The sequence below is a fragment of the Phyllobates terribilis genome, unplaced genomic scaffold (genome assembly GCF_046119375.1).
Source record: "Phyllobates terribilis strain yellow unplaced genomic scaffold, ASM4611937v1 Scaffold_28__1_contigs__length_16237799, whole genome shotgun sequence".
Lineage (NCBI taxonomy): Eukaryota > Metazoa > Chordata > Amphibia > Anura > Dendrobatidae > Phyllobates > Phyllobates terribilis.
Genome location: NW_027362788.1, coordinates 15348984 through 15493162, shown reverse-complemented (window position 1 = coordinate 15493162; position 144179 = coordinate 15348984).

Sequence of the window (144179 nt, the reverse complement as noted above, 5' to 3'; positions counted from 1 at the left end):
AGCATTTTTAAAAGTCAGCGGAATACCGAGAAAAATGGAAGAGTTGTGAAGCATTTTTAAACGTCAGTGGAATTCCGAGAACAATGGAAGAGTTCTGAAGCATTTTTAAATGTCAGCGGAATTCCGAGAACAATGGAAGAGTTCCGAAGCATTTTTAAATGTCAGCAGAATTCCAAGAACAATGGAAGAGTTCCAAAGCATTTTTAAATGTCAGCGGAATTCTGAAAACAATGGAAGAGTTCTGAAGCATTTTTAAACTTCAGCAGAATTCCGAGAAAAATGGAAGAGTTCCGAAGTATTTTTAAAAGTCAGCGGAATTCCGTGAACAATAGAAGAGTTGTGAAGCATTTTTAAGCGTCAGCGGAATTCCGAGAACAATGGAAGAGTTCTGAAGCATTTTTAAACTTCAAAACTTCAGCAGATTTCCGAGAACAATGGAAGAGTTCTGAAGCATTTTTAAACATCAGCGGAATTCCGAGAACAATGGAAGAGTTCTGAAGCATTTTTAAACGTCAGCGGAATTTTGAAAACAATGGAAGATTTCTGAAGCATTTTTAAACGTCAGCGGAATTCTGAGAACAATGGAAGAGTTGTGAAGCATTTTTAAAGGTCAGCGGAATTTGGAGAACAATCGAAGAGTTCCGAAGCATTTTTAAAAGTCAGCGGAATTCCGAGAACAATGGAAGAGTTGTGAAGCTTTTTTAAACGTCAGCGGAATTCCGAGAACAATGGAAGAGTTCCGAAGCATTTTTAAACTTCAGCGGAATTCCGAGAACAATGGAAGAGTTCTGAAGCATTTTTGAATGTCAGCGGAATTCCGAGAACAATGGAAGAGCTCCGAAGCATACTTAAACTTCAGCGGAATTCCGAGAACAATGGAACAGTCCTGAAGCATTTTTAAAAGTCAGCAGAATACCGAGAACAATGGAAGAGTTGTGAAGCATTTTTAAACATCAGCGGAATTCCAGAACAATCGAAGAGTTCCGAAGCATTTTTAAATGTCAGCGGAATTACGAGAACAATGGAAGAGTTCCGAAGCATTTTTATATGTCTGCAGAATTCTGAGAACAATGGAAGAGTTCCAAAGCATTTTTAAATGTCAGCGGAATTCTGAAAACAATGGAAGAGTTCCGAAGCATTTTTAAACTTCAGCAGAATTCCGAGAACAATGGAAGAGTTCCGAAGCATTTTTAAACATCAGCGGAATTCCGAGAACAATGGAAGAGTTCTGAAGCATTTTTAAACGTCAGCGGAATTTTGAAAACAATGGAAGATTTCTGAAGCATTTTTAAACGTCAGCGGAATTCTGAGAACAATGGAAGAGTTGTGAAGCATTTATAAAGGTCAGCGGAATTTGGTGAACAATCGAAGAGTTCCGAAGCATTTTTAAAAGTCAGCGGAATTCCGAGAACAATGGAAGAGTTCCGAAGCATTTTTAAACCTCAGCGGAATTCCGAGAACAATGGAAGAGTTCCGAAGCATTTTTAAACCTCAGCGGAATTCCGAGAACAATGGAAGAGTTCTGAAGCATTTTTGAATGTCAGCGGAATTCCGAGAACAATGGAAGAGCTCCGAAGCATACTTAAACTTCAGCGGAATTCCGAGAACAATGGAACAGTTCCGAAGCATTTTTAAATGTCAGCAGAATACCGAGAACAATGGAAGAGTTGTGAAGCATTTTTAAACATCAGCGGAATTCCGAGAACAATGGAAAAGTTCCGAAGCATTTTTATATGTCTGCAGAATTCTGAGAACAATGGAAGAGTTCCAAAGCATTTTTAAATGTCAGCGGAATTCTGAAAACAATGGAAGAGTTCCGAAGCATTTTTAAACTTCAGCAGAATTCCGAGAACAATGGAAGAGTTCCGAAGCATTCTTAAACTTCAGCGGAATTCCGAGAACAATGGATGAGTTCCGAAGCATTTTTTAAAGTCAGCGGAATTTCCGAGAACAATAGAAGAGTTGTGAAGCAATTTTAAGCGTCAGCGGAATTCCGAGATCAATGGAAGAGTTCCAAAGCATTTTTAAACTTCAGCAGAATTCCGAGAACAATGGAAGAGTTCCGAAGCATTCTTAAACTTCAGCGGAATTCCGAGAACAATGGATGAGTTCCGAAGCATTTTTTAAAGTCAGCGGAATTTCCGACAACAATAGAAGAGTTGTGAAGCAATTTTAAGCGTCAGCGGAATTCCGAGAACAATGGAAGAGTTCCGAAGCATTTTTCAACATCAGCGGAATTCCGAGAACAATGGAAGAGTTCTGAAGCATTTTTAAACGTCAGCGGAATTTTGAAAACAATGGAAGATTTCCGAAGCATTTTTAAACGTCAGCGGAATTTTGAAAACAATTGAAGATTTCCGAAGCATTTTTAAAAGTCAGCGGAATACCGAGAAAAATGGACGAGTTGTGAAGCATTTTTAAACGTCAGCGGAATTCCGAGAACAATGGAAGAGTTCCGAAGCATTTTTAAAAGTCAGCGGAATTCCGAGAACAATAGAATAGTTGTGAAGCATTTTTAAGCGTCAGCCGAATTCCGAGAACAATGGAAGAGTTCCAAAGCATTTTTAAACTTCAGCAGAATTCCGAGAACATTGGAAGAGTTCCGAAGCATTCTTAAACTTCAGCGGAATTCCGAGAACAATGGAAGAGTTCCGAAGCATTTTTTAAAGTCAGCAGAATTTCCGAGAACAATAGAAGAGTTGTGAAGCAATTTTAAGCGTCAGCGGAATTCCAAGAACAATGGAAGAGTTCCGAAGCATTTTTCAACATCAGCGGAATTCTGAGAACAATGGAAGAGTTCTGAAGCATTTTTAAACGTCAGCGGAATTTTGAAAACAATGGAAGATTTCCGAAGCATTTTTAAACGTCAGCGGAATTCTGAGAACAATGGAAGATTTCCGAAGCATTTTTAAACGTCAGCGGAATTCTGAGAGCAATGGAAGAGTTCCGAAGCATTTTTAATCTTCAGCATAATTCCGAGAACAATGGAAGAGTTCCGAAGAATATTTAAACTTCAGCGGAATTCCGAGAACAATGGAAGAGTTCCGAAGCATTTTTAAAAGTCAGCGGAATACCGAGAAAAATGGAAGAGTTGTGAAGCATTTTTAAACGTCAGTGGAATTCCGAGAACAATGGAAGAGTTCTGAAGCATTTTTAAATGTCAGCGGAATTCCGAGAACAATGGAAGAGTTCCGAAGCATTTTTAAATGTCAGCAGAATTCCAAGAACAATGGAAGAGTTCCAAAGCATTTCTAAATGTCAGCGGAATTCTGAAAACAATGGAAGAGTTCTGAAGCATTTTTAAACTTCAGCAGAATTCCGAGAAAAATGGAAGAGTTCCGAAGTATTTTTAAAAGTCAGCGGAATTCCGTGAACAATAGAAGAGTTGTGAAGCATTTTTAAGCGTCAGCGGAATTCCGAGAACAATGGAAGAGTTCTGAAGCATTTTTAAACTTCAAAACTTCAGCAGATTTCCGAGAACAATGGAAGAGTTCTGAAGCATTTTTAAACATCAGCGGAATTCCGAGAACAATGGAAGAGTTCTGAAGCATTTTTAAACGTCAGCGGAATTTTGAAAACAATGGAAGATTTCTGAAGCATTTTTAAACGTCAGCGGAATTCTGAGAACAATGGAAGAGTTGTGAAGCATTTTTAAAGGTCAGCGGAATTTGGAGAACAATCGAAGAGTTCCGAAGCATTTTTAAAAGTCAGCGGAATTCCGAGAACAATGGAAGAGTTGTGAAGCTTTTTTAAACGTCAGCGGAATTCCGAGAACAATGGAAGAGTTCCGAAGCATTTTTAAACTTCAGCGGAATTCCGAGAACAATGGAAGAGTTCTGAAGCATTTTTGAATGTCAGCGGAATTCCGAGAACAATGGAAGAGCTCCGAAGCATACTTAAACTTCAGCGGAATTCCGAGAACAATGGAACAGTCCTGAAGCATTTTTAAAAGTCAGCAGAATACCGAGAACAATGGAAGAGTTGTGAAGCATTTTTAAACATCAGCGGAATTCCAGAACAATCGAAGAGTTCCGAAGCATTTTTAAATGTCAGCGGAATTACGAGAACAATGGAAGAGTTCCGAAGCATTTTTATATGTCTGCAGAATTCTGAGAACAATGGAAGAGTTCCAAAGCATTTTTAAATGTCAGCGGAATTCTGAAAACAATGGAAGAGTTCCGAAGCATTTTTAAACTTCAGCAGAATTCCGAGAACAATGGAAGAGTTCCGAAGCATTTTTAAACATCAGCGGAATTCCGAGAACAATGGAAGAGTTCTGAAGCATTTTTAAACGTCAGCGGAATTTTGAAAACAATGGAAGATTTCTGAAGCATTTTTAAACGTCAGCGGAATTCTGAGAACAATGGAAGAGTTGTGAAGCATTTATAAAGGTCAGCGGAATTTGGTGAACAATCGAAGAGTTCCGAAGCATTTTTAAAAGTCAGCGGAATTCCGAGAACAATGGAAGAGTTCCGAAGCATTTTTAAACCTCAGCGGAATTCCGAGAACAATGGAAGAGTTCCGAAGCATTTTTAAACCTCAGCGGAATTCCGAGAACAATGGAAGAGTTCTGAAGCATTTTTGAATGTCAGCGGAATTCCGAGAACAATGGAAGAGCTCCGAAGCATACTTAAACTTCAGCGGAATTCCGAGAACAATGGAACAGTTCCGAAGCATTTTTAAATGTCAGCAGAATACCGAGAACAATGGAAGAGTTGTGAAGCATTTTTAAACATCAGCGGAATTCCGAGAACAATGGAAAAGTTCCGAAGCATTTTTATATGTCTGCAGAATTCTGAGAACAATGGAAGAGTTCCAAAGCATTTTTAAATGTCAGCGGAATTCTGAAAACAATGGAAGAGTTCCGAAGCATTTTTAAACTTCAGCAGAATTCCGAGAACAATGGAAGAGTTCCGAAGCATTCTTAAACTTCAGCGGAATTCCGAGAACAATGGATGAGTTCCGAAGCATTTTTTAAAGTCAGCGGAATTTCCGAGAACAATAGAAGAGTTGTGAAGCAATTTTAAGCGTCAGCGGAATTCCGAGATCAATGGAAGAGTTCCAAAGCATTTTTAAACTTCAGCAGAATTCCGAGAACAATGGAAGAGTTCCGAAGCATTCTTAAACTTCAGCGGAATTCCGAGAACAATGGATGAGTTCCGAAGCATTTTTTAAAGTCAGCGGAATTTCCGACAACAATAGAAGAGTTGTGAAGCAATTTTAAGCGTCAGCGGAATTCCGAGAACAATGGAAGAGTTCCGAAGCATTTTTCAACATCAGCGGAATTCCGAGAACAATGGAAGAGTTCTGAAGCATTTTTAAACGTCAGCGGAATTTTGAAAACAATGGAAGATTTCCGAAGCATTTTTAAACGTCAGCGGAATTTTGAAAACAATTGAAGATTTCCGAAGCATTTTTAAAAGTCAGCGGAATACCGAGAAAAATGGACGAGTTGTGAAGCATTTTTAAACGTCAGCGGAATTCCGAGAACAATGGAAGAGTTCCGAAGCATTTTTAAAAGTCAGCGGAATTCCGAGAACAATAGAATAGTTGTGAAGCATTTTTAAGCGTCAGCCGAATTCCGAGAACAATGGAAGAGTTCCAAAGCATTTTTAAACTTCAGCAGAATTCCGAGAACATTGGAAGAGTTCCGAAGCATTCTTAAACTTCAGCGGAATTCCGAGAACAATGGAAGAGTTCCGAAGCATTTTTTAAAGTCAGCAGAATTTCCGAGAACAATAGAAGAGTTGTGAAGCAATTTTAAGCGTCAGCGGAATTCCAAGAACAATGGAAGAGTTCCGAAGCATTTTTCAACATCAGCGGAATTCCGAGAACAATGGAAGAGTTCTGAAGCATTTTTAAATGTCAGCGGAATTCCGAGAACAATGGAAGAGTTCCAAAGCATATTTAAACTTCAGCGGAATACCGAGAACAATAGAAGAGTTGTGAAGCAATTTTAAGCGTCCGCAAAATTCCGAGAACAATGGAAGAGTTGTGAAGCATTTTTAAACGTCAGCGGAATTCCGAGAACAATGGAAGAGTTCTGAAGCATTTTTAAATGTCAGCGGAATTCCGAGAACAATGGAAGAGTTCCAAAGCATATTTAAACTTCAGCGGAATACCGAGAACAATAGAAGAGTTGTGTAGCATTTTTAAACGTCAGCGGAAATCCGAGAACAATGGAAGAGTTCCGAAGCATTTATAATCTTCAGCATAATTCCGAGAACAATGGAAGAGTTCCGAACCATTTTTAAAAGTCAGCGGAATTCCGAGAACAATGGAAGAGTTGTGAAGCATTTTTAAACGTCAGCGGAATTCTGAGAGCAATGGAAGAGTTCCGAAGCATTTTTAATCTTCAGCATAATTCCGAGAACAATGGAAGAGTTCCGAAGAATATTTAAACTTCAGCGGAATTCCGAGAACAATGGAAGAGTTCCGAAGCATTTTTAAAAGTCAGCGGAATACCGAGAAAAATGGAAGAGTTGTGAAGCATTTTTAAACGTCAGTGGAATTCCGAGAACAATGGAAGAGTTCCGAAGCATTTTTAAATGTCAGCGGAATTCCGAGAACAATGGAAGAGTTCCGAAGCATTTTTATATGTCTGCAGAATTCTGAGAAAAATGGAAGAGTTCCAAAGCATTTTTAAATGTCAGCGGAATTCTGAAAACAATGGAAGAGTTCCGAAGCATTTTTAAACTTCAGCAGAATTCCGAGAACAATGGAAGAGTTCCGAAGCATTCTTAAACTTCTGCGGAATTCCGAGAAAAATGGAAGAGTTCCGAAGCATTTTTAAAAGTCAGCGGAATTCCGAGAACAATAGAAGAGTTGTGAAGCATTTTTAAGCGTCAGCGGAATTCCGAGAACAATGGAAGAGTTCCGAAGAATATTTAAACTTCAGCGGAATTCCGAGAACAATGGAAGAGTTCCGAAGCATTTTTAAAAGTCAGCGGAATACCGAGAAAAATGGAAGAGTTGTGCAGCATTTTTAAACGTCAGTGGAATTCCGAGAACAATGGAAGAGTTCCGAAGCATTTTTAAACGTCAGCGGAATTCCGAGAACAATGGAAGAGTTCCGAAGCATTTTTAAATGTCAGCGGAATTCTGAAAACAATGGAAGAGTTCCGAAGCATTTTTAAACTTCAGCAGAATTCCGAGAAAAATGGAAGAGTTCCGAAGTATTTTTAAAAGTCAGCGGAATTCCGAGAACAATAGAAGAGTTGTGAAGCATTTTTAAGCGTCATCGGAATTCCGAGAACAATGGAAGAATTCCGAAGCATTTTTAAACTTCAAAACTTCAGCAGATTTCCGAGAACAATGGAAGAGTTCTGAAGCATTCTTAAACTTCAGCGGAATTCCGAGAACAATGGAAGAGTTCCGAAGCATTTTTAAAAGTCAGGGGAATTCCGGGAACAATAGAAGAGTTGTGAAGCAATTTTAAGCGTCAGCGGAATTCTGAGAACAATGTAAGAGTTCCGAAGCATTTTTAAACTTCACTGGAATTCCGAGAACAATGGAAGAGTTCCGAAGCATTTTTAAACATCAGCGGAATTCCGAGAACAATGGAAGAGTTCTGAAGCATTTTTAAACGTCAGCGGAATTTTGAAAACAATGGAAGATTTCTGAAGCATTTTTAAACGTCAGCGGAATTCTGAGAACAATGGAAGAGTTGTGAAGCATTTTTAAAGGTCAGCGGAATTTGGAGAACAATCGAAGAGTTCCGAAGCATTTTTAAAAGTCAGCGGAATTCCGAGAACAATGGAAGAGTTGTGAAGCATTTTTAAACGTCAGCGGAATTCCGAGAACAATGGAAGAGTTCCGAAGCATTTTTAAACCTCAGCGGAATTCCGAGAACAATGGAAGAGTTCTGAAGCATTTTTGAATGTCAGCGGAATTCCGAGAACAATGGAAGTGCTCCGAAGCATACTTAAACTTCAGCGGAATTCCGAGAACAATGGATGAGTTCCGAAGCATCTTTAAAAGTCAGCAGAATACCGAGAACAATGGAAGAGTTGTGAAGCATTTTTAAACATCAGCGGAATTCCGAGAACAATGGAAAAGTTCCGAAGCATTTTTATATGTCTGCAGAATTCTGAGAACAATGGAAGAGTTCCAAAGCATTTTTAAATGTCAGCGGAATTCTGAAAACAATGGAAGAGTTCCGAAGCATTTTTAAACTTCAGCAGAATTCCGAGAACAATGGAAGAGTTCCGAAGCATTCTTAAACTTCTGCGGAATTCCGAGAACAATGGAAGAGTTCCGAAGCATTTTTAAAAGTCAGCGGAATTCCGAGAACAATAGAAGAGTTGTGAAGCATTTTTAAGCGTCAGCGGAATTCCGAGAACAATGGAAGAGTTCCAAAGCATTTTTAAACTTCAGCAGAATTCCGAGAACAATGGAAGAGTTCCGAAGCATTCTTAAACTTCAGCGGAATTCTGAGAACAATGGAAGAGTTCCGAAGCATTTTTTAAAGTCAGCGGAATTTCCGAGAACAATAGAAGAGTTGTGAAGCAATTTTAAGCGTCAGCGGAATTCCGAGAACAATGGAAGAGTTCCGAAGCATTTTTCAACATCAGCGGAATTCTGAGAACAATGGAAGAGTTCTGAAGCATTTTTAAACGTCAGCGGAATTTTGAAAACAATGGAAGATTTCCGAAGAATTTTTAAACGTCAGCGGAATTTTGAAAACAATTGAAGATTTCCGAAGCATTTTTAAAAGTCAGCGGAATACCGAGAAAAATGGAAGAGTTGTGAAGCATTTTTAAACGTCAGCGGAATTCCGAGAACAATGGAAGAGTTCCGAAGCATTTTTAAAAGTCAGCGGAATTCCGAGAACAATAGAAGAGTTGTGAAGCATTTTTAAGCGTCAGCCGAATTCCGAGAACAATGGAAGAGTTCCAAAGCATTTTTAAACTTCAGCAGAATTCCGAGAACATTGGAAGAGTTCCGAAGCATTCTTAAACTTCAGCGGAATTCCGAGAACAATGGAAGAGTTCCGAAGCATTTTTTAAAGTCAGCGGAATTTCCGAGAACAATAGAAGAGTTGTGAAGCAATTTTAAGCGTCAGCGGAATTCCAAGAACAATGGAAGAGTTCCGAAGCATTTTTCAACATCAGCGGAATTCTGAGAACAATGGAAGAGTTCTGAAGCATTTTTAAACGTCAGCGGAATTTTGAAAACAATGGAAGATTTCCGAAGCATTTTTAAATGTCAGCGGAATTCTGAGAACAATGGAAGAGTTCCGAGGCATTTTTAAACTTCAGCGGAATTTTGAGAACAATGGAAGAGTTCCGAAGCATTTTTAAAAGTCCGCAAAATTCCGAGAACAATGGAAGAGTTGTGAAGCATTTTTAAACGTCAGCGGAATTCCGAGAACAATGGAAGAGTTCTGAAGCATTTTTAAATGTCAGCGGAATTCAGAGAACAATGGAAGAGTTCTGAAGCATTTTTAAATGTCAGCGGAATTCCGAGAACAATGGAAGAGTTCCGAAGCATATTTAAACTTCAGCGGAATACCGAGAACAATAGAAGAGTTGTGTAGCATTTTTAAACGTCAGCGGAAATCCGAGAACAATGGAAGAGTTCCGAAGCATTTTTAAACTTCACCCAAATTCCGAGAACAATGGAAGAGTTCCGATGCATTTTTAAACTTCAGCAGAATTCCTACAACAATGGAAGAGTTCCGAAGCATTTATAATCTTCAGCATAATTCCGAGAACAATGGAAGAGTTCCGAACCATTTTTAAAAGTCAGCGGAATTCCGAGAACAATGGAAGAGTTGTGAAGCATTTTTAAACGTCAGCGGAATTCTGAGAGCAATGGAAGAGTTCCGAAGCATTTTTAATCTTCAGCATAATTCCGAGAACAATGGAAGAGTTCCGAAGAATATTTAAACTTCAGCGGAATTCCGAGAACAATGGAAGAGTTCCGAAGCATTTTTAAAAGTCAGCGGAATACCGAGAAAAATGGAAGAGTTGTGAAGCATTTTTAAACGTCAGTGGAATTCCGAGAACAATGGAAGAGTTCTGAAGCATTTTTAAATGTCAGCGGAATTCCGAGAACAATGGAAGAGTTCCGAAGCATTTTTAAATGTCAGCAGAATTCCAAGAACAATGGAAGAGTTCCAAAGCATTTTTAAATGTCAGCGGAATTCTGAAAACAATGGAAGAGTTCTGAAGCATTTTTAAACTTCAGCAGAATTCCGAGAAAAATGGAAGAGTTCCGAAGTATTTTTAAAAGTCAGCGGAATTCCGTGAACAATAGAAGAGTTGTGAAGCATTTTTAAGCGTCAGCGGAATTCCGAGAACAATGGAAGAGTTCTGAAGCATTTTTAAACTTCAAAACTTCAGCAGATTTCCGAGAACAATGGAAGAGTTCTGAAGCATTTTTAAACATCAGCGGAATTCCGAGAACAATGGAAGAGTTCTGAAGCATTTTTAAACGTCAGCGGAATTTTGAAAACAATGGAAGATTTCTGAAGCATTTTTAAACGTCAGCGGAATTCTGAGAACAATGGAAGAGTTGTGAAGCATTTTTAAAGGTCAGCGGAATTTGGAGAACAATCGAAGAGTTCCGAAGCATTTTTAAAAGTCAGCGGAATTCCGAGAACAATGGAAGAGTTGTGAAGCTTTTTTAAACGTCAGCGGAATTCCGAGAACAATGGAAGAGTTCTGAAGCATTTTTAAACGTCAGCGGAATTTTGAAAACAATGGAAGATTTCTGAAGCATTTTTAAACGTCAGCGGAATTCTGAGAACAATGGAAGAGTTGTGAAGCATTTATAAAGGTCAGCGGAATTTGGTGAACAATCGAAGAGTTCCGAAGCATTTTTAAAAGTCAGCGGAATTCCGAGAACAATGGAAGAGTTCCGAAGCATTTTTAAACCTCAGCGGAATTCCGAGAACAATGGAAGAGTTCCGAAGCATTTTTAAACCTCAGCGGAATTCCGAGAACAATGGAAGAGTTCTGAAGCATTTTTGAATGTCAGCGGAATTCCGAGAACAATGGAAGAGCTCCGAAGCATACTTAAACTTCAGCGGAATTCCGAGAACAATGGAACAGTTCCGAAGCATTTTTAAATGTCAGCAGAATACCGAGAACAATGGAAGAGTTGTGAAGCATTTTTAAACATCAGCGAAATTCCGAGAACAATGGAAAAGTTCCGAAGCATTTTTATATGTCTGCAGAATTCTGAGAACAATGGAAGAGTTCCAAAGCATTTTTAAATGTCAGCGGAATTCTGAAAACAATGGAAGAGTTCCGAAGCATTTTTAAACTTCAGCAGAATTCCGAGAACAATGGAAGAGTTCCGAAGCATTCTTAAACTTCAGCGGAATTCCGAGAACAATGGATGAGTTCCGAAGCATTTTTTAAAGTCAGCGGAATTTCCGAGAACAATAGAAGAGTTGTGAAGCAATTTTAAGCGTCAGCGGAATTCCGAGATCAATGGAAGAGTTCCAAAGCATTTTTAAACTTCAGCAGAATTCCGAGAACAATGGAAGAGTTCCAAAGCATTCTTAAACTTCAGCGGAATTCCGAGAACAATGGATGAGTTCCGAAGCATTTTTTAAAGTCAGCGGAATTTCCGACAACAATAGAAGAGTTGTGAAGCAATTTTAAGCGTCAGCGGAATTCCGAGAACAATGGAAGAGTTCCGAAGCATTTTTCAACATCAGCGGAATTCCGAGAACAATGGAAGAGTTCTGAAGCATTTTTAAACGTCAGCGGAATTTTGAAAACAATGGAAGATTTCCGAAGCATTTTTAAACGTCAGCGGAATTTTGAAAACAATTGAAGATTTCCGAAGCATTTTTAAAAGTCAGCGGAATACCGAGAAAAATGGACGAGTTGTGAAGCATTTTTAAACGTCAGCGGAATTCCGAGAACAATGGAAGAGTTCCGAAGCATTTTTAAAAGTCAGCGGAATTCCGAGAACAATAGAATAGTTGTGAAGCATTTTTAAGCGTCAGCCGAATTCCGAGAACAATGGAAGAGTTCCAAAGCATTTTTAAACTTCAGCAGAATTCCGAGAACATTGGAAGAGTTCCGAAGCATTCTTAAACTTCAGCGGAATTCCGAGAACAATGGAAGAGTTCCGAAGCATTTTTTAAAGTCAGCAGAATTTCCGAGAACAATAGAAGAGTTGTGAAGCAATTTTAAGCGTCAGCGGAATTGCAAGAACAAAGGAAGAGTTCCGAAGCATTTTTCAACATCAGCGGAATTCTGAGAACAATGGAAGAGTTCTGAAGCATTTTTAAACGTCAGCGGAATTTTGAAAACAATGGAAGATTTCCGAAGCATTTTTAAACGTCAGCGGAATTCTGAGAACAATGGAAGAGTTCCGAGGCATTTTTAAACTTCAGCGGAATTTTGAGAACAATGGAAGAGTTCCGAAGCATTTTTAAAAGTCCGCAAAATTCCGAGAACAATGGAAGAGTTGTGAAGCATTTTTAAACGTCAGCGGAATTCCGAGAACAATGGAAGAGTTCTGAAGCATTTTTAAACGTCAGCGGAATTCAGAGAACAATGGAAGAGTTCTGAAGCATTTTTAAATGTCAGCGGAATTCCGAGAACAATGGAAGAGTTCCGAAGCATATTTAAACTTCAGCGGAATACCGAGAACAATAGAAGAGTTGTGTAGCATTTTTAAACGTCAGCGGAAATCCGAGAACAATGGAAGAGTTCCGAAGCATTTATAATCTTCAGCATAATTCTGAGAACAATGGAAGAGTTCCGAACCATTTTTAAAAGTCAGCGGAATTCCGAGAACAATGGAAGAGTTGTGAAGCATTTTTAAACGTCAGCGGAATTCTGAGAGCAATGGAAGAGTTCCGAAGCATTTTTAATCTTCAGCATAATTCCGAGAACAATGGAAGAGTTCCGAAGAATATTTAAACTTCAGCGGAATTCCGAGAACAATGGAAGAGTTCCGAAGCATTTTTAAAAGTCAGCGGAATACCGAGAAAAATGGAAGAGTTGTGAAGCATTTTTAAACGTCAGTGGAATTCCGAGAACAATGGAAGAGTTCCGAAGCATTTTTAAATGTCAGCGGAATTCCGAGAACAATGGAAGAGTTCCGAAGCATTTTTAAATGTCAGCAGAATTCCAAGAACAATGGAAGAGTTCCAAAGCATTTTTAAATGTCAGCGGAATTCTGAAAACAATGGAAGAGTTCCGAAGCATTTTTAAACTTCAGCAGAATTCCGAGAAAAATGGAAGAGTTCCGAAGTATTTTTAAAAATCAGCGGAATTCCGAGAACAATAGAAGAGTTGTGAAGCATTTTTAAGCGTCAGCGGAATTCCGAGAACAATGGAAGAGTTCCGAAGCATTTTTAAACTTCAAAACTTCAGCAGATTTCCGAGAACAATGGAAGAGTTCTGAAGCATTTTTAAACATCAGCGGAATTCCGAGAACAATGGAAGAGTTCTGAAGCATTTTTAAACGTCAGCGGAATTTTGAATACAATGGAAGATTTCTGAAGCATTTTTAAACGTCAGCGGAATTCTGAGAACAATGGAAGAGTTTTGAAGCATTTTTAAAGGTCAGCGGAATTTGGAGAACAATCGAAGAGTTCCGAAGCATTTTTAAAAGTCAGCGGAATTCCGAGAACAATGGAAGAGTTGTGAAGCTTTTTTAAACGTCAGCGGAATTCCGAGAACAATGGAAGAGTTCCGAAGCATTTTTAAACCTCAGCGGAATTCCGAGAACAAGGGAAGAGTTCTGAAGCATTTTTGAATGTCAGCGGAATTCCGAGAACAATGGAAGAGCTCCGAAGCATACTTAAACTAAAGCGGAATTCCGAGAACAATGGAACAGTTCCGAAGCATTTTTAAAAGTCAGCAGAATACCGAGAACAATGGAAGAGTTCTGAAGCATTTTTAAACTTCAGCAGAATTCCGAGAGCAATGGAAGAGTTCCGAAGCATTTTTAAATGTCAGCGGAATTACGAGAACAATGGAAGAGTTCCGAAGCATTTTTATATGTCTGCAGAATTCTGAGAACAATGGAAGAGTTCCGAAGCATTTTTAAACTTCAGCAGAATTCCGAGAACAATGGAAGAGTTCCGAAGCATTTTTAAACATCAGCGGAATTCCGAGAACAATGGAAGAGTTCTGAAGCATTTTTAAACGTCAGCGGAATTTTGAAAACAATGGAAGATTTCTGAAGCATTTTTAAACGTCAGCGGAATTCTGAGAACAATGGAAGAGTTGTAAAGCATTTATAAAGGTCAGCGGAATTTGGAGAACAATGGAAGAGTTCCGAAGCATTTTTAAAAGTCAGCGGAATTCCTAGAACAATGGAAGAGTTCCGAAGCATTTTTAAACCTCAGCGGAATTCCGAGAACAATGGAAGAGTTCCGAAGCATTTTTAAACCTCAGCGGAATTCCGAGAACAATGGAAGAGTTCTGAAGCATTTTTGAATGTCATCGGAATTCCGAGAACAATGGAAGAGCTCCGAAGCATACGTAAACTTCAGCGGAATTCCGAGAACAATGGAACAGTTCCGAAGCATTTTTAAAAGTCAGCAGAATACCGAGAACAATGGAAGAGTTGTGAAGCATTTTTAAACATCAGCGGAATTCCAGAACAATCGAAGAGTTCCGAAGCATTTTTAAATGTCAGCGGAATTCCGAGAACAATGGAAGAGTTCCGAAGCATTTTTATATGTCTGCAGAATTCTGAGAACAATGGAAGATTTCCAAAGCATTTTTAAACGTCAGCAGAATTCCGAGAACAATGGAAGAGTTCCGAAGCATTCTTAAACTTCTTCGGAATTCCGAGAACAATGGAAGAGTTCCGAAGCATTTTTCAACATCAGCGGAATTCCGAGAACAATGGAAGAGTTCTGAAGCATTTTTAAACGTCAGCGGAATTTTGAAAACAATGGAAGATTTCCGAAGCATTTTTAAACGTCAGCGGAATTTTGAAAACAATGGAAGATTTCCGAAGCATTTTTAAACGTCAGCGGAATTTTGAAAACAATGGAAGATTTCCAAAGCATTTTTAAAAGTCAGCGGAATACCGAGAAAAATGGAAGAGTTGTGAAGCATTTTTAAACGTCAGCGGAATTCCGAGAACAATGGAAGAGTTCCGAAGCATTTTTAAAAGTCAGCGGAATTCCGAGAACAATAGAAGAGTTGTGAAGCATTTTTAAGCGTCAGCCGAATTCCGAGAACAATGGAAGAGTTCCAAAGCATTTTTAAACTTCAGCAGAATTCCGAGAACATTGGAAGAGTTCCGAAGCATTCTTAAACTTCAGCGGAATTCCGAGAACAATGGAAGAGTTCCGAAGCATTTTTAAATGTCAGCGGAATTACGAAAACAATGGAAGAGTTCCGAAGCATTTTTAAATGTCAGCAGAATTCCAAGAACAATGGAAGAGTTCCAAAGCATTTTTAAATGTCAGCGGAATTCTGAAAACAATGGAAGAGTTCCGAAGCATTTTTAAACTTCAGCAGAATTCCGAGAAAAATGGAAGTGTTCCGAAGTATTTTTAAAAATCAGCGGAATTCCGAGAACAATAGAAGAGTTGTGAAGCATTTTTAAGCGTCAGCGGAATTCCGAGAACAATGGAAGAGTTCCGAAGCATTTTTAAACTTCAAAACTTCAGCAGATTTCCGAGAACAATGGAAGAGTTCTGAAGCATTTTTAAACATCAGCGGAATTCCGAGAACAATGGAAGAGTTCTGAAGCATTTTTAAACGTCAGCGGAATTTTGAAAAAAATGGAAGATTTCTGAAGCATTTTTAAACGTCAGCGGAATTCTGAGAACAATGGAAGAGTTTTGAAGCATTTTTAAAGGTCAGCGGAATTTGGAGAACAATCGAAGAGTTCCGAAGCATTTTTAAAAGTCAGCGGAATTCCGAGAACAATGGAAGAGTTGTGAAGCTTTTTTAAATGTCAGCGGAATTCCGAGAACAATGGAAGAGTTCCGAAGCATTTTTAAACCTCAGCGGAATTCCGAGAACAATGGAAGAGCTCTGAAGCATTTTTGAATGTCAGCGGAATTCCGAGAACAATGGAAGAGCTCCGAAGCATACTTAAACTTCAGCGGAATTCCGAGAACAATGGAACAGTTCCGAAGCATTTTTAAAAGTCAGCAGAATACCGAGAACAATGGAAGAGTTGTGAAGCATTTTTAAACATCAGCGGAATTCCAGAACAATCGAAGAGTTCCGAAGCATTTTTAAATGTCAGCGGAATTACGAGAACAATGGAAGAGTTCCGAAGCATTTTTATATGTCTGCAGAATTCTGAGAACAATGGAAGAGTTCCAAAGCATTTTTAAATGTCAGCGGAATTCTGAAAACAATGGAAGAGTTCCGAAGCATTTTTAAACTTCAGCAGAATTCCGAGAACAATGGAAGAGTTCCGAAGCATTTTTAAACATCAGCGGAATTCCGAGAACAATGGAAGAGTTCTGAAGCATTTTTAAACGTCAGCGGAATTTTGAAAACAATGGAAGATTTCTGAAGCATTTTTAAACGTCAGCGGAATTCTGAGAACAATGGAAGAGTTGTGAAGCATTTATAAAGGTCAGCGGAATTTGGAGAACAATCGAAGAGTTCCGAAGCATTTTTAAAAGTCAGCGGAATTCCGAGAACAATGGAAGAGTTCCGAAGCATTTTTAAACCTCAGCGGAATTCCGAGAACAATGGAAGAGTTCCGAAGCATTTTTAAACCTCAGCGGAATTCCGAGAACAATGGAAGAGCTCCGAAGCATACTTAAACTTCAGCGGAATTCCGAGAACAATGGAACAGTTCCGAAGCATTTTTAAAAGTCAGCAGAATACCGAGAACAATGGAAGAGTTGTGAAGCATTTTTAAACATCAGCGGAATTCCAGAACAATCGAAGAGTTCCGAAGCATTTTTAAATGTCAGCGGAATTCCGAGAACAATGGAAGAGTTCCGAAGCATTTTTATATGTCTGCAGAACTCTGAGAACAATGGAAGATTTCCAAAGCATTTTTAAATGTCAGCGGAATTCTGAAAACAATGGAAGAGTTCCGAAGCATTTTTAAACTTCAGCAGAATTCCGAGAACAATGGAAGAGTTCCGAAGCATTCTTAAACTTCTTCGGAATTCCGAGAACAATGGAAGAGTTCCGAAGCATTTTTCAACATCAGCGGAATTCCGAGAACAATGGAAGAGTTCTGAAGCATTTTTAAACGTCAGCGGAATTTTGAAAACAATGGAAGATTTCCGAAGCATTTTTAAACGTCAGCGGAATTTTGAAAACAATGGAAGATTTCCGATGCATTTTTAAACGTCAGCGGAATTTTGAAAACAATGGAAGATTTCCAAAGCATTTTTAAAAGTCAGCGGAATACCGAGAAAAATGCAAGAGTTGTGAAGCATTTTTAAACGTCAGCGGAATTCCGAGAACAATGGAAGAGTTCCGAAGCATTTTTAAAAGTCAGCGGAATTCCGAGAACAATAGAAGAGTTGTGAAGCATTTTTAAGCGTCAGCCGAATTCCGAGAACAATGGAAGAGTTCCAAAGCATTTTTAAACTTCAGCAGAATTCCGAGAACATTGGAAGAGTTCCGAAGCATTCTTAAACTTCAGCGGAATTCCGAGAACAATGGAAGAGTTCCGAAGCATTTTTTAAAGTCAGCGGAATTTCCGAGAACAATAGAAGAGTTGTGAAGCAATTTTAAGCGTCAGCGGAATTCCAAGAACAATGGAAGAGTTCCGAAGCATTTTTCAACATCAGCGGAATTCTGAGAACAATGGAAGAGTTCTGAAGCATTTTTAAACGACAGCGGAATTTTGAAAACAATGGAAGATTTCCGAAGCATTTTTAAACGTCAGCGGAATTCTGAGAACAATGGAAGAGTTCCGAGGCATTTTTAAACTTCAGCGGAATTTTGAGAACAATGGAAGAGTTCCGAAGCATTTTTAAAAGTCCGCAAAATTCCGAGAACAATGGAAGAGTTGTGAAGCATTTTTAAACGTCAGCGGAATTCCGAGAACAATGGAAGAGTTCCGAAGCATATGTAAACTTCAGCGGAATACCGAGAACAATAGAAGAGTTGTGAAGCATTTTTAAACGTCTGCGGAAATCCGAGAACAATGGAAGAGTTCCGAAGCATTTTTGAATGTCACCGGAATTCCGAGAACAATGGAAGAGCTCCGAAGCATACTTAAACTTCAGCGGAATTCCGAGAACAATGGAACAGTTCCGAAGCATTTTTAAAAGTCAGCAGAATACCGAGAACAATGGAAGAGTTGTGAAGCATTTTTAAACATCAGCGGAATTCCAGAACAATCGAAGAGTTCCGAAGCATTTTTAAATGTCAGCGGAATTACGAGAACAATGGAAGAGTTCCGAAGCATTTTTATATGTCTGCAGAATTCTGAGAACAATGGAAGAGTTCCAAAGCATTTTTAAATGTCAGCGGAATTCTGAAAACAATGGAAGAGTTCCGAAGCATTTTTAAACTTCAGCAGAATTCCGAGAACAATGGAAGAGTTCCGAAGCATTTTTAAACATCAGCGGAATTCCGAGAACAATGGAAGAGTTCTGAAGCATTTTTAAACGTCAGCGGAATTTTGAAAACAATGGAAGATTTCTGAAGCATTTTTAAACGTCAGTGGAATTCTGAGAACAATGGAAGAGTTGTGAAGCATTTATAAAGGTCAGCGGAATTTGGAGAACAATCGAAGAGTTCCGAAGCATTTTTAAAAGTCAGCGGAATTCCGAGAACAATGGAAGAGTTCCGAAGCATTTTTAAACCTCAGCGGAATTCCGAGAACAATGGAAGAGTTCCGAAGCATTTTTAAACCTCAGCGGAATTCCGAGAACAATGGAAGAGCTCCGAAGCATACTTAAACTTCAGCGGAATTCCGAGAACAATGGAACAGTTCCGAAGCATTTTTAAAAGTCAGCAGAATAACGAGAACAATGGAAGAGTTGTGAAGCATTTTTAAACATCAGCGGAATTCCAGAACAATCGAAGAGTTCCGAAGCATTTTTAAATGTCAGCGGAATTCCGAGAACAATGGAAGAGTTCCGAAGCATTTTTATATGTCTGCAGAATTCTGAGAACAATGGAAGATTTCCAAAGCATTTTTAAATGTCAGCGGAATTCTGAAAACAATGGAAGAGTTCCGAAGCATTTTTAAACTTCAGCAGAATTCCGAGAACAATGGAAGAGTTCCGAAGCATTCTTAAACTTCTTCGGAATTCCGAGAACAATGGAAGAGTTCCGAAGCATTTTTCAACATCAGCGGAATTCCGAGAACAATGGAAGAGTTCTGAAGCATTTTTAAACGTCAGCGGAATTTTGAAAACAATGGAAGATTTCCGAAGCATTTTTAAACGTCAGCGGAATTTTGAAAACAATGGAAGATTTCCGAAGCATTTTTAAACGTCAGCGGAATTTTGAAAACAATGGAAGATTTCCAAAGCATTTTTAAAAGTCAGCGGAATACCGAGAAAAATGGAAGAGTTGTGAAGCATTTTTAAACGTCAGCGGAATTCCGAGAACAATGGAAGAGTTCCGAAGCATTTTTAAAAGTCAGCGGAATTCCGAGAACAATAGAAGAGTTGTGAAGCATTTTTAAGCGTCAGCCGAATTCCGAGAACAATGGAAGAGTTCCAAAGCATTTTTAAACTTCAGCAGAATTCCGAGAACATTGGAAGAGTTCCGAAGCATTCTTAAACTTCAGCGGAATTCCGAGAACAATGGAAGAGTTCCGAAGCATTTTTAAATGTCAGCGGAATTACGAGAACAATGGAAGAGTTCCGAAGCATTTTTAAATGTCAGCAGAATTCCAAGAACAATGGAAGAGTTCCAAAGCATTTTTAAATGTCAGCGGAATTCTGAAAACAATGGAAGAGTTCCGAAGCATTTTTAAACTTCAGCAGAATTCCGAGAAAAATGGAAGAGTTCCGAAGTATTTTTAAAAATCAGCGGAATTCCGAGAACAATAGAAGAGTCGTGAAGCATTTTTAAGCGTCAGCGGAATTCCGAGAACAATGGAAGAGTTCCGAAGCATTTTTAAACTTCAAAACTTCAGCAGATTTCCGAGAACAATGGAAGAGTTCTGAAGCATTTTTAAACATCAGCGGAATTCCGAGAACAATGGAAGAGTTCTGAAGCATTTTTAAACGTCAGCGGAATTTTGAAAACAATGGAAGATTTCTGAAGCATTTTTAAACGTCAGCGGAATTCTGAGAACAATGGAAGAGTTTTGAAGCATTTTTAAAGGTCAGCGGAATTTGGAGAACAATCGAAGAGTTCCGAAGCATTTTTAAAAGTCAGCGGAATTCCGAGAACAATGGAAGAGTTGTGAAGCTTTTTTAAATGTCAGCGGAATTCCGAGAACAATGGAAGAGTTCCGAAGCATTTTTAAACCTCAGCGGAATTCCGAGAACAATGGAAGAGCTCTGAAGCATTTTTGAATGTCAGCGGAATTCCGAGAACAATGGAAGAGCTCCGAAGCATACTTAAACTTCAGCGGAATTCCGAGAACAATGGAACAGTTCCGAAGCATTTTTAAAAGTCAGCAGAATACCGAGAACAATGGAAGAGTTGTGAAGCATTTTTAAACATCAGCGGAATTCCAGAACAATCGAAGAGTTCCGAAGCATTTTTAAATGTCAGCGGAATTACGAGAACAATGGAAGAGTTCCGAAGCATTTTTATATGTCTGCAGAATTCTGAGAACAATGGAAGAGTTCCAAAGCATTTTTAAATGTCAGCGGAATTCTGAAAACAATGGAAGAGTTCCGAAGCATTTTTAAACTTCAGCAGAATTCCGAGAACAATGGAAGAGTTCCGAAGCATTTTTAAACATCAGCGGAATTCCGAGAACAATGGAAGAGTTCTGAAGCATTTTTAAACGTCAGCGGAATTTTGAAAACAATGGAAGATTTCTGAAGCATTTTTAAACGTCAGCGGAATTCTGAGAACAATGGAAGAGTTGTGAAGCATTTATAAAGGTCAGCGGAATTTGGAGAACAATCGAAGAGTTCCGAAGCATTTTTAAAAGTCAGCGGAATTCCGAGAACAATGGAAGAGTTCCGAAGCATTTTTAAACCTCAGCGGAATTCCGAGAACAATGGAAGAGTTCCGAAGCATTTTTAAACCTCAGCGGAATTCCGAGAACAATGGAAGAGCTCCGAAGCATACTTAAACTTCAGCGGAATTCCGAGAACAATGGAACAGTTCCGAAGCATTTTTAAAAGTCAGCAGAATACCGAGAACAATGGAAGAGTTGTGAAGCATTTTTAAACATCAGCGGAATTCCAGAACAATCGAAGAGTTCCGAAGCATTTTTAAATGTCAGCGGAATTCCGAGAACAATGGAAGAGTTCCGAAGCATTTTTATATGTCTGCAGAACTCTGAGAACAATGGAAGATTTCCAAAGCATTTTTAAATGTCAGCGGAATTCTGAAAACAATGGAAGAGTTCCGAAGCATTTTTAAACTTCAGCAGAATTCCGAGAACAATGGAAGAGTTCCGAAGCATTCTTAAACTTCTTCGGAATTCCGAGAACAATGGAAGAGTTCCGAAGCATTTTTCAACATCAGCGGAATTCCGAGAACAATGGAAGAGTTCTGAAGCATTTTTAAACGTCAGCGGAATTTTGAAAACAATGGAAGATTTCCGAAGCATTTTTAAACGTCAGCGGAATTTTGAAAACAATGGAAGATTTCCGATGCATTTTTAAACGTCAGCGGAATTTTGAAAACAATGGAAGATTTCCAAAGCATTTTTAAAAGTCAGCGGAATACCGAGAAAAATGCAAGAGTTGTGAAGCATTTTTAAACGTCAGCGGAATTCCGAGAACAATGGAAGAGTTCCGAAGCATTTTTAAAAGTCAGCGGAATTCCGAGAACAATAGAAGAGTTGTGAAGCATTTTTAAGCGTCAGCCGAATTCCGAGAACAATGGAAGAGTTCCAAAGCATTTTTAAACTTCAGCAGAATTCCGAGAACATTGGAAGAGTTCCGAAGCATTCTTAAACTTCAGCGGAATTCCGAGAACAATGGAAGAGTTCCGAAGCATTTTTTAAAGTCAGCGGAATTTCCGAGAACAATAGAAGAGTTGTGAAGCAATTTTAAGCGTCAGCGGAATTCCAAGAACAATGGAAGAGTTCCGAAGCATTTTTCAACATCAGCGGAATTCTGAGAACAATGGAAGAGTTCTGAAGCATTTTTAAACGACAGCGGAATTTTGAAAACAATGGAAGATTTCCGAAGCATTTTTAAACGTCAGCGGAATTCTGAGAACAATGGAAGAGTTCCGAGGCATTTTTAAACTTCAGCGGAATTTTGAGAACAATGGAAGAGTTCCGAAGCATTTTTAAAAGTCCGCAAAATTCCGAGAACAATGGAAGAGTTGTGAAGCATTTTTAAACGTCAGCGGAATTCCGAGAACAATGGAAGAGTTCCGAAGCATATGTAAACTTCAGCGGAATACCGAGAACAATAGAAGAGTTGTGAAGCATTTTTAAACGTCTGCGGAAATCCGAGAACAATGGAAGAGTTCCGAAGCATTTTTGAATGTCACCGGAATTCCGAGAACAATGGAAGAGCTCCGAGGCATACTTAAACTTCAGCGGAATTCCGAGAACAATGGAACAGTTCCGAAGCATTTTTAAAAGTCAGCAGAATACCGAGAACAATGGAAGAGTTGTGAAGCATTTTTAAACATCAGCGGAATTCCAGAACAATCGAAGAGTTCCGAAGCATTTTTAAATGTCAGCGGAATTACGAGAACAATGGAAGAGTTCCGAAGCATTTTTATATGTCTGCAGAATTCTGAGAACAATGGAAGAGTTCCAAAGCATTTTTAAATGTCAGCGGAATTCTGAAAACAATGGAAGAGTTCCGAAGCATTTTTAAACTTCAGCAGAATTCCGAGAACAATGGAAGAGTTCCGAAGCATTTTTAAACATCAGCGGAATTCCGAGAACAATGGAAGAGTTCTGAAGCATTTTTAAACGTCAGCGGAATTTTGAAAACAATGGAAGATTTCTGAAGCATTTTTAAACGTCAGTGGAATTCTGAGAACAATGGAAGAGTTGTGAAGCATTTATAAAGGTCAGCGGAATTTGGAGAACAATCGAAGAGTTCCGAAGCATTTTTAAAAGTCAGCGGAATTCCGAGAACAATGGAAGAGTTCCGAAGCATTTTTAAACCTCAGCGGAATTCCGAGAACAATGGAAGAGTTCCGAAGCATTTTTAAACCTCAGCGGAATTCCGAGAACAATGGAAGAGCTCCGAAGCATACTTAAACTTCAGCGGAATTCCGAGAACAATGGAACAGTTCCGAAGCATTTTTAAAAGTCAGCAGAATACCGAGAACAATGGAAGAGTTGTGAAGCATTTTTAAACATCAGCGGAATTCCAGAACAATCGAAGAGTTCCGAAGCATTTTTAAATGTCAGCGGAATTCCGAGAACAATGGAAGAGTTCCGAAGCATTTTTATATGTCTGCAGAATTCTGAGAACAATGGAAGATTTCCAAAGCATTTTTAAATGTCAGCGGAATTCTGAAAACAATGGAAGAGTTCCGAAGCATTTTTAAACTTCAGCAGAATTCCGAGAACAATGGAAGAGTTCCGAAGCATTCTTAAACTTCTTCGGAATTCCGAGAACAATGGAAGAGTTCCGAAGCATTTTTCAACATCAGCGGAATTCCGAGAACAATGGAAGAGTTCTGAAGCATTTTTAAACGTCAGCGGAATTTTGAAAACAATGGAAGATTTCCGAAGCATTTTTAAACGTCAGCGGAATTTTGAAAACAATGGAAGATTTCGGAAGCATTTTTAAACGTCAGCGGAATTTTGAAAACAATGGAAGATTTCCAAAGCATTTTTAAAAGTCAGCGGAATACCGAGAAAAATGGAAGAGTTGTGAAGCATTTTTAAACGTCAGCGGAATTCCGAGAACAATGGAAGAGTTCCGAAGCATTTTTAAAAGTCAGCGGAATTCCGAGAACAATAGAAGAGTTGTGAAGCATTTTTAAGCGTCAGCCGAATTCCGAGAACAATGGAAGAGTTCCAAAGCATTTTTAAACTTCAGCAGAATTCCGAGAACATTGGAAGAGTTCCGAAGCATTCTTAAACTTCAGCGGAATTCCGAGAACAATGAAAGAGTTCCGAAGCATTTTTTAAAGTCAGCGGAATTTCCGAGAACAATAGAAGAGTTGTGAAGCAATTTTAAGCGTCAGCGGAATTCCAAGAACAATGGAAGAGTTCCGAAGCATTTTTCAACATCAGCGGAATTCTGAGAACAATGGAAGAGTTCTGAAGCATTTTTAAACGACAGCGGAATTTTGAAAACAATGGAAGATTTCCGAAGCATTTTTAAACGTCAGCGGAATTCTGAGAACAATGGAAGAGTTCCGAGGCATTTTTAAACTTCAGCGGAATTTTGAGAACAATGGAAGAGTTCCGAAGCATTTTTAAAAGTCCGCAAAATTCCGAGAACAATGGAAGAGTTGTGAAGCATTTTTAAACGTCAGCGGAATTCCGAGAACAATGGAAGAGTTCCGAAGCATATGTAAACTTCAGCGGAATACCGAGAACAATAGAAGAGTTGTGAAGCATTTTTAAACGTCAGCGGAAATCCGAGAACAATGGAAGAGTTCCGAAGCATTTTTAAACTTCACCCAAATTCCGAGAACAATGGAAGAGTTCCGATGCATTTTTAAACTTCAGCAGAATTCCTACAACAATGGAAGAGTTTCGAAGCATTTATAATCTTCAGCATAATTCCGAGAACAATGGAAGAGTTCCGAACCATTTTTAAAGTCAGCGGAATTCCGAGAACAATGGAAGAGTTGTGAAGCATTTTTAAACGTCAGCGGAATTCTGAGAGCAATGGAAGAGTTCCGAAGCATTTTTAATCTTCAGCATAATTCCGAGAACCATTGAAGAGTTCCGAAGAATATTTAAACTTCAGCGGAATTCCGAGAACAATGGAAGAGTTCCGAAGCATTTTTAAAAGTCAGCGGAATACCGAGAAAAATGGAAGAGTTGTGAAGCATTTTTAAACGTCAGTGGAATTCCGAGAACAATGGAAGAGTTCCGAAGCATTTTTAAATGTCAGCGGAATTCCGAGAACAATGGAAGAGTTCCGAAGCATTTTTAAATGTCAGCAGAATTCCAAGAACAATGGAAGAGTTCCAAAGCATTTTTAAATGTCAGCGGAATTCTGAAAACAATGGAAGAGTTCCGAAGCATTTTTAAACTTCAGCAGAATTTCGAGAAAAATGGAAGAGTTCCGAAGTATTTTTAAAAGTCAGCGGAATTCCGAGAACAATAGAAGAGTTGTGAAGCATTTTTAAGCGTCAGCGGAATTCCGAGAACAATGGAAGAGTTCCGAAGCATTTTTAAACTTCAAAACTTCAGCAGATTTCCGAGAACAATGGAAGAGTTCTGAAGCATTTTTAAACATCAGCGGAATTCCGAGAACAATGGAAGAGTTCTGAAGCATTTTTAAACGTCAGCGGAATTTTGAAAACAATGGAAGATTTCTGAAGCATTTTTAAAAGTCAGGGGAAATCCGAGAACAATAGAAGAGTTGTGAAGCAATTTTAAGCGTCAGCGGAATTCTGAGAACAATGGAAGAGTTCCGAAGCATTCTTAAACTTCAGCGGAATTCCGAGAACAATGGAAGAGTTCCGAAGCATTTTTTAAAGTCAGCGGAATTTCCGAGAACAATAGAAGAGTTGTGAATCAATTTTAAGCGTCAGCGGAATTCCGAGAACAATGGAAGAGTTCCGAAGCATTTTTAAACTTCACCCGAATTCCGAGAACAATGGAAGAGTTCCGATGCATTTTTAAACCTCAGCGGAATTCCGAGAACAATGGAAGAGCTCTGAAGCATTTTTGAATGTCAGCGGAATTCCGAGAACAATGGAAGAGCTCCGAAGCATACTTAAACTTCAGCGGAATTCCGAGAACAATGGAACAGTTCCGAAGCATTTTTAAAAGTCAGCAGAATACCGAGAACAATGGAAGAGTTGTGAAGCATTTTTAAACATCAGCGGAATTCCAGAACAATCGAAGAGTTCCGAAGCATTTTTAAATGTCAGCGGAATTACGAGAACAATGGAAGAGTTCCGAAGCATTTTTATATGTCTGCAGAATTCTGAGAACAATGGAAGAGTTCCAAAGCATTTTTAAATGTCAGCGGAATTCTGAAAACAATGGAAGAGTTCCGAAGCATTTTTAAACTTCAGCAGAATTCCGAGAACAATGGAAGAGTTCCGAAGCATTTTTAAACATCAGCGGAATTCCGAGAACAATGGAAGAGTTCTGAAGCATTTTTAAACGTCAGCGGAATTTTGAAAACAATGGAAGATTTCTGAAGCATTTTTAAACGTCAGCGGAATTCTGAGAACAATGGAAGAGTTGTGAAGCATTTATAAAGGTCAGCGGAATTTGGAGAACAATCGAAGAGTTCCGAAGCATTTTTAAAAGTCAGCGGAATTCCGAGAACAATGGAAGAGTTCCGAAGCATTTTTAAACCTCAGCGGAATTCCGAGAACAATGGAAGAGTTCCGAAGCATTTTTAAACCTCAGCGGAATTCCGAGAACAATGGAAGAGCTCCGAAGCATACTTAAACTTCAGCGGAATTCCGAGAACAATGGAACAGTTCCGAAGCATTTTTAAAAGTCAGCAGAATACCGAGAACAATGGAAGAGTTGTGAAGCATTTTTAAACATCAGCGGAATTCCAGAACAATCGAAGAGTTCCGAAGCATTTTTAAATGTCAGCGGAATTCCGAGAACAATGGAAGAGTTCCGAAGCATTTTTATATGTCTGCAGAACTCTGAGAACAATGGAAGATTTCCAAAGCATTTTTAAATGTCAGCGGAATTCTGAAAACAATGGAAGAGTTCCGAAGCATTTTTAAACTTCAGCAGAATTCCGAGAACAATGGAAGAGTTCCGAACCATTTTTAAAGTCAGCGGAATTCCGAGAACAATGGAAGAGTTGTGAAGCATTTTTAAACGTCAGCGGAATTCTGAGAGCAATGGAAGAGTTCCGAAGCATTTTTAATCTTCAGCATAATTTCGAGAACCATTGAAGAGTTCCGAAGAATATTTAAACTTCAGCGGAATTCCGAGAACAATGGAAGAGTTCCGAAGCATTTTTAAAAGTCAGCGGAATACCGAGAAAAATGGAAGAGTTGTGAAGCATTTTTAAACGTCAGTGGAATTCCGAGAACAATGGAAGAGTTCCGAAGCATTTTTAAATGTCAGCGGAATTCCGAGAACAATGGAAGAGTTCCGAAGCATTTTTAAATGTCAGCAGAATTCCAAGAACAATGGAAGAGTTCCAAAGCATTTTTAAATGTCAGCGGAATTCTGAAAACAATGGAAGAGTTCCGAAGCATTTTTAAACTTCAGCAGAATTTCGAGAAAAATGGAAGAGTTCCGAAGTATTTTTAAAAGTCAGCGGAATTCCGAGAACAATAGAAGAGTTGTGAAGCATTTTTAAGCGTCAGCGGAATTCCGAGAACAATGGAAGAGTTCCGAAGCATTTTTAAACTTCAAAACTTCAGCAGATTTCCGAGAACAATGGAAGAGTTCTGAAGCATTTTTAAACATCAGCGGAATTCCGAGAACAATGGAAGAGTTCTGAAGCATTTTTAAACGTCAGCGGAATTTTGAAAACAATGGAAGATTTCTGAAGCATTTTTAAAAGTCAGGGGAAATCCGAGAACAATAGAAGAGTTGTGAAGCAATTTTAAGCGTCAGCGGAATTCTGAGAACAATGGAAGAGTTCCGAAGCATTCTTAAACTTCAGCGGAATTCCGAGAACAATGGAAGAGTTCCGAAGCATTTTTTAAAGTCAGCGGAATTTCCGAGAACAATAGAAGAGTTGTGAATCAATTTTAAGCGTCAGCGGAATTCCGAGAACAATGGAAGAGTTCCGAAGCATTTTTAAACTTCACCCGAATTCCGAGAACAATGGAAGAGTTCCGATGCATTTTTAAACCTCAGCGGAATTCCGAGAACAATGGAAGAGCTCTGAAGCATTTTTGAATGTCAGCGGAATTCCGAGAACAATGGAAGAGCTCCGAAGCATACTTAAACTTCAGCGGAATTCCGAGAACAATGGAACAGTTCCGAAGCATTTTTAAAAGTCAGCAGAATACCGAGAACAATGGAAGAGTTGTGAAGCATTTTTAAACATCAGCGGAATTCCAGAACAATCGAAGAGTTCCGAAGCATTTTTAAATGTCAGCGGAATTACGAGAACAATGGAAGAGTTCCGAAGCATTTTTATATGTCTGCAGAATTCTGAGAACAATGGAAGAGTTCCAAAGCATTTTTAAATGTCAGCGGAATTCTGAAAACAATGGAAGAGTTCCGAAGCATTTTTAAACTTCAGCAGAATTCCGAGAACAATGGAAGAGTTCCGAAGCATTTTTAAACATCAGCGGAATTCCGAGAACAATGGAAGAGTTCTGAAGCATTTTTAAACGTCAGCGGAATTTTGAAAACAATGGAAGATTTCTGAAGCATTTTTAAACGTCAGCGGAATTCTGAGAACAATGGAAGAGTTGTGAAGCATTTATAAAGGTCAGCGGAATTTGGAGAACAATCGAAGAGTTCCGAAGCATTTTTAAAAGTCAGCGGAATTCCGAGAACAATGGAAGAGTTCCGAAGCATTTTTAAACCTCAGCGGAATTCCGAGAACAATGGAAGAGTTCCGAAGCATTTTTAAACCTCAGCGGAATTCCGAGAACAATGGAAGAGCTCCGAAGCATACTTAAACTTCAGCGGAATTCCGAGAACAATGGAACAGTTCCGAAGCATTTTTAAAAGTCAGCAGAATACCGAGAACAATGGAAGAGTTGTGAAGCATTTTTAAACATCAGCGGAATTCCAGAACAATCGAAGAGTTCCGAAGCATTTTTAAATGTCAGCGGAATTCCGAGAACAATGGAAGAGTTCCGAAGCATTTTTATATGTCTGCAGAACTCTGAGAACAATGGAAGATTTCCAAAGCATTTTTAAATGTCAGCGGAATTCTGAAAACAATGGAAGAGTTCCGAAGCATTTTTAAACTTCAGCAGAATTCCGAGAACAATGGAAGAGTTCCGAACCATTTTTAAAGTCAGCGGAATTCCGAGAACAATGGAAGAGTTGTGAAGCATTTTTAAACGTCAGCGGAATTCTGAGAGCAATGGAAGAGTTCCGAAGCATTTTTAATCTTCAGCATAATTCCGAGAACCATTGAAGAGTTCCGAAGAATATTTAAACTTCAGCGGAATTCCGAGAACAATGGAAGAGTTCCGAAGCATTTTTAAAAGTCAGCGGAATACCGAGAAAAATGGAAGAGTTGTGAAGCATTTTTAAACGTCAGTGGAATTCCGAGAACAATGGAAGAGTTCCGAAGCATTTTTAAATGTCAGCGGAATTCCGAGAACAATGGAAGAGTTCCGAAGCATTTTTAAATGTCAGCAGAATTCCAAGAACAATGGAAGAGTTCCAAAGCATTTTTAAATGTCAGCGGAATTCTGAAAACAATGGAAGAGTTCCGAAGCATTTTTAAACTTCAGCAGAATTTCGAGAAAAATGGAAGAGTTCCGAAGTATTTTTAAAAGTCAGCGGAATTCCGAGAACAATAGAAGAGTTGTGAAGCATTTTTAAGCGTCAGCGGAATTCCGAGAACAATGGAAGAGTTCCGAAGCATTTTTAAACTTCAAAACTTCAGCAGATTTCTGAGAACAATGGAAGAGTTCTGAAGCATTTTTAAACATCAGCGGAATTCCGAGAACAATGGAAGAGTTCTGAAGCATTTTTAAACGTCAGCGGAATTTTGAAAACAATGGAAGATTTCTGAAGCATTTTTAAAAGTCAGGGGAAATCCGAGAACAATAGAAGAGTTGTGAAGCAATTTTAAGCGTCAGCGGAATTCTGAGAACAATGGAAGAGTTCCGAAGCATTCTTAAACTTCAGCGGAATTCCGAGAACAATGGAAGAGTTCCGAAGCATTTTTTAAAGTCAGCGGAATTTCCGAGAACAATAGAAGAGTTGTGAATCAATTTTAAGCGTCAGCGGAATTCCGAGAACAATGGAAGAGTTCCGAAGCATTTTTAAACTTCACCCGAATTCCGAGAACAATGGAAGAGTTCCGATGCATTTTTAAACCTCAGCGGAATTCCGAGAACAATGGAAGAGCTCTGAAGCATTTTTGAATGTCAGCGGAATTCCGAGAACAATGGAAGAGCTCCGAAGCATACTTAAACTTCAGCGGAATTCCGAGAACAATGGAACAGTTCCGAAGCATTTTTAAAAGTCAGCAGAATACCGAGAACAATGGAAGAGTTGTGAAGCATTTTTAAACATCAGCGGAATTCCAGAACAATCGAAGAGTTCCGAAGCATTTTTAAATGTCAGCGGAATTACGAGAACAATGGAAGAGTTCCGAAGCATTTTTATATGTCTGCAGAATTCTGAGAACAATGGAAGAGTTCCAAAGCATTTTTAAATGTCAGCGGAATTCTGAAAACAATGGAAGAGTTCCGAAGCATTTTTAAACTTCAGCAGAATTCCGAGAACAATGGAAGAGTTCCGAAGCATTTTTAAACATCAGCGGAATTCCGAGAACAATGGAAGAGTTCTGAAGCATTTTTAAACGTCAGCGGAATTTTGAAAACAATGGAAGATTTCTGAAGCATTTTTAAACGTCAGCGGAATTCTGAGAACAATGGAAGAGTTGTGAAGCATTTATAAAGGTCAGCGGAATTTGGAGAACAATCGAAGAGTTCCGAAGCATTTTTAAAAGTCAGCGGAATTCCGAGAACAATGGAAGAGTTCCGAAGCATTTTTAAACCTCAGCGGAATTCCGAGAACAATGGAAGAGTTCCGAAGCATTTTTAAACCTCAGCGGAATTCCGAGAACAATGGAAGAGCTCCGAAGCATACTTAAACTTCAGCGGAATTCCGAGAACAATGGAACAGTTCCGAAGCATTTTTAAAAGTCAGCAGAATACCGAGAACAATGGAAGAGTTGTGAAGCATTTTTAAACATCAGCGGAATTCCAGAACAATCGAAGAGTTCCGAAGCATTTTTAAATGTCAGCGGAATTCCGAGAACAATGGAAGAGTTCCGAAGCATTTTTATATGTCTGCAGAACTCTGAGAACAATGGAAGATTTCCAAAGCATTTTTAAATGTCAGCGGAATTCTGAAAACAATGGAAGAGTTCCGAAGCATTTTTAAACTTCAGCAGAATTCCGAGAACAATGGAAGAGTTCCGAAGCATTCTTAAACTTCTTCGGAATTCCGAGAACAATGGAAGAGTTCCGAAGCATTTTTCAACATCAGCGGAATTCCGAGAACAATGGAAGAGTTCTGAAGCATTTTTAAACGTCAGCGGAATTTTGAAAACAATGGAAGATTTCCGAAGCATTTTTAAACGTCAGCGGAATTTTGAAAACAATGGAAGATTTCCGATGCATTTTTAAACGTCAGCGGAATTTTGAAAACAATGGAAGATTTCCAAAGCATTTTTAAAAGTCAGCGGAATACCGAGAAAAATGCAAGAGTTGTGAAGCATTTTTAAACGTCAGCGGAATTCCGAGAACAATGGAAGAGTTCCGAAGCATTTTTAAAAGTCAGCGGAATTCCGAGAACAATAGAAGAGTTGTGAAGCATTTTTAAGCGTCAGCCGAATTCCGAGAACAATGGAAGAGTTCCAAAGCATTTTTAAACTTCAGCAGAATTCCGAGAACATTGGAAGAGTTCCGAAGCATTCTTAAACTTCAGCGGAATTCCGAGAACAATGGAAGAGTTCCGAAGCATTTTTTAAAGTCAGCGGAATTTCCGAGAACAATAGAAGAGTTGTGAAGCAATTTTAAGCGTCAGCGGAATTCCAAGAACAATGGAAGAGTTCCGAAGCATTTTTCAACATCAGCGGAATTCTGAGAACAATGGAAGAGTTCTGAAGCATTTTTAAACGACAGCGGAATTTTGAAAACAATGGAAGATTTCCGAAGCATTTTTAAACGTCAGCGGAATTCTGAGAACAATGGAAGAGTTCCGAGGCATTTTTAAACTTCAGCGGAATTTTGAGAACAATGGAAGAGTTCCGAAGCATTTTTAAAAGTCCGCAAAATTCCGAGAACAATGGAAGAGTTGTGAAGCATTTTTAAACGTCAGCGGAATTCCGAGAACAATGGAAGAGTTCCGAAGCATATGTAAACTTCAGCGGAATACCGAGAACAATAGAAGAGTTGTGAAGCATTTTTAAACGTCTGCGGAAATCCGAGAACAATGGAAGAGTTCCGAAGCATTTTTGAATGTCACCGGAATTCCGAGAACAATGGAAGAGCTCCGAAGCATACTTAAACTTCAGCGGAATTCCGAGAACAATGGAACAGTTCCGAAGCATTTTTAAAAGTCAGCAGAATACCGAGAACAATGGAAGAGTTGTGAAGCATTTTTAAACATCAGCGGAATTCCAGAACAATCGAAGAGTTCCGAAGCATTTTTAAATGTCAGCGGAATTACGAGAACAATGGAAGAGTTCCGAAGCATTTTTATATGTCTGCAGAATTCTGAGAACAATGGAAGAGTTCCAAAGCATTTTTAAATGTCAGCGGAATTCTGAAAACAATGGAAGAGTTCCGAAGCATTTTTAAACTTCAGCAGAATTCCGAGAACAATGGAAGAGTTCCGAAGCATTTTTAAACATCAGCGGAATTCCGAGAACAATGGAAGAGTTCTGAAGCATTTTTAAACGTCAGCGGAATTTTGAAAACAATGGAAGATTTCTGAAGCATTTTTAAACGTCAGTGGAATTCTGAGAACAATGGAAGAGTTGTGAAGCATTTATAAAGGTCAGCGGAATTTGGAGAACAATCGAAGAGTTCCGAAGCATTTTTAAAAGTCAGCGGAATTCCGAGAACAATGGAAGAGTTCCGAAGCATTTTTAAACCTCAGCGGAATTCCGAGAACAATGGAAGAGTTCCGAAGCATTTTTAAACCTCAGCGGAATTCCGAGAACAATGGAAGAGCTCCGAAGCATACTTAAACTTCAGCGGAATTCCGAGAACAATGGAACAGTTCCGAAGCATTTTTAAAAGTCAGCAGAATACCGAGAACAATGGAAGAGTTGTGAAGCATTTTTAAACATCAGCGGAATTCCAGAACAATCGAAGAGTTCCGAAGCATTTTTAAATGTCAGCGGAATTCCGAGAACAATGGAAGAGTTCCGAAGCATTTTTATATGTCTGCAGAATTCTGAGAACAATGGAAGATTTCCAAAGCATTTTTAAATGTCAGCGGAATTCTGAAAACAATGGAAGAGTTCCGAAGCATTTTTAAACTTCAGCAGAATTCCGAGAACAATGGAAGAGTTCCGAAGCATTCTTAAACTTCTTCGGAATTCCGAGAACAATGGAAGAGTTCCGAAGCATTTTTCAACATCAGCGGAATTCCGAGAACAATGGAAGAGTTCTGAAGCATTTTTAAACGTCAGCGGAATTTTGAAAACAATGGAAGATTTCCGAAGCATTTTTAAACGTCAGCGGAATTTTGAAAACAATGGAAGATTTCCGAAGCATTTTTAAACGTCAGCGGAATTTTGAAAACAATGGAAGATTTCCAAAGCATTTTTAAAAGTCAGCGGAATACCGAGAAAAATGGAAGAGTTGTGAAGCATTTTTAAACGTCAGCGGAATTCCGAGAACAATGGAAGAGTTCCGAAGCATTTTTAAAAGTCAGCGGAATTCCGAGAACAATAGAAGAGTTGTGAAGCATTTTTAAGCGTCAGCCGAATTCCGAGAACAATGGAAGAGTTCCAAAGCATTTTTAAACTTCAGCAGAATTCCGAGAACATTGGAAGAGTTCCGAAGCATTCTTAAACTTCAGCGGAATTCCGAGAACAATGAAAGAGTTCCGAAGCATTTTTTAAAGTCAGCGGAATTTCCGAGAACAATAGAAGAGTTGTGAAGCAATTTTAAGCGTCAGCGTAATTCCAAGAACAATGGAAGAGTTCCGAAGCATTTTTCAACATCAGCGGAATTCTGAGAACAATGGAAGAGTTCTGAAGCATTTTTAAACGACAGCGGAATTTTGAAAACAATGGAAGATTTCCGAAGCATTTTTAAACGTCAGCGGAATTCTGAGAACAATGGAAGAGTTCCGAGGCATTTTTAAACTTCAGCGGAATTTTGAGAACAATGGAAGAGTTCCGAAGCATTTTTAAAAGTCCGCAAAATTCCGAGAACAATGGAAGAGTTGTGAAGCATTTTTAAACGTCAGCGGAATTCCGAGAACAATGGAAGAGTTCCGAAGCATATGTAAACTTCAGCGGAATACCGAGAACAATAGAAGAGTTGTGAAGCATTTTTAAACGTCAGCGGAAATCCGAGAACAATGGAAGAGTTCCGAAGCATTTTTAAACTTCACCCAAATTCCGAGAACAATGGAAGAGTTCCGATGCATTTTTAAACTTCAGCAGAATTCCTACAACAATGGAAGAGTTTCGAAGCATTTATAATCTTCAGCATAATTCCGAGAACAATGGAAGAGTTCCGAACCATTTTTAAAGTCAGCGGAATTCCGAGAACAATGGAAGAGTTGTGAAGCATTTTTAAACGTCAGCGGAATTCTGAGAGCAATGGAAGAGTTCCGAAGCATTTTTAATCTTCAGCATAATTCCGAGAACCATTGAAGAGTTCCGAAGAATATTTAAACTTCAGCGGAATTCCGAGAACAATGGAAGAGTTCCGAAGCATTTTTAAAAGTCAGCGGAATACCGAGAAAAATGGAAGAGTTGTGAAGCATTTTTAAACGTCAGTGGAATTCCGAGAACAATGGAAGAGTTCCGAAGCATTTTTAAATGTCAGCGGAATTCCGAGAACAATGGAAGAGTTCCGAAGCATTTTTAAATGTCAGCAGAATTCCAAGAACAATGGAAGAGTTCCAAAGCATTTTTAAATGTCAGCGTAATTCTGAAAACAATGGAAGAGTTCCGAAGCATTTTTAAACTTCAGCAGAATTTCGAGAAAAATGGAAGAGTTCCGAAGTATTTTTAAAAGTCAGCGGAATTCCGAGAACAATAGAAGAGTTGTGAAGCATTTTTAAGCGTCAGCGGAATTCCGAGAACAATGGAAGAGTTCCGAAGCATTTTTAAACTTCAAAACTTCAGCAGATTTCCGAGAACAATGGAAGAGTTCTGAAGCATTTTTAAACATCAGCGGAATTCCGAGAACAATGGAAGAGTTCTGAAGCATTTTTAAACGTCAGCGGAATTTTGAAAACAATGGAAGATTTCTGAAGCATTTTTAAAAGTCAGGGGAAATCCGAGAACAATAGAAGAGTTGTGAAGCAATTTTAAGCGTCAGCGGAATTCTGAGAACAATGGAAGAGTTCCGAAGCATTCTTAAACTTCAGCGGAATTCCGAGAACAATGGAAGAGTTCCGAAGCATTTTTTAAAGTCAGCGGAATTTCCGAGAACAATAGAAGAGTTGTGAATCAATTTTAAGCGTCAGCGGAATTCCGAGAACAATGGAAGAGTTCCGAAGCATTTTTAAACTTCACCCGAATTCCGAGAACAATGGAAGAGTTCCGATGCATTTTTAAACTTCAGCAGAATTCCTACAACAATGGAAGAGTTCCGAAGCATTTTTAAACTTCAGCGGAATTCCGAGAACAATGGAAGAGTTCCGAAGCATTTTTAAACGTCAGCGGAATTCCGAGAACAATGGAAGAGTTCCGAAGCATTTTTAAATGTCAGTGGAATTCTGAGAACAATGGAAGAGTTCCGAAGCATTTTTAAACTTCAGCATAATTCCGAGAACAATGGAAGAGTTCCGAAGCATTTTTAAAAGTCAGCGGAATTCCGAGAACAATGGAAGAGTTGTGAAGCATTTTTAAACGTCAGCGGAATTCTGAGAGCAATGGAAGAGTTCCAAAGCATTTTTAATCTTCAGCATAATTCCGAGAACAATGGAAGAGTTCCGAAGAATATTTAAACTTCAGCGGAATTCCGAGAACAATGGAAGAGTTCCGAAGCATTTTTAAATGTCAGCGGAATTCCGAGAACAATGGAAGAGTTCCGAAGCATTTTTAAATGTCAGCGGAATTCTGAAAACAATGGAAGAGTTCCGAAGCATTTTTAAACTTCAGCAGAATTCCGAGAAAAATGGAAGAGTTCCGAAGTATTTTTAAAAGTCAGCGGAATTCCGAGAACAATAGAAGAGATGTGAAGCATTTTTAAGCGTCAGCGGAATTCCGAGAACAATGGAAGAGTTCCGAAGCATTTTTAAACTTCAAAACTTCAGCAGATTTCCGAGAAAAATTGAAGAGTTCTGAAGCATTCTTAAACTTCAGCGGAATTCCGAGAACAATGGAAGAGTTCCGAAGCATTTTTAAAAGTCAGGGGAATTCCGAGAACAATAGAAGAGTTGTGAAGCAATTTTAAGCGTCAGCGGAATTCTGAGAACAATGTAAGAGTTCCGAAGCATTTTTAAACTTCACTGGAATTCCGAGAACAATGGAAGAGTTCCGAAGCATTTTTAAACATCAGCGGAATTCCGAGAACAATGGAAGAGTTGTGAAGCATTTTTAAACGTCAGCGGAATTTTGAAAACAATGGAAGATTTCTGAAGCATTTTTAAACATCAGCGGAATTCTGAGAACAATGGAAGAGTTGTGAAGCATTTTTAAAGGTCAGCGGAATTTGGAGAACAATCGAAGAGTTCCGAAGCATTTTTAAAAGTCAGCGGAATTCCGAGAACAATGGAAGAGTTGTGAAGCATTTTTAAACGTCAGCGGAATTCCGAGAATAATGGAAGAGTTCCGAAGCATTTTTAAACCTTAGCGGAATTCTGAGAACAATGGAAGAGTTCTGAAGCATTTTTGAATGTCAGCGGAATTCCGAGAACAATGGAAGTGCTCCGAAGCATACTTAAACTTCAGCGGAATTCCGAGAACAATGGAAGAGTTCCGAAGCATTTTTAAAAGTCAGCAGAATACCGAGAACAATGGAAGAGTTGTGAAGCATTTTTAAACATCAGCTGAATTCCAGAACAATCGAAGAGTTCCGAAGCATTTTTAAATGTCAGCGGAATTCCGAGAACAATGGAAGAGTTCCGAAGCATTTTTATATGTCTGCAGAATTCTGAGAACAATGGAAGAGTTCCAAAGCATTTTTAAATGTCAGCGGAATTCTGAAAACAATGGAAGAGTTCCGAAGCATTTTTAAACTTCAGCAGAATTCTGAGAACAATGGAAGAGTTCCGAAGCATTCTTAAACTTCTGCGGAATTCCGAGAACAATGGAAGAGTTCCGAAGCATTTTTAAAAGTCAGCGGAATTCCGAGAACAATAGAAGAGTTGTGAAGCATTTTTAAGCGTCAGCGGAATTCCGAGAACAATGGAAGAGTTCCAAAGCATTTTTAAACTTCAGCAGAATTCCGAGAACAATGGAAGAGTTCCGAAGCATTCTTAAACTTCAGCGGAATTCCGAGAACAATGGAAGAGTTCCGGAGCATTTTTTAAAGTCAGCGGAATTTCCGAGAACAATAGAAGAGTTGTGAAGCAATTTTAAGCGTCAGCGGAATTCCGAGAACAATGGAAGAGTTCCGAAGCATTTTTCAACATCAGCGGAATTCCGAGAACAATGGAAGAGTTCTGAAGCATTTTTAAACGTCAGCGGAATTTTGAAAACAATGGAAGATTTCCGAAGCATTTTTAAACGTCAGCGGAATTTTGAAAACATCGGAAGATTTCCGAAACATTTTTAAAAGTCAGCGGAATTTCCGAGAACAATAGAAGAGTTGTGAAGCAATTTTAAGCGTCAGCGGAATTCCGAGAACAATGGAAGAGTTCCGAAGCATTTTTCAACATCAGCGGACTTCCGAGAACAATGGAAGAGTTCTGAAGCATTTTTAAACTTCAGCGGAATTCCGAGAACAATGGAAGAGTTCCGAAGCATTTTTAAACTTCAGCGGAATTACGAGAACAATGGAAGAGTTCCGAAGCATATTTAAACTTCAGCGGAATACCGAGAACAATAGAAGAGTTGTGAAGTATTTTTAAACGTCAGCGGAAATCCGAGAACAATGGAAGAGTTCCGAAGCATTTTTATATGTCTGCAGAATTCTGAGAACAATGGAAGATTTCCAAAGCATTTTTAAATGTCAGCGGAATTCTGAAAACAATGGAAGAGTTCCGAAGCATTTTTAAACTTCAGCAGAATTCCGAGAACAATGGAAGAGTTCCGAAGCATTCTTAAACTTCTTCGGAATTCCGAGAACAATGGAAGAGTTCCGAAGCATTTTTCAACATCAGCGGAATTCCGAGAACAATGGAAGAGTTCTGAAGCATTTTTAAACGTCAGCGGAATTTTGAAAACAATGGAAGATTTCCGAAGCATTTTTAAACGTCAGCGGAATTTTGAAAACAATGGAAGATTTCCGAAGCATTTTTAAACGTCAGCGGAATTTTGAAAACAATGGAAGATTTCCAAAGCATTTTTAAAAGTCAGCGGAATACCGAGAAAAATGGAAGAGTTGTGAAGCATTTTTAAACGTCAGCGGAATTCTGAGAACAATGGAAGAGTTCCGAAGCATTTTTAAAAGTCAGCGGAATTCCGAGAACAATAGAAGAGTTGTGAAGCATTTTTAAGCGTCAGACGAATTCCGAGAACAATGGAAGAGTTCCAAAGCATTTTTAAACTTCAGCAGAATTCCGAGAACATTGGAAGAGTTCCGAAGCATTCTTAAACTTCAGCGGAATTCCGAGAACAATGAAAGAGTTCCGAAGCATTTTTTAAAGTCAGCGGAATTTCCGAGAACAATAGAAGAGTTGTGAAGCAATTTTAAGCGTCAGCGGAATTCCAAGAACAATGGAAGAGTTCCGAAGCATTTTTCAACATCAGCGGAATTCTGAGAACAATGGAAGAGTTCTGAAGCATTTTTAAACGACAGCGGAATTTTGAAAACAATTGAAGATTTCCGAAGCATTTTTAAACGTCAGCGGAATTCTGAGAACAATGGAAGAGTTCCGAGGCATTTTTAAACTTCAGCGGAATTTTGAGAACAATGGAAGAGTTCCGAAGCATTTTTAAAAGTCCGCAAAATTCCGAGAACAATGGAAGAGTTGTGAAGCATTTTTAAACGTCAGCGGAATTCCGAGAACAATGGAAGAGTTCCGAAGCATATGTAAACTTCAGCGGAATACCGAGAACAATAGAAGGGTTGTGAAGCATTTTTAAACGTCAGCGGAAATCCGAGAACAATGGAAGAGTTCCGAAGCATTTTTAAACTTCACCCAAATTCCGAGAACAATGGAAGAGTTCCGATGCATTTTTAAACTTCAGCAGAATTCCTACAACAATGGAAGAGTTTCGAAGCACTTATAATCTTCAGCATAATTCCGAGAACAATGGAAGAGTTCCGAACCATTTTTAAAGTCAGCGGAATTCCGAGAACAATGGAAGAGTTGTGAAGCATTTTTAAACGTCAGCGGAATTCTGAGAGCAATGGAAGAGTTCCGAAGCATTTTTAATCTTCAGCATAATTCCGAGAACCATTGAAGAGTTCCGAAGAATATTTAAACTTCAGCGGAATTCCGAGAACAATGGAAGAGTTCCGAAGCATTTTTAAAAGTCAGCGGAATACCGAGAAAAATGGAAGAGTTGTGAAGCATTTTTAAACGTCAGTGGAATTCCGAGAACAATGGAAGAGTTCCGAAGCATTTTTAAATGTCAGCGGAATTCCGAGAACAATGGAAGAGTTCCGAAGCATTTTTAAATGTCAGCAGAATTCCAAGAACAATGGAAGAGTTCCAAAGCATTTTTAAATGTCAGCGGAATTCTGAAAACAATGGAAGAGTTCCGAAGCATTTTTAAACTTCAGCAGAATTTCGAGAAAAATGGAAGAGTTCCGAAGTATTTTTAAAAGTCAGCGGAATTCCGAGAACAATAGAAGAGTTGTGAAGCATTTTTAAGCGTCAGCGGAATTCCGAGAACAATGGAAGAGTTCCGAAGCATTTTTAAACTTCAAAACTTCAGCAGATTTCCGAGAACAATGGAAGAGTTCTGAAGCATTTTTAAACATCAGCGGAATTCCGAGAACAATGGAAGAGTTCTGAAGCATTTTTAAACGTCAGCGGAATTTTGAAAACAATGGAAGATTTCTGAAGAATTTTTAAAAGTCAGGGGAAATCCGAGAACAATAGAAGAGTTGTGAAGCAATTTTAAGCGTCAGCGGAATTCTGAGAACAATGGAAGAGTTCCGAAGCATTCTTAAACTTCAGCGGAATTCCGAGAACAATGGAAGAGTTCCGAAGCATTTTTTAAAGTCAGCGGAATTTCCGAGAACAATAGAAGAGTTGTGAATCAATTTTAAGCGTCAGCGGAATTCCGAGAACAATGGAAGAGTTCCGAAGCATTTTTAAACTTCACCCGAATTCCGAGAACAATGGAAGAGTTCCGATGCATTTTTAAACTTCAGCAGAATTCCTACAACAATGGAAGAGTTCCGAAGCATTTTTAAACTTCAGCGGAATTCCGAGAACAATGGAAGAGTTCCGAAGCATTTTTAAACGTCAGCGGAATTCCGAGAACAATGGAAGAGTTCCGAAGCATTTTTAAATGTCAGTGGAATTCTGAGAACAATGGAAGAGTTCCGAAGCATTTTTAAACTTCAGCATAATTCCGAGAACAATGGAAGAGTTCCGAAGCATTTTTAAAAGTCAGCGGAATTCCGAGAACAATGGAAGAGTTGTGAAGCATTTTTAAACGTCAGCGGAATTCTGAGAGCAATGGAAGAGTTCCAAAGCATTTTTAATCTTCAGCATAATTCCGAGAACAATGGAAGAGTTCCGAAGAATATTTAAACTTCAGCGGAATTCCGAGAACAATGGAAGAGCTCCGAAGCATTTTTAAATGTCAGCGGAATTCCGAGAACAATGGAAGAGTTCCGAAGCATTTTTAAATGTCAGCGGAATTCTGAAAACAATGGAAGAGTTCCGAAGCATTTTTAAACTTCAGCAGAATTCCGAGAAAAATGGAAGAGTTCCGAAGTATTTTTAAAAATCAGCGGAATTCCGAGAACAATAGAAGAGTTGTGAAGCATTTTTAAGCGTCAGCGGAATTCCGAGAACAATGGAAGAGTTCCGAAGCATTTTTAAATGTCAGTGGAATTCTGAGAACAATGGAAGAGTTCCGAAGCATTTTTAAACTTCAGCATAATTCCGAGAACAATGGAAGAGTTCCGAAGCATTTTTAAAAGTCAGCGGAATTCCGAGAACAATGGAAGAGTTGTGAAGCATTTTTAAACGTCAGCGGAATTCTGAGAGCAATGGAAGAGTTCCGAAGCATTTTTAAATGTCAGTGGAATTCTGAGAACAATGGAAGAGTTCCGAAGCATTTTTAAATGTCAGTGGAATTCTGAGAACAATGGAAGAGTTCCGAAGCATTTTTAAACTTCAGCATAATTCCGAGAACAATGGAAGAGTTCCGAAGCATTTTTAAAAGTCAGCGGAATTCCGAGAACAATGGAAGAGTTGTGAAGCATTTTTAAACGTCAGCGGAATTCTGAGAGCAATGGAAGAGTTCCGAAGCATTTTTAATCTTCAGCATAATTCCGAGAACAATGGAAGAGTTCCGAAGAATATTTAAACTTCAGCGGAATTCCGAGAACAATGGAAGAGTTCCGAAGCATTTTTAAATGTCAGCGGAATTCCGAGAACAATGGAAGAGTTCCAAAGCATTTTTAAATGTCAGCGGAATTCTGAAAACAATGGAAGAGTTCCGAAGCATTTTTAAACTTCAGCAGAATTTCGAGAAAAATGGAAGAGTTCCGAAGTATTTTTAAAAGTCAGCGGAATTCCGAGAACAATAGAAGAGTTGTGAAGCATTTTTAAGCGTCAGCGGAATTCCGAGAACAATGGAAGAGTTCCGAAGCATTTTTAAAAGTCAGGGGAATTCCGAGAACAATAGAAGAGTTGTGAAGCAATTTTAAGCGTCAGCGGAATTCTGAGAACAATGTAAGAGTTCCGAAGCATTTTTAAACTTCACTGGAATTCCGAGAACAATGGAAGAGTTCCGAAGCATTTTTAAACATCAGCGGAATTCCGAGAACAATGGAAGAGTTGTGAAGCATTTTTAAACGTCAGCGGAATTTTGAAAACAATGGAAGATTTCTGAAGCATTTTTAAACATCAGCGGAATTCTGAGAACAATGGAAGAGTTGTGAAGCATTTTTAAAGGTCAGCGGAATTTGGAGAACAATCGAAGAGTTCCGAAGCATTTTTAAAAGTCAGCGGAATTCCGAGAACAATGGAAGAGTTGTGAAGCATTTTTAAACGTCAGCGGAATTCCGAGAATAATGGAAGAGTTCCGAAGCATTTTTAAACCTTAGCGGAATTCTGAGAACAATGGAAGAGTTCTGAAGCATTTTTGAATGTCAGCGGAATTCCGAGAACAATGGAAGTGCTCCGAAGCATACTTAAACTTCAGCGGAATTCCGAGAACAATGGAAGAGTTCCGAAGCATTTTTAAAAGTCAGCAGAATACCGAGAACAATGGAAGAGTTGTGAAGCATTTTTAAACATCAGCGGAATTCCAGAACAATCGAAGAGTTCCGAAGCATTTTTAAATGTCAGCGGAATTCCGAGAACAATGGAAGAGTTCCGAAGCATTTTTATATGTCTGCAGAATTCTGAGAACAATGGAAGAGTTCCAAAGCATTTTTAAATGTCAGCGGAATTCTGAAAACAATGGAAGAGTTCCGAAGCATTTTTAAACTTCAGCAGAATTCTGAGAACAATGGAAGAGTTCCGAAGCATTCTTAAACTTCTGCGGAATTCCGAGAACAATGGAAGAGTTCCGAAGCATTTTTAAATGTCAGCGGAATTCCGAGAACAATGGAAGAGTTCCGAAGCATTTTTAAATGTCAGCGGAATTCTGAAAACAATGGAAGAGTTCCGAAGCATTTTTAAACTTCAGCAGAATTCCGAGAAAAATGGAAGAGTTCCGAAGTATTTTTAAAAGTCAGCGGAATTCCGAGAACAATAGAAGAGTTGTGAAGCATTTTTAAGCGTCAGCGGAATTCCGAGAACAATGGAAGAGTTCCGAAGCATTTTTAAACTTCAAAACTTCAGCAGATTTCCGAGAAAAATTGAAGAGTTCTGAAGCATTCTTAAACTTCAGCGGAATTCCGAGAACAATGGAAGAGTTCCGAAGCATTTTTAAAAGTCAGGGGAATTCCGAGAACAATAGAAGAGTTGTGAAGCAATTTTAAGCGTCAGCGGAATTCTGAGAACAATGTAAGAGTTCCGAAGCATTTTTAAACTTCACTGGAATTCCGAGAACAATGGAAGAGTTCCGAAGCATTTTTAAACATCAGCGGAATTCCGAGAACAATGGAAGAGTTGTGAAGCATTTTTAAACGTCAGCGGAATTTTGAAAACAATGGAAGATTTCTGAAGCATTTTTAAACATCAGCGGAATTCTGAGAACAATGGAAGAGTTGTGAAGCATTTTTAAAGGTCAGCGGAATTTGGAGAACAATCGAAGAGTTCCGAAGCATTTTTAAAAGTCAGCGGAATTCCGAGAACAATGGAAGAGTTGTGAAGCATTTTTAAACGTCAGCGGAATTCCGAGAATAATGGAAGAGTTCCGAAGCATTTTTAAACCTTAGCGGAATTCTGAGAACAATGGAAGAGTTCTGAAGCATTTTTGAATGTCAGCGGAATTCCGAGAACAATGGAAGTGCTCCGAAGCATACTTAAACTTCAGCGGAATTCCGAGAACAATGGAAGAGTTCCGAAGCATTTTTAAAAGTCAGCAGAATACCGAGAACAATGGAAGAGTTGTGAAGCATTTTTAAACATCAGCTGAATTCCAGAACAATCGAAGAGTTCCGAAGCATTTTTAAATGTCAGCGGAATTCCGAGAACAATGGAAGAGTTCCGAAGCATTTTTATATGTCTGCAGAATTCTGAGAACAATGGAAGAGTTCCAAAGCATTTTTAAATGTCAGCGGAATTCTGAAAACAATGGAAGAGTTCCGAAGCATTTTTAAACTTCAGCAGAATTCTGAGAACAATGGAAGAGTTCCGAAGCATTCTTAAACTTCTGCGGAATTCCGAGAACAATGGAAGAGTTCCGAAGCATTTTTAAAAGTCAGCGGAATTCCGAGAACAATAGAAGAGTTGTGAAGCATTTTTAAGCGTCAGCGGAATTCCGAGAACAATGGAAGAGTTCCAAAGCATTTTTAAACTTCAGCAGAATTCCGAGAACAATGGAAGAGTTCGGAAGCATTCTTAAACTTCAGCGGAATTCCGAGAACAATGGAAGAGTTCCGGAGCATTTTTTAAAGTCAGCGGAATTTCCGAGAACAATAGAAGAGTTGTGAAGCAATTTTAAGCGTCAGCGGAATTCCGAGAACAATGGAAGAGTTCCGAAGCATTTTTCAACATCAGCGGAATTCCGAGAACAATGGAAGAGTTCTGAAGCATTTTTAAACGTCAGCGGAATTTTGAAAACAATGGAAGATTTCCGAAGCATTTTTAAACGTCAGCGGAATTTTGAAAACATCGGAAGATTTCCGAAGCATTTTTAAAAGTCAGCGGAATTTCCGAGAACAATAGAAGAGTTGTGAAGCAATTTTAAGCGTCAGCGGAATTCCGAGAACAATGGAAGAGTTCCGAAGCATTTTTCAACATCAGCGGAATTCCGAGAACAATGGAAGAGTTCTGAAGCATTTTTAAACTTCAGCGGAATTCCGAGAACAATGGAAGAGTTCCGAAGCATTTTTAAACTTCAGCGGAATTACGAGAAAAATGAAAGAGTTCCGAAACATTTTTAAATGTCAGCGGAATTCCGAGAACAATGGAAGAGTTCCGAAGCATTTTTAAATGTCAGCGGAATTCTGAAAACAATGGAAGAGTTCCGAAGCATTTTTAAACTTCAGCAGAATTCCGAGAAAAATGGAAGAGTTCCAAAGTATTTTTAAAAGTCAGCGGAATTCCGAGAACAATAGAAGAGTTGTGAAGCATTTTTAAGCGTCAGCGGAATTCCGAGAACAATGGAAGAGTTCCGAAGCATTTTTAAACTTCAAAACTTCAGTAGATTTCCGAGAACAATGGAAGAGTTCTGAAGCATTCTTAAACTTCAGCAGAATTCCGAGAAAAATGGAAGAGTTCCGAAGTATTTTTAAAAGTCAGGGGAATTCCGAGAACAATAGAAGAGTTGTGAAGCAATTTTAAGCGTCAGCGGAATTCTGAGAACAATGGAAGAGTTCCGAAGCATTTTTAAAAGTCAGCAGAATACCGAAAACAATGGAAGAGTTGTGAAGCATTTTTAAACATCAGCGGAATTCCAGAACAATCGAAGAGTTCCGAAGCATTTTTAAATGTCAGCGGAATTACGAGAACAATGGAAGAGTTCCGAAGCATTTTTATATGTCTGCAGAATTCTGAGAACAATGGAAGAGTTCCAAAGCATTTTTAAATGTCAGTGGAATTCTGAAAACAATGGAAGAGTTCCGAAGCATTTTTAAACTTCAGCAGAATTCCGAGAACAATGGAAGAGTTCCGAAGCATTTTTAAACATCAGCGGAATTCCGAGAACAATGGAAGAGTTCTGAAGCATTTTTAAACGTCAGCGGAATTTTGAAAACAATGGAAGATTTCTGAAGCATTTTTAAACGTCAGTGGAATTCTGAGAACAATGGAATAGTTGTGAAGCATTTATAAAGGTCAGCGGAATTTGGAGAACAATCGAAGAGTTCCGAAGCATTTTTAAAAGTCAGCGGAATTCCGAGAACAATGGAAGAGTTCCGAAGCATTTTTAAACCTCAGCGGAATTCCGAGAACAATGGAAGAGTTCCGAAGCATTTTTAAACCTCAGCGGAATTCCGAGAACAATGGAAGAGCTCCGAAGCATACTTAAACTTCAGCGGAATTCCGAGAACAATGGAACAGTTCCGAAGCATTTTTAAAAGTCAGCAGAATACCGAGAACAATGGAAGAGTTGTGAAGCATTTTTAAACATCAGCGGAATTCCAGAACAATCGAAGAGTTCCGAAGCATTTTTAAATGTCAGCGGAATTCCGAGAACAATGGAAGAGTTCCGAAGCATTTTTATATGTCTGCAGAATTCTGAGAACAATGGAAGATTTCCAAAGCATTTTTAAATGTCAGCGGAATTCTGAAAACAATGGAAGAGTTCCGAAGCATTTTTAAACTTCAGCAGAATTCCGAGAACAATGGAAGAGTTCCGAAGCATTCTTAAACTTCTTCGGAATTCCGAGAACAATGGAAGAGTTCCGAAGCATTTTTCAACATCAGCGGAATTCTGAGAACAATGGAAGAGTTCTGAAGCATTTTTAAACGACAGCGGAATTTTGAAAACAATGGAAGATTTCCGAAGCATTTTTAAACGTCAGCGGAATTCTGAGAACAATGGAAGAGTTCCGAGGCATTTTTAAACTTCAGCGGAATTTTGAGAACAATGGAAGAGTTCCGAAGCATTTTTAAAAGTCCGCAAAATTCCGAGAACAATGGAAGAGTTGTGAAGCATTTTTAAACGTCAGCGGAATTCCGAGAACAATGGAAGAGTTCCGAAGCATATGTAAACTTCAGCGGAATACCGAGAACAATAGAAGAGTTGTGAAGCATTTTTAAACGTCAGCGGAAATCCGAGAACAATGGAAGAGTTCCGAAGCATTTTTAAACTTCACCCAAATTCCGAGAACAATGGAAGAGTTCCGATGCATTTTTAAACTTCAGCAGAATTCCTACAACAATGGAAGAGTTTCGAAGCATTTATAATCTTCAGCATAATTCCGAGAACAATGGAAGAGTTCCGAACCATTTTTAAAGTCAGCGGAATTCCGAGAACAATGGAAGAGTTGTGAAGCATTTTTAAACGTCAGCGGAATTCTGAGAGCAATGGAAGAGTTCCGAAGCATTTTTAATCTTCAGCATAATTCCGAGAACCATTGAAGAGTTCCGAAGAATATTTAAACTTCAGCGGAATTCCGAGAACAATGGAAGAGTTCCGAAGCATTTTTAAAAGTCAGCGGAATACCGAGAAAAATGGAAGAGTTGTGAAGCATTTTTAAACGTCAGTGGAATTCCGAGAACAATGGAAGAGTTCCGAAGCATTTTTAAATGTCAGCGGAATTCCGAGAACAATGGAAGAGTTCCGAAGCATTTTTAAATGTCAGCAGAATTCCAAGAACAATGGAAGAGTTCCAAAGCATTTTTAAATGTCAGCGGAATTCTGAAAACAATGGAAGAGTTCCGAAGCATTTTTAAACTTCAGCAGAATTTCGAGAAAAATGGAAGAGTTCCGAAGTATTTTTAAAAGTCAGCGGAATTCCGAGAACAATAGAAGAGTTGTGAAGCATTTTTAAGCGTCAGCGGAATTCCGAGAACAATGGAAGAGTTCCGAAGCATTTTTAAACTTCAAAACTTCAGCAGATTTCCGAGAACAATGGAAGAGTTCTGAAGCATTTTTAAACATCAGCGGAATTCCGAGAACAATGGAAGAGTTCTGAAGCATTTTTAAACGTCAGCGGAATTTTGAAAACAATGGAAGATTTCTGAAGCATTTTTAAAAGTCAGGGGAAATCCGAGAACAATAGAAGAGTTGTGAAGCAATTTTAAGCGTCAGCGGAATTCTGAGAACAATGGAAGAGTTCCGAAGCATTCTTAAACTTCAGCGGAATTCCGAGAACAATGGAAGAGTTCCGAAGCATTTTTTAAAGTCAGCGGAATTTCCGAGAACAATAGAAGAGTTGTGAATCAATTTTAAGCGTCAGCGGAATTCCGAGAACAATGGAAGAGTTCCGAAGCATTTTTAAACTTCACCCGAATTCCGAGAACAATGGAAGAGTTCCGATGCATTTTTAAACTTCAGCAGAATTCCTACAACAATGGAAGAGTTCCGAAGCATTTTTAAACTTCAGCGGAATTCCGAGAACAATGGAAGAGTTCCGAAGCATTTTTAAACGTCAGCGGAATTCCGAGAACAATGGAAGAGTTCCGAAGCATTTTTAAATGTCAGTGGAATTCTGAGAACAATGGAAGAGTTCCGAAGCATTTTTAAACTTCAGCATAATTCCGAGAACAATGGAAGAGTTCCGAAGCATTTTTAAAAGTCAGAGGAATTCCGAGAACAATGGAAGAGTTGTGAAGCATTTTTAAACGTCAGCGGAATTCTGAGAGCAATGGAAGAGTTCCAAAGCATTTTTAATCTTCAGCATAATTCCGAGAACAATGGAAGAGTTCCGAAGAATATTTAAACTTCAGCGGAATTCCGAGAACAATGGAAGAGTTCCGAAGCATTTTTAAATGTCAGCGGAATTCCGAGAACAATGGAAGAGTTCCGAAGCATTTTTAAATGTCAGCGGAATTCTGAAAACAATGGAAGAGTTCCGAAGCATTTTTAAACTTCAGCAGAATTCCGAGAAAAATGGAAGAGTTCCGAAGTATTTTTAAAAGTCAGCGGAATTCCGAGAACAATAGAAGAGTTGTGAAGCATTTTTAAGCGTCAGCGGAATTCCGAGAACAATGGAAGAGTTCCGAAGCATTTTTAAACTTCAAAACTTCAGCAGATTTCCGAGAAAAATTGAAGAGTTCTGAAGCATTCTTAAACTTCAGCGGAATTCCGAGAACAATGGAAGAGTTCCGAAGCATTTTTAAAAGTCAGGGGAATTCCGAGAACAATAGAAGAGTTGTGAAGCAATTTTAAGCGTCAGCGGAATTCTGAGAACAATGTAAGAGTTCCGAAGCATTTTTAAACTTCACTGGAATTCCGAGAACAATGGAAGAGTTCCGAAGCATTTTTAAACATCAGCGGAATTCCGAGAACAATGGAAGAGTTGTGAAGCATTTTTAAACGTCAGCGGAATTTTGAAAACAATGGAAGATTTCTGAAGCATTTTTAAACATCAGCGGAATTCTGAGAACAATGGAAGAGTTGTGAAGCATTTTTAAAGGTCAGCGGAATTTGGAGAACAATCGAAGAGTTCCGAAGCATTTTTAAAAGTCAGCGGAATTCCGAGAACAATGGAAGAGTTGTGAAGCATTTTTAAACGTCAGCGGAATTCCGAGAATAATGGAAGAGTTCCGAAGCATTTTTAAACCTTAGCGGAATTCTGAGAACAATGGAAGAGTTCTGAAGCATTTTTGAATGTCAGCGGAATTCCGAGAACAATGGAAGTGCTCCGAAGCATACTTAAACTTCAGCGGAATTCCGAGAACAATGGAAGAGTTCCGAAGCATTTTTAAAAGTCAGCAGAATACCGAGAACAATGGAAGAGTTGTGAAGCATTTTTAAACATCAGCTGAATTCCAGAACAATCGAAGAGTTCCGAAGCATTTTTAAATGTCAGCGGAATTCCGAGAACAATGGAAGAGTTCCGAAGCATTTTTATATGTCTGCAGAATTCTGAGAACAATGGAAGAGTTCCAAAGCATTCTTAAACTTCTGCGGAATTCCGAGAACAATGGAAGAGTTCCGAAGCATTTTTAAAAGTCAGCGGAATTCCGAGAACAATGGAAGAGTTCCGAAGCATTCTTAAACTTCTGCGGAATTCCGAGAACAATGGAAGAGTTCCGAAGCATTTTTAAAAGTCAGCGGAATTCCGAGAACAATAGAAGAGTTGTGAAGCATTTTTAAGCGTCAGCGGAATTCCGAGAACAATGGAAGAGTTCCAAAGCATTTTTAAACTTCAGCAGAATTCCGAGAACAATGGAAGAGTTCCGGAGCATTTTTTAAAGTCAGCGGAATTTCCGAGAACAATAGAAGAGTTGTGAAGCAATTTTAAGCGTCAGCGGAATTCCGAGAACAATGGAAGAGTTCCGAAGCATTTTTCAACATCAGCGGAATTCCGAGAACAATGGAAGAGTTCTGAAGCATTTTTAAAAGTCAGCGGAATTCCGAGAACAATAGAAGAGTTGTGAAGCATTTTTAAGCGTCAGCCGAATTCCGAGAACAATGGAAGAGTTCCAAAGCATTTTTAAACTTCAGCAGAATTCCGAGAACATTGGAAGAGTTCCGAAGCATTCTTAAACTTCAGCGGAATTCCGAGAACAATGAAAGAGTTCCGAAGCATTTTTTAAAGTCAGCGGAATTTCCGAGAACAATAGAAGAGTTGTGAAGCAATTTTAAGCGTCAGCGGAATTCCAAGAACAATGGAAGAGTTCCGAAGCATTTTTCAACATCAGCGGAATTCTGAGAACAATGGAAGAGTTCTGAAGCATTTTTAAACGACAGCGGAATTTTGAAAACAATGGAAGATTTCCGAAGCATTTTTAAACGTCAGCGGAATTCTGAGAACAATGGAAGAGTTCCGAGGCATTTTTAAACTTCAGCGGAATTTTGAGAACAATGGAAGAGTTCCGAAGCATTTTTAAAAGTCCGCAAAATTCCGAGAACAATGGAAGAGTTGTGAAGCATTTTTAAACGTCAGCGGAATTCCGAGAACAATGGAAGAGTTCCGAAGCATATGTAAACTTCAGCGGAATACCGAGAACAATAGAAGAGTTGTGAAGCATTTTTAAACGTCAGCGGAAATCCGAGAACAATGGAAGAGTTCCGAAGCATTTTTAAACTTCACCCAAATTCCGAGAACAATGGAAGAGTTCCGATGCATTTTTAAACTTCAGCAGAATTCCTACAACAATGGAAGAGTTTCGAAGCATTTATAATCTTCAGCATAATTCCGAGAACAATGGAAGAGTTCCGAACCATTTTTAAAGTCAGCGGAATTCCGAGAACAATGGAAGAGTTGTGAAGCATTTTTAAACGTCAGCGGAATTCTGAGAGCAATGGAAGAGTTCCGAAGCATTTTTAATCTTCAGCATAATTCCGAGAACCATTGAAGAGTTCCGAAGAATATTTAAACTTCAGCGGAATTCCGAGAACAATGGAAGAGTTCCGAAGCATTTTTAAAAGTCAGCGGAATACCGAGAAAAATGGAAGAGTTGTGAAGCATTTTTAAACGTCAGTGGAATTCCGAGAACAATGGAAGAGTTCCGAAGCATTTTTAAATGTCAGCGGAATTCCGAGAACAATGGAAGAGTTCCGAAGCATTTTTAAATGTCAGCAGAATTCCAAGAACAATGGAAGAGTTCCAAAGCATTTTTAAATGTCAGCGGAATTCTGAAAACAATGGAAGAGTTCCGAAGCATTTTTAAACTTCAGCAGAATTTCGAGAAAAATGGAAGAGTTCCGAAGTATTTTTAAAAGTCAGCGGAATTCCGAGAACAATAGAAGAGTTGTGAAGCATTTTTAAGCGTCAGCGGAATTCCGAGAACAATGGAAGAGTTCCGAAGCATTTTTAAACTTCAAAACTTCAGCAGATTTCCGAGAACAATGGAAGAGTTCTGAAGCATTTTTAAACATCAGCGGAATTCCGAGAACAATGGAAGAGTTCTGAAGCATTTTTAAACGTCAGCGGAATTTTGAAAACAATGGAAGATTTCTGAAGCATTTTTAAAAGTCAGGGGAAATCCGAGAACAATAGAAGAGTTGTGAAGCAATTTTAAGCGTCAGCGGAATTCTGAGAACAATGGAAGAGTTCCGAAGCATTCTTAAACTTCAGCGGAATTCCGAGAACAATGGAAGAGTTCCGAAGCATTTTTTAAAGTCAGCGGAATTTCCGAGAACAATAGAAGAGTTGTGAATCAATTTTAAGCGTCAGCGGAATTCCGAGAACAATGGAAGAGTTCCGAAGCATTTTTAAACTTCACCCGAATTCCGAGAACAATGGAAGAGTTCCGATGCATTTTTAAACTTCAGCAGAATTCCTACAACAATGGAAGAGTTCCGAAGCATTTTTAAACTTCAGCGGAATTCCGAGAACAATGGAAGAGTTCCGAAGCATTTTTAAACGTCAGCGGAATTCCGAGAACAATGGAAGAGTTCCGAAGCATTTTTAAATGTCAGTGGAATTCTGAGAACAATGGAAGAGTTCCGAAGCATTTTTAAACTTCAGCATAATTCCGAGAACAATGGAAGAGTTCCGAAGCATTTTTAAATGTCAGCGGAATTCCGAGAACAATGGAAGAGTTGTGAAGCATTTTTAAACGTCAGCGGAATTCTGAGAGCAATGGAAGAGTTCCAAAGCATTTTTAATCTTCAGCATAATTCCGAGAACAATGGAAGAGTTCCGAAGAATATTTAAACTTCAGCGGAATTCCGAGAACAATGGAAGAGTTCCGAAGCATTTTTAAATGTCAGCGGAATTCCGAGAACAATGGAAGAGTTCCGAAGCATTTTTAAATGTCAGCGGAATTCTGAAAACAATGGAAGAGTTCCGAAGCATTTTTAAACTTCAGCAGAATTCCGAGAAAAATGGAAGAGTTCCGAAGTATTTTTAAAAGTCAGCGGAATTCCGAGAACAATAGAAGAGTTGTGAAGCATTTTTAAGCGTCAGCGGAATTCCGAGAACAATGGAAGAGTTCCGAAGCATTTTTAAATGTCAGTGGAATTCTGAGAACAATGGAAGAGTTCCGAAGCATTTTTAAACTTCAGCATAATTCCGAGAACAATGGAAGAGTTCCGAAGCATTTTTAAAAGTCAGCGGAATTCCGAGAACAATGGAAGAGTTGTGAAGCATTTTTAAACGTCAGCGGAATTCTGAGAGCAATGGAAGAGTTCCGAAGCATTTTTAAATGTCAGTGGAATTCTGAGAACAATGGAAGAGTTCCGAAGCATTTTTAAATGTCAGTGGAATTCTGAGAACAATGGAAGAGTTCCGAAGCATTTTTAAACTTCAGCATAATTCCGAGAACAATGGAAGAGTTCCGAAGCATTTTTAAAAGTCAGCGGAATTCCGAGAACAATGGAAGAGTTGTGAAGCATTTTTAAACGTCAGCGGAATTCTGAGAGCAATGGAAGAGTTCCGAAGCATTTTTAATCTTCAGCATAATTCCGAGAACAATGGAAGAGTTCCGAAGAATATTTAAACTTCAGCGGAATTCCGAGAACAATGGAAGAGTTCCGAAGCATTTTTAAATGTCAGCGGAATTCCGAGAACAATGGAAGAGTTCCGAAGCATTTTTAAATGTCAGCGGAATTCTGAAAACAATGGAAGAGTTCCGAAGCATTTTTAAACTTCAGCAGAATTCCGAGAAAAATGGAAGAGTTCCGAAGTATTTTTAAAAGTCAGCGGAATTCCGAGAACAATAGAAGAGTTGTGAAGCATTTTTAAGCGTCAGCGGAATTCCGAGAACAATGGAAGAGTTCCGAAGCATTTTTAAACTTCAAAACTTCAGCAGATTTCTGAGAAAAATTGAAGAGTTCTGAAGCATTCTTAAACTTCAGCGGAATTCCGAGAACAATGGAAGAGTTCCGAAGCATTTTTAAAAGTCAGGGGAATTCCGAGAACAATAGAAGAGTTGTGAAGCAATTTTAAGCGTCAGCGGAATTCTGAGAACAATGTAAGAGTTCCGAAGCATTTTTAAACTTCACTGGAATTCCGAGAACAATGGAAGAGTTCCGAAGCATTTTTAAACATCAGCGGAATTCCGAGAACAATGGAAGAGTTGTGAAGCATTTTTAAACGTCAGCGGAATTTTGAAAACAATGGAAGATTTCTGAAGCATTTTTAAACATCAGCGGAATTCTGAGAACAATGGAAGAGTTGTGAAGCATTTTTAAAGGTCAGCGGAATTTGGAGAACAATCGAAGAGTTCCGAAGCATTTTTAAAAGTCAGCGGAATTCCGAGAACAATGGAAGAGTTGTGAAGCATTTTTAAACGTCAGCGGAATTCCGAGAATAATGGAAGAGTTCCGAAGCATTTTTAAACCTTAGCGGAATTCTGAGAACAATGGAAGAGTTCTGAAGCATTTTTGAATGTCAGCGGAATTCCGAGAACAATGGAAGTGCTCCGAAGCATACCTAAACTTCAGCGGAATTCCGAGAACAATGGAAGAGTTCCGAAGCATTTTTAAAAGTCAGCAGAATACCGAGAACAATGGAAGAGTTGTGAAGCATTTTTAAACATCAGCGGAATTCCAGAACAATCGAAGAGTTCCGAAGCATTTTTAAATGTCAGCGGAATTCCGAGAACAATGGAAGAGTTCCGAAGCATTTTTATATGTCTGCAGAATTCTGAGAACAATGGAAGAGTTCCAAAGCATTTTTAAATGTCAGCGGAATTCTGAAAACAATGGAAGAGTTCCGAAGCATTTTTAAACTTCAGCAGAATTCTGAGAACAATGGAAGAGTTCCGAAGCATTCTTAAACTTCTGCGGAATTCCGAGAACAATGGAAGAGTTCCGAAGCATTTTTAAATGTCAGCGGAATTCCGAGAACAATGGAAGAGTTCCGAAGCATTTTTAAATGTCAGCGGAATTCTGAAAACAATGGAAGAGTTCCGAAGCATTTTTAAACTTCAGCAGAATTCCGAGAAAAATGGAAGAGTTCCGAAGTATTTTTAAAAGTCAGCGGAATTCCGAGAACAATAGAAGAGTTGTGAAGCATTTTTAAACGTCAGCGGAATTCCGAGAACAATGGAAGAGTTCCGAAGCATATGTAAACTTCAGCGGAATACCGAGAACAATAGAAGAGTTGTGAAGCATTTTTAAACGTCAGCGGAAATCCGAGAACAATGGAAGAGTTCCGAAGCATTTTTAAACTTCACCCAAATTCCGAGAACAATGGAAGAGTTCCGATGCATTTTTAAACTTCAGCAGAATTCCTACAACAATGGAAGAGTTTCGAAGCATTTATAATCTTCAGCATAATTCCGAGAACAATGGAAGAGTTCCGAACCATTTTTAAAGTCAGCGGAATTCCGAGAACAATGGAAGAGTTGTGAAGCATTTTTAAACGTCAGCGGAATTCTGAGAGCAATGGAAGAGTTCCGAAGCATTTTTAATCTTCAGCATAATTCCGAGAACCATTGAAGAGTTCCGAAGAATATTTAAACTTCAGCGGAATTCCGAGAACAATGGAAGAGTTCCGAAGCATTTTTAAAAGTCAGCGGAATACCGAGAAAAATGGAAGAGTTGTGAAGCATTTTTAAACGTCAGTGGAATTCCGAGAACAATGGAAGAGTTCCGAAGCATTTTTAAATGTCAGCGGAATTCCGAGAACAATGGAAGAGTTCCAAAGCATTTTTAAATGTCAGCAGAATTCCAAGAACAATGGAAGAGTTCCAAAGCATTTTTAAATGTCAGCGGAATTCTGAAAACAATGGAAGAGTTCCGAAGCATTTTTAAACTTCAGCAGAATTTCGAGAAAAATGGAAGAGTTCCGAAGTATTTTTAAAAGTCAGCGGAATTCCGAGAACAATAGAAGAGTTGTGAAGCATTTTTAAGCGTCAGCGGAATTCCGAGAACAATGGAAGAGTTCCGAAGCATTTTTAAACTTCAAAACTTCAGCAGATTTCCGAGAACAATGGAAGAGTTCTGAAGCATTTTTAAACATCAGCGGAATTCCGAGAACAATGGAAGAGTTCTGAAGCATTTTTAAACGTCAGCGGAATTTTGAAAACAATGGAAGATTTCTGAAGCATTTTTAAAAGTCAGGGGAAATCCGAGAACAATAGAAGAGTTGTGAAGCAATTTTAAGCGTCAGCGGAATTCTGAGAACAATGGAAGAGTTCCGAAGCATTCTTAAACTTCAGCGGAATTCCGAGAACAATGGAAGAGTTCCGAAGCATTTTTTAAAGTCAGCGGAATTTCCGAGAACAATAGAAGAGTTGTGAATCAATTTTAAGCGTCAGCGGAATTCCGAGAACAATGGAAGAGTTCCGAAGCATTTTTAAACTTCACCCGAATTCCGAGAACAATGGAAGAGTTCCGATGCATTTTTAAACTTCAGCAGAATTCCTACAACAATGGAAGAGTTCCGAAGCATTTTTAAACTTCAGCGGAATTCCGAGAACAATGGAAGAGTTCCGAAGCATTTTTAAACGTCAGCGGAATTCCGAGAACAATGGAAGAGTTCCGAAGCATTTTTAAATGTCAGTGGAATTCTGAGAACAATGGAAGAGTTCCGAAGCATTTTTAAACTTCAGCATAATTCCGAGAACAATGGAAGAGTTCCGAAGCATTTTTAAAAGTCAGCGGAATTCCGAGAACAATGGAAGAGTTGTGAAGCATTTTTAAACGTCAGCGGAATTCTGAGAGCAATGGAAGAGTTCCAAAGCATTTTTAATCTTCAGCATAATTCCGAGAACAATGGAAGAGTTCCGAAGAATATTTAAACTTCAGCGGAATTCCGAGAACAATGGAAGAGTTCCGAAGCATTTTTAAAGGTCAGCGGAATTCCGAGAACAATGGAAGAGTTCCGAAGCATTTTTAAATGTCAGCGGAATTCTGAAAACAATGGAAGAGTTCCGAAGCATTTTTAAACTTCAGCAGAATTCCGAGAAAAATGGAAGAGTTCCGAAGTATTTTTAAAAGTCAGCGGAATTCCGAGAACAATAGAAGAGTTGTGAAGCATTTTTAAGCGTCAGCGGAATTCCGAGAACAATGGAAGAGTTCCGAAGCATTTTTAAATGTCAGTGGAATTCTGAGAACAATGGAAGAGTTCCGAAGCATTTTTAAACTTCAGCATAATTCCGAGAACAATGGAAGAGTTCCGAAGCATTTTTAAAAGTCAGCGGAATTCCGAGAACAATGGAAGAGTTGTGAAGCATTTTTAAACGTCAGCGGAATTCTGAGAGCAATGGAAGAGTTCCGAAGCATTTTTAAATGTCAGTGGAATTCTGAGAACAATGGAAGAGTTCCGAAGCATTTTTAAATGTCAGTGGAATTCTGAGAACAATGGAAGAGTTCCGAAGCATTTTTAAACTTCAGCATAATTCCGAGAACAATGGAAGAGTTCCGAAGCATTTTTAAAAGTCAGCGGAATTCCGAGAACAATGGAAGAGTTGTGAAGCATTTTTAAACGTCAGCGGAATTCTGAGAGCAATGGAAGAGTTCCGAAGCATTTTTAATCTTCAGCATAATTCCGAGAACAATGGAAGAGTTCCGAAGAATATTTAAACTTCAGCGGAATTCCGAGAACAATGGAAGAGTTCCGAAGCATTTTTAAATGTCAGCGGAATTCCGAGAACAATGGAAGAGTTCCGAAGCATTTTTAAATGTCAGCGGAATTCTGAAAACAATGGAAGAGTTCCGAAGCATTTTTAAACTTCAGCAGAATTCCGAGAAAAATGGAAGAGTTCCGAAGTATTTTTAAAAGTCAGCGGAATTCCGAGAACAATAGAAGAGTTGTGAAGCATTTTTAAGCGTCAGCGGAATTCCGAGAACAATGGAAGAGTTCCGAAGCATTTTTAAACTTCAAAACTTCAGCAGATTTCTGAGAAAAATTGAAGAGTTCTGAAGCATTCTTAAGCTTCAGCGGAATTCCGAGAACAATGGAAGAGTTCCGAAGCATTTTTAAAAGTCAGGGGAATTCCGAGAACAATAGAAGAGTTGTGAAGCAATTTTAAGCGTCAGCGGAATTCTGAGAACAATGTATGAGTTCCGAAGCATTTTTAAACTTCACTGGAATTCCGAGAACAATGGAAGAGTTCCGAAGCATATTTAAACATCAGCGGAATTCCGAGAACAATGGAAGAGTTGTGAAGCATTTTTAAACGTCAGCGGAATTTTGAAAACAATGGAAGATTTCTGAAGCATTTTTAAACATCAGCGGAATTCTGAGAACAATGGAAGAGTTGTGAAGCATTTTTAAAGGTCAGCGGAATTTGGAGAACAATCGAAGAGTTCCGAAGCATTTTTAAAAGTCAGCGGAATTCCGAGAACAATGGAAGAGTTGTGAAGCATTTTTAAACGTCAGCGGAATTCCGAGAATAATGGAAGAGTTCCGAAGCATTTTTAAACCTTAGCGGAATTCTGAGAACAATGGAAGAGTTCTGAAGCATTTTTGAATGTCAGCGGAATTCCGAGAACAATGGAAGTGCTCCGAAGCATACTTAAACTTCAGCGGAATTCCGAGAACAATGGAAGAGTTCCGAAGCATTTTTAAAAGTCAGCAGAATACCGAGAACAATGGAAGAGTTGTGAAGCATTTTTAAACATCAGCGGAATTCCAGAACAATCGAAGAGTTCCGAAGCATTTTTAAATGTCAGCGGAATTCCGAGAACAATGGAAGAGTTCCGAAGCATTTTTATATGTCTGCAGAATTCTGAGAACAATGGAAGAGTTCCAAAGCATTTTTAAATGTCAGCGGAATTCTGAAAACAATGGAAGAGTTCCGAAGCATTTTTAAACTTCAGCAGAATTCTGAGAACAATGGAAGAGTTCCGAAGCATTCTTAAACTTCTGCGGAATTCCGAGAACAATGGAAGAGTTCCGAAGCATTTTTAAATGTCAGCGGAATTCCGAGAACAATGGAAGAGTTCCGAAGCATTTTTAAATGTCAGCGGAATTCTGAAAACAATGGAAGAGTTCCGAAGCATTTTTAAACTTCAGCAGAATTCCGAGAAAAATGGAAGAGTTCCGAAGTATTTTTAAAAGTCAGCGGAATTCCGAGAACAATAGAAGAGTTGTGAAGCATTTTTAAGCGTCAGCGGAATTCCGAGAACAATGGAAGAGTTCCGAAGCATTTTTAAACTTCAAAACTTCAGCAGATTTCCGAGAAAAATTGAAGAGTTCTGAAGCATTCTTAAACTTCAGCGGAATTCCGAGAACAATGGAAGAGTTCCGAAGCATTTTTAAAAGTCAGGGGAATTCCGAGAACAATAGAAGAGTTGTGAAGCAATTTTAAGCGTCAGCGGAATTCTGAGAACAATGTAAGAGTTCCGAAGCATTTTTAAACTTCACTGGAATTCCGAGAACAATGGAAGAGTTCCGAAGCATTTTTAAACATCAGCGGAATTCCGAGAACAATGGAAGAGTTGTGAAGCATTTTTAAACGTCAGCGGAATTTTGAAAACAATGGAAGATTTCTGAAGCATTTTTAAACATCAGCGGAATTCTGAGAAAAATGGAAGAGTTGTGAAGCATTTTTAAAGGTCAGCGGAATTTGGAGAACAATCGAAGAGTTCCGAAGCATTTTTAAAAGTCAGCGGAATTCCGAGAACAATGGAAGAGTTGTGAAGCATTTTTAAACGTCAGCGGAATTCCGAGAATAATGGAAGAGTTCCGAAGCATTTTTAAACCTTAGCGGAATTCTGAGAACAATGGAAGAGTTCTGAAGCATTTTTGAATGTCAGCGGAATTCCGAGAACAATGGAAGTGCTCCGAAGCATACTTAAACTTCAGCGGAATTCCGAGAACAATGGAAGAGTTCCGAAGCATTTTTAAAAGTCAGCAGAATACCGAGAACAATGGAAGAGTTGTGAAGCATTTTTATATGTCTGCAGAATTCTGAGAACAATGGAAGAGTTCCAAAGCATTTTTAAATGTCAGCGGAATTCTGAAAACAATGGAAGAGTTCCGAAGCATTTTTAAACTTCAGCAGAATTCTGAGAACAATGGAAGAGTTCCGAAGCATTCTTAAACTTCTGCGGAATTCCGAGAACAATGGAAGAGTTCCGAAGCATTTTTAAAAGTCAGCGGAATTCCGAGAACAATAGAAGAGTTGTGAAGCATTTTTAAGCGTCAGCGGAATTCCGAGAACAATGGAAGAGTTCCAAAGCATTTTTAAACTTCAGCAGAATTCCGAGAACAATGGAAGAGTTCCGAAGCATTCTTAAACTTCAGCGGAATTCCGAGAACAATGGAAGAGTTCCGGAGCATTTTTTAAAGTCAGCGGAATTTCCGAGAACAATAGAAGAGTTGTGAAGCAATTTTAAGTGTCAGCGGAATTCCGAGAACAATGGAAGAGTTCCGAAGCATTTTTCAACATCAGCGGAATTCCGAGAACAATGGAAGAGTTCTGAAGCATTTTTAAACGTCAGCGGAATTTTGAAAACAATGGAAGATTTCCGAAGCATTTTTAAACGTCAGCGGAATTTTGAAAACATCGGAAGATTTCCGAAGCATTTTTAAAAGTCAGCGGAATTTCCGAGAACAATAGAAGAGTTGTGAAGCAATTTTAAGCGTCAGCGGAATTCCGAGAACAATGGAAGAGTTCCGAAGCATTTTTCAACATCAGCGGAATTCCGAGAACAATGGAAGAGTTCTGAAGCATTTTTAAACTTCAGCGGAATTCCGAGAACAATGGAAGAGTTCCGAAGCATTTTTAAACTTCAGCGGAATTACGAGAAAAATGGAAGAGTTCCGAAACATTTTTAAATGTCAGCAGAATTCCGAGAACAATGGAAGAGTTCCGAAGCATTTTTAAATGTCAGCGGAATTCTGAAAACAATGGAAGAGTTCCGAAGCATTTTTAAACTTCAGCAGAATTCCGAGAAAAATGGAAGAGTTCCAAAGTATTTTTAAAAGTCAGCGGAATTCCGAGAACAATAGAAGAGTTGTGAAGCATTTTTAAGCGTCAGCGGAATTCCGAGAACAATGGAAGAGTTCCGAAGCATTTTTAAACTTCAAAACTTCAGTAGATTTCCGAGAACAATGGAAGAGTTCTGAAGCATTCTTAAACTTCAGCAGAATTCCGAGAAAAATGGAAGAGTTCCGAAGTATTTTTAAAAGTCAGGGGAATTCCGAGAACAATAGAAGAGTTGTGAAGCAATTTTAAGCGTCAGCGGAATTCTGAGAACAATGGAAGAGTTCCGAAGCATTCTTAAACTTCAGCGGAATTCCGAGAACAATGGAAGAGTTCCGAAGCATTTTTTAAAGTCAGCGGAATTTCCGAGAACAATAGAAGAGTTGTGAATCAATTTTAAGGGTCAGCGGAATTCCGAGAACAATGGAAGAGTTCCGAAGCATTTTTAAACTTCACCCGAATTCCGAGAACAATGGAAGAGTTCCGATGCATTTTTAAACTTCAGCAGAATTCCTACAACAATGGAAGAGTTCCGAAGCATTTTTAAACTTCAGCGGAATTCCGAGAACAATGGAAGAGTTCCGAAGCATTTTTAAACGTCAGCGGAATTCCGAGAACAATGGAAGAGTTCCGAAGCATTTTTAAATGTCAGTGGAATTCTGAGAACAATGGAAGAGTTCCGAAGCATTTTTAAATGTCAGTGGAATTCTGAGAACAATGGAAGAGTTCCGAAGCATTTTTAAACTTCAGCATAATTCCGAGAACAATGGAAGAGTTCCGAAGCATTTTTAAAAGTCAGCGGAATTCCGAGAAAAATGGAAGAGTTGTGAAGCATTTTTAAACGTCAGCGGAATTCTGAGAGCAATGGAAGAGTTCCGAAGCATTTTTAATCTTCAGCATAATTACGAGAACAATGGAAGAGTTCCGAAGAATATTTAAACTTCAGCGGAATTCTGAGAACAATGGAAGAGTTCCGAAGCATTTTTAAAAGTCAGCGGAATACCGAGAAAAATGGAAGAGTTGTGAAGCATTTTTAAACGTCAGTGGAATTCCGAGAACAATGGAAGAGTTCCGAAGCATTTTTAAATGTCAGCGGAATTCCGAGAACAATGGAAGAGTTCCGAAGCATTTTTAAACTTCAGCAGAATTCCAAGAAAAATGGAAGAGTTCCGAAGTATTTTTAAAAGTCAGCGGAATTCCGAGAACAATAGAAGAGTTGTGAAGCATTTTTAAGCGTCAGCGGAATTCCGAGAACAATGGAAGAGTCCCGAAGCATTTTTAAACTTCAAAACTTCAGCAGATTTCCGAGAACAATGGAAGAGTTCTGAAGCATTCTTAAACTTCAGCGGAATTCCGAGAACAATGGAAGAGTTCCGAAGCATTCTTAAACTTCAGCGGAATTCCGAGAACAATGGAAGAGTTCCGAAGCATTTTTTAAAGTCAGCGGAATTTCCGAGAACAATAGAAGAGTTGTGAATCAATTTTAAGCGTCAGCGGAATTCCGAGAACAATGGAAGAGTTCCGAAGCATTTTTAAACTTCACCCGAATTCCGAGAACAATGGAAGAGTTCCGATGCATTTTTAAACTTCAGCAGAATTCCTACAACAATGGAAGATTTCCGAAGCATTTTTAAACTTCAGCGGAATTCCGAGAACAATGGAAGAGTTCCGAAGCATTTTTAAACGTCAGCGGAATTCCGAGAACAATGGAAGAGTTCCGAAGCATTTTTAAATGTCAGTGGAATTCTGAGAACAATGGAAGAGTTCCGAAGCATTTTTAAACTTCAGCATAATTCCGAGAACAATGGAAGAGTTCCGAAGCATTTTTAAAAGTCAGCGGAATTCCGAGAACAATGGAAGAGTTGTGAAGCATTTTTAAACGTCAGCGGAATTCTGAGAGCAATGGAAGAGTTCCGAAGCATTTTTAATCTTCAGCATAATTCCGAGAACAATGGAAGAGTTCCGAAGAATATTTAAACTTCAGCGGAATTCCGAGAACAATGGAAGAGTTCCGAAGCATTTTTAAATGTCAGCGGAATTCCGAGAACAATGGAAGAGTTCCGAAGCATTTTTAAACTTCAAAACTTCAGCAGATTTCCGAGAACAATGGAAGAGTTCTGAAGCATTTTTAAACATCAGCGGAATTCCGAGAACAATGGAAGAGTTCTGAAGCATTTTTAAACGTCAGCGGAATTTTGAAAACAATGGAAGATTTCTGAAGCATTTTTAAAAGTCAGGGGAAATCCGAGAACAATAGAAGAGTTGTGAAGCAATTTTAAGCGTCAGCGGAATTCTGAGAACAATGGAAGAGTTCCGAAGCATTCTTAAACTTCAGCGGAATTCCGAGAACAATGGAAGAGTTCCGAAGCATTTTTTAAAGTCAGCGGAATTTCCGAGAACAATAGAAGAGTTGTGAATCAATTTTAAGCGTCAGCGGAATTCCGAGAACAATGGAAGAGTTCCGAAGCATTTTTAAACTTCACCCGAATTCCGAGAACAATGGAAGAGTTCCGATGCATTTTTAAACTTCAGCAGAATTCCTACAACAATGGAAGAGTTCCGAAGCATTTTTAAACTTCAGCGGAATTCCGAGAACAATGGAAGAGTTCCGAAGCATTTTTAAACGTCAGCGGAATTCCGAGAACAATGGAAGAGTTCCGAAGCATTTTTAAATGTCAGTGGAATTCTGAGAACAATGGAAGAGTTCCGAAGCATTTTTAAACTTCAGCATAATTCCGAGAACAATGGAAGAGTTCCGAAGCATTTTTAAAAGTCAGCGGAATTCCGAGAACAATGGAAGAGTTGTGAAGCATTTTTAAACGTCAGCGGAATTCTGAGAGCAATGGAAGAGTTCCAAAGCATTTTTAATCTTCAGCATAATTCCGAGAACAATGGAAGAGTTCCGAAGAATATTTAAACTTCAGCGGAATTCCGAGAACAATGGAAGAGTTCCGAAGCATTTTTAAATGTCAGCGGAATTCCGAGAACAATGGAAGAGTTCCGAAGCATTTTTAAATGTCAGCGGAATTCTGAAAACAATGGAAGAGTTCCGAAGCATTTTTAAACTTCAGCAGAATTCCGAGAAAAATGGAAGAGTTCCGAAGTATTTTTAAAAGTCAGCGGAATTCCGAGAACAATAGAAGAGTTGTGAAGCATTTTTAAGCGTCAGCGGAATTCCGAGAACAATGGAAGAGTTCCGAAGCATTTTTAAACTTCAAAACTTCAGCAGATTTCCGAGAAAAATTGAAGAGTTCTGAAGCATTCTTAAACTTCAGCGGAATTCCGAGAACAATGGAAGAGTTCCGAAGCATTTTTAAAAGTCAGGGGAATTCCGAGAACAATAGAAGAGTTGTGAAGCAATTTTAAGCGTCAGCGGAATTCTGAGAACAATGTAAGAGTTCCGAAGCATTTTTAAACTTCACTGGAATTCCGAGAACAATGGAAGAGTTCCGAAGCATTTTTAAACATCAGCGGAATTCCGAGAACAATGGAAGAGTTGTGAAGCATTTTTAAACGTCAGCGGAATTTTGAAAACAATGGAAGATTTCTGAAGCATTTTTAAACATCAGCGGAATTCTGAGAACAATGGAAGAGTTGTGAAGCATTTTTAAAGGTCAGCGGAATTTGGAGAACAATCGAAGAGTTCCGAAGCATTTTTAAAAGTCAGCGGAATTCCGAGAACAATGGAAGAGTTGTGAAGCATTTTTAAACGTCAGCGGAATTCCGAGAATAATGGAAGAGTTCCGAAGCATTTTTAAACCTTAGCGGAATTCTGAGAACAATGGAAGAGTTCTGAAGCATTTTTGAATGTCAGCGGAATTCCGAGAACAATGGAAGTGCTCCGAAGCATACTTAAACTTCAGCGGAATTCTGAGAACAATGGAAGAGTTCCGAAGCATTTTTAAAAGTCAGCAGAATACCGAGAACAATGGAAGAGTTGTGAAGCATTTTTAAACATCAGCGGAATTCCAGAACAATGGAAGAGTTCCGAAGCATTTTTAAATGTCAGCGGAATTCCGAGAACAATGGAAGAGTTCCGAAGCATTTTTATATGTCTGCAGAATTCTGAGAACAATGGAAGAGTTCCAAAGCATTTTTAAATGTCAGCGGAATTCTGAAAACAATGGAAGAGTTCCGAAGCATTTTTAAACTTCAGCAGAATTCTGAGAACAATGGAAGAGTTCCGAAGCATTCTTAAACTTCTGCGGAATTCCGAGAACAATGGAAGAGTTCCGAAGCATTTTTAAATGTCAGCGGAATTCCGAGAACAATGGAAGAGTTCCGAAGCATTTTTAAATGTCAGCGGAATTCTGAAAACAATGGAAGAGTTCCGAAGCATTTTTAAACTTCAGCAGAATTCCGAGAAAAATGGAAGAGTTCCGAAGTATTTTTAAAAGTCAGCGGAATTCCGAGAACAATAGAAGAGTTGTGAAGCATTTTTAAGCGTCAGCGGAATTCCGAGAACAATGGAAGAGTTCCGAAGCATTTTTAAACTTCAAAACTTCAGCAGATTTCCGAGAAAAATTGAAGAGTTCTGAAGCATTCTTAAACTTCAGCGGAATTCCGAGAACAATGGAAGAGTTCCGAAGCATTTTTAAAAGTCAGGGGAATTCCGAGAACAATAGAAGAGTTGTGAAGCAATTTTAAGCGTCAGCGGAATTCTGAGAACAATGTAAGAGTTCCGAAGCATTTTTAAACTTCACTGGAATTCCGAGAACAATGGAAGAGTTCCGAAGCATTTTTAAACATCAGCGGAATTCCGAGAACAATGGAAGAGTTGTGAAGCATTTTTAAACGTCAGCGGAATTTTGAAAACAATGGAAGATTTCTGAAGCATTTTTAAACATCAGCGGAATTCTGAGAACAATGGAAGAGTTGTGAAGCATTTTTAAAGGTCAGCGGAATTTGGAGAACAATCGAAGAGTTCCGAAGCATTTTTAAAAGTCAGCGGAATTCCGAGAACAATGGAAGAGTTGTGAAGCATTTTTAAACGTCAGCGGAATTCCGAGAATAATGGAAGAGTTCCGAAGCATTTTTAAACCTTAGCGGAATTCTGAGAACAATGGAAGAGTTCTGAAGCATTTTTGAATGTCAGCGGAATTCCGAGAACAATGGAAGTGCTCCGAAGCATACTTAAACTTCAGCGGAATTCCGAGAACAATGGAAGAGTTCCGAAGCATTTTTAAAAGTCAGCAGAATACCGAGAACAATGGAAGAGTTGTGAAGCATTTTTAAACATCAGCTGAATTCCAGAACAATCGAAGAGTTCCGAAGCATTTTTAAATGTCAGCGGAATTCCGAGAACAATGGAAGAGTTCCGAAGCATTTTTATATGTCTGCAGAATTCTGAGAACAATGGAAGAGTTCCAAAGCATTTTTAAATGTCAGCGGAATTCTGAAAACAATGGAAGAGTTCCGAAGCATTTTTAAACTTCAGTAGAATTCTGAGAACAATGGAAGAGTTCCGAAGCATTCTTAAACTTCTGCGGAATTCCGAGAACAATGGAAGAGTTCCGAAGCATTTTTAAAAGTCAGCGGAATTCCGAGAACAATAGAAGAGTTGTGAAGCATTTTTAAGCGTCAGCGGAATTCCGAGAACAATGGAAGAGTTCCAAAGCATTTTTAAACTTCAGCAGAATTCCGAGAACAATGGAAGAGTTCCGAAGCATTCTTAAACTTCAGCGGAATTCCGAGAACAATGGAAGAGTTCCGGAGCATTTTTTAAAGTCAGCGGAATTTCCGAGAACAATAGAAGAGTTGTGAAGCAATTTTAAGCGTCAGCGGAATTCCGAGAACAATGGAAGAGTTCCGAAGCATTTTTCAGCATCAGCGGAATTCCGAGAACAATGGAAGAGTTCTGAAGCATTTTTAAACGTCAGCGGAATTTTGAAAACAATGGAAGATTTCCGAAGCATTTTTAAACGTCAGCGGAATTTTGAAAACATCGGAAGATTTCCGAAGCATTTTTAAAAGTCCGCGGAATTTCCGAGAACAATAGAAGAGTTGTGAAGCAATTTTAAGCGTCAGCGGAATTCCGAGAACAATGGAAGAGTTCCGAAGCATTTTTCAACATCAGCGGAATTCCGAGAACAATGGAAGAGTTCTGAAGCATTTTTAAACCTCAGCGGAATTCCGAGAACAATGGAAGAGTTCCGAAGCATTTTTAAAGGTCAGCGGAATTCCGAGAACAATGGAAGAGTTGTGAAGCATTTTTAAACGTCAGCAGAATTCCGAGAACAATGGAAGAGTTGCAAAGCATTATTAAACATCAGCGGAATTCCGAGAACAATGAAAGAGTTCCGAAGCATTTTTAAATTTCAACGGAATTCCGAGAACAATGGAAGAGTTCCGAAGCATTTTAAAACTTCAGCAGAATTCCAAGAACAATGGTATAGTCCTGAAGCATTTTAAACTTCAGCTGATTTCCGAGAAATGGAAGAGTTCCGATGCTTTTTGAAACGTCAGCCAAAATCCGAAAAAAATGGAAGAGTTCCGAAGCATTTTTAAACTTCAGCGGAATTCCTTGAACAATGAAAGTGTTGCGAAGCATTATTAAATGTCATCGGAATGCCAAGAACAATGGAAGAGTTCCGAAGTATTTTTAAATGTCAGCTGAATTCCGAGAACAATGAAAGAGTTGCGAAGCATTATTAAACGTCAGCGGAATTCTGAGAACAATGGAAGAGTTCCGAAATATTTTTAAACATCAGCGGATTTCCTTCAAGAATGAAAGAGTTCGTAGAATTTTTAAACTTCAGCAGAATTTGAGGAACAATGGAAGAGTTCCAAAGCATTTTTAAACTTCAGCAGAAATCCGGGTACAATGGAAGAGTTTCAAAGCATTTTTAAACTTCAGCAGAATTCGGAGAACAATAGAAGAGTTCCGAAGCATTTTTAAACGTCAGCAGAATTCCGAGAACAATTGAAGAGTTCCAAAGCATTTTTAAACTTCAGCGGAATTCCGAGAACAATGGAAGAGTTCCAAAGCATTTTTAAATGTCAGCAGAATTCCGAGAACAATGTAAGAGTTCCAAAGCATTTTAAAACTTCAGCAGAATTCCAAGAACAATTGAAGTGTTCTGAAGCATTTTTAAACGTCAGCGGAATTGCGAGAACAATGGAAGAGTTCTAAAGCATTTTTAAACATCAGCGGAATGCCGAGAACAATGCAAGATTTCCGAAGCATTTTTAAACATGAGCAGAATTCCGAGAACAATGGAAGAGTTTTTAAGCATTTTTAAACTTCAGCGGAATTCCGAGAACAATAGAAGAGTTCTGAAGCATTTTTAAACGTCAATGGATTTTTGAAAACAATGGAAGATTTCCGAAACATTTTTAAATGTCAGCGGAATTTGGAGAACAATCGAAGAGTTCCGAAGCATTTTTAAAGGTCAGCGGAATTCCGAGAACAATGGAAGAGTTGTGAAGCATTTTTAAACGTCAGCAGAATTCCGAGAACAATGGAAGAGTTGCAAAGCATTATTAAACATCAGCGGAATTCCGAGAACAATGAAAGAGTTCCGAAGCATTTTTAAATTTCAACGGAATTCCGAGAACAATGGAAGAGTTCCGAAGCATTTTAAAACTTCAGCAGAATTCCAAGAACAATGGTATAGTCCTGAAGCATTTTAAACTTCAGCTGATTTCCGAGAAATGGAAGAGTTCCGATGCTTTTTGAAACGTCAGCCGAAATCCGAAAAAAATGGAAGAGTTCCGAAGCATTTTTAAACTTCAGCGGAATTCCTTGAACAATGAAAGTGTTACGAAGCATTATTAAATGTCATCGGAATGCCAAGAACAATGGAAGAGTTCCGAAGTATTTTTAAATGTCAGCTGAATTCCGAGAACAATGAAAGAGTTGCGAAGCATTATTAAACGTCAGCGGAATTCTGAGAACAATGGAAGAGTTCCGAAATATTTTTAAACATCAGCGGATTTCCTTCAAGAATGAAAGAGTTCCGTAGAATTTTTAAACTTCAGCAGAATTTGAGGAACAATGGAAGAGTTCCAAAGCATTTTTAAACTTCAGCAGAAATCCGGGTACAATGGAAGAGTTTCAAAGCATTTTTAAACTTCAGCAGAATTCGGAGAACAATAGAAGAGTTCCGAAGCATTTTTAAACGTCAGCAGAATTCCGAGAACAACTGAAGAGTTCCAAAGCATTTTTAAACTTCAGCGGAATTCCGAGAACAATGGAAGAGTTCCGAAGCATTTTTAAAAGTCAGCGGAATTCCAAGAACAATGGAAGAGTTGTGAAGCATTTTTAAACATCAGCAGAATTCCGAGAACAATGGAAGAGTTGTGAAGCATTTTTAAACGTCAGCAGAATTCCGAGAACAATGGAAGAGTTCCGAAGCATTTTTAAAAGTCAGCGGAATTCCGAGAACAATGGAAGAGTTGTGAAGCATTTTTAAACATCAGCAGAATTCCGAGAACAATGGAAGAGTTGTGAAGCATTTTTAAACGTCAGCAGAATTCCGAGAACAATGGAAGAGTTCCGAAGCATTTTTAAAAGTCAGCGGAATTCCGAGAACAATGGAAGAGTTGTGAAGCATTTTTAAACGTCAGCAGAATTCCGAGAACAATGGAAGAGTTCCGAAGCATTTTTAAACGTCAGCGGAATTCTGAGATCAATGGAATAGTTCTGAAGAATTTTTAAATGTTAGCATGATTCCGAGAACAATGGAAGAGTTCCGAAGCATTTTTAAATGTCAGCGGAAATCTGAAAAGAATGGAAGAGTTCCGAAGCATATTTAAACTTCAGCGGAATTCCGAGAACAATGGAAGAGTTCCGAAGCATTTTTAATAGTCAGCGGAATACCGAGAACAATGGAAGAGTTCCGAAGCATTTTTAAATGTCAGCGGAATACCGAGAACAATGGAAGAGTTCCGAAGCATTTTTAAATGTCAGCGGAATTCCGAGAACAATGGAAGAGTTCTGAAGCATTTTTAAACTTCAGCGGAATTAAGAGTACAATGGAAGAGTTCCGAAGCATTTTTAAACATGAGCAGAATTCCGAGAACAATGGAAGAGTTTTTAAGCATTTTTAAACTTCAGCGGAATTCCGAGAACAATAGAAGAGTTCTGAAGCATTTTTAAACGTCAATGGATTTTTGAAAACAATGGAAGATTTCCGAAGCATTTTTAAACGTCAGCGGAATTTGGAGAACAATCGAAGAGTTCCGAAGCATTTTTAAAGGTCAGCGGAATTCCGAGAACAATGGAAGAGTTGTGAAGCATTTTTAAACGTCAGCAGAATTCCGAGAACAATGGAAGAGTTGCAAAGCATTATTAAACATCAGCGGAATTCCGAGAACAATGAAAGAGTTCCGAAGCATTTTTAAATTTCAACGGAATTCCGAGAACAATGGAAGAGTTCCGAAGCATTTTAAAACTTCAGCAGAATTCCAAGAACAATGGTATAGTCCTGAAGCATTTTAAACTTCAGCTGATTTCCGAGAAATGGAAGAGTTCCGATGCTTTTTGAAACGTCAGCCGAAATCCGAAAAAAATGGAAGAGTTCCGAAGCATTTTTAAACTTCAGCGGAATTCCTTGAACAATGAAAGTGTTGCGAAGCATTATTAAATGTCATCGGAATGCCAAGAACAATGGAAGAGTTCCGAAGTATTTTTAAATGTCAGCTGAATTCCGAGAACAATGAAAGAGTTGCGAAGCATTATTAAACGTCAGCGGAATTCTGAGAACAATGGAAGAGTTCCGAAATATTTTTAAACATCAGCGGATTTCCTTCAAGAATGAAAGAGTTCGTAGAATTTTTAAACTTCAGCAGAATTTGAGGAACAATGGAAGAGTTCCAAAGCATTTTTAAACTTCAGCAGAAATCCGGGTACAATGGAAGAGTTTCAAAGCATTTTTAAACTTCAGCAGAATTCGGAGAACAATAGAAGAGTTCCGAAGCATTTTTAAACGTCAGCAGAATTCCGAGAACAATTGAAGAGTTCCAAAGCATTTTTAAACATCAGCGGAATTCCGAGAACAATGGAAGAGTTCCGAAGCATTTTTAAATGTCAGCAGAATTCCGAGAACAATGTAAGAGTTCCAAAGCATTTTAAAACTTCAGCAGAATTCCAAGAACAATTGAAGTGTTCTGAAGCATTTTTAAACGTCAGCGGAATTGCGAGAACAATGGAAGAGTTCTAAAGCATTTTTAAACATCAGCGGAATGCCGAGAACAATGCAAGATTTCCGAAGCATTTTTAAACATGAGCAGAATTCCGAGAACAATCGAAGAGAATTTAAGCATTTTTAAACTTCAGCGGAATTCCGAGAACAATAGAAGAGTTCCGAAGCATTTTTAAACTTCACCCGAATTCTGAGAACAATGGAAGAGTTCCGAAGCATTTTTAAAAGTCAGCGGAATTCCGAGAACAATGGAAGAGTTGTGAAGCATTTTTAAACGTCAGCAGAATTCCGAGAACAATGGAAGAGTTCCGAAGCATTTTTAAACGTCAGCAGAATTCCGAGAACAATGGAAGAGTTCCGAAGCATTTTTAAACTTCAGCAGAATTCCGAGAACAATGGAAGAGTTCCGAAGCATTTTTGAACTTCAGCGGAATTTGGAGAACAATGGAAGAGTTCCGAAGCATTTTTAAACTTCAGCAGAATTCCGAGAACAATTGGAGAGTTCCGAAGCATTTTTAAATGTCAACAGAATTCCGAGAACAATGGAAGAGTTCCGAAGCATTTTTAAACATGAGCAGAATTCCGAGAACAATGGAAGAGATTTTAAGCATTTTTAAACTTCAGCGGAATTCCGAGAACAATAGAAGAGTTCCGAAGCATTTTTAAACTTCAGCGGAATTAAGAGTACAATGGAAGAGTTCCGAAGCATTTTTAAACATGAGCAGAATTCCGAGAACAATGGAAGAGTTTTTAAGCATTTTTAAACTTCAGCGGAATTCCGAGAACAATAGAAGAGTTCTGAAGCATTTTTAAACGTCAATGGATTTTTGAAAACAATGGAAGATTTCCGAAGCATTTTTAAACGTCAGCGGAATTTGGAGAACAATCGAAGAGTTCCGAAGCATTTTTAAAGGTCAGCGGAATTCCGAGAACAATGGAAGAGTTGTGAAGCATTTTTAAACGTCAGCAGAATTCCGAGAACAATGGAAGAGTTGCAAAGCATTATTAAACATCAGCGGAATTCCGAGAACAATGAAAGAGTTCCGAAGCATTTTTAAATTTCAACGGAATTCCGAGAACAATGGAAGAGTTCCGAAGCATTTTAAAACTTCAGCAGAATTCCAAGAACAATGGTATAGTCCTGAAGCATTTTAAACTTCAGCTGATTTCCGAGAAATGGAAGAGTTCCGATGCTTTTTGAAACGTCAGCCAAAATCCGAAAAAAATGGAAGAGTTCCGAAGCATTTTTAAACTTCAGCGGAATTCCTTGAACAATGAAAGTGTTGCGAAGCATTATTAAATGTCATCGGAATGCCAAGAACAATGGAAGAGTTCCGAAGTATTTTTAAATGTCAGCTGAATTCCGAGAACAATGAAAGAGTTGCGAAGCATTATTAAACGTCAGCGGAATTCTGAGAACAATGGAAGAGTTCCGAAATATTTTTAAACATCAGCGGATTTCCTTCAAGAATGAAAGAGTTCGTAGAATTTTTAAACTTCAGCAGAATTTGAGGAACAATGGAAGAGTTCCGAAGCATTTTTAAATGTCAGTGGAATTCTGAGAACAATGGAAGAGTTCCGAAGCATTTTTAAATGTCAGTGGAATTCTGAGAACAATGGAAGAGTTCCGAAGCATTTTTAAACTTCAGCATAATTCCGAGAACAATGGAAGAGTTCCGAAGCATTTTTAAAAGTCAGCGGAATTCCGAGAAAAATGGAAGAGTTGTGAAGCATTTTTAAACGTCAGCGGAATTCTGAGAGCAATGGAAGAGTTCCGAAGCATTTTTAATCTTCAGCATAATTACGAGAACAATGGAAGAGTTCCGAAGAATATTTAAACTTCAGCGGAATTCTGAGAACAATGGAAGAGTTCCGAAGCATTTTTAAAAGTCAGCGGAATACCGAGAAAAATGGAAGAGTTGTGAAGCATTTTTAAACGTCAGTGGAATTCCGAGAACAATGGAAGAGTTCCGAAGCATTTTTAAATGTCAGCGGAATTCCGAGAACAATGGAAGAGTTCCCAAGCATTTTTAAACTTCAGCAGAATTCCGAGAAAAATGGAAGAGTTCCGAAGTATTTTTAAAAGTCAGCGGAATTCCGAGAACAATAGAAGAGTTGTGAAGCATTTTTAAGCGTCAGCGGAATTCCGAGAACAATGGAAGAGTCCCGAAGCATTTTTAAACTTCAAAACTTCAGCAGATTTCCGAGAACAATGGAAGAGTTCTGAAGCATTCTTAAACTTCAGCGGAATTCCGAGAACAATGGAAGATTTCCGAAGCATTCTTAAACTTCAGCGGAATTCCGAGAACAATGGGAGAGTTCCGAAGCATTTTTTAAAGTCAGCGGAATTTCCGAGAACAATAGAAGAGTTGTGAATCAATTTTAAGCGTCAGCGGAATTCCGAGAACAATGGAAGAGTTCCGAAGCATTTTTAAACTTCACCCGAATTCAGAGAACAATGGAAGAGTTCCGATGCATTTTTAAACTTCAGCAGAATTCCTACAACAATGGAAGAGTTCCGAAGCATTTTTAAACTTCAGCGGAATTCCGAGAACAATGGAAGAGTTCCGAAGCATTTTTAAACGTCAGCGGAATTCCGAGAACAATGGAAGAGTTCCGAAGCATTTTTAAATGTCAGTGGAATTCTGAGAACAATGGAAGAGTTCCGAAGCATTTTTAAACTTCAGCATAATTCCGAGAACAATAGAAGAGTTCCGAAGCATTTTTAAAAGTCAGCGGAATTCCGAGAACAATGGAAGAGTTGTGAAGCATTTTTAAACGTCAGCGGAATTCTGAGAGCAATGGAAGAGTTCCGAAGCATTTTTAATCTTCAGCATAATTCCGAGAACAATGGAAGAGTTCCGAAGAATATTTAAACTTCAGCGGAATTCCGAGAACAATGGAAGAGTTCCGAAGCATTTTTAAATGTCAGCGGAATTCTGAAAACAATGGAAGAGTTCCGAAGCATTTTTAAACTTCAGCAGAATTCCGAGAAAAATGGAAGAGTTCCGAAGTATTTTTAAAAGTCAGCGGAATTCCGAGAACAATAGAAGAGTTGTGAAGCATTTTTAAGCGTCAGCGGAATTCCGAGAACAATGGAAGAGTTCCGAAGCATTTTTAAACTTCAAAACTTCAGCAGATTTCCGAGAAAAATTGAAGAGTTCTGAAGCATTCTTAAACTTCAGCGGAATTCCGAGAACAATGGAAGAGTTCCGAAGCATTTTTAAAAGTCAGGGGAATTCCGAGAACAATAGAAGAGTTGTGAAGCAATTTTAAGCGTCAGCGGAATTCTGAGAACAATGTAAGAGTTCCGAAGCATTTTTAAACTTCACTGGAATTCCGAGAACAATGGAAGAGTTCCGAAGCATTTTTAAACATCAGCGGAATTCCGAGAACAATGGAAGAGTTGTGAAGCATTTTTAAACGTCAGCGGAATTTTGAAAACAATGGAAGATTTCTGAAGCATTTTTAAACATCAGCGGAATTCTGAGAACAATGGAAGAGTTGTGAAGCATTTTTAAAGGTCAGCGGAATTTGGAGAACAATCGAAGAGTTCCGAAGCATTTTTAAAAGTCAGCGGAATTCCGAGAACAATGGAAGAGTTGTGAAGCATTTTTAAACGTCAGCGGAATTCCGAGAATAATGGAAGAGTTCCGAAGCATTTTTAAACCTTAGCGGAATTCTGAGAACAATGGAAGAGTTCTGAAGCATTTTTGAATGTCAGCGGAATTCCGAGAACAATGGAAGTGCTCCGAAGCATACTTAAACTTCAGCGGAATTCCGAGAACAATGGAAGAGTTCCGAAGCATTTTTAAAAGTCAGCAGAATACCGAGAACAATGGAAGAGTTGTGAAGCATTTTTAAACATCAGCGGAATTCCAGAACAATCGAAGAGTTCCGAAGCATTTTTAAATGTCAGCGGAATTCCGAGAACAATGGAAGAGTTCCGAAGCATTTTTATATGTCTGCAGAATTCTGAGAACAATGGAAGAGTTCCAAAGCATTTTTAAATGTCAGCGGAATTCTGAAAACAATGGAAGAGTTCCGAAGCATTTTTAAACTTCAGCAGAATTCTGAGAACAATGGAAGAGTTCCGAAGCATTCTTAAACTTCTGCGGAATTCCGAGAACAATGGAAGAGTTCCGAAGCATTTTTAAATGTCAGCGGAATTCCGAGAACAATGGAAGAGTTCCGAACCATTTTTAAATGTCAGCGGAATTCTGAAAACAATTGAAGAGTTCCGAAGCATTTTTAAACTTCAGCAGAATTCCGAGAAAAATGGAAGAGTTCCGAAGTATTTTTAAAAGTCAGCGGAATTCCGAGAACAATAGAAGAGTTGTGAAGCATTTTTAAGCGTCAGCGGAATTCCGAGAACAATGGAAGAGTTCCGAAGCATTTTTAAACTTCAAAACTTCAGCAGATTTCCGAGAAAAATTGAAGAGTTCTGAAGCATTCTTAAACTTCAGCGGAATTCCGAGAACAATGGAAGAGTTCCGAAGCATTTTTAAAAGTCAGGGGAATTCCGAGAACAATAGAAGAGTTGTGAAGCAATTTTAAGCGTCAGCGGAATTCTGAGAACAATGTAAGAGTTCCGAAGCATTTTTAAACTTCACTGGAATTCCGAGAACAATGGAAGAGTTCCGAAGCATTTTTAAACATCAGCGGAATTCCGAGAACAATGGAAGAGTTGTGAAGCATTTTTAAACGTCAGCGGAATTTTGAAAACAATGGAAGATTTCTGAAGCATTTTTAAACATCAGCGGAATTCTGAGAACAATGGAAGAGTTGTGAAGCATTTTTAAAGGTCAGCGGAATTTGGAGAACAATCGAAGAGTTCCGAAGCATTTTTAAAAGTCAGCGGAATTCCGAGAACAATGGAAGAGTTGTGAAGCATTTTTAAACGTCAGAAGAATTCCGAGAATAATGGAAGAGTTCCGAAGCATTTTTAAACCTTAGCGGAATTCTGAGAACAATGGAAGAGTTCTGAAGCATTTTTGAATGTCAGCGGAATTCCGAGAACAATGGAAGTGCTCCGAAGCATACTTAAACTTCAGCGGAATTCCGAGAACAATGGAAGAGTTCCGAAGCATTTTTAAAAGTCAGCAGAATACCGAGAACAATGGAAGAGTTGTGAAGCATTTTTAAACATCAGCGGAATTCCAGAACAATCGAAGAGTTCCGAAGCATTTTTAAATGTCAGCGGAATTCCGAGAACAATGGAAGAGTTCCGAAGCATTTTTATATGTCTGCAGAATTCTGAGAACAATGGAAGAGTTCCAAAGCATTTTTAAATGTCAGCGGAATTCTGAAAACAATGGAAGAGTTCCGAAGCATTTTTAAACTTCAGCAGAATTCTGAGAACAATGGAAGAGTTCCGAAGCATTCTTAAACTTCAGCGGAATTCCGAGAACAATGGAAGAGTTCCGGAGCATTTTTTAAAGTCAGCGGAATTTCCGAGAACAATAGAAGAGTTGTGAAGCAATTTTAAGCGTCAGCGGAATTCCGAGAACAATGGAAGAGTTCCGAAGCATTTTTCAACATCAGCGGAATTCCGAGAACAATGGAAGAGTTCTGAAGCATTTTTAAACCTCAGCGGAATTCCGAGAACAATGGAAGAGTTCCGAAGCATTTTTAAACTTCAGCGGAATTACGAGAACAATGGAAGAGTTCCGAAGCATATTTAAACTTCAGCGGAATACCGAGAACAATAGAAGAGTTGTGAAGCATTTTTAAACGTCAGCGGAAATCCGAGAACAATGGAAGAGTTCCGAAGCATTTTTAAACTTCACCCGAATTCCGAGAACAATGGAAGAGTTCCGATGCATTTTTAAACTTCAGCAAAATTCCTACAACAATGGAAGAGTTCCGAAGCATTTTTAAACTTCAGCGGAATTCCGAGAACAATGGAAGAGTTCCGAAGCATTTTTAAACGTCAGCGGAATTCCGAGAACAATGGAAGAGTTCCGAAGCATTTTTAAATGTCAGCGGAATTCTGAGAACAATGGAAGAGTTCCGAAGCATTTTTAAAAGTCAGCGGAATTCCGAGAACAATGGAAGAGTTGTGAAGCATTTTTAAACGTCAGCGGAATTCTGAGAGCAATGGAAGAGTTCCGAAGCATTTTTAATCTTCAGCATAATTCCGAGAACAATGGAAGAGTTCCGAAGAATATGTAAACTTCAGCGGAATACCGAGAACAATGGAAGAGTTCCGAAGCATTTTTAAAAGTCAGCAGAATACCGAGAAAAATGGAAGAGTTCCGAAACATTTTTAAATGTCAGCGGAATTCCGAGAACAATGGAAGAGTTCCGAAGCATTTTTAAATGTCAGCGGAATTCTGAAAACAATGGAAGAGTTCCGAAGCATTTTTAAACTTCAGCAGAATTCCGAGAAAAATGGAAGAGTTCCAAAGTATTTTTAAAAGTCAGCGGAATTCCGAGAACAATAGAAGAGTTGTGAAGCATTTTTAAGCGTCAGCGGAATTCCGAGAACAATGGAAGAGTTCCGAAGCATTTTTAAACTTCAAAACTTCAGTAGATTTCCGAGAACAATGGAAGAGTTCTGAAGCATTCTTAAACTTCAGCAGAATTCCGAGAAAAATGGAAGAGTTCCGAAGTATTTTTAAAAGTCAGGGGAATTCCGAGAACAATAGAAGAGTTGTGAAGCAATTTTAAGCGTCAGCGGAATTCTGAGAACAATGGAAGAGTTCCGAAGCATTCTTAAACTTCAGCGGAATTCCGAGAACAATGGAAGAGTTCCGAAGCATTTTTTAAAGTCAGCGGAATTTCCGAGAACAATAGAAGAGTTGTGAATCAATTTTAAGGGTCAGCGGAATTCCGAGAACAATGGAAGAGTTCCGAAGCATTTTTAAACTTCACCCGAATTCCGAGAACAATGGAAGAGTTCCGATGCATTTTTAAACTTCAGCAGAATTCCTACAACAATGGAAGAGTTCCGAAGCATTTTTAAACTTCAGCGGAATTCCGAGAACAATGGAAGAGTTCCGAAGCATTTTTAAACGTCAGCGGAATTCCGAGAACAATGGAAGAGTTCCGAAGCATTTTTAAATGTCAGTGGAATTCTGAGAACAATGGAAGAGTTCCGAAGCATTTTTAAATGTCAGTGGAATTCTGAGAACAATGGAAGAGTTCCGAAGCATTTTTAAACTTCAGCATAATTCCGAGAACAATGGAAGAGTTCCGAAGCATTTTTAAAAGTCAGCGGAATTCCGAGAAAAATGGAAGAGTTGTGAAGCATTTTTAAACGTCAGCGGAATTCTGAGAGCAATGGAAGAGTTCCGAAGCATTTTTAATCTTCAGCATAATTACGAGAACAATGGAAGAGTTCCGAAGAATATTTAAACTTCAGCGGAATTCTGAGAACAATGGAAGAGTTCCGAAGCATTTTTAAAAGTCAGCGGAATACCGAGAAAAATGGAAGAGTTGTGAAGCATTTTTAAACGTCAGTGGAATTCCGAGAACAATGGAAGAGTTCCGAAGCATTTTTAAATGTCAGCGGAATTCCGAGAACAATGGAAGAGTTCCGAAGCATTTTTAAACTTCAGCAGAATTCCGAGAAAAATGGAAGAGTTCCGAAGTATTTTTAAAAGTCAGCGGAATTCCGAGAACAATAGAAGAGTTGTGAAGCATTTTTAAGCGTCAGCGGAATTCCGAGAACAATGGAAGAGTCCCGAAGCATTTTTAAACTTCAAAACTTCAGCAGATTTCCGAGAACAATGGAAGAGTTCTGAAGCATTCTTAAACTTCAGCGGAATTCCGAGAACAATGGAAGAGTTCCGAAGCATTCTTAAACTTCAGCGGAATTCCGAGAACAATGGAAGAGTTCCGAAGCATTTTTTAAAGTCAGCGGAATTTCCGAGAACAATAGAAGAGTTGTGAATCAATTTTAAGCGTCAGCGGAATTCCGAGAACAATGGAAGAGTTCCGAAGCATTTTTAAACTTCACCCGAATTCCGAGAACAATGGAAGAGTTCCGATGCATTTTTAAACTTCAGCAGAATTCCTACAACAATGGAAGAGTTCCGAAGCATTTTTAAACTTCAGCGGAATTCCGAGAACAATGGAAGAGTTCCGAAGCATTTTTAAACGTCAGCGGAATTCCGAGAACAATGGAAGAGTTCCGAAGCATTTTTAAATGTCAGTGGAATTCTGAGAACAATGGAAGAGTTCCGAAGCATTTTTAAACTTCAGCATAATTCCGAGAACAATAGAAGAGTTCCGAAGCATTTTTAAAAGTCAGCGGAATTCCGAGAACAATGGAAGAGTTGTGAAGCATTTTTAAACGTCAGCGGAATTCTGAGAGCAATGGAAGAGTTCCGAAGCATTTTTAATCTTCAGCATAATTCCGAGAACAATGGAAGAGTTCCGAAGAATATTTAAACTTCAGCGGAATTCCGAGAACAATGGAAGAGTTCCGAAGCATTTTTAAATGTCAGCGGAATTCCGAGAACAATGGAAGAGTTCTGAAGCATTTTTAAATGTCAGCGGAATTCTGAAAACAATGGAAGAGTTCCGAAGCATTTTTAAACTTCAGCAGAATTCCGAGAAAAATGGAAGAGTTCCGAAGTATTTTTAAAAGTCAGCGGAATTCCGAGAACAATAGAAGAGTTGTGAAGCATTTTTAAGCGTCAGCGGAATTCCGAGAACAATGGAAGAGTTCCGAAGCATTTTTAAACTTCAAAACTTCAGCAGATTTCCGAGAAAAATTGAAGAGTTCTGAAGCATTCTTAAACTTCAGCGGAATTCCGAGAACAATGGAAGAGTTCCGAAGCATTTTTAAAAGTCAGGGGAATTCCGAGAACAATAGAAGAGTTGTGAAGCAATTTTAAGCGTCAGCGGAATTCTGAGAACAATGTAAGAGTTCCGAAGCATTTTTAAACTTCACTGGAATTCCGAGAACAATGGAAGAGTTCCGAAGCATTTTTAAACATCAGCGGAATTCCGAGAACAATGGAAGAGTTGTGAAGCATTTTTAAACGTCAGCGGAATTTTGAAAACAATGGAAGATTTCTGAAGCATTTTTAAACATCAGCGGAATTCTGAGAACAATGGAAGAGTTGTGAAGCATTTTTAAAGGTCAGCGGAATTTGGAGAACAATCGAAGAGTTCCGAAGCATTTTTAAAAGTCAGCGGAATTCCGAGAACAATGGAAGAGTTGTGAAGCATTTTTAAACGTCAGCGGAATTCCGAGAATAATGGAAGAGTTCCGAAGCATTTTTAAACCTTAGCGGAATTCTGAGAACAATGGAAGAGTTCTGAAGCATTTTTGAATGTCAGCGGAATTCCGAGAACAATGGAAGTGCTCCGAAGCATACTTAAACTTCAGCGGAATTCCGAGAACAATGGAAGAGTTCCAAAGCATTTTTAAAAGTCAGCAGAATACCGAGAACAATGGAAGAGTTGTGAAGCATTTTTAAACATCAGCGGAATTCCAGAACAATCGAAGAGTTCCGAAGCATTTTTAAATGTCAGCGGAATTCCGAGAACAATGGAAGAGTTCCGAAGCATTTTTATATGTCTGCAGAATTCTGAGAACAATGGAAGAGTTCCAAAGCATTTTTAAATGTCAGCGGAATTCTGAAAACAATGGAAGAGTTCCGAAGCATTTTTAAACTTCAGCAGAATTCTGAGAACAATGGAAGAGTTCCGAAGCATTCTTAAACTTCTGCGGAATTCCGAGAACAATGGAAGAGTTCCGAAGCATTTTTAAATGTCAGCGGAATTCCGAGAACAATGGAAGAGTTCCGAACCATTTTTAAATGTCAGCGGAATTCTGAAAACAATTGAAGAGTTCCGAAGCATTTTTAAACTTCAGCAGAATTCCGAGAAAAATGGAAGAGTTCCGAAGTATTTTTAAAAGTCAGCGGAATTCCGAGAACAATAGAAGAGTTGTGAAGCATTTTTAAGCGTCAGCGGAATTCCGAGAACAATGGAAGAGTTCCGAAGCATTTTTAAACTTCAAAACTTCAGCAGATTTCCGAGAAAAATTGAAGAGTTCTGAAGCATTCTTAAACTTCAGCGGAATTCCGAGAACAATGGAAGAGTTCCGAAGCATTTTTAAAAGTCAGGGGAATTCCGAGAACAATAGAAGAGTTGTGAAGCAATTTTAAGCGTCAGCGGAATTCTGAGAACAATGTAAGAGTTCCGAAGCATTTTTAAACTTCACTGGAATTCCGAGAACAATGGAAGAGTTCCGAAGCATTTTTAAACATCAGCGGAATTCCGAGAACAATGGAAGAGTTGTGAAGCATTTTTAAACGTCAGCGGAATTTTGAAAACAATGGAAGATTTCTGAAGCATTTTTAAACATCAGCGGAATTCTGAGAACAATGGAAGAGTTGTGAAGCATTTTTAAAGGTCAGCGGAATTTGGAGAACAATCGAAGAGTTCCGAAGCATTTTTAAAAGTCAGCGGAATTCCGAGAACAATGGAAGAGTTGTGAAGCATTTTTAAACGTCAGCGGAATTCCGAGAATAATGGAAGAGTTCCGAAGCATTTTTAAACCTTAGCGGAATTCTGAGAACAATGGAAGAGTTCTGAAGCATTTTTGAATGTCAGCGGAATTCCGAGAACAATGGAAGTGCTCCGAAGCATACTTAAACTTCAGCGGAATTCCGAGAACAATGGAAGAGTTCCGAAGCATTTTTAAAAGTCAGCAGAATACCGAGAACAATGGAAGAGTTGTGAAGCATTTTTAAACATCAGCGGAATTCCAGAACAATCGAAGAGTTCCGAAGCATTTTTAAATGTCAGCGGAATTCCGAGAACAATGGAAGAGTTCCGAAGCATTTTTATATGTCTGCAGAATTCTGAGAACAATGGAAGAGTTCCAAAGCATTTTTAAATGTCAGCGGAATTCTGAAAACAATGGAAGAGTTCCGAAGCATTTTTAAACTTCAGCAGAATTCTGAGAACAATGGAAGAGTTCCGAAGCATTCTTAAACTTCAGCGGAATTCCGAGAACAATGGAAGAGTTCCGGAGCATTTTTTAAAGTCAGCGGAATTTCCGAGAACAATAGAAGAGTTGTGAAGCAATTTTAAGCGTCAGCGGAATTCCGAGAACAATGGAAGAGTTCCGAAGCATTTTTCAACATCAGCGGAATTCCGAGAACAATGGAAGAGTTCTGAAGCATTTTTAAACGTCAGCGGAATTTTGAAAACAATGGAAGATTTCCGAAGCATTTTTAAACGTCAGCGGAATTTTGAAAACATCGGAAGATTTCCGAAGCATTTTTAAAAGTCAGCGGAATTTCTGAGAACAATAGAAGAGTTGTGAAGCAATTTTAAGCGTCAGCGGAATTCCGAGAACAATGGAAGAGTTCCGAAGCATTTTTCAACATCAGCGGAATTCCGAGAACAATGGAAGAGTTCTGAAGCATTTTTAAACTTCAGCGGAATTCCGAGAACAATGGAAGAGTTCCGAAGCATTTTTAAACTTCAGCGGAATTACGAGAACAATGGAAGAGTTCCGAAGCATATTTAAACTTCAGCGGAATACCGAGAACAATAGAAGAGTTGTGAAGCATTTTTAAACGTCAGCGGAAATCCGAGAACAATGGAAGAGTTCCGAAGCATTTTTAAACTTCACCCGAATTCCGAGAACAATGGAAGAGTTCCGATGCATTTTTAAACTTCAGCAGAATTCCTACAACAATGGAAGAGTTCCGAAGCATTTTTAAACTTCAGCGGAATTCCGAGAACAATGGAAGAGTTCCGAAGCATTTTTAAACGTCAGCGGAATTCCGAGAACAATGGAAGAGTTCCGAAGCATTTTTAAATGTCAGCGGAATTCTGAGAACAATGGAAGAGTTCCGAAGCATTTTTAAAAGTCAGCGGAATTCCGAGAACAATGGAAGAGTTGTGAAGCATTTTTAAACGTCAGCGGAATTCTGAGAGCAATGGAAGAGTTCCGAAGCATTTTTAATCTTCAGCATAATTCCGAGAACAATGGAAGAGTTCCGAAGAATATGTAAACTTCAGCGGAATTCCGAGAACAATGGAAGAGTTCCGAAGCATTTTTAAAAGTCAGCAGAATACCGAGAAAAATGGAAGAGTTCCGAAGCATTTTTAAATGTCAGCGGAATTCCGAGAACAATGGAAGAGTTCCGAAGCATTTTTAAATGTCAGCGGAATTCTGAAAACAATGGAAGAGTTCCGAAGCATTTTTAAACTTCAGCAGAATTCCGAGAAAAATGGAAGAGTTCCGAAGTATTTTTAAAAGTCAGCGGAATTCCGAGAACAATAGAAGAGTTGTGAAGCATTTTTAAGCGTCAGCGGAATTCCGAGAACAATGGAAGAGTTCCGAAGCATTTTTAAACTTCAAAACTTCAGTAGATTTCCGAGAACAATGGAAGAGTTCTGAAGCATTCTTAAGCTTCAGCAGAATTCCGAGAAAAATGGAAGAGTTCCGAAGTATTTTTAAAAGTCAGGGGAATTCCGAGAACAATAGAAGAGTTGTGAAGCAATTTTAAGCGTCAGCGGAATTCTGAGAACAATGGAAGAGTTCCGAAGCATTCTTAAACTTCAGCGGAATTCCGAGAACAATGGAAGAGTTTCGAAGCATTTTTTAAAGTCAGCGGAATTTCCGAGAACAATAGAAGAGTTGTGAATCAATTTTAAGGGTCAGCGGAATTCCGAGAACAATGGAAGAGTTCCGAAGCATTTTTAAATGTCAGCGGAATTCCGAGAACAATGGAAGAGTTCCGAAGCATTTTTAAATGTCAGCGGAATTCTGAAAACAATGGAAGAGTTCCGAAGCATTTTTAAACTTCAGCAGAATTCCGAGAAAAATGGAAGAGTTCCGAAGTATTTTTAAAAGTCAGCGGAATTCCGAGAACAATAGAAGAGTTGTGAAGCATTTTTAAGCGTCAGCGGAATTCCGAGAACAATGGAAGAGTTCCGAAGCATTTTTAAACTTCAAAACTTCAGCAGATTTCCGAGAAAAATTGAAGAGTTCTGAAGCATTCTTAAACTTCAGCGGAATTCCGAGAACAATGGAAGAGTTCCGAAGCATTTTTAAAAGTCAGGGGAATTCCGAGAACAATAGAAGAGTTGTGAAGCAATTTTAAGCGTCAGCGGAATTCTGAGAACAATGTAAGAGTTCCGAAGCATTTTTAAACTTCACTGGAATTCCGAGAACAATGGAAGAGTTCCGAAGCATTTTTAAACATCAGCGGAATTCCGAGAACAATGGAAGAGTTGTGAAGCATTTTTAAACGTCAGCGGAATTTTGAAAACAATGGAAGATTTCTGAAGCATTTTTAAACATCAGCGGAATTCTGAGAACAATGGAAGAGTTGTGAAGCATTTTTAAAGGTCAGCGGAATTTGGAGAACAATCGAAGAGTTCCGAAGCATTTTTAAAAGTCAGCGGAATTCCGAGAACAATGGAAGAGTTGTGAAGCATTTTTAAACGTCAGCGGAATTCCGAGAATAATGGAAGAGTTCCGAAGCATTTTTAAACCTTAGCGGAATTCTGAGAACAATGGAAGAGTTCTGAAGCATTTTTGAATGTCAGCGGAATTCCGAGAACAATGGAAGTGCTCCGAAGCATACTTAAACTTCAGCGGAATTCCGAGAACAATGGAAGAGTTCCGAAGCATTTTTAAAAGTCAGCAGAATACCGAGAACAATGGAAGAGTTGTGAAGCATTTTTAAACATCAGCGGAATTCCAGAACAATCGAAGAGTTCCGAAGCATTTTTAAATGTCAGCGGAATTCCGAGAACAATGGAAGAGTTCCGAAGCATTTTTATATGTCTGCAGAATTCTGAGAACAATGGAAGAGTTCCAAAGCATTTTTAAATGTCAGCGGAATTCTGAAAACAATGGAAGAGTTCCGAAGCATTTTTAAACTTCAGCAGAATTCTGAGAACAATGGAAGAGTTCCGAAGCATTCTTAAACTTCTGCGGAATTCCGAGAACAATGGAAGAGTTCCGAAGCATTTTTAAATGTCAGCGGAATTCCGAGAACAATGGAAGAGTTCCGAACCATTTTTAAATGTCAGCGGAATTCTGAAAACAATTGAAGAGTTCTGAAGCATTTTTAAACTTCAGCAGAATTCCGAGAAAAATGGAAGAGTTCCGAAGTATTTTTAAAAGTCAGTGGAATTCCGAGAACAATAGAAGAGTTGTGAAGCATTTTTAAGCGTCAGCGGAATTCCGAGAACAATGGAAGAGTTCCGAAGCATTTTTAAACTTCAAAACTTCAGCAGATTTCCGAGAAAAATTGAAGAGTTCTGAAGCATTCTTAAACTTCAGCGGAATTCCGAGAACAATGGAAGAGTTCCGAAGCATTTTTAAAAGTCAGGGGAATTCCGAGAACAATAGAAGAGTTGTGAAGCAATTTTAAGCGTCAGCGGAATTCTGAGAACAATGTAAGAGTTCCGAAGCATTTTTAAACTTCACTGGAATTCCGAGAACAATGGAAGAGTTCCGAAGCATTTTTAAACATCAGCGGAATTCCGAGAACAATGGAAGAGTTGTGAAGCATTTTTAAACGTCAGCGGAATTTTGAAAACAATGGAAGATTTCTGAAGCATTTTTAAACATCAGCGGAATTCTGAGAACAATGGAAGAGTTGTGAAGCATTTTTAAAGGTCAGCGGAATTTGGAGAACAATCGAAGAGTTCCGAAGCATTTTTAAAAGTCAGCGGAATTCCGAGAACAATGGAAGAGTTGTGAAGCATTTTTAAACGTCAGCGGAATTCCGAGAATAATGGAAGAGTTCCGAAGCATTTTTAAACCTTAGCGGAATTCTGAGAACAATGGAAGAGTTCTGAAGCATTTTTGAATGTCAGCGGAATTCCGAGAACAATGGAAGTGCTCCGAAGCATACTTAAACTTCAGCGGAATTCCGAGAACAATGGAAGAGTTCCGAAGCATTTTTAAAAGTCAGCAGAATACCGAGAACAATGGAAGAGTTGTGAAGCATTTTTAAACATCAGCGGAATTCCAGAACAATCGAAGAGTTCCGAAGCATTTTTAAATGTCAGCGGAATTCCGAGAACAATGGAAGAGTTCCGAAGCATTTTTATATGTCTGCAGAATTCTGAGAACAATGGAAGAGTTCCAAAGCATTTTTAAATGTCAGCGGAATTCTGAAAACAATGGAAGAGTTCCGAAGCATTTTTAAACTTCAGCAGAATTCTGAGAACAATGGAAGAGTTCCGAAGCATTCTTAAACTTCTGCGGAATTCCGAGAACAATGGAAGAGTTCCGAAGCATTTTTAAAAGTCAGCGGAATTCCGAGAACCATAGAAGAGTTGTGAAGCATTTTTAAGCGTCAGCGGAATTCCGAGAACAATGGAAGAGTTCCAAAGCATTTTTAAACTTCAGCAGAATTCCGAGAACAATGGAAGAGTTCCGAAACATTCTTAAACTTCAGCGGAATTCCGAGAACAATGGAAGAGTTCCGGAGCATTTTTTAAAGTCAGCGGAATTTCCGAGAACAATAGAAGAGTTGTGAAGCAATTTTAAGCGTCAGCGGAATTCCGAGAACAATGGAAGAGTTCCGAAGCATTTTTCAACATCAGCGGAATTCCGAGAACAATGGAAGAGTTCTGAAGCATTTTTAAACGTCAGCGGAATTTTGAAAACAATGGAAGATTTCCGAAGCATTTTTAAACGTCAGCGGAATTTTGAAAACATCGGAAGATTTCCGAAGCATTTTTAAAAGTCAGCGGAATTTCTGAGAACAATAGAAGAGTTGTGAAGCAATTTTAAGCGTCAGCGGAATTCCGAGAACAATGGAAGAGTTCCGAAGCATTTTTCAACATCAGCGGAATTCCGAGAACAATGGAAGAGTTCTGAAGCATTTTTAAACTTCAGCGGAATTCCGAGAACAATGGAAGAGTTCCGAAGCATTTTTAAACTTCAGCGGAATTACGAGAACAATGGAAGAGTTCCGAAGCATATTTAAACTTCAGCGGAATACCGAGAACAATAGAAGAGTTGTGAAGCATTTTTAAACGTCAGCGGAAATCCGAGAACAATGGAAGAGTTCCGAAGCATTTTTAAACTTCACCCGAATTCCGAGAACAATGGAAGAGTTCCGATGCATTTTTAAACTTCAGCAGAATTCCTACAACAATGGAAGAGTTCCGAAGCATTTTTAAACTTCAGCGGAATTCCGAGAACAATGGAAGAGTTCCGAAGCATTTTTAAACGTCAGCGGAATTCCGAGAACAATGGAAGAGTTCCGAAGCATTTTTAAATGTCAGCGGAATTCTGAGAACAATGGAAGAGTTCCGAAGCATTTTTAAAAGTCAGCGGAATTCCGAGAACAATGGAAGAGTTGTGAAGCATTTTTAAACGTCAGCGGAATTCTGAGAGCAATGGAAGAGTTCCGAAGCATTTTTAATCTTCAGCATAATTCCGAGAACAATGGAAGAGTTCCGAAGAATATGTAAACTTCAGCGGAATTCCGAGAACAATGGAAGAGTTCCGAAGCATTTTTAAAAGTCAGCAGAATACCGAGAAAAATGGAAGAGTTCCGAAGCATTTTTAAATGTCAGCGGAATTCCGAGAACAATGGAAGAGTTCCGAAGCATTTTTAAATGTCAGCGGAATTCTGAAAACAATGGAAGAGTTCCGAAGCATTTTTAAACTTCAGCAGAATTCCGAGAAAAATGGAAGAGTTCCGAAGTATTTTTAAAAGTCAGCGGAATTCCGAGAACAATAGAAGAGTTGTGAAGCATTTTTAAGCGTCAGCGGAATTCCGAGAACAATGGAAGAGTTCCGAAGCATTTTTAAACTTCAAAACTTCAGTAGATTTCCGAGAACAATGGAAGAGTTCTGAAGCATTCTTAAGCTTCAGCAGAATTCCGAGAAAAATGGAAGAGTTCCGAAGTATTTTTAAAAGTCAGGGGAATTCCGAGAACAATAGAAGAGTTGTGAAGCAATTTTAAGCGTCAGCGGAATTCTGAGAACAATGGAAGAGTTCCGAAGCATTCTTAAACTTCAGCGGAATTCCGAGAACAATGGAAGAGTTCCGAAGCATTTTTTAAAGTCAGCGGAATTTCCGAGAACAATAGAAGAGTTGTGAATCAATTTTAAGGGTCAGCGGAATTCCGAGAACAATGGAAGAGTTCCGAAGCATTTTTAAACTTCACCCGAATTCCGAGAACAATGGAAGAGTTCCGATGCATTTTTAAACTTCAGCAGAATTCCTACAACAATGGAAGAGTTCCGAAGCATTTTTAAACTTCAGCGGAATTCCGAGAACAATGGAAGAGTTCCGAAGCATTTTTAAACGTCAGCGGAATTCCGAGAACAATGGAAGAGTTCCGAAGCATTTTTAAATGTCAGTGGAATTCTGAGAACAATGGAAGAGTTCCGAAGCATTTTTAAACTTCACCCGAATTCCGAGAACAATGGAAGAGTTCCGATGCATTTTTAAACTTCAGCAGAATTCCTACAACAATGGAAGAGTTCCGAAGCATTTTTAAACTTCAGCGGAATTCCGAGAACAATGGAAGAGTTCCGAAGCATTTTTAAACGTCAGCGGAATTCCGAGAACAATGGAAGAGTTCCGAAGCATTTTTAAATGTCAGCGGAATTCTGAGAACAATGGAAGAGTTCCGAAGCATTTTTAAAAGTCAGCGGAATTCCGAGAACAATGGAAGAGTTGTGAAGCATTTTTAAACGTCAGCGGAATTCTGAGAGCAATGGAAGAGTTCCGAAGCATTTTTAATCTTCAGCATAATTCCGAGAACAATGGAAGAGTTCCGAAGAATATGTAAACTTCAGCGGAATTCCGAGAACAATGGAAGAGTTCCGAAGCATTTTTAAAAGTCAGCAGAATACCGAGAAAAATGGAAGAGTTCCGAAGCATTTTTAAATGTCAGCGGAATTCCGAGAACAATGGAAGAGTTCCGAAGCATTTTTAAATGTCAGCGGAATTCTGAAAACAATGGAAGAGTTCCGAAGCATTTTTAAACTTCAGCAGAATTCCGAGAAAAATGGAAGAGTTCCGAAGTATTTTTAAAAGTCAGCGGAATTCCGAGAACAATAGAAGAGTTGTGAAGCATTTTTAAGCGTCAGCGGAATTCCGAGAACAATGGAAGAGTTCCGAAGCATTTTTAAACTTCAAAACTTCAGTAGATTTCCGAGAACAATGGAAGAGTTCTGAAGCATTCTTAAGCTTCAGCAGAATTCCGAGAAAAATGGAAGAGTTCCGAAGTATTTTTAAAAGTCAGGGGAATTCCGAGAACAATAGAAGAGTTGTGAAGCAATTTTAAGCGTCAGCGGAATTCTGAGAACAATGGAAGAGTTCCGAAGCATTCTTAAACTTCAGCGGAATTCCGAGAACAATGGAAGAGTTCCGAAGCATTTTTTAAAGTCAGCGGAATTTCCGAGAACAATAGAAGAGTTGTGAATCAATTTTAAGGGTCAGCGGAATTCCGAGAACAATGGAAGAGTTCCGAAGCATTTTTAAACTTCACCCGAATTCCGAGAACAATGGAAGAGTTCCGATGCATTTTTAAACTTCAGCAGAATTCCTACAACAATGGAAGAGTTCCGAAGCATTTTTAAACTTCAGCGGAATTCCGAGAACAATGGAAGAGTTCCGAAGCATTTTTAAACGTCAGCGGAATTCCGAGAACAATGGAAGAGTTCCGAAGCATTTTTAAATGTCAGTGGAATTCTGAGAACAATGGAAGAGTTCCGAAGCATTTTTAAATGTCAGTGGAATTCTGAGAACAATGGAAGAGTTCCGAAGCATTTTTAAACTTCAGCATAATTCCGAGAACAATGGAAGAGTTCCGAAGCATTTTTAAAAGTCAGCGGAATTCCGAGAAAAATGGAAGAGTTGTGAAGCATTTTTAAACGTCAGCGGAATTCTGAGAGCAATGGAAGAGTTCCGAAGCATTTTTAATCTTCAGCATAATTCCGAGAACAATGGAAGAGTTCCGAAGAATATTTAAACTTCAGCGGAATTCTGAGAACAATGGAAGAGTTCCGAAGCATTTTTAAAAGTCAGCGGAATACCGAGAAAAATGGAAGAGTTGTGAAGCATTTTTAAACGTCAGTGGAATTCCGAGAACAATGGAAGAGTTCCGAAGCATTTTTAAATGTCAGCGGAATTCCGAGAACAATGGAAGTGCTCCGAAGCATACTTAAACTTCAGCGGAATTCCGAGAACAATGGAAGAGTTCCGAAGCATTTTTAAAAGTCAGCAGAATACCGAGAAAAATGGAAGAGTTGTGAAGCATTTTTAAACGTCAGCGGAATTTTGAAAACAATGGAAGTTTCTGAAGCATTTTTAAACGTCAGCGGAATTCTGAGAACAATGGAAGAGTTGTGAAGCATTTTTAAAGGTCAGCGGAATTTGGAGAACAATCGAAGAGTTCCGAAGCATTTTTAAAAGTCAGCGGAATTCCGAGAACAATGGAAGAGTTGTGAAGCATTTTTAAACGTCAGCGGAATTCCGAGAATAATGGAAGAGTTCCGAAGCATTTTTAAACCTCAGCGGAATTCTGAGAACAATGGAAGAGTTCTGAAGCATTTTTGAATGTCAGCGGAATTCCGAGAACAATGGAAGTGCTCCGAAGCATACTTAAACTTCAGCGGAATTCCGAGAACAATGGAAGAGTTCCGAAGCATTTTTAAAAGTCAGCAGAATACCGAGAACAATGGAAGAGTTGTGAAGCATTTTTAAACATCAGCGGAATTCCAGAACAATCGAAGAGTTCCGAAGCATTTTTAAATGTCAGCGGAATTCCGAGAACAATGGAAGAGTTCCGAAGCATTTTTATATGTCTGCAGAATTCTGAGAACAATGGAAGAGTTCCAAAGCATTTTTAAATGTCAGCGGAATTCTGAAAGCAATGGAAGTGTTCCGAAGCATTTTTAAACTTCAGCAGAATTCCGAGAACAATGGAAGAGTTGTGAAGCATTCTTAAACTTCTGCGGAATTCCGAGAACAATGGAAGAGTTCCGAAGCATTTTTAAAAGTCAGCGGAATTCCGAGAACAATAGAAGAGTTGTGAAGCATTTTTAAGCGTCAGCGGAATTCCGAGAACAATGGAAGAGTTCCAAAGCATTTTTAAACTTCAGCAGAATTCCGAGAACAATGGAAGAGTTCCGAAGCATTCTTAAACTTCAGCGGAATTCCGAGAACAATGGAAGAGTTCCGGAGCATTTTTTAAAGTCAGCGGAATTTCCGAGCACAATAGAAGAGTTGTGAAGCAATTTTAAGCGTCAGCGGAATTCCGAGAACAATGGAAGAGTTCCGAAGCATTTTTCAACATCAGCGGAATTCCGAGAACAATGGAAGAGTTCTGAAGCATTTTTAAACTTCAGCGGAATTCCGAGAACAATGTAAGAGTTCCGAAGCATTTTTAAACTTCAGCGGAATTACGAGAACAATGGAAGAGTTCCGAAGCATATTTAAACTTCAGCGGAATACCGAGAACAATAGAAGAGTTGTGAAGCATTTTTAAACGTCAGCGGAAATCCGAGAACAATGGAAGAGTTCCGAAGCATTTTTAAACTTCACCCGAATTCCGAGAACAATGGAAGAGTTCCGATGCATTTTTAAACTTCAGCAGAATTCCTACAACAATGGAAGAGTTCCGAAGCATTTTTAAACTTCAGCGGAATTCCGAGAACAATGGAAGAGTTCCGAAGCATTTTTAAACGTCAGCAGAATTCCGAGAACAATGGAAGAGTTCCGAAGCATTTTTAAATGTCAGCGGAATTCTGAGAACAATGGAAGAGTGCCGAAGCATTTTTAAAAGTCAGCGGAATTCCGAGAACAATGGAAGAGTTGTGAAGCATTTTTAAACGTCAGCGGAATTCTGAGAGCAATGGAAGAGTTCCGAAGCATTTTTAATCTTCAGCATAATTCCGAGAACAATGGAAGTGTTCCGAAGAATATGTAAACTTCAGCGGAATTCCGAGAACAATGGAAGAGTTCCGAAGCATTTTTAAAAGTCAGCGGAATACCGAGAAAAATGGAAGAGTTCCGAAGCATTTTTAAATGTCAGCGGAATTCCGAGAACAATGGAAGAGTTCCGAAGCATTTTTAAATGTCAGCGGAATTCTGAAAACAATGGAAGAGTTCCGAAGCATTTTTAAACTTCAGCAGAATTCCGAGAAAAATGGAAGAGTTCCGAAGTATTTTTAAACGTCAGCGGAATTCCGAGAACAATGGAAGAGTTCCGAAGCATTTTTAAACTTCAAAACTTCAGCAGATTTCCGAGAACAATGGAAGAGTTCTGAAGCATTCTTAAACTTCAGCGGAATTCCGAGAACAATGGAAGTGTTCCGAAGCATTTTTAAAAGTCAGGGGAATTCCGAGAACAATAGAAGAGTTGTGAAGCAATTTTAAGCGTCAGCGGAATTCTGAGAACAATGGAAGAGTTCCGAAGCATTCTTAAACTTCAGCGGAATTCCGAGAACAATGGAAGAGTTGCGAAGCATTTTTTAAAGTCAGCGGAATTTCCGAGAACAATAGAAGAGTTGTGAATCAATTTTAAGCGTCAGCGGAATTCCGAGAACAATGGAAGAGTTCCGAAGCATTTTTAAACTTCACCCAAATTCCGAGAACAATGGAAGAGTTCCGATGCATTTTTAAACTTCAGCAGAATTCCTACAACAATGGAAGAGTTCCGAAGCATTTTTAAACTTCAGCGGAATTCCGAGAACAATGGAAGAGTTCCGAAGCATTTTTAAACGTCAGCGGAATTCCGAGAACAATGGAAGAGTTCCGAAGCATTTTTAAATGTCAGTGGAATTCTGAGAACAATGCAAGAGTTCCGAAGCATTTTTAAACTTCAGCATAATTCCGAGAACAATGGAAGAGTTCCGAAGCATTTTTAAAAGTCAGCGGAATTCCGAGAACAATGGAAGAGTTGTGAAGCATTTTTAAACGTCAGCGGAATTCTGAGAGCAATGGAAGAGTTCCGAAGCATTTTTAATCTTCAGCATAATTCTGAGAACAATGGAAGAGTTCCGAAGAATATTTAAACTTCAGCGGAATTCCGAGAACAATGGAAGAGTTCCGAAGCATTTTTAAAAGTCAGCGGAATACCGAGAAAAATGGAAGAGTTGTGAAGCATTTTTAAACTTCAGTGGAATTCCGAGAACAATGGAAGAGTTGTGAAGCATTTTTAAATGTCAGCGGAATTCCGAGAACAATGGAAGAGTTCCGAAGCATTTTTAAATGTCAGCGGAATTCTGAAAACAATGGAAGAGTTCCGAAGAATATTTAAACTTCAGCGGAATTCCGAGAACAATGTAAGAGTTCCGAAGCATTTTTAAACTTCACTGGAATTCCGAGAACAATGGAAGAGTTCCGAAGCATTTTTAAACATCAGCGGAATTCCGAGAACAATGGAAGAGTTGTGAAGCATTTTTAAATGTCAGCGGAATTCCTAGAACAATGGAAGAGTTCCGAAGCATTTTTAAATGTCAGCGGAATTCCGAGAACAATGGAAGAGTTCCGAAGCATTTTTAAATGTCAGCAGAATTCCAAGAACAATGGAAGAGTTCCAAAGCATTTTTAAATGTCAGCGGAATTCTGAAAACAATGGAAGAGTTCCGAAGCATTTTTAAACTTCAGCAGAATTCCGAGAAAAATGGAAGAGTTCCGAAGTATTTTTAAAAGTCAGCGGAATTCCGAGAACAATAGAAGAGTTGTGAAGCATTTTTAAGCGTCAGCGGAATTCCGAGAACAATGGAAGAGTTCCGAAGCATTTTTAAACTACAAAACTTCAGCAGATTTCCGAGAACAATGGAAGAGTTCTGAAGCATTTTTAAACATCAGCGGAATTCCGAGAACAATGGAAGAGTTCCGAAGCATTTTTAAACTACAAAACTTCAGCAGAATTCTGAGAACAATCGAAGAGTTCCAAAGCATTTTTAAATGTCAGCGGAATTCTGAAAACAATGGAAGAGTTCCGAAGCATTTTTAAACTTCAGCAGAATTCCGAGAACAATGGAAGAGTTCCGAAGCATTTTTAAACATCAGCGGAATTCCGAGAACAATGGAAGAGTTCTGAAGCATTTTTAAACGTCAGCGGAATTTTGAAAACAATGGAAGATTTCTGAAGCATTTTTAAACGTCAGCGGAATTCTGAGAACAATGGAAGAGTTGTGAAGCATTTTTAAAGGTCAGCGGAATTTGGAGAACAATCAAAGAGTTCCGAAGCATTTTTAAAAGTCAGCGGAATTCCGAGAACAATGGAAGAGTTGTGAAGCATTTTTAAACGTCAGCGGAATTCCGAGAACAATGGAAGAGTTCCGAAGCATTTTTAAACCTCAGCGGAATTCCGAGAACAATGGAAGAGTTCTGAAGCATTTTTGAATGTCAGCGGAATTCCGAGAACAATGGAAGAGCTCCGAAGCATACTTAAACTTCAGCGGAATTCCGAGAACAATGGAACAGTTCCGAAGCATTTTTAAAAGTCAGCAGAATACCGAGAACAATGGAAGAGTTGTGAAGCATTTTTAAACATCAGCGGAATTCCAGAACAATCGAAGAGTTCCGAAGCATTTTTAAATGTCAGCGGAATTCCGAGAACAATGGAAGAGTTCCAAAGCATTTTTATATGTCTGCAGAATTCTGAGAACAATGGAAGAGTTCCAAAGCATTTTTAAATGTCAGCGGAATTCTGAAAACAATGGAAGAGTTCCGAAGCATTTTTAAACTTCAGCAGAATTCCGAGAACAATGGAAGAGTTCCGAAGCATTCTTAAACTTCTGCGGACTTCCGAGAACAATGGAAGAGTTCCGAAGCATTTTTAAGCGTCAGCGGAATTCCGAGAACAATGGAAGAGTTCCAAAGCATTTTTAAACTTCAGCAGAATTCCGAGAACAATGGAAGATTTCCGAAGCATTCTTAAACTTCAGCAGAATTCCGAGAACAATGGAAGAGTTCCGAAGCATTTTTTAAAGTCAGCGGAATTTCCGAGAACAATAGAAGAGTTGTGAAGCAATTTTAAGTGTCACCGGAATTCCGAGAACAATGGAAGAGTTCCGAAGCATTTTTAAACTTCAGCGGAATTCCGAGAACAATGGAAGAGTTCCGAAGCATTTTTAAACGTCAGCGGAATTCCGAGAACAATGGAAGAGTTCCGAAGCATTTTTAAATGTCAGTGGAATTCTGAGAACAATGGAAGAGTTCCGAAGCATTTTTAAACTTCACCCGAATTCCGAGAACAATGGAAGAGTTCCGATGCATTTTTAAACTTCAGCAGAATTCCTACAACAATGGAAGAGTTCCGAAGCATTTTTAAACTTCAGCGGAATTCCGAGAACAATGGAAGAGTTCCGAAGCATTTTTAAACGTCAGCGGAATTCCGAGAACAATGGAAGAGTTCCGAAGCATTTTTAAATGTCAGCGGAATTCTGAGAACAATGGAAGAGTTCCGAAGCATTTTTAAAAGTCAGCGGAATTCCGAGAACAATGGAAGAGTTGTGAAGCATTTTTAAACGTCAGCGGAATTCTGAGAGCAATGGAAGAGTTCCGAAGCATTTTTAATCTTCAGCATAATTCCGAGAACAATGGAAGAGTTCCGAAGAATATGTAAACTTCAGCGGAATTCCGAGAACAATGGAAGAGTTCCGAAGCATTTTTAAAAGTCAGCAGAATACCGAGAAAAATGGAAGAGTTCCGAAGCATTTTTAAATGTCAGCGGAATTCCGAGAACAATGGAAGAGTTCCGAAGCATTTTTAAATGTCAGCGGAATTCTGAAAACAATGGAAGAGTTCCGAAGCATTTTTAAACTTCAGCAGAATTCCGAGAAAAATGGAAGAGTTCCGAAGTATTTTTAAAAGTCAGCGGAATTCCGAGAACAATAGAAGAGTTGTGAAGCATTTTTAAGCGTCAGCGGAATTCCGAGAACAATGGAAGAGTTCCGAAGCATTTTTAAACTTCAAAACTTCAGTAGATTTCCGAGAACAATGGAAGAGTTCTGAAGCATTCTTAAGCTTCAGCAGAATTCCGAGAAAAATGGAAGAGTTCCGAAGTATTTTTAAAAGTCAGGGGAATTCCGAGAACAATAGAAGAGTTGTGAAGCAATTTTAAGCGTCAGCGGAATTCTGAGAACAATGGAAGAGTTCCGAAGCATTCTTAAACTTCAGCGGAATTCCGAGAACAATGGAAGAGTTCCGAAGCATTTTTTAAAGTCAGCGGAATTTCCGAGAACAATAGAAGAGTTGTGAATCAATTTTAAGGGTCAGCGGAATTCCGAGAACAATGGAAGAGTTCCGAAGCATTTTTAAACTTCACCCGAATTCCGAGAACAATGGAAGAGTTCCGATGCATTTTTAAACTTCAGCAGAATTCCTACAACAATGGAAGAGTTCCGAAGCATTTTTAAACTTCAGCGGAATTCCGAGAACAATGGAAGAGTTCCGAAGCATTTTTAAACGTCAGCGGAATTCCGAGAACAATGGAAGAGTTCCGAAGCATTTTTAAATGTCAGTGGAATTCTGAGAACAATGGAAGAGTTCCGAAGCATTTTTAAATGTCAGTGGAATTCTGAGAACAATGGAAGAGTTCCGAAGCATTTTTAAACTTCAGCATAATTCCGAGAACAATGGAAGAGTTCCGAAGCATTTTTAAAAGTCAGCGGAATTCCGAGAAAAATGGAAGAGTTGTGAAGCATTTTTAAACGTCAGCGGAATTCTGAGAGCAATGGAAGAGTTCCGAAGCATTTTTAATCTTCAGCATAATTCCGAGAACAATGGAAGAGTTCCGAAGAATATTTAAACTTCAGCGGAATTCTGAGAACAATGGAAGAGTTCCGAAGCATTTTTAAAAGTCAGCGGAATACCGAGAAAAATGGAAGAGTTGTGAAGCATTTTTAAACGTCAGTGGAATTCCGAGAACAATGGAAGAGTTCCGAAGCATTTTTAAATGTCAGCGGAATTCCGAGAACAATGGAAGTGCTCCGAAGCATACTTAAACTTCAGCGGAATTCCGAGAACAATGGAAGAGTTCCGAAGCATTTTTAAAAGTCAGCAGAATACCGAGAAAAATGGAAGAGTTGTGAAGCATTTTTAAACGTCAGCGGAATTTTGAAAACAATGGAAGTTTCTGAAGCATTTTTAAACGTCAGCGGAATTCTGAGAACAATGGAAGAGTTGTGAAGCATTTTTAAAGGTCAGCGGAATTTGGAGAACAATCGAAGAGTTCCGAAGCATTTTTAAAAGTCAGCGGAATTCCGAGAACAATGGAAGAGTTGTGAAGCATTTTTAAACGTCAGCGGAATTCCGAGAATAATGGAAGAGTTCCGAAGCATTTTTAAACCTCAGCGGAATTCTGAGAACAATGGAAGAGTTCTGAAGCATTTTTGAATGTCAGCGGAATTCCGAGAACAATGGAAGTGCTCCGAAGCATACTTAAACTTCAGCGGAATTCCGAGAACAATGGAAGAGTTCCGAAGCATTTTTAAAAGTCAGCAGAATACCGAGAACAATGGAAGAGTTGTGAAGCATTTTTAAACATCAGCGGAATTCCAGAACAATCGAAGAGTTCCGAAGCATTTTTAAATGTCAGCGGAATTCCGAGAACAATGGAAGAGTTCCGAAGCATTTTTATATGTCTGCAGAATTCTGAGAACAATGGAAGAGTTCCAAAGCATTTTTAAATGTCAGCGGAATTCTGAAAGCAATGGAAGTGTTCCGAAGCATTTTTAAACTTCAGCAGAATTCCGAGAACAATGGAAGAGTTGTGAAGCATTCTTAAACTTCTGCGGAATTCCGAGAACAATGGAAGAGTTCCGAAGCATTTTTAAAAGTCAGCGGAATTCCGAGAACAATAGAAGAGTTGTGAAGCATTTTTAAGCGTCAGCGGAATTCCGAGAACAATGGAAGAGTTCCAAAGCATTTTTAAACTTCAGCAGAATTCCGAGAACAATGGAAGAGTTCCGAAGCATTCTTAAACTTCAGCGGAATTCCGAGAACAATGGAAGAGTTCCGGAGCATTTTTTAAAGTCAGCGGAATTTCCGAGCACAATAGAAGAGTTGTGAAGCAATTTTAAGCGTCAGCGGAATTCCGAGAACAATGGAAGAGTTCCGAAGCATTTTTCAACATCAGCGGAATTCCGAGAACAATGGAAGAGTTCTGAAGCATTTTTAAACTTCAGCGGAATTCCGAGAACAATGTAAGAGTTCCGAAGCATTTTTAAACTTCAGCGGAATTACGAGAACAATGGAAGAGTTCCGAAGCATATTTAAACTTCAGCGGAATACCGAGAACAATAGAAGAGTTGTGAAGCATTTTTAAACGTCAGCGGAAATCCGAGAACAATGGAAGAGTTCCGAAGCATTTTTAAACTTCACCCGAATTCCGAGAACAATGGAAGAGTTCCGATGCATTTTTAAACTTCAGCAGAATTCCTACAACAATGGAAGAGTTCCGAAGCATTTTTAAACTTCAGCGGAATTCCGAGAACAATGGAAGAGTTCCGAAGCATTTTTAAACGTCAGCAGAATTCCGAGAACAATGGAAGAGTTCCGAAGCATTTTTAAATGTCAGCGGAATTCTGAGAACAATGGAAGAGTGCCGAAGCATTTTTAAAAGTCAGCGGAATTCCGAGAACAATGGAAGAGTTGTGAAGCATTTTTAAACGTCAGCGGAATTCTGAGAGCAATGGAAGAGTTCCGAAGCATTTTTAATCTTCAGCATAATTCCGAGAACAATGGAAGTGTTCCGAAGAATATGTAAACTTCAGCGGAATTCCGAGAACAATGGAAGAGTTCCGAAGCATTTTTAAAAGTCAGCGGAATACCGAGAAAAATGGAAGAGTTCCGAAGCATTTTTAAATGTCAGCGGAATTCCGAGAACAATGGAAGAGTTCCGAAGCATTTTTAAATGTCAGCGGAATTCTGAAAACAATGGAAGAGTTCCGAAGCATTTTTAAACTTCAGCAGAATTCCGAGAAAAATGGAAGAGTTCCGAAGTATTTTTAAACGTCAGCGGAATTCCGAGAACAATGGAAGAGTTCCGAAGCATTTTTAAACTTCAAAACTTCAGCAGATTTCCGAGAACAATGGAAGAGTTCTGAAGCATTCTTAAACTTCAGCGGAATTCCGAGAACAATGGAAGTGTTCCGAAGCATTTTTAAAAGTCAGGGGAATTCCGAGAACAATAGAAGAGTTGTGAAGCAATTTTAAGCGTCAGCGGAATTCTGAGAACAATGGAAGAGTTCCGAAGCATTCTTAAACTTCAGCGGAATTCCGAGAACAATGGAAGAGTTGCGAAGCATTTTTTAAAGTCAGCGGAATTTCCGAGAACAATAGAAGAGTTGTGAATCAATTTTAAGCGTCAGCGGAATTCCGAGAACAATGGAAGAGTTCCGAAGCATTTTTAAACTTCACCCAAATTCCGAGAACAATGGAAGAGTTCCGATGCATTTTTAAACTTCAGCAGAATTCCTACAACAATGGAAGAGTTCCGAAGCATTTTTAAACTTCAGCGGAATTCCGAGAACAATGGAAGAGTTCCGAAGCATTTTTAAACGTCAGCGGAATTCCGAGAACAATGGAAGAGTTCCGAAGCATTTTTAAATGTCAGTGGAATTCTGAGAACAATGCAAGAGTTCCGAAGCATTTTTAAACTTCAGCATAATTCCGAGAACAATGGAAGAGTTCCGAAGCATTTTTAAAAGTCAGCGGAATTCCGAGAACAATGGAAGAGTTGTGAAGCATTTTTAAACGTCAGCGGAATTCTGAGAGCAATGGAAGAGTTCCGAAGCATTTTTAATCTTCAGCATAATTCTGAGAACAATGGAAGAGTTCCGAAGAATATTTAAACTTCAGCGGAATTCCGAGAACAATGGAAGAGTTCCGAAGCATTTTTAAAAGTCAGCGGAATACCGAGAAAAATGGAAGAGTTGTGAAGCATTTTTAAACTTCAGTGGAATTCCGAGAACAATGGAAGAGTTGTGAAGCATTTTTAAATGTCAGCGGAATTCCGAGAACAATGGAAGAGTTCCGAAGCATTTTTAAATGTCAGCGGAATTCTGAAAACAATGGAAGAGTTCCGAAGAATATTTAAACTTCAGCGGAATTCCGAGAACAATGTAAGAGTTCCGAAGCATTTTTAAACTTCACTGGAATTCCGAGAACAATGGAAGAGTTCCGAAGCATTTTTAAACATCAGCGGAATTCCGAGAACAATGGAAGAGTTGTGAAGCATTTTTAAATGTCAGCGGAATTCCTAGAACAATGGAAGAGTTCCGAAGCATTTTTAAATGTCAGCGGAATTCCGAGAACAATGGAAGAGTTCCGAAGCATTTTTAAATGTCAGCAGAATTCCAAGAACAATGGAAGAGTTCCAAAGCATTTTTAAATGTCAGCGGAATTCTGAAAACAATGGAAGAGTTCCGAAGCATTTTTAAACTTCAGCAGAATTCCGAGAAAAATGGAAGAGTTCCGAAGTATTTTTAAAAGTCAGCGGAATTCCGAGAACAATAGAAGAGTTGTGAAGCATTTTTAAGCGTCAGCGGAATTCCGAGAACAATGGAAGAGTTCCGAAGCATTTTTAAACTACAAAACTTCAGCAGATTTCCGAGAACAATGGAAGAGTTCTGAAGCATTTTTAAACATCAGCGGAATTCCGAGAACAATGGAAGAGTTCCGAAGCATTTTTAAACTACAAAACTTCAGCAGAATTCTGAGAACAATCGAAGAGTTCCAAAGCATTTTTAAATGTCAGCGGAATTCTGAAAACAATGGAAGAGTTCCGAAGCATTTTTAAACTTCAGCAGAATTCCGAGAACAATGGAAGAGTTCCGAAGCATTTTTAAACATCAGCGGAATTCCGAGAACAATGGAAGAGTTCTGAAGCATTTTTAAACGTCAGCGGAATTTTGAAAACAATGGAAGATTTCTGAAGCATTTTTAAACGTCAGCGGAATTCTGAGAACAATGGAAGAGTTGTGAAGCATTTTTAAAGGTCAGCGGAATTTGGAGAACAATCAAAGAGTTCCGAAGCATTTTTAAAAGTCAGCGGAATTCCGAGAACAATGGAAGAGTTGTGAAGCATTTTTAAACGTCAGCGGAATTCCGAGAACAATGGAAGAGTTCCGAAGCATTTTTAAACCTCAGCGGAATTCCGAGAACAATGGAAGAGTTCTGAAGCATTTTTGAATGTCAGCGGAATTCCGAGAACAATGGAAGAGCTCCGAAGCATACTTAAACTTCAGCGGAATTCCGAGAACAATGGAACAGTTCCGAAGCATTTTTAAAAGTCAGCAGAATACCGAGAACAATGGAAGAGTTGTGAAGCATTTTTAAACATCAGCGGAATTCCAGAACAATCGAAGAGTTCCGAAGCATTTTTAAATGTCAGCGGAATTCCGAGAACAATGGAAGAGTTCCAAAGCATTTTTATATGTCTGCAGAATTCTGAGAACAATGGAAGAGTTCCAAAGCATTTTTAAATGTCAGCGGAATTCTGAAAACAATGGAAGAGTTCCGAAGCATTTTTAAACTTCAGCAGAATTCCGAGAACAATGGAAGAGTTCCGAAGCATTCTTAAACTTCTGCGGACTTCCGAGAACAATGGAAGAGTTCCGAAGCATTTTTAAGCGTCAGCGGAATTCCGAGAACAATGGAAGAGTTCCAAAGCATTTTTAAACTTCAGCAGAATTCCGAGAACAATGGAAGATTTCCGAAGCATTCTTAAACTTCAGCAGAATTCCGAGAACAATGGAAGAGTTCCGAAGCATTTTTTAAAGTCAGCGGAATTTCCGAGAACAATAGAAGAGTTGTGAAGCAATTTTAAGTGTCACCGGAATTCCGAGAACAATGGAAGAGTTCCGAAGCATTTTTCAACATCAGCGGAATTCCGAGAACAATGGAAGAGTTGTGAAGCATTTTTAAACGTCAGCGGAATTTTGAAAACAATGGAAGATTTCCGAAGCATTTTTAAACGTCAGCGGAATTTTGAAAACAATGGAAGATTTCCGAAGCATTTTTAAAAGTCAGCGGAATACCGAGAAAAATGGAAGAGTTGTGAAGCATTTTTAAACGTCAGCGGAATTCCGAGAACAATGGAAGAGTTCCGAAGCATTTTTAAATGTCAGCGGAATTCCGAGAACAATGGAAGAGTTCCGAAGCATTTTTAAATGTCAGCAGAATTCCAAGAACAAGGGAAGAGTACCAAAGCATTTTTAAATGTCAGCGGAATTCTGAAAACAATGGAAGAGTTCCGAAGCATTTTTAAACTTCAGCAGAATTCCGAGAAAAATGGAAGAGTTCCGATGTATTTTTAAAAGTCAGCGGAATTCCGAGAACAATAGAAGAGTTGTGAAGCATTTTTAAGCGTCAGCGGAATTCCGAGAACAATGGAAGAGTTCCGAATCATTTTTAAACTTCAAAACTTCAGCAGATTTCCGAGAACAATGGAAGAGTTCTGAAGCATTCTTAAACTTCAGCGGAATTCCGAGAACAATGGAAGAGTTCCGAAGCATTTTTAAAAGTCAGAGGAATTCCGAGAACAATAGAAGAGTTGTGAAGCAATTTTAAGCGTCAGCGGAATTCTGAGAACAATGTAAGAGTTCCGAAGCATTTTTAAACTTCACTGGAATTCCGAGAACAATGGAAGAGTTCCGAAGCATTTTTAAACATCAGCGGAATTCCGAGAACAATGGAAGAGTTGTGAAGCATTTTTAAACGTCAGCGGAATTTGGAGAACAATCGAAGAGTTCCGAAGCATTTTTAAAAGTCAGCGGAATTCCGAGAACAATGGAAGAGTTGTGAAGCATTTTTAAACGTCAGCAGAATTCCGAGAACAATGGAAGGGTTCCGAAGCATTTTTAAATCTCAGCGGAATTCCGAGAACAATGGAAGAGCTCCGTAGCATACTTAAACTTCAGCGGAATTCCGAGAACAATGGAAGAGTTCTGAAGCATTTTTAAAAGTCAGCAGAATACCGAGAACAATGGAAGAGTTGTGAAGCATTTTTAAACGTCAGCGGAATTCCAGAACAATGGAAGAGTTCCGAAGCATTTTTAAAAGTCAGCGGAATTCCGAGAACAATGGAAGAGTTGTGAAGCATTTTTAAACGTCAGCGGAATTCCGAGAACAATGGAAGAGTTCCGAAGCATTTTTAAACCCCAGCAGAATTCCGAGAACAATGGAAGAGTTCTGAAGCATTTTTGAATGTCAGCGGAATTCCGAGAACAATGGAAGAGCTCCGAAGCATACTTAAACTTCAGCGGAATTCCGAGAACAATGGAACAGTTCCGAAGCATTTTTAAAAGTCAGCAGAATTCCGAGAACAATGGAAGAGCTGTGAAGCATTTTTAAACATCAGCGGAATTCCAGAACAATCGAAGAGTTCCGAAGCATTTTTAAATGTCAGCGGAATTCCGAGAACAATGGAAGAGTTCCGAAGCATTTTTATATGTCTGCAGAATTCTGAGAACAATGGAAGAGTTCCAAAGCATTTTTAAATGTCAGCGGAATTCTGAAAACAATGGAAGAGTTCCGAAGCATTTTTAAACTTCAGCAGAATTCCGAGAACAATGGAAGAGTTCCGAAGCATTTTTAAACATCAGCGGAATTCCGAGAACAATGGAAGAGTTCTGAAGCATTTTTAAACGTCAGCGGAATTTTGAAAACAATGGAAGATTTCTGAAGCATTTTTAAACGTCAGCGGAATTCTGAGAACAATGGAAGAGTTGTGAAGCATTTTTAAAGGTCAGCGGAATTTGGAGAACAATCGAAGAGTTCCGAAGCATTTTTAAAAGTCAGCGGAATTCCGAGAACAATGGAAGAGTTGTGAAGCATTTTTAAACGTCAGCGGAATTCCGAGAACAATGGAAGAGTTCCGAAGCATTTTTAAACCTCAGCGGAATTCCGAGAACAATGGAAGAGTTCTGAAGCATTTTTGAATGTCAGCGGAATTCCGAGAACAATGGAAGAGCTCCGAAGCATACTTAAACTTCAGCGGAATTCCGAGAACAATGGAACAGTTCCGAAGCATTTTTAAAAGTCAGCAGAATACCGAGAACAATGGAAGAGTTGTGAAGCATTTTTAAACATCAGCGGAATTCCAGAACAATCGAAGAGTTCCGAAGCATTTTTAAATGTCAGCGGAATTCCGAGAACAATGGAAGAGTTCCAAAGCATTTTTATATGTCTGCAGAATTCTGAGAACAATGGAAGAGTTCCAAAGCATTTTTAAATGTCAGCGGAATTCTGAAAACAATGGAAGAGTTCCGAAGCATTTTTAAACTTCAGCAGAATTCCGAGAACAATGGAAGAGTTCCGAAGCATTCTTAAACTTCTGCGGACTTCCGAGAACAATGGAAGAGTTCCGAAGCATTTTTAAGCGTCAGCGGAATTCCGAGAACAATGGAAGAGTTCCAAAGCATTTTTAAACTTCAGCAGAATTCCGAGAACAATGGAAGATTTCCGAAGCATTCTTAAACTTCAGCAGAATTCCGAGAACAATGGAAGAGTTCCGAAGCATTTTTTAAAGTCAGCGGAATTTCCGAGAACAATAGAAGAGTTGTGAAGCAATTTTAAGTGTCACCGGAATTCCGAGAACAATGGAAGAGTTCCGAAGCATTTTTCAACATCAGCGGAATTCCGAGAACAATGGAAGAGTTCTGAAGCATTTTTAAACGTCAGCGGAATTTTGAAAACAATGGAAGATTTCCGAAGCATTTTTAAACGTCAGCGGAATTTTGAAAACAATGGAAGATTTCCGAAGCATTTTTAAAAGTCAGCGGAATACCGAGAAAAATGGAAGAGTTGTGAAGCATTTTTAAACGTCAGCGGAATTCCGAGAACAATGGAAGAGTTCCGAAGCATTTTTAAATGTCAGCGGAATTCCGAGAACAATGGAAGAGTTCCGAAGCATTTTTAAATGTCAGCAGAATTCCAAGAACAAGGGAAGAGTACCAAAGCATTTTTAAATGTCAGCGGAATTCTGAAAACAATGGAAGAGTTCCGAAGCATTTTTAAACTTCAGCAGAATTCCGAGAAAAATGGAAGAGTTCCGAAGTATTTTTAAAAGTCAGCGGAATTCCGAGAACAATAGAAGAGTTGTGAAGCATTTTTAAGCGTCAGCGGAATTCCGAGAACAATGGAAGAGTTCCGAAGCATTTTTAAACTTCAAAACTTCAGCAGATTTCCGAGAACAATGGAAGAGTTCTGAAGCATTCTTAAACTTCAGCGGAATTCCGAGAACAATGGAAGAGTTCCGAAGCATTTTTAAAAGTCAGGGGAATTCCGAGAACAATAGAAGAGTTGTGAAGCAATTTTAAGCGTCAGCGGAATTCTGAGAACAATGTAAGAGTTCCGAAGCATTTTTAAACTTCACTGGAATTCCGAGAACAATGGAAGAGTTCCGAAGCATTTTTAAACATCAGCGGAATTCCGAGAACAATGGAAGAGTTCTGAAGCATTTTTAAACGTCAGCGGAATTTTGAAAATAATGGAAGATTTCCGAAGCATTTTTAAACGTCAGCGGAATTCTGAGAACAATGGAAGAGTTGTGAAGCATTTTTAAACCTCAGCGGAATTTGGAGAACAATCGAAGAGTTCCGAAGCATTTTTAAAAGTCAGCGGAATTCCGAGAACAATGGAAGAGTTGTGAAGCATTTTTAAACGTCAGCAGAATTCCGAGAACAATGGAAGGGTTCCGAAGCATTTTTAAATCTCAGCGGAATTCCGAGAACAATGGAAGAGCTCCGTAGCATACTTAAACTTCAGCGGAATTCCGAGAACAATGGAAGAGTTCTGAAGCATTTTTAAAAGTCAGCAGAATACCGAGAACAATGGAAGAGTTGTGAAGCATTTTTAAACGTCAGCGGAATTCCAGAACAATGGAAGAGTTCCGAAGCATTTTTAAATGTCAGCGGAATTCCGAGAACAATGGAAGAGTTCCGAAGCATTTTTATATGTCTGCAGAATTCTGAGAACAATGGAAGAGTTCCAAAGCATTTTTAAATGTCAGCGGAATTCTGAAAACAATGAAAGAGTTCCGAAGCATTTTTAAACTTCAGCAGAATTCCGAGAACAATGGAAGGGTTCCGAAGCATTCTTAAACTTCTGCGGAATTCCGAGAAAAATGGAAGAGTTCCGAAGCATTTTTAAAAGTCAGCGGAATACCGAGAAAAATGGAAGAGTTGTGAAGCATTTTTAAACGTCAGTGGAATTCCGAGAACAATGGAAGAGTTGTGAAGCATTTTTAAATGTCAGCGGAATTCCGAGAACAATGGAAGAGTTCCGAAGCATTTTTAAATGTCAGCGGAATTCTGAAAACAATGGAAGAGTTCCGAAGCATTTTTAAACTTCAGCAGAATTCCGAGAAAAATGGAAGAGTTCCGAAGTATTTTTAAAAGTCAGCGGAATTCCGAGAACAATAGAAGAGTTGTGAAGCATTTTTAAGCGTCAGCAGAATTCCGAGAACAATGGAAGAGTTCCGAAGCATTTTTAAACTTCAAAACTTCAGCAGATTTCCGAGAACAATGGAAGAGTTCTGAAGCATTCTTAAACTTCAGCGGAATTCCGAGAACATTGGAAGAGTTCCGAAGCATTTTTAAAAGTCAGGGGAATTCCGAGAACAATAGAAGTGTTGTGAAGCAATTTTAAGCGTCAGCAGAATTCTGAGAACAATGTAAGAGTTCCGAAGCATTTTTAAACTTCACTGGAATTCCGAGAACAATGGAAGAGTTCCGAAGCATTTTTAAACATCAGCGGAATTCCGAGAACAATGGAAGAGTTCTGAAGCATTTTTAAACGTCAGCGGAATTTTGAAAATAATGGAAGATTTCCGAAGCATTTTTAAACGTCAGCGGAATTCTGAGAACAATGGAAGAGTTGTGAAGCATTTTTAAACCTCAGCGGAATTTGGAGAACAATCGAAGAGTTCCGAAGCATTTTTAAAAGTCAGCGGAATTCCGAGAACAATGGAAGAGTTGTGAAGCATTTTTAAACGTCAGCAGAATTCCGAGAACAATGGAAGGGTTCCGAAGCATTTTTAAATCTCAGCGGAATTCCGAGAACAATGGAAGAGCTCCGTAGCATACTTAAACTTCAGCGGAATTCCGAGAACAATGGAAGAGTTCTGAAGCATTTTTAAAAGTCAGCAGAATACCGAGAACAATGGAAGAGTTGTGAAGCATTTTTAAACGTCAGCGGAATTCCAGAACAATGGAAGAGTTCCGAAGCATTTTTAAATGTCAGCGGAATTCCGAGAACAATGGAAGAGTTCCGAAGCATTTTTATATGTCTGCAGAATTCTGAGAACAATGGAAGAGTTCCAAAGCATTTTTAAATGTCAGCGGAATTCTGAAAACAATGAAAGAGTTCCGAAGCATTTTTAAACTTCAGCAGAATTCCGAGAACAATGGAAGGGTTCCGAAGCATTCTTAAACTTCTGCGGAATTCCGAGAACAATGGAAGAGTTCCGAAGCATTTTTAAAAGTCAGCGGAATACCGAGAAAAATGGAAGAGTTGTGAAGCATTTTTAAACGTCAGTGGAATTCCGAGAACAATGGAAGAGTTGTGAAGCATTTTTAAATGTCAGCGGAATTCCGAGAACAATGGAAGAGTTCCGAAGCATTTTTAAATGTCAGCGGAATTCTGAAAACAATGGAAGAGTTCCGAAGCATTTTTAAACTTCAGCAGAATTCCGAGAAAAATGGAAGAGTTCCGAAGTATTTTTAAAAGTCAGCGGAATTCCGAGAACAATAGAAGAGTTGTGAAGCATTTTTAAGCGTCAGCGGAATTCCGAGAACAATGGAAGAGTTCCGAAGCATTTTTAAACTTCAAAACTTCAGCAGATTTCCGAGAACAATGGAAGAGTTCTGAAGCATTCTTAAACTTCAGCGGAATTCCGAGAACATTGGAAGAGTTCCGAAGCATTTTTAAATGTCAGCGGAATTCCGAGAACAATGGAAGAGTTCCGAAGCATTTTTAAATGTCAGCGGAATTCTGAAAACAATGGAAGAGTTCCGAAGCATTTTTAAACTTCAGCAGAATTTCCTAGAAAAATGGAAGAGTTCCGAAGTATTTTTAAAAGTCAGCGGAATTCCGAGAACAATAGAAGAGTTGTGAAGCATTTTTAAGCGTCAGCGGAATTCCGAGAACAATGGAAGAGTTCCGAAGCATTTTTAAACTTCAAAACTTCAGCAGATTTCCGAGAACAATGGAAGAGTTCTGAAGCATTTTTAAATGTCAGCGGAATTCCGAGAACAATGGAAGAGTTCCGAAGCATTTTTAAATGTCAGCAGAATTCCAAGAACAATGTAAGAGTTCCAAAGCATTTTTAAATGTCAGCGGAATTCTGAAAACAATGGAAGAGTTCCGAAGCATTTTTAAACTTCAGCAGAATTCCGAGAAAAATGGAAGAGTTCCGAAGCATTTTTAAAAGTCAGCGGAATTCCGAGAACAATAGAAGAGTTGTGAAGCATTTTTAAGCGTCAGCGGAATTCCGAGAACAATGGAAGAGTTCCAAAGCATTTTTAAACTTCAGCAGAATTCCGAGAACAATGGAAGAGTTCCGAAGCATTTTTCAACATCAGCGGAATTCCGAGAACAATGGAAGCGTTCTGAAGCATTTTTAAACGTCAGCGGAATTTTGAAAACAATGGAAGATTTCCGAAGCATTTTTAAACGTCAGCGGAATTCTAAGAACAATGGAAGAGTTCCGAGGCATTTTTAAACTTCAGCGGAATTTTGAGAACAATGGAATAGTTCCGAAGCATTTTTAAAAGTCCGCGAAATTCCGAGAACTATGGAAGAGTTGTGAAGCATTTTTAAATGTCAGCGGAATTCCGAGAACAATGGAAGAGTTCCGAAGCATTTTTAAATGTCAGCAGAATTCCAAGAACAATGGAAGAGTTCCAAAGCATTTTTAAATGTCAGCGGAATTCTGAAAACAATGGAAGAGTTCCGAAGCATTTTTAAACTTCAGCAGAATTCCGAGAAAAATGGACGAGTTCTGAAGTATTTTTAAAAGTCAGCGGAATTCCGAGAACAATAGAAGAGTTGTGAATCATTTTTAAGCGTCAGCGGAATTCCGAGAACAATGGAAGAGTTCCGAACCATTTTTAAACTTCAAAACTTCAGCAGATTTCGGAGAACAATGGAAGAGTTCTGAAGCATTCTTAACCTTCAGCGGAATTCCGAGAACAATGGAAGCGTTCCGAAGCATTTTTAAAAGTCAGGGGAATTCCGAGAACAATAGAAGAGTTGTGAAGCAATTTTAAGCGTCAGCGGAATTCTGAGAACAATGTAAGAGTTCCGAAGCATTTTTAAACTTCACTGGAATTCCGAGAACAATGGAAGAGTTCCAAAGCATTTTTAAACATCAGCGGAATTACGAGAACAATGGAAGAGTTCTGAAGCATTTTTAAACGTCAGCGGAATTCTGAGAACAATGGAAGAGTTGTGAAGCATTTTTAAACGTCAGGGGAATTTGGAGAACAATGGAAGAGTTCCGAAGCATTTTTAAAAGTCAGCGGAATTCCGAGAACAATGGAAGAGTTCCGAAGCATTTTTAAACCTCAGCGGAATTCCGAGAACAATGGAAGAGTTCTAAAGCATTTTTAAATGTCAGCGGAATTCTGAGAACAATGGAAGAGCTCCGAAGCATACTTAAACTTCAGCGGAATTCCGAGAACAATGGAAGAGTTCCGAAGCATTTTTTAAAGTCAGCGGAATTTCCGAGAACAATAGAAGAGTTGTGAATCAATTTTAAGCGTCAGCGGAATTCCGAGAACACTGGAAGAGTTCCGAAGCATTTTTAAACTTCACCCGAATTCCGAGAACAATGGAAGAGTTCCGATGCATTTTTAAACTTCAGCAGAATTCCTACAACAATGGAAGAGTTCCGAAGCATTTTTAAACTTCAGCGGAATTCCGAGAACAATGGAAGAGTTCCGAAGCATTTTTAAACGTCAGCGGAATTCCGAGAACAATGGAAGAGTTCCGAAGCATTTTTAAATGTCAGTAGAATTCTGAGAACAATGGAAGAGTTCCAAAGCATTTTTAAACTTCAGCATAATTCCGAGAACAATGGAAGAGTTCCGAAGCATTTTTAAAAGTCAGCGGAATTCCGAGAACAATGGAAGAGTTGTGAAGCATTTTTAAACGTCAGCGGAATTCTGAGAGCAATGGAAGAGTTCCGAAGCATTTTTAATCTTCAGCATAATTCCGAGAACAATGGAAGAGTTCCGAAGAATATTTAAACTTCAGCGGAATTCCGAGAACAATGGAAGAGTTCCGAAGCATTTTTAAAAGTCAGCGGAATACCGAGAAAAATGGAAGAGTTGTGAAGCATTTTTAAACGTCAGTGGAATTCCGAGAACAATGGAAGAGTTCCGAAGCATTTTTAAATGTCAGCGGAATTCCGAGAACAATGGAAGTGCTCCGAAGCATACTTAAACTTCAGCGGAATTCCGAGAACAATGGAAGAGTTCCGAAGCATTTTTAAAAGTCAGCAGAATACCGAGAACAATGGAAGAGTTGTGAAGCATTTTTAAACATCAGCGGAATTCCAGAACAATCGAAGAGTTCCGAAGCATTTTTAAAAGTCCGCGAAATTCCGAGAACAATGGAAGAGTTGTGAAGCATTTTTAAATGTCAGCGGAATTCCGAGAACAATGGAAGAGTTCCGAAGCATTTTTAAATGTCAGCAGAATTCCAAGAACAATGGAAGAGTTCCAAAGCATATTTAAATGTCAGCGGAATTCTGAAAACAATGGAAGAGTTCCGAAGCATTTTTAAACTTCAGCAGAATTCCGAGAAAAATGGACGAGTTCTGAAGTATTTTTAAAAGTCAGCGGAATTCCGAGAACAATAGAAGAGTTGTGTAGCATTTTTAAGCGTCAGCGGAATTCCGAGAACAATGGAAGAGTTCCGAACCATTTTTAAACTTCAAAACTTCAGCAGATTTAGGAGAACAATGGAAGAGTTCTGAAGCATTCTTAACCTTCAGCGGAATTCCGAGAACAATGGAAGAGTTCCGAAGCATTTTTAAAAGTCAGGGGAATTCCGAGAACAATAGAAGAGTTGTGAAGCAATTTTAAGCGTCAGCGGAATTCTGAGAACAATGTAAGAGTTGCGAAGCATTTTTAAACTTCACTGGAATTCCGAGAACAATGGAAGAGTTCCGAAGCATTTTTAAACATCAGCGGAATTACGAGAACAATGGAAGAGTTCTGAAGCATTTTTAAACGTCAGCGGAATTCTGAGAACAATGGAAGAGTTGTGAAGCATTTTTAAACGTCAGGGGAATTTGGAGAACAATGGAAGAGTTCCGAAGCATTTTTAAAAGTCAGCGGAATTCCGAGAACAATGGAAGAGTTCCGAAGCATTTTTAAACCTCAGCAGAATTCCGAGAACAATGGAAGAGTTCTAAAGCATTTTTAAATGTCAGCGGAATTCTGAGAACAATGGAAGAGCTCCGAAGCATACTTAAACTTCAGCGGAATTCCGAGAACAATGGAAGAGTTCCGAAGCATTTTTAAAAGTCAGCAGAATACCGAGAACAATAGAAGAGTTGTGAAGCAATTTTAAGCGTCAGCGGAATTCCTAGAACAATGAAAGAGTTCTGAAGCATTTTTCAACATCAGCGGAATTCCGAGAACAATGGAAGAGTTCTGAAGCCTTTTTAAACGTCAGCGGAATTTTGAAAACAATGGAAGATTTCCAAAGCATTTTTAAACGTCAGCGGAATACTGAGAAAAATGGAAGAGTTGTGAAGCATTTTTAAACGTCAGCGGAATTCCGAGAACAATGGAAGAGTTCCGAAGCATTTTTAAAAGTCAGCGGAATTCCGAGAACAATAGAAGAGTTGTGAAGCATCTTTAAGCGTCAGCCAAATTCCGAGAACAATGGAAGAGTTCCAAAGCATTTTTAAACTTCAGCAGAATTCCGAGAACAATGGAAGAGTTCCGAAGCATACTTAAACTTCAGCGGAATTCCGAGAACAATGGAAGAGTTCCGAAGCATTTTTAAAAGTCAGGGGAATACCGAGAACAATGGAAGAGTTGTGAAGCATTTTTAAGCGTCAGCGGAATTCCGAGAACAATGGAAGAGTTCCGAAGCATTTTTAAACTTCAAAACTTCAGCAGATTTCCGAGAACAATGGAAGAGTTCTGAAGCATTCTTAAACTTCAGCGGAATTCCGAGAACATTGGAAGAGTTCCGAAGCATTTTTAAATGTCAGCGGAATTCCGAGAACAATGGAAGAGTTCCGAAGCATTTTTAAATGTCAGCGGAATTCTGAAAACAATGGAAGAGTTCCGAAGCATTTTTAAACTTCAGCAGAATTTCCTAGAAAAATGGAAGAGTTCCGAAGTATTTTTAAAAGTCAGCGGAATTCCGAGAACAATAGAAGAGTTGTGAAGCATTTTTAAGCGTCAGCGGAATTCCGAGAACAATGGAAGAGTTCCGAAGCATTTTTAAACTTCAAAACTTCAGCAGATTTCCGAGAACAATGGAAGAGTTCTGAAGCATTTTTAAATGTCAGCGGAATTCCGAGAACAATGGAAGAGTTCCGAAGCATTTTTAAATGTCAGCAGAATTCCAAGAACAATGTAAGAGTTCCAAAGCATTTTTAAATGTCAGCGGAATTCTGAAAACAATGGAAGAGTTCCGAAGCATTTTTAAACTTCAGCAGAATTCCGAGAAAAATGGAAGAGTTCCGAAGCATTTTTAAAAGTCAGCGGAATTCCGAGAACAATAGAAGAGTTGTGAAGCATTTTTAAGCGTCAGCGGAATTCCGAGAACAATGGAAGAGTTCCAAAGCATTTTTAAACTTCAGCAGAATTCCGAGAACAATGGAAGAGTTCCGAAGCATTTTTCAACATCAGCGGAATTCCGAGAACAATGGAAGCGTTCTGAAGCATTTTTAAACGTCAGCGGAATTTTGAAAACAATGGAAGATTTCCGAAGCATTTTTAAACGTCAGCGGAATTCTAAGAACAATGGAAGAGTTCCGAGGCATTTTTAAACTTCAGCGGAATTTTGAGAACAATGGAATAGTTCCGAAGCATTTTTAAAAGTCCGCGAAATTCCGAGAACTATGGAAGAGTTGTGAAGCATTTTTAAATGTCAGCGGAATTCCGAGAACAATGGAAGAGTTCCGAAGCATTTTTAAATGTCAGCAGAATTCCAAGAACAATGGAAGAGTTCCAAAGCATTTTTAAATGTCAGCGGAATTCTGAAAACAATGGAAGAGTTCCGAAGCATTTTTAAACTTCAGCAGAATTCCGAGAAAAATGGACGAGTTCTGAAGTATTTTTAAAAGTCAGCGGAATTCCGAGAACAATAGAAGAGTTGTGAATCATTTTTAAGCGTCAGCGGAATTCCGAGAACAATGGAAGAGTTCCGAACCATTTTTAAACTTCAAAACTTCAGCAGATTTCGGAGAACAATGGAAGAGTTCTGAAGCATTCTTAACCTTCAGCGGAATTCCGAGAACAATGGAAGCGTTCCGAAGCATTTTTAAAAGTCAGGGGAATTCCGAGAACAATAGAAGAGTTGTGAAGCAATTTTAAGCGTCAGCGGAATTCTGAGAACAATGTAAGAGTTCCGAAGCATTTTTAAACTTCACTGGAATTCCGAGAACAATGGAAGAGTTCCAAAGCATTTTTAAACATCAGCGGAATTACGAGAACAATGGAAGAGTTCTGAAGCATTTTTAAACGTCAGCGGAATTCTGAGAACAATGGAAGAGTTGTGAAGCATTTTTAAACGTCAGGGGAATTTGGAGAACAATGGAAGAGTTCCGAAGCATTTTTAAAAGTCAGCGGAATTCCGAGAACAATGGAAGAGTTCCGAAGCATTTTTAAACCTCAGCGGAATTCCGAGAACAATGGAAGAGTTCTAAAGCATTTTTAAATGTCAGCGGAATTCTGAGAACAATGGAAGAGCTCCGAAGCATACTTAAACTTCAGCGGAATTCCGAGAACAATGGAAGAGTTCCGAAGCATTTTTTAAAGTCAGCGGAATTTCCGAGAACAATAGAAGAGTTGTGAATCAATTTTAAGCGTCAGCGGAATTCCGAGAACACTGGAAGAGTTCCGAAGCATTTTTAAACTTCACCCGAATTCCGAGAACAATGGAAGAGTTCCGATGCATTTTTAAACTTCAGCAGAATTCCTACAACAATGGAAGAGTTCCGAAGCATTTTTAAACTTCAGCGGAATTCCGAGAACAATGGAAGAGTTCCGAAGCATTTTTAAACGTCAGCGGAATTCCGAGAACAATGGAAGAGTTCCGAAGCATTTTTAAATGTCAGTAGAATTCTGAGAACAATGGAAGAGTTCCAAAGCATTTTTAAACTTCAGCATAATTCCGAGAACAATGGAAGAGTTCCGAAGCATTTTTAAAAGTCAGCGGAATTCCGAGAACAATGGAAGAGTTGTGAAGCATTTTTAAACGTCAGCGGAATTCTGAGAGCAATGGAAGAGTTCCGAAGCATTTTTAATCTTCAGCATAATTCCGAGAACAATGGAAGAGTTCCGAAGAATATTTAAACTTCAGCGGAATTCCGAGAACAATGGAAGAGTTCCGAAGCATTTTTAAAAGTCAGCGGAATACCGAGAAAAATGGAAGAGTTGTGAAGCATTTTTAAACGTCAGTGGAATTCCGAGAACAATGGAAGAGTTCCGAAGCATTTTTAAATGTCAGCGGAATTCCGAGAACAATGGAAGTGCTCCGAAGCATACTTAAACTTCAGCGGAATTCCGAGAACAATGGAAGAGTTCCGAAGCATTTTTAAAAGTCAGCAGAATACCGAGAACAATGGAAGAGTTGTGAAGCATTTTTAAACATCAGCGGAATTCCAGAACAATCGAAGAGTTCCGAAGCATTTTTAAAAGTCCGCGAAATTCCGAGAACAATGGAAGAGTTGTGAAGCATTTTTAAATGTCAGCGGAATTCCGAGAACAATGGAAGAGTTCCGAAGCATTTTTAAATGTCAGCAGAATTCCAAGAACAATGGAAGAGTTCCAAAGCATATTTAAATGTCAGCGGAATTCTGAAAACAATGGAAGAGTTCCGAAGCATTTTTAAACTTCAGCAGAATTCCGAGAAAAATGGACGAGTTCTGAAGTATTTTTAAAAGTCAGCGGAATTCCGAGAACAATAGAAGAGTTGTGTAGCATTTTTAAGCGTCAGCGGAATTCCGAGAACAATGGAAGAGTTCCGAACCATTTTTAAACTTCAAAACTTCAGCAGATTTAGGAGAACAATGGAAGAGTTCTGAAGCATTCTTAACCTTCAGCGGAATTCCGAGAACAATGGAAGAGTTCCGAAGCATTTTTAAAAGTCAGGGGAATTCCGAGAACAATAGAAGAGTTGTGAAGCAATTTTAAGCGTCAGCGGAATTCTGAGAACAATGTAAGAGTTGCGAAGCATTTTTAAACTTCACTGGAATTCCGAGAACAATGGAAGAGTTCCGAAGCATTTTTAAACATCAGCGGAATTACGAGAACAATGGAAGAGTTCTGAAGCATTTTTAAACGTCAGCGGAATTCTGAGAACAATGGAAGAGTTGTGAAGCATTTTTAAACGTCAGGGGAATTTGGAGAACAATGGAAGAGTTCCGAAGCATTTTTAAAAGTCAGCGGAATTCCGAGAACAATGGAAGAGTTCCGAAGCATTTTTAAACCTCAGCAGAATTCCGAGAACAATGGAAGAGTTCTAAAGCATTTTTAAATGTCAGCGGAATTCTGAGAACAATGGAAGAGCTCCGAAGCATACTTAAACTTCAGCGGAATTCCGAGAACAATGGAAGAGTTCCGAAGCATTTTTAAAAGTCAGCAGAATACCGAGAACAATAGAAGAGTTGTGAAGCAATTTTAAGCGTCAGCGGAATTCCTAGAACAATGAAAGAGTTCTGAAGCATTTTTCAACATCAGCGGAATTCCGAGAACAATGGAAGAGTTCTGAAGCCTTTTTAAACGTCAGCGGAATTTTGAAAACAATGGAAGATTTCCAAAGCATTTTTAAACGTCAGCGGAATACTGAGAAAAATGGAAGAGTTGTGAAGCATTTTTAAACGTCAGCGGAATTCCGAGAACAATGGAAGAGTTCCGAAGCATTTTTAAAAGTCAGCGGAATTCCGAGAACAATAGAAGAGTTGTGAAGCATCTTTAAGCGTCAGCCAAATTCCGAGAACAATGGAAGAGTTCCAAAGCATTTTTAAACTTCAGCAGAATTCCGAGAACAATGGAAGAGTTCCGAAGCATACTTAAACTTCAGCGGAATTCCGAGAACAATGGAAGAGTTCCGAAGCATTTTTAAAAGTCAGGGGAATACCGAGAACAATGGAAGAGTTGTGAAGCATTTTTAAACGTCAGCGGAATTCCAGAACAATGGAAGAGTTCTGAAGCATACTTAAACTTCAGCGGAATTCCGAGAACAATGGAAGAGTTCCGAAGCATACTTAAACTTCAGCGGAATTCCGAGAACAATGGAAGAGTTCCGAAGCATACTTAAACTTCAGCGGAATTCCGAGAACAATGGAAGAGTTCCGAAGCATCTTTAAAAGTCAGGGGAATACCGAGAACAATGGAAGAGTTCTGAAGCATTTTTAAACATCAACGGAATTCCGAGAAAAAAGGAAGAGTTCCGAAGCATTTTTATATGTCAGCGGAATTCCGAGAACAATGGAAGAGTTCCGAAGCATATTTAAACTTCAGCGGAATACCGAGAACAATGGAAGAGTTCCGAAGCATTTTTAAAAGTCAGCGGAATTCCGAGAACAATGGAAGAGTTGTGAAGCATTTTTAAACGTCAGCGGAATTCTGAGAGCAATGGAAGAGTTCCGAAGCATTTTTAATCTTCAGCATAATTCCGAGAACAATGGAAGAGTTCCGAAGAATATTTAAACTTCAGCGGAATTTCGAGAACAATGGAAGAGTTCCGAAGCATTTTTAAAAGTCAGTGGAATACTGAGAAAAATGGAAGAGTTGTGAAGCATTTTTAAACGTCAGTGGAATTCCGAGAACAATGGAAGAGTTCCGAAGCATTTTTAAATGTCAGCGGAATTCCGAGAACAATGGAAGAGTTCCGAAGCATTTTTAAATGTCAGCGGAATTCCGAGAACAATGGAAGAGTTCCAAAGCATTTTTAAATGTCAGCGGAATTCTGAAAACAATGGAAGAGTTCCGAAGCATTTTTAAACTTCAGCAGAATTCCGAGAAAAATGGAAGAGTTCCGAAGTATTTTTAAAAGTCAGCGGAATTCCGAGAACAATAGAAGAGTTGTGAAGCATTTTTAAGCGTCAGCGGAATTCCGAGAACAATGGAAGAGTTCCGAAGCATTTTTAAACTTCAAAACTTCAGCAGATTTCCGAGAACAATGGAAGAGTTCTGAAGCATTCTTAAACTTCAGCGGAATTCCGAGAACAATGGAAGAGTTCCGAAGCATTTTTAAAAGTCAGGGGAATTCCGAGAACAATAGAGGAGTTGTGAAGCAATTTTAGGCGTCAGCGGAATTCTGAGAACAATGTAAGAGTTCCGAAGCATTTTTAAACTTCACTGGAATTCCGAGAACAATGGAAGAGTTCCGAAGCATTTTTAAACTTCACTGGAATTCCGAGAACAATGGAAGAGTTCTGAAGCATTTTTAAACGTCAGCGGAATTTTGAAAACAATGGAAGATTTCCGAAGCATTTTTAAACGTCAGCGGAATTCTGAGAACAATGGAAGAGTTGTGAAACATTTTTAAACGTCAGCTGAATTTGGAGAACAATCGAAGAGTTCCGAAGCATTTTTAAAAGTCAGCGGAATTCCGAGAACAATGGAAGAGTTGTGAAGCATTTTTAAACGTCAGCGGAATTCCGAGAACAATGGAAGGGTTCCGAAGCATTTATAAACCTCAGCGGAATTCCGAGAACAATGGAAGAGTTCTGAAGCATTTTTAAAAGTCAGCAGAATACCGAGAACAATGGAAGAGTTGTGAAGCATTTTTAAACGTCAGCGGAATTCCAGAACAATGGAAGAGTTCCGAAGCATTTTTAAATGTCAGCGGAATTCCGAGAACAATGGAAGAGTTCCGAAGCATTTTTATATGTCTGCAGAATTCTGAGAACAATGGAAGAGTTCCAAAGCATTTTTAAATGTCAGCGGAATTCTGAAAACAATGGAAGAGTTCCGAAGCATTTTTAAACTTCAGCAGAATTCCGAGAACAATGGAAGAGTTCCGAAACATTTTTCAACATCAGCGGAATTCCGAGAACAATGGAAGAGTTCTGAAGCATTTTTAAACGTCAGCGGAATTTTGAAAACAATGGAAGATTTCCGAAGCATTTTTAAACGTCAGTGGAATTCTAAGAACAATGGAAGAGTTCCGAGGCATTTTTAAACTTCAGCGGAATTTTGAGAACAATGGAAGAGTTGTGAAGCATTTTTAAAAGTCCGCGAAATTCCGAGAACAATGGAAGAGTTGTGAAGCATTTTTAAATGTCAGCGGAATTCCGAGAACAATGGAAGAGTTCCGAAGCATTTTTAAATGTCATCAGAATTCCAAGAACAATGGAAGAGTTCCAAAGCATTTTTAAATGTCAGCGGAATTCTGAAAACAATGGAAGAGTTCCGAAGCATTTTTAAACCTCAGCGGAATTCCGAGAACAATGGAAGAGTTCTAAAGCATTTTTAAATGTCAGCGGAATTCTGAGAACAATGGAAGAGCTCCGAAGCATACTTAAACTTCAGCGGAATTCCGAGAACAATGGAAGAGTTCCGAAGCATTTTTTAAAGTCAGCGGAATTTCCGAGAACAATAGAAGAGTTGTGAATCAATTTTAAGCGTCAGCGGAATTCCGAGAACACTGGAAGAGTTCCGAAGCATTTTTAAACTTCACCCGAATTCCGAGAACAATGGAAGAGTTCCGATGCATTTTTAAACTTCAGCAGAATTCCTACAACAATGGAAGAGTTCCGAAGCATTTTTAAACTTCAGCGGAATTCCGAGAACAATGGAAGAGTTCCGAAGCATTTTTAAACTTCACCCGAATTCCGAGAACAATGGAAGAGTTCCGATGCATTTTTAAACTTCAGCAGAATTCCTACAACAATGGAAGAGTTCCGAAGCATTTTTAAACTTCAGCGGAATTCCGAGAACAATGGAAGAGTTCCGAAGCATTTTTAAACGTCAGCGGAATTCCGAGAACAATGGAAGAGTTCCGAAGCATTTTTAAATGTCAGTAGAATTCTGAGAACAATGGAAGAGTTCCAAAGCATTTTTAAACTTCAGCATAATTCCGAGAACAATGGAAGAGTTCCGAAGCATTTTTAAAAGTCAGCGGAATTCCGAGAACAATGGAAGAGTTGTGAAGCATTTTTAAACGTCAGCGGAATTCTGAGAGCAATGGAAGAGTTCCGAAGCATTTTTAATCTTCAGCATAATTCCGAGAACAATGGAAGAGTTCCGAAGAATATTTAAACTTCAGCGGAATTCCGAGAACAATGGAAGAGTTCCGAAGCATTTTTAAAAGTCAGCGGAATACCGAGAAAAATGGAAGAGTTGTGAAGCATTTTTAAACGTCAGTGGAATTCCGAGAACAATGGAAGAGTTCCGAAGCATTTTTAAATGTCAGCGGAATTCCGAGAACAATGGAAGTGCTCCGAAGCATACTTAAACTTCAGCGGAATTCCGAGAACAATGGAAGAGTTCCGAAGCATTTTTAAAAGTCAGCAGAATACCGAGAACAATGGAAGAGTTGTGAAGCATTTTTAAACATCAGCGGAATTCCAGAACAATCGAAGAGTTCCGAAGCATTTTTAAAAGTCCGCGAAATTCCGAGAACAATGGAAGAGTTGTGAAGCATTTTTAAATGTCAGCGGAATTCCGAGAACAATGGAAGAGTTCCGAAGCATTTTTAAATGTCAGCAGAATTCCAAGAACAATGGAAGAGTTCCAAAGCATTTTTAAATGTCAGCGGAATTCTGAAAACAATGGAAGAGTTCCGAAGCATTTTTAAACTTCAGCAGAATTCCGAGAAAAATGGACGAGTTCTGAAGTATTTTTAAAAGTCAGCGGAATTCCGAGAACAATAGAAGAGTTGTGAAGCATTTTTAAGCGTCAGCGGAATTCCGAGAACAATGGAAGAGTTCCGAACCATTTTTAAACTTCAAAACTTCAGCAGATTTCGGAGAACAATGGAAGAGTTCTGAAGCATTCTTAACCTTCAGCGGAATTCCGAGAACAATGGAAGAGTTCCGAAGCATTTTTAAAAGTCAGGGGAATTCCGAGAACAATAGAAGAGTTGTGAAGCAATTTTAAGCGTCAGCGGAATTCTGAGAACAATGTAAGAGTTGCGAAGCATTTTTAAACTTCACTGGAATTCCGAGAACAATGGAAGAGTTCCGAAGCATTTTTAAACATCAGCGGAATTACGAGAACAATGGAAGAGTTCTGAAGCATTTTTAAACGTCAGCGGAATTCTGAGAACAATGGAAGAGTTGTGAAGCATTTTTAAACGTCAGGGGAATTTGGAGAACAATGGAAGAGTTCCGAAGCATTTTTAAAAGTCAGCGGAATTCCGAGAACAATGGAAGAGTTCCGAAGCATTTTTAAACCTCAGCAGAATTCCGAGAACAATGGAAGAGTTCTAAAGCATTTTTAAATGTCAGCGGAATTCTGAGAACAATGGAAGAGCTCCGAAGCATACTTAAACTTCAGCGGAATTCCGAGAACAATGGAAGAGTTCCGAAGCATTTTTAAAAGTCAGCAGAATACCGAGAACAATAGAAGAGTTGTGAAGCAATTTTAAGCGTCAGCGGAATTCCTAGAACAATGAAAGAGTTCCGAAGCATTTTTCAACATCAGCGGAATTCCGAGAACAATGGAAGAGTTCTGAAGCCTTTTTAAACGTCAGCGGAATTTTGAAAACAATGGAAGATTTCCAAAGCATTTTTAAACGTCAGCGGAATACCGAGAAAAATGGAAGAGTTGTGAAGCATTTTTAAACGTCAGCGGAATTCCGAGAACAATGGAAGAGTTCCGAAGCATTTTTAAAAGTCAGCGGAATTCCGAGAACAATAGAAGAGTTGTGAAGCATCTTTAAGCGTCAGCCAAATTCCGAGAACAATGGAAGAGTTCCAAAGCATTTTTAAACTTCAGCAGAATTCCGAGAACAATGGAAGAGTTCCGAAGCATACTTAAACTTCAGCGGAATTCCGAGAACAATGGAAGAGTTCCGAAGCATTTTTAAAAGTCAGGGGAATACCGAGAACAATGGAAGAGTTGTGAAGCATTTTTAAACGTCAGCGGAATTCCAGAACAATGGAAGAGTTCCGAAGCATACTTAAACTTCAGCGGAATTCCGAGAACAATGGAAGAGTTCCGAAGCATACTTAAACTTCAGCGGAATTCCGAGAACAATGGAAGAGTTCCGAAGCATTTTTAAAAGTCAGGGGAATACCGAGAACAATGGAAGAGTTCTGAAGCATTTTTAAACATCAACGGAATTCCGAGAAAAAAGGAAGAGTTCCGAAGCATTTTTATATGTCAGCGGAATTCCGAGAACAATGGAAGAGTTCCGAAGCATATTTAAACTTCAGCGGAATACCGAGAACAATGGAAGAGTTGTGAAGCATTTTTAAAAGTCAGCGGAATTCCGAGAACAATGGAAGAGTTGTGAAGCATTTTTAAACGTCAGCGGAATTCTGAGAGCAATGGAAGAGTTCCGAAGCATTTTTAATCTTCAGCATAATTCCGAGAACAATGGAAGAGTTCCGAAGAATATTTAAACTTCAGCGGAATTCCGAGAACAATGGAAGAGTTCCGAAGCATTTTTAAAAGTCAGTGGAATACTGAGAAAAATGGAAGAGTTGTGAAGCATTTTTAAACGTCAGTGGAATTCCGAGAACAATGGAAGAGTTCCGAAGCATTTTTAAATGTCAGCGGAATTCCGAGAACAATGGAAGAGTTACGAAGCATTTTTAAATGTCAGCGGAATTCCGAGAACAATGGAAGAGTTCCAAAGCATTTTTAAATGTCAGCGGAATTCTGAAAACAATGGAAGAGTTCCGAAGCATTTTTAAACTTCAGCAGAATTCCGAGAAAAATGGAAGAGTTCCGAAGTATTTTTAAAAGTCAGCGGAATTCCGAGAACAATAGAAGAGTTGTGAAGCATTTTTAAGCGTTAGCGGAATTCCGAGAACAATGGAAGAGTTCCGAAGCATTTTTAAACTTCAAAACTTCAGCAGATTTCCGAGAACAATGGAAGAGTTCTGAAGCATTCTTAAACTTCAGCGGAATTCCGAGAACAATGGAAGAGTTCCGAAGCATTTTTAAAAGTCAGGGGAATTCCGAGAACAATAGAAGAGTTGTGAAGCAATTTTAGGCGTCAGCGGAATTCTGAGAACAATGTAAGAGTTCCGAAGCATTTTTAAACTTCACTGGAATTCCGAGAACAATGGAAGAGTTCCGAAGCATTTTTAAACTTCACTGGAATTCCGAGAACAATGGAAGAGTTCTGAAGCATTTTTAAACGTCAGCGGAATTTTGAAAACAATGGAAGATTTCCGAAGCATTTTTAAACGTCAGCGGAATTCTGAGAACAATGGAAGAGTTGTGAAACATTTTTAAACGTCAGCGGAATTTGGAGAACAATCGAAGAGTTCCGAAGCATTTTTAAAAGTCAGCGGAATTCCGAGAACAATGGAAGAGTTGTGAAGCATTTTTAAACGTCAGCGGAATTCCGAGAACAATGGAAGGGTTCCGAAGCATTTATAAACCTCAGCGGAATTCCGAGAACAATGGAAGAGTTCTGAAGCATTTTTAAAAGTCAGCAGAATACCGAGAACAATGGAAGAGTTGTGAAGCATTTTTAAACGTCAGCGGAATTCCAGAACAATGGAAGAGTTCCGAAGCATTTTTAAATGTCAGCGGAATTCCGAGAACAATGGAAGTGTTCCGAAGCATTTTTATATGTCTGCAGAATTCTGAGAACAATGGAAGAGTTCCAAAGCATTTTTAAATGTCAGCGGAATTCTGAAAACAATGGAAGAGTTCCGAAGCATTTTTAAACTTCAGCAGAATTCCGAGAACAATGGAAGAGTTCCGAAGCATTTTTCAACATCAGCGGAATTCCGAGAACAATGGAAGAGTTCTGAAGCATTTTTAAACGTCAGCGGAATTTTGAAAACAATGGAAGATTTCCGAAGCATTTTTAAACGTCAGTGGAATTCTAAGAACAATGGAAGAGTTCCGAGGCATTTTTAAACTTCAGCGGAATTTTGAGAACAATGGAAGAGTTGTGAAGCATTTTTAAAAGTCCGCGAAATTCCGAGAACAATGGAAGAGTTGTGAAGCATTTTTAAATGTCAGCGGAATTCCGAGAACAATGGAAGAGTTCCGAAGCATTTTTAAATGTCATCAGAATTCCAAGAACAATGGAAGAGTTCCAAAGCATTTTTAAATGTCAGCGGAATTCTGAAAACAATGGAAGAGTTCCGAAGCATTTTTAAACTTCAGCAGAATTCCGAGAAAAATGGACGAGTTCTGAAGTATTTTTAAAAGTCAGCGGAATTCCGAGAACAATAGAAGAGTTGTGAAGCATTTTTAAGCATCAGCGGAATTCCGAGAACAATGGAAGAGTTCCGAAGCATTTTTAAACTTCAAAACTTCAGCAGATTTCCGAGAACAATGGAAGAGTTCTGAAGCATTCTTAACCTTCAGCGGAATTCCGAGAACAATGGAAGAGTTCCGAAGCATTTTTAAAAGTCAGGGGAATTCCGAGAACAATAGAAGAGTTGTGAAGCATTTTTAAGCATCAGCGGAATTCCGAGAACAATGGAAGAGTTCCGAAGCATTTTTAAACTTCAAAACTTCAGCAGATTTCCGAGAACAATGGAAGAGTTCTGAAGCATTCTTAACCTTCAGCGGAATTCCGAGAACAATGGAAGAGTTCCGAAGCATTTTTAAAAGTCAGGGGAATTCCGAGAACAATAGAAGAGTTGTGAAGCAATTTTAAGCGTCAGCGGAATTCTGAGAACAATGGAAGAGTTCCGAAGCATTTTTAAACATCAGCGGAATTACGTGAACAATGGAAGAGTTCTGAAGCATTTTTAAACGTCAGCGGAATTCTGAGAACAATGGAAGAGTTGTGAAGCAATTATAAACGTCAGCGGAATTTGGAGAACAATGGAAGAGTTCCGAAGCATTTTTAAAAGTCAGCGGAATTCCGAAAACAATGGAAGAGTTCCGAAGCATTTTTAAACCTCAGCGGAATTCCGAGAACAATGGAAGAGTTCTGAAGCATTTTTAAATGTCAGCGGAATTCTGAGAACAATGGAATAGCTCCGAAGCATACTTGAACTTCAGCGGAATTCCGAGAACAATGGAAGAGTTCCGAAGCATTTTTAAAAGTCAGCAGAATACCGAGAACAATGGAAGAGTTGTGAAGCATTTTTAAACATCAGCGGAATTCCAGAACAATCGAAGAGTTCCGAAGCATTTTTAAATGTCAGCGGAATTCCGAGAACAATGGAAGAGTTCCGAAGCATTTTTATATGTCTGCAGAATTCTGAGAACAATGGACGAGTTCCAAAGCATTTTTAAATGTCAGCGGAATTCTGAAAACAATGGAAGAGTTCCGAAGCATGTTTAAACTTCAGCAGAATTCCGAGAACAATGGAAGAGTTCCGAAGCATTCTTAAACTTCTGCGGAATTCCGAGAACAATGGAAGAGTTCCGAAGCATTTTTAAAAGTCAGCGGAATTCCGAGAACAATAGAAGAGTTGTGAAGCATTTTTAAGCGTCAGCGGAATTCCGAGAACAATGGAAGAGTTCCAAAGCATTTTTAAACTTCAGCAGAATTCCGAGAACAATGGAAGAGTTCCGAAGCATTCTTAAACTTCAGCGGAATTCCGAGAACAATGGAAGAGTTCCGAAGCATTTTTTAAAGTCAACGGAATTTCCGAGAACAATAGAAGAGTTGTGAAGCAATTTTAAGCGTCAGCTGAATTCCGAGAACAATGAAAGAGTTCCGAAGCATTTTTCAACATCAGCGGAATTCCGAGAACAATGGAAGAGTTCTGAAGCATTTTTAAACGTCAGCGGAATTTTGAAAACAATGGAAGATTTCCAAAGCATTTTTAAACGTCAGCGGAATTTTGAAAACAATGGAAGATTTCCGAAGCATTTTTAAAAGTCAGCGGAATACCGAGAAAAATGGAAGAGTTGTGAAGCATTTTTAAACGTCAGCGGAATTCCGAGAACAATGGAAGAGTTCCGAAGCATTTTTAAAAGTCAGCTGAATTCCGAGAACAATAGAAGAGTTGTGAAGCATTTTTAAGCGTCAGCCGAATTCCGAGAACAATGGAAGAGTTCCAAAGCATTTTTAAACTTCAGCAGAATTCCGAGAACATTGGAAGAGTTCCGAAGCATTCTTAAACTTCAGCGGAATTCCGAGAACAATGGAAGACTTCCGAAGCATTTTTTAAAGTCAGCGGAATTTCCGAGAACAATAGAAGAGTTGTGAAGCAATTTTAAGCGTCAGCGGAATTCCAAGAACAATGGAAGAGTTCCGAAGCATTTTTCAACATCAGCGGAATTCTGAGAACAATGGAAGAGTTCTGAAGCATTTTTAAACTTCAGCAGAATTCCGAGAACAATGGAAGAGTTCCGAAGCATACTTAAACTTCAGCGGAATTCCGAGAACAATGGAAGAGTTCCGAAGCATTTTTAAAAGTCAGGGGAATACCGAGAACAATGGAAGAGTTGTGAAGCATTTTTAAACGTCAGCGGAATTCCAGAACAATGGAAGAGTTCCGAAGCATACTTAAACTTCAGCGGAATTCCGAGAACAATGGAAGAGTTCTGAAGCATTTTTAAACATCAACGGAATTCCGAGAAAAAAGGAAGAGTTCCGAAGCATTTTTATATGTCAGCGGAATTCCGAGAACAATGGAAGAGTTCCGAAGCATATTTAAACTTCAGCGGAATACCGAGAACAATAGAAGAGTTGTGAAGCATTTTTAAACGTCAGCGGAAATCCGAGAACAATGGAAGAGTTCCGATGCATTTTTAAACTTCAGCATAATTCCTACAACAATGGAAGAGTTCCGAAGCATTTTTAAACTTCAGCGGAATTGCGAGAACAACGGAAGAGTTCCGAAGCATTTTTAAACGTCAGCGGAATTCCGAGAACAATGGAAGAGTTCCAAAGCATTTTTAAATGTCAGCGGAATTCTGAGAACAATGGAAGAGTTCCGAAGCATTTTTAATCTTCAGCATAATTCCGAGAACAATGGAAGAGTTCCGAAGCATTTTTAAAAGTCAGCGGAATTCCGAGAACAATGGAAGAGTTGTGAAGCATTTTTAAACGTCAGCGGAATTCTGAGAGCAATGGAAGAGTTCCGAAGCATTTTTAATCTTCAGCATAATTCCGAGAACAATGGAAGAGTTCCGAAGAATATTTAAACTTCAGCGGAATTCCGAGAACAATGGAAGAGTTCCGAAGCATTTTTAAAAGTCAGCGGAATACTGAGAAAAATGGAAGAGTTGTGAAGCATTTTTAAACGTCAGTGGAATTCCGAGAACAATGGAAGAGTTCCGAAGCATTTTTAAATGTCAGCGGAATTCCGAGAACAATGGAAGAGTTCCGAAGCATTTTTAAATGTCAGCAGAATTCCAAGAACAATGGAAGAGTTCCAAAGCATTTTTAAATGTCAGCGGAATTCTGAAAACAATGGAAGAGTTCCGAAGCATTTTTAAACTTCAGCAGAATTCCGAGAAAAATGGAAGAGTTCCGAAGTATTTTTAAAAGTCAGCGGAATTCCGAGAACAATAGAAGAGTTGTGAAGCATTTTTAAGCGTTAGCGGAATTCCGAGAACAATGGAAGAGTTCCGAAGCATTTTTAAACTTCAAAACTTCAGCAGATTTCCGAGAACAATGGAAGAGTTCTGAAGCATTCTTAAACTTCAGCGGAATTCCGAGAACAATGGAAGAGTTCCGAAGCATTTTTAAAAGTCAGGGGAATTCCGAGAACAATAGAAGAGTTGTGAAGCAATTTTAAGCGTCAGCGGAATTCTGAGAACAATGTAAGAGTTCCGAAGCATTTTTAAACTTCACTGGAATTCCGAAAACAATGGAAGAGTTCCGAAGCATTTTTAAACGTCAGCGGAATTCCGAGAACAATGGAAGAGTTCCGAAGCATTTTTAAATGTCAGCGGAATTCTGAGAACAATGGAAGAGTTCCGAAGCATTTTTAATCTTCAGCATAATTCCGAGAACAATGGAAGAGTTCCAAAGCATTTTTAAAAGTCAGCGGAATTCCGAGAACAATGGAAGAGTTGTGAAGCATTTTTAAACGTCAGCGGAATTCTGAGAGCAATGGAAGAGTTCCGAAGCATTTTTAATCTTCAGCATAATTCCGAGAACAATGGAAGAGTTCCGAAGAATATTTAAACTTCAGCGGAATTCCGAGAACAATGGAAGAGTTCCGAAGCATTTTTAAAAGTCAGCGGAATACTGAGAAAAATGGAAGAGTTGTGAAGCATTTTTAAACGTCAGTGGAATTCCGAGAACAATGGAAGAGTTCCGAAGCATTTTTAAATGTCAGCGGAATTCCGAGAACAATGGAAGAGTTCCGAAGCATTTTTAAATGTCAGCAGAATTCCAAGAACAATGGAAGAGTTCCAAAGCATTTTTAAATGTCAGCGGAATTCTGAAAACAATGGAAGAGTTCCGAAGCATTTTTAAACTTCAGCAGAATTCCGAGAAAAATGGAAGAGTTCCGAAGTATTTTTAAAAGTCAGCGGAATTCCGAGAACAATAGAAGAGTTGTGAAGCATTTTTAAGCGTTAGCGGAATTCCGAGAACAATGGAAGAGTTCCGAAGCATTTTTAAACTTCAAAACTTCAGCAGATTTCCGAGAACAATGGAAGAGTTCTGAAGCATTCTTAAACTTCAGCGGAATTCCGAGAACAATGGAAGAGTTCCGAATCATTTTTAAAAGTCAGGGGAATTCCGAGAACAATAGAAGAGTTGTGAAGCAATTTTAAGCGTCAGCGGAATTCTGAGAACAATGTAAGAGTTCCGAAGCATTTTTAAACTTCACTGGAATTCCGAAAACAATGGAAGAGTTCCGAAGCATTTTTAAACGTCAGCGGAATTCCGAGAACAATGGAAGAGTTCCGAAGCATTTTTAAATGTCAGCGGAATTCTGAGAACAATGGAAGAGTTCCGAAGCATTTTTAATCTTCAGCATAATTCCGAGAACAATGGAAGAGTTCCGAAGCATTTTTAAAAGTCAGCGGAATTCCGAGAACAATGGAAGAGTTGTGAAGCATTTTTAAACGTCAGCGGAATTCTGAGAGTAATGGAAGAGTTCCGAAGCATTTTTAATCTTCAGCATAATTCCGAGAACAATGGAAGAGTTCCGAAGAATATATAAACTTCAGCGGAATTCCGAGAACAATGGAAGAGTTCCGAAGCATTTTTAAAAGTCAGCGGAATACTGAGAAAAATGGAAGAGTTGTGAAGCATTTTTAAACATCAGTGGAATTCCGAGAACAATGGAAGAGTTCCGAAGCATTTTTAAATGTCAGCAGAATTCCAAGAACAATGGAAGAGTTCCAAAGCATTTTTAAATGTCAGCGGAATTCTGAAAACAATGGAAGAGTTCCGAAGCATTTTTAAATTTCAGCAGAATTCCGAGAAAAATGGAAGAGTTCCGAAGTATTTTTAAAAGTCAGCGGAATTCCGAGAACAATAGAAGAGTTGTGAAGCATTTTTAAGCGTCAGCGGAATTCCGAGAACAATGGAAGAGTTCCAAAGCATTTTTAAACTTCAAAACTTCAGCAGATTTCCGAGAACAATGGAAGAGTTCTGAAGCATTCTTAAACTTCAGCGGAATTCCGAGAACAATGGAAGAGTTCCGAAGCATTTTTAAAAGTCAGGGGAATTCCGAGAACAATAGAAGAGTTGTGAAGCAATTTTAAGCGTCAGCGGAATTCTGAGAACAATGTAAGAGTTCCGAAGCATTTTTAAACTTCACTGGAATTCCGAGAACAATAGAAGAGTTCCGAAGCATTTTTAAACATCAGCGGAATTCCGAGAACAATGGAAGAGTTCTGAAGCATTTTTAAACGTCAGCGGAATTTTGAAAACAATGGAAGATTTCTGAAGCATTTTTAAACGTCAGCGGAATTCTGAGAACAATGGAAGAGTTGTGAAGCATTTTTAAAGGTCAGCGGAATTTGGAGAACAATCGAAGAGATCCTAAGCATTTTTAAAAGTCAGCGGAATTCCGAGAACAATGGAAGAGTTGTGAAGCATTTTTAAAAGTCAGCGGAATTCCGAGAACAATGGAAGAGTTGTGAAGCATTTTTAAACGTCAGCGGAATTCTGAGAGCAATGGAAGAGTTCCGAAGCATTTTTAATCTTCAGCATAATTCCGAGAACAATGGAAGAGTTCCGAAGAATATATAAACTTCAGCGGAATTCCGAGAACAATGGAAGAGTTCCGAAGCATTTTTAAAAGTCAGCGGAATACTGAGAAAAATGGAAGAGTTGTGAAGCATTTTTATACGTCAGTGGAATTCCGAGAACAATGGAAGAGTTCCGAAGCATTTTTAAATGTCAGCAGAATTCCAAGCACAATGGAAGAGTTCCAAAGCATTTTTAAATGTCAGCGGAATTCTGAAAACAATGGAAGAGTTCCGAAGCATTTTTAAACTTCAGCAGAATTCCGAGAAAAATGGAAGAGTTCCGAAGTATTTTTAAGCGTCAGCGGAATTCCGAGAACAATGGAAGAGTTCCGAAGCATTTTTAAACTTCAAAACTTCAGCAGATTTCCGAGAACAATGGAAGAGTTCTGAAGCATTCTTAAACTTCAGCGGAATTCCGAGAACAATGGAAGAGTTCCGAAGCATTTTTAAAAGTCAGGGGAATTCCGAGAACAATAGAAGAGTTGTGAAGCAATTTTAAGCGTCAGCGGAATTCTGAGAACAATGGAAGAGTTCCGAAGCAATTTTAAACTTCACTGGAATTCCGAGAACAATGGAAGAGTTCCGAAGCATTTTTAAACATCAGCGGAACTCCGAGAACAATGGAAGAGTTCTGAAGTATTTTTAAACGTCAGCGGAATTTTGAAAACAATGGAAGATTTCTGAAGCATTTTTAAACGTCAGCGGAATTCTGAGAACAATGGAAGAGTTGTGAAGCATTTTTAAAGGTCAGCGGAATTTGGAGAACAATCGAAGAGTTCCTAAGCATTTTTAAAAGTCAGCGGAATTCCGAGAACAATGGAAGAGTTGTGAAGCATTTTTAAACGTCAGCGGAATTCCGAGAACAATGGAAGAGTTCCGAAGCATTTTTAAACCTCAGCGGAATTCCGAGAACAATGGAAGAGTTCTGAAGCATTTTTGAATGTCAGCGGAATTCCGAGAACAATGGAAGAGCTCCGAAGCATACTTAAACTTCAGCGGAATTCCGAGAACAATGGAACAGTTCCGAAGCATTTTTAAAAGTCAGCAGAATACCGAGAACAATGGAAGAGTTGTGAAGCATTTTTAAACATCAGCGGAATTCCAGAACAATCGAAGAGTTCCGAACAATTTTTAAATGTCAGCGGAATTCCGAGAACAATGGAAGAGTTCCGAAGCATTTTTATATGTCTGCAGAATTCTGAGAACAATGAAAGAGTTCCAAAGCATTTTTAAATGTCAGCGGAATTCTGAAAACAATGGAAGAGTTCCGAAGCATTTTTAAACTTCAGCAGAATTCCGAGAACAATGGAAGAGTTGTGAAGCATTTTTAAAGGTCAGCGGAATTTGGAGAACAATGGAAGAGTTCCGAAGCATTTTTAAACATCAGCGGAATACCGAGAACAATGGAAGAGTTGTGAAGCATTTTTAAACGTCAGCGGAATTTTGAAAACAATGGAAGATTTCCGAAGCATTTTTAAACTTCAGCGGAATTTTGAAAACAATGGAAGAGTTCCGAAGCATTTTTAAAAGTCCGCGAAATTCCGAGAACAATGGAAGAGTTGTGAAGCATTTTTAAATGTCAGCGGAATTCCGAGAACAATGGAAGAGTTCCGAAGCATTTTTAAATGTCAGCAGAATTCCAAGAACTATGGAAGAGTTCCAAAGCATTTTTAAATGTCAGCGGAATTCTGAAAACAATGGAAGAGTTCCGAAGCATTTTTAAACTTCAGCAGAATTCCGAGAAAGATGGACGAGTTCCGAAACATTTTTAAAAGTCAGGGGAATTCCGAGAACAATAGAAGAGTTGTGAAGCAATTTTAAGCGTCAGCGGAATTCTGAGAACAATGTAAGAGTTCTGAAGCATTTTTAAACTTCACTGGAATTCCGAGAACAATGGAAGAGTTCCGAAGCATTTTTAAACTTCAGCAGAATTCCGAGAAAAATGGAAGAGTTCCGAAGTATTTTTAAAAGTCAGCGGAATTCCGAGAACAATAGAAGAGTTGTGAAGCATTTTTAAGCGTCAGCGGAATTCCGAGAACAATGGAAGAGTTCCGAAGCATTTTTAAACTTCAAAACTTCAGCAGATTTCCGAGAACAATGGAAGAGTTCTGAAGCATTCTTAAACTTCAGCGGAATTCCGAGAACAATGGAAGAGTTCCGAAGCATTTTTAAAAGTCAGGGGAATTCCGAGAACAATAGAAGAGTTGTGAAGCAATTTTAAGCGTCAGCGGAATTCTGAGAACAATGTAAGAGTTCCGAAGCAATTTTAAACTTCACTGGAATTCCGAGAACAATGGAAGAGTTCCGAAGCATTTTTAAACATCAGCGGAACTCCGAGAACAATGGAAGAGTTCTGAAGTATTTTTAAACGTCAGCGGAATTTTGAAAACAATGGAAGATTTCTGAAGCATTTTTAAACGTCAGCGGAATTCTGAGAACAATGGAAGAGTTGTGAAGCATTTTTAAAGGTCAGCGGAATTTGGAGAACAATCGAAGAGTTCCTAAGCATTTTTAAAAGTCAGCGGAATTCCGAGAACAATGGAAGAGTTGTGAAGCATTTTTAAACGTCAGCGGAATTCCGAGAACAATGGAAGAGTTCCGAAGCATTTTTAAACCTCAGCGGAATTCCGAGAACAATGGAAGAGTTCTGAAGCATTTTTGAATGTCAGCGGAATTCCGAGAACAATGGAAGAGCTCCGAAGCATACTTAAACTTCAGCGGTATTCCGAGAACAATGGAACAGTTCCGAAGCATTTTTAAAAGTCAGCAGAATACCGAGAACAATGGAAGAGTTGTGAAGCATTTTTAAACATCAGCGGAATTCCAGAACAATCGAAGAGTTCCGAACAATTTTTAAATGTCAGCGGAATTCCGAGAACAATGGAAGAGTTCCGAAGCATTTTTATATGTCTGCAGAATTCTGAGAACAATGGAAGAGTTCCAAAGCATTTTTAAATGTCAGCGGAATTCTGAAAACAATGGAAGAGTTCCGAAGCATTTTTAAACTTCAGCAGAATTCCGAGAACAATGGAAGAGTTCCGAAGCATTTTTAAACATCAGCGGAATTCCGAGAACAATGGAAGAGTTCTGAAGCATTTTTAAACGTCAGCGGAATTTTGAAAACAATGGAAGATTTCTGAAGCATTTTTAAACGTCAGCGGAATTCTGAGAACAATGGAAGAGTTGTGAAGCATTTTTAAAGGTCAGCGGAATTTGGAGAACAATGGACGAGTTCCGAAGCATTTTTAAACATCAGCGGAATACCGAGAACAATGGAAGAGTTGTGAAGCATTTTTAAACGTCAGCGGAATTTTGAAAACAATGGAAGATTTCCGAAGCATTTTTAAACTTCAGCGGAATTTTGAAAACAATGGAAGAGTTCCGAAGCATTTTTAAAAGTCCGCGAAATTCCGAGAACAATGGAAGAGTTGTGAAGCATTTTTAAATGTCAGCGGAATTCCGAGAACAATGGAAGAGTTCCGAAGCATTTTTAAATGTCAGCAGAATTCCAAGAACTATGGAAGAGTTCCAAAGCATTTTTAAATGTCAGCGGAATTCTGAAAACAATGGAAGAGTTCCGAAGCATTTTTAAACTTCAGCAGAATTCCGAGAAAGATGGACGAGTTCCGAAACATTTTTAAAAGTCAGGGGAATTCCGAGAACAATAGAAGAGTTGTGAAGCAATTTTAAGCGTCAGCGGAATTCTGAGAACAATGTAAGAGTTCTGAAGCATTTTTAAACTTCACTGGAATTCCGAGAACAATGGAAGAGTTCCGAAGCATTTTTAAACATCAGCGGAATTCCGAGAACAATGGAAGAGTTCTGAAGCATTTTTAAACGTCAGCGGAATTCTGAGAACAATGGAAGAGTTGTGAAGCATTTTTAAACATCAGCGGAATTCCGAGAACAATGGAAGAGTTCTGAAGCATTTTTAAATGTCTGCAGAATTCTGAGAGCAATGGACGAGTTCCAAAGCATTTTTAAATGTCAGCGGAATTCTGAAAACAATGGAAGAGTTCCGAAGCATTTTTAAACTTCAGCGGAATTCCGAGAACAATGGAAGAGTTCTGAAGCATTTTTAAATGTCAGCGGAATTCCGAGAACAATGGAAGAGTTCCGAAGCATTTTTATATGTCTGCAGAATTCTGAGAACAATGGACGAGTTATAAAGCATTTTTAAATGTCAGCGGAATTCTGAAAACAATGGAAGAGTTCCGAAGCATTTTTAAACTTCAGCAGAATTCCGAGAACAATGGAAGAGTTCCAAAGCATTTTTAAACTTCAGCAGAATTCCGAGAACAATGGAAGAGTTCCGAAGCATTCTTAAACTTCAGCGGAATTCCGAGAACAATGAAAGAGTTCCGAAGCATTTTTTAAAGTCAACGGAATTTCCGAGAACAATAGAAGAGTTGTGAAGCAATTTTAAGCGTCAGCGGAATTCCGAGAACAATGAAAGAGTTCCGAAGCATTTTTCAACATCAGCGGAATTCCGAGAACAATGGAAGAGTTCTGAAGCAATTTTAAACGTCAGCGGAATTTTGAAAACAATGGAAGATTTCCAAAGCATTTTTAAACGTCAGCGGAATTTTGAAAACAATGGAAGATTTCCGAAGCATTTTTAAAAGTCAGCGGAATACCGAGAAAAATGGAAGAGTTGTGAAGCATTTTTAAACGTCAGCGGAATTCCGAGAACAATGGAAGAGTTCCGAAGCATTTTTAAAAGTCAGCGGAATTCCGAGAACAATAGAAGAGTTGTGAAGCATTTTTAAGCGTCAGCCGAATTCCGAGAACAATGGAAGAGTTCCAAAGCATTTTTAAACTTCAGCAGAATTCCGAGAACATTGGAAGAGTTCCGAAGCATTCTTAAACTTCAGCGGAATTCCGAGAACAATGGAAGAGTTCCGAAGCATTTTTTAAAGTCAGCGGAATTTCCGAGAACAATAGAAGAGTTGTGAAGCAATTTTAAGCGTCAGTGGAATTCCAAGAACAATAGAAGAGTTCCGAAGCATTTTTCAACATCAGCGGAATTCTGAGAACAATGGAAGAGTTCTGAAGCATTTTTAAATGTCAGCGGAATTCTGAGAACAATGGAAGAGTTCTGAAGCATTTTTAAACTTCAGCAGAATTCCGAGAACAATGGAAGAGTTCCGAAGCATACTTAAACTTCAGCGGAATTCCGAGAACAATGGAAGAGTTCCGAAGCATTTTTAAAAGTCAGGGGAATACCGGGAACAATGGAAGAGTTGTGAAGCATTTTTAAACGTCAGCGGAATTCCAGAACAATGGAAGAGTTCCGAAGCATACTTAAACTTCAGCGGAATTCCGAGAACAATGGAAGAGTTCTGAAACATTTTTAAACATCAACGGAATTCCGAGAAAAAAGGAAGAGTTCCGAAGCATTTTTATATGTCAGCGGAATTCCGAGAACAATGGAAGAGTTCCGAAGCATATTTAAACTTCAGCGGAATACCGAGAACAATAGAAGAGTTGTGAAGCATTTTTAAACGTCAGCGGAAATCCGAGAAAAATGGAAGAGTTCTGATGCATTTTTAAACTTCAGCATAATTCCTACAACAATGGAAGAGTTCCGAAGCATTTTTAAACTTCAGCGGAATTGCGAGAACAATGGAAGAGTTCCGAAGCATTTTTAAACGTCAGCGGAATTCCGAGAACAATGGAAGAGTTCCAAAGCATTTTTAAATGTCAGCGGAATTCTGAGAACAATGGAAGAGTTCCGAAGCATTTTTAATCTTCAGCATAATTCCGAGAACAATGGAAGAGTTCCGAAGCATTTTTAAAAGTCAGCGGAATTCCGAGAACAATGGAAGAGTTGTGAAGCATTTTTAAACGTCAGCGGAATTCTGAGAGCAATGGAAGAGTTCCGAAGCATTTTTAATCTTCAGCATAATTCCGAGAACAATGGAAGAGTTCCGAAGAATATTTAAACTTCAGCGGAATTCCGAGAACAATGGAAGAGTTCCGAAGCATTTTTAAAAGTCAGCGGAATACTGAGAAAAATGGAAGAGTTGTGAAGCATTTTTAAACGTCAGTGGAATTCCGAGAACAATGGAAGAGTTCCGAAGCATTTTTAAATGTCAGCGGAATTCCGAGAACAATGGAAGAGTTCCGAAGCATTTTTAAATGTCAGCAGAATTCCAAGAACAATGGAAGAGTTCCAAAGCATTTTTAAATGTCAGCGGAATTCTGAAAACAATGGAAGAGTTCCGAAGCATTTTTAAACTTCAAAACTTCAGCAGATTTCCGAGAACAATGGAAGAGTTCTGAAGCATTCTTAAACTTCAGCGGAATTCCGAGAACAATGGAAGAGTTCCGAAGCATTTTTAAAAGTCAGGGGAATTCCGAGAACAATAGAAGAGTTGTGAAGCAATTTTAAGCGTCAGCGGAATTCTGAGAACAATGTAAGAGTTCCGAAGCATTTTTAAACTTCACTGGAATTCCGAGAACAATGGAAGAGTTCCGAAGCATTTTTAAACGTCAGCGGAATTCCGAGAACAATGGAAGAGTTCCGAAGCATTTTTAAATGTCAGCGGAATTCTGAGAACAATGGAAGAGTTCCGAAGCATTTTTAATCTTCAGCATAATTCCGAGAACAATGGAAGATTTCCAAAGCATTTTTAAAAGTCAGCGGAATTCCGAGAACAATGGAAGAGTTGTGAAGCATTTTTAAACGTCAGCGGAATTCTGAGAGCAATGGAAGAGTTCCGAAGCATTTTTAATCTTCAGCATAATTCCGAGAACAATGGAAGAGTTCCGAAGAATATATAAACTTCAGCGGAATTCCGAGAACAATGGAAGAGTTCCGAAGCATTTTTAAAAGTCAGCGGAATACTGAGAAAAATGGAAGAGTTGTGAAGCATTTTTAAAAGTCAGGGGAATTCCGAGAACAATAGAAGAGTTGTGAAGCAATTTTAAGCGTCAGCGGAATTCTGAGAACAATGTAAGAGTTCCGAAGCATTTTTAAACTTCACTGGAATTCCGAGAACAATGGAAGAGTTCCGAAGCATTTTTAAACGTCAGCGGAATTCCGAGAACAATGGAAGAGTTCCGAAGCATTTTTAAATGTCAGCGGAATTCTGAGAACAATGGAAGAGTTCCGAAGCATTTTTAATCTTCAGCATAATTCCGAGAACAATGGAAGAGTTCCGAAGCATTTTTAAAAGTCAGCGGAATTCCGAGAACAATGGAAGAGTTGTGAAGCATTTTTAAACGTCAGCGGAATTCTGAGAGCAATGGAAGAGTTCCGAAGCATTTTTAATCTTCAGCATAATTCCGAGAACAATGGAAGAGTTCCGAAGAATATATAAACTTCAGCGGAATTCCGAGAACAATGGAAGAGTTCCGAAGCATTTTTAAAAGTCAGCGGAATACTGAGAAAAATGGAAGAGTTGTGAAGCATTTTTAAACGTCAGTGGAATTCCGAGAACAATGGAAGAGTTCCGAAGCATTTTTAAATGTCAGCAGAATTCCAAGAACAATGGAAGAGTTCCAAAGCATTTTTAAATGTCAGCGGAATTCTGAAAACAATGGAAGAGTTCCGAAGCATTTTTAAACTTCAGCAGAATTCCGAGAAAAATGGAAGAGTTCCGAAGTATTTTTAAAAGTCAGTGGAATTCCGAGAACAATAGAAGAGTTGTGAAGCATTTTTAAGCGTCAGCGGAATTCCGAGAACAATGGAAGAGTTCCGAAGCATTTTTAAACTTCAAAACTTCAGCAGATTTCCGAGAACAATGGAAGAGTTCTGAAGCATTCTTAAACTTCAGCGGAATTCCGAGAACAATGGAAGAGTTCCGAAGCATTTTTAAAAGTCAGGGGAATTCCGAGAACAATAGAAGAGTTGTGAAGCAATTTTAAGCGTCAGCGGAATTCTGAGAACAATGTAAGAGTTCCGAAGCATTTTTAAACTTCACTGGAATTCCGAGAACAATGGAAGAGTTCCGAAGCATTTTTAAACATCAGCGGAATTCCGAGAACAATGGAAGAGTTCTGAAGCATTTTTAAACGTCAGCGGAATTTTGAAAACAATGGAAGATTTCTGAAGCATTTTTAAACGTCAGCGGAATTCTGAGAACAATGGAAGAGTTGTGAAGCATTTTTAAAGGTCAGCGGAATTTGGAGAACAATCGAAGAGTTCCTAAGCATTTTTAAAAGTCAGCAGAATTCCGAGAACAATGGAAGAGTTGTGAAGCATTTTTAAACGTCAGCGGAATTCCGAGAACAATGGAAGAGTTCCGAAGCATTTTTAAACCTCAGCGGAATTCCGAGAACAATGGAAGAGTTCTGAAGCATTTTTGAATGTCAGCGGAATTCCGAGAACAATGGAAGAGCTCCGAAGCATACTTAAACTTCAGCGGAATTCCGAGAACAATGGAACAGTTCCGAAGCATTTTTAAAAGTCAGCAGAATACCGAGAACAATGGAAGAGTTGTGAAGCATTTTTAAACATCAGCGGAATTCCAGAACAATCGAAGAGTTCCGAACCATTTTTAAATGTCAGCGGAATTCCGAGAACAATGGAAGAGTTCCGAAGCATTTTTATATGTCTGCAGAATTCTGAGAACAATGGAAGAGTTCCAAAGCATTTTTAAATGTCAGCGGAATTCTGAAAACAATGGAAGAGTTCCGAAGCATTTTTAAACTTCAGCAGAATTCCGAGAACAATGGAAGAGTTCCGAAGCATTTTTAAACATCAGCGGAATTCCGAGAACAATCGAAGAGTTCCAAAGCATTTTTAAACGTCAGCGGAATTTTGAAAACAATGGAAGATTTCCGAAGCATTTTTAAACTTCAGCGGAATTTTGAGAACAATGGAAGAGTTCCGAAGCATTTTTAAAAGTCCGCGAAATTCCGAAAACAATGGAAGAGTTGTGAAGCATTTTTAAATGTCAGCGGAATTCCGAGAACAATGGAAGAGTTCCGAAGCATTTTTAAATGTCAGCAGAATTCTGAGAACAATGGAAGAGTTGTGAAGCATTTTTAAAGGTCAGCGGAATTTGGAGAACAATGGAAGAGTTCCGAAGCATTTTTAAACATCAGCGGAATACCGAGAACAATGGAAGAGTTCTGAAGCATTTTTAAACGTCAGCGGAATTTTGAAAACAATGGAAGATTTCTGAAGCATTTTTAAACGTCAGTGGAATTCTGAGAACAATGGAAGAGTTGTGAAGCATTTTTAAAGGTCAGCGGAATTTGGAGAACAATCGAAGAGTTCCAAAGCATTTTTAAACGTCAGCGGAATTTTGAAAACAATGGAAGATTTCCGAAGCATTTTTAAACTTCAGCAGAATTTTGAGAACAATGGAAGAGTTCCGAAGCATTTTTAAAAGTCCGCGAAATTCCGAAAACAATGGAAGAGTTGTGAAGCATTTTTAAATGTCAGCGGAATTCCGAGAACAATGGAAGAGTTCCGAAGCATTTTTAAATGTCAGCAGAATTCCAAGAACAATGGAAGAGTTCCAAAGCATTTTTAAATGTCAGCGGAATTCTGAAAACAATGGAAGAGTTCCGAAGCATTTTTAAACTTCAGCAGAATTCCGAGAAAAATGGACGAGTTCCGAAGCATTTTTAAAAGTCAGGGGAATTCCGAGAACAATAGAAGAGTTGTGAAGCAATTTTAAGCGTCAGCGGAATTCTGAGAACAATGTAAGAGTTCCGAAGCATTTTTAAACTTCACTGGAATTCCGAGAACAATGGAAGAGTTCCGAAGCATTTTTAAACATCAGCGGAATTCCGAGAACAATGGAAGAGTTCTGAAGCATTTTTAAACGTCAGCGGAATTCTGAGAACAATGGAAGAGTTGTGAAGCATTTTTAAAAGTCAGCGGAATTTGGAGAACAATCGAAGAGTTCCGAAGCATTTTTAAAAGTCAGCGGAATTCCGAGAACAATGGAAGAGTTGTGAAGCATTTTTAAACATCAGCGGAATTCCAGAACAATCGAAGAGTTCCGAAGCATTTTTAAATGTCAGCGGAATTCCGAGAACAATAGAAGAGTTGTGAAGCATTTTTAAGCGTCAGCGGAATTCTGAGAACAATGGAAGAGTTCCAAAGCATTTTTAAACTTCAGCAGAATTCTGAGAACAATGGAAGAGTTCCGAAGCATTCTTAAACTTCAGCGGAATACCGAGAACAATGGAAGAGTTCCGAAGCATTTTTTAATGTCAACGGAATTTCCGAGAACAATAGAAGAGTTGTGAAGCAATTTTAAGCGTCAGCGGAATTCCGAGAACAATGAAAGAGTTCCGAAGCATTTTTCAACATCAGCGGAATTCCGAGAACAATGGAAGAGTTCTGAAGCATTTTTAAACGTCAGCGGAATTTTGAAAACAATGGAAGATTTCCAAAGCATTTTTAAACGTCAGCGGAATTTTGAAAACAATGGAAGATTTCCGAAGCATTTTTAAAAGTCAGCGGAATACCGAGAAAAATGGAAGAGTTGTGAAGCATTTTTAAACGTCAGCGGAATTCCGAAAACAATGGAAGAGTTCCGAAGCATTTTTAAAAGTCAGCGGAATTCCGAGAACAATAGAAGAGTTGTGAAGCATTTTTAAGTGTCAGCCGAATTCCGAGAACAATGGAAGAGTTCCAAAGCATTTTTAAACTTCAGCAGAATTCCGAGAACATTGGAATAGTTCCGAAGCATTCTTAAACTTCAGCGGAATTCCGAGAACAATGGAAGAGTTCCGAAGCATTTTTTAAAGTCAGCGGAATTTCCGAGAACAATAGAAGAGTTGTGAAGCAATTTTAAGCGTCAGCGGAATTCCAAGAACAATGGAAGAGTTCCGAAGCATTTTTCAACATCAGTGGAATTCTGAGAACAATGGAAGAGTTCTGAAGCATTTTTAAATGTCAGCGGAATTCTGAGAACAATGGAAGAGTTCTGAAGCATTTTTAAACTTCAGCAGAATTCCGAGAACAATGGAAGAGTTCCGAAGCATACTTAAACTTCAGCGGAATTCCGAGAACAATGGAAGAGTTCCGAAGCATTTTTAAAAGTCAGGGGAATACCGAGAACAATGGAAGAGTTGTGAAGCATTTTTAAACGTCAGCGGAATTCCAGAACAATGGAAGAGTTCCGAAGCATACTTAAACTTCAGCGGAATTCCGAGAACAATGGAAGAGTTCTGAAGCATTTTTAAACATCAACGGAATTCCGAGAAAAAAGGAAGAGTTCCGAAGCATTTTTATATGTCAGCGGAATTCCGAGAACAATGGAAGAGTTCCGAAGCATATTTAAACTTCAGCGGAATACCGAGAACAATAGAAGAGTTGTGAAGCATTTTTAAACGTCAGCGGAAATCCGAGAACAATGGAAGAGTTCCGAAGCATTTTTAAACTTCACCCAAATTCCGAGAACAATGGAAGAGTTCCCATGCATTTTTAAACTTCAGCAGAATTCCTACAACAATGGAAGAGTTCCGAAGCATTTTTAAACTTCAGCGGAATTCCGAGAACAATGGAAGAGTTCCGAAGCATTTTTAAACGTCAGCGGAATTCCGAGAACAATGGAAGAGTTCCGAAGCATTTTTAAATGTCAGCGGAATTCTGAGAACAATGGAAGAGTTCCGAAGCATTTTTAATCTTCAGCATAATTCCGAGAACAATGGAAGAGTTCCGAAGCATTTTTAAAAGTCAGCGGAATTCCAAGAACAATGGAAGAGTTGTGAAGCATTTTTAAACGTCAGCGGAATTCTGAGAGCAATGGAAGAGTTCCGAAGCATTTTTAATCTTCAGCATAATTCCGAGAACAATGGAAGAGTTCCGAAGAATATTTAAACTTCAGCGGAATTCCGAGAACAATGGAAGAGTTCCGAAGCATTTTTAAAAGTCAGCGGAATACTGAGAAAAATGGAAGAGTTGTGAAGCATTTTTAAACGTCAGTGGAATTCCGAGAACAATGGAAGAGTTCCGAAGCATTTTTAAATGTCAGCGGAATTCCGAGAACAATGGAAGAGTTCCGAAGCATTTTTAAATGTCAGCAGAATTCCAAGAACAATGGAAGAGTTCCAAAGCATTTTTAAATGTCAGCGGAATTCTGAAAACAATGGAAGAGTTCCGAAGCATTTTTAAACTTCAGCAGAATTACGAGAAAAATGGAAGAGTTCTGAAGTATTTTTAAAAGTCAGCGGAATTCCGAGAACAATAGAAGAGTTGTGAAGCATTTTTAAGCGTCAGCGGAATTCCGAGAACAATGGAAGAGTTCCGAAGCATTTTTAAAATTCAAAACTTCAGCAGATTTCCGAGAACAATGGAAGAGTTCTGAAGCATTCTTAAACTTCAGCGGAATTCCGAGAACAATGGAAGAGTTCCGAAGCATTTTTAAAAGTCAGCAGAATACCGAGAACAATGGAAGAGTTGTGAAGCATTTTTAAACATCAGCGGAATTCCAGAACAATCGAAGAGTTCCGAACCATTTTTAAATGTCAGCGGAATTCCGAGAACAATGGAAGAGTTCCGAACCATTTTTATATGTCTGCAGAATTCTGAGAACAATGGAAGAGTTCCAAAGCATTTTTAAATGTCAGCGGAATTCTGAAAACAATGGAAGAGTTCCGAAGCATTTTTAAACTTCAGCAGAATTCCGAGAACAATGGAAGAGTTCCGAAGCATTTTTAAACGTCAGCGGAATTTTGAAAACAATGGAAGAGTTGTGAAGCAATTTTAAGCGTCAGCGGAATTCTGAGAACAATGTAAGAGTTCCGAAGCATTTTTAAACTTCACTGGAATTCCGAGAACAATGGAAGAGTTTCGAAGCATTTTTAAACATCAGCGGAATTCCGAGAACAATGGAAGAGTTCTGAAGCATTTTTAAACGTCAGCGGAATTTTGAAAACAATGGAAGATTTCTGAAGCATTTTTAAACGTCAGCGGAATTCTGAGAACAATGGAAGAGTTGTGAAGCATTTTTAAAGGTCAGCGGAATTTGGAGAACAATCGAAGAGTTCCGAAGCATTTTTAAAAGTCAGCGGAATTCCGAGAACAATGGAAGAGTTGTGAAGCATTTTTAAACGTCAGCGGAATTCCGAGAACAATGGAAGAGTTCCGAAGCATTTTTAAACCTCAGCGGAATTCCGAGAACAATGGAAGAGTTCTGAAGCATTTTTGAATGTCAGCGGAATTCCGAGAACAATGGAAGAGCTCCGAAGCATACTTAAACTTCAGCGGAATTCCGAGAACAATGGAACAGTTCCGAAGTATTTTTAAAAGTCAGCAGAATACCGAGAACAATGGAAGAGTTGTGAAGCATTTTTAAACATCAGCGGAATTCCAAAACAATCGAAGAGTTCCGAAGCATTTTTAAATGTCAGCGGAATTCCGAGAACAATGGAAGATTTCCGAAGCATTTTTAAAAGTCAGCGGAATACCGAGAAAAATGGAAGAGTTGTGAAGCATTTTTAAACATCAGCGGAATTCCGAGAACAATGGAAGAGTTCCGAAGCATTTTTAAAAGTCAGCGGAATTCCGAGAACAATAGAAGAGTTGTGAAGCATTTTTAAGCGTCAGCCGAATTCCGAGAACAATAGAAGAGTTCCAAAGCATTTTTAAACTTCAGCAGAATTCCGAGAACATTGGAAGAGTTCCGAAGCATTCTTAAACTTCAGCGGAATTCCGAGAACAATGGAAGAGTTCCGAAGCATTTTTTAAAGTCAGCGGAATTTCCGAGAACAATAGAAGAGTTGTGAAGCAATTTTAAGCGTCAGCGGAATTCCAAGAACAATGGAAGAGTTCCGAAGCATTTTTCAACATCAGCGGAATTCTGAGAACAATGGAAGAGTTCTGAAGCATTTTTAAATGTCAGCGGAATTCTGAGAACAATGGAAGAGTTCTGAAGCACTTTTAAACTTCAGCAGAATTCCGAGAACAATGGAAGAGTTCCGAAGCATTTTTAAATGTCAGCGGAATTCCGAGAACAATGGAAGATTTCCGAAGCATTTTTAAAAGTCAGCGGAATACCGAGAAAAATGGAAGAGTTGTGAAGCATTTTTAAACATCAGCGGAATTCCGAGAACAATGGAAGAGTTCCGAAGCATTTTTAAAAGTCAGCGGAATTCCGAGAACAATAGAAGAGTTGTGAAGCATTTTTAAGCGTCAGTCGAATTCCGAGAACAATAGAAGAGTTCCAAAGCATTTTTAAACTTCAGCAGAATTCCGAGAACATTGGAAGAGTTCCGAAGCATTCTTAAACTTCAGCGGAATTCCGAGAACAATGGAAGAGTTCCGAAGCATTTTTTAAAGTCAGCGGAATTTCCGAGAACAATAGAAGAGTTGTGAAGCAATTTTAAGCGTCAGCGGAATTCCAAGAACAATGGAAGAGTTCCGAAGCATTTTTCAACATCAGCGGAATTCTGAGAACAATGGAAGAGTTCTGAAGCATTTTTAAATGTCAGCGGAATTCTGAGAACAATGGAAGAGTTCTGAAGCACTTTTAAACTTCAGCAGAATTCCGAGAACAATGGAAGAGTTCCGAAGCATACTTAAACTTCAGCGGAATTCCGAGAACAATGGAAGAGTTCCGAAGCAATTTTAAAAGTCAGGGGAATACCGACAACAATGGAAGAGTTGTGAAGCATTTTTAAATGTCAGCGGAATTCCAGAACAATGGAAGAGTTCCGAAGCATACTTAAACTTCAGCGGAATTCCGAGAACAATGGAAGAGTTCTGAAGCATTTTTAAACATCAACGGAATTCCGAGAAAAAAGGAAGAGTTCCGAAGCATTTTTATATGTCAGCGGAATTCCGAGAACAATGGAAGAGTTCCGAAGCATATTTAAACTTCAGCGGAATACCGAGAACAATAGAAGAGTTGTGAAGCATTTTTAAACGTCAGCGGAAATCCGAGAACAATGGAAGAGTTCCGAAGCATTTTTAAACTTCAAAAAATTCCGAGAACAATGGAAGAGTTCCGATGCATTTTTAAACTTCAGCAGAATTCCTACAACAATGGAAGAGTTCCGAAGCATTTTTGAACTTCAGCGGAATTCCGAGAACAATGGAAGAGTTCCGAAGCATTTTTAAACGTCAGCGGAATTCCGAGAACAATGGAAGAGTTCCGAAGCATTTTTAAATGTCAGCGGAATTCTGAGAACAATGGAAGAGTTCCGAAGCATTTTTAATCTTCAGCATAATTCTGAGAACAATGGAAGAGTTCCGAAGCATTTTTAAAAGTCAGCGGAATTCCAAGAACAATGGAAGAGTTGTGAAGCATTTTTAAACGTCAGCGGAATTCTGAGAGCAATGGAAGAGTTCCGAAGCATTTTTAATCTTCAGCATAATTCCGAGAACAATGGAAGAGTTCCGAAGAATATTTAAACTTCAG